This window comes from Semicossyphus pulcher, unplaced genomic scaffold, assembly GCF_022749685.1.
Source record: "Semicossyphus pulcher isolate SPU_LCO1_2020_fin unplaced genomic scaffold, fSemPul1.0.p SCAF_23, whole genome shotgun sequence".
Taxonomy (NCBI): domain Eukaryota; kingdom Metazoa; phylum Chordata; class Actinopteri; order Labriformes; family Labridae; genus Semicossyphus; species Semicossyphus pulcher.
In genome coordinates, this window is record NW_027211697.1 from 8,672,730 (window position 1) to 8,812,137 (window position 139,408).

Sequence of the window (139,408 nt, forward strand, 5' to 3'; positions counted from 1 at the left end):
TATCATCCAGACAGAAGAATCTTTGTCCAGCTTATTACTTATTACTATATCTGTAGAAATGTGCAGCAGCAGCAGTAAAGCAGTAAGAGTTTGTGCCAAATGTGCATCTCCAGGTAAAAATACTCCAAGCTGAAGTACATGCATTTTTTTTAACTTAACTAATTTTTACGTTGAACACAAAAAAATACAAAGTGATCCACAGGAAAAAGGACTCTGCCTGGTAAAATGGCTACTTTTTCATTGTACTTGAATTGTTGTTGCTGCTGATAATTAGGCCGCAATTTATGCCGTAAGGAGGTCGAATTAAAGCTAAATGCAACCTTTTTTTTATATGATAGGTATATTATTTGAAATAGTGTAGCTGTAATCATAGTTTATAAGCTAATTATATGTCTGAATTTAAATTCTTACTCATCTTAGTAAATATAAAACTTCAGCTGAGGGATAAACATAGTGGATTAATATATTTGCCTATAAAATGTAGAGAAAAAGAGGCATAAAGTAGCACATATGGCAATATCACATACAGCATTAAAAAAAGTTTTTTTCCTTAAAGTGATAATCTGGAAGATTTTCATTTAAATAAATGTCTGTTAAGTCACTATCTATCGCCGAATGAGGTAACACAATGGTGATTGAGCCTAGGGCCCACTCATGAAAGCCTTTGCATTAACAGTATTATGGACTGGCTGGAAAAAATCACAAGCAGCGCCCAGTTAGTGACACGTTTTCCATCACCCAGCAGTGGTTTGTCTGCCAGAGAGGGTAGGCGGAGCTAAGCGGCTGCTTTTCCCGTCTCTGGAAGTGTTGCGAGTAAACAGTATTCTACTATGGCTGAACAAACAAAGAAAAGATCGATGACTACAGATATAACTTCAACAATAAGTGAAAATCCAAAGAAGAAGAAACAAATTGGACGCTCAGCTGAAGGCAAACTCTAAAAAGAAAAGCGAGGAAAATCAACCAGAATTATAAAAGGAGCCAACCGTGGACGTCACACATGCAACACTGTTTGGATATCTGGGAAGTGTGCTCCTGCATTTACCGTTTATCGCCATAGGTGCCGCCAAAGAGAACGAAACTGAGATCTACGAGATTACAACTTTAAATTCTTACTCATCTTAGTAAATATAAAACTTCAGCTGAGGGATAAATATAGTGCATTATTACAATTGCCTAAGAAATGCAGCAAAAAAACAGGCCTAAAGTAGCACAGAGGGCAATATTACACAACATATAAAAAAATGTTTGTACCTTAAGTAAATACTTGTTTTTGACTACTGCTTTCTGTGTATGTTTGTACACCTGCTGAGTCTATACAACTACGATCTTAAGCCCCTTGCACATGCACTCCTGACAATTTCCAGAAGACAGTCTGTCCCTAACATTTTCCAGAGTTGCCGTTTCACAGATGTCCCTCAGATCGGACGGGGGTTTCATGGCAGGACATGGCGTAAAAAGTACACTGTGCACTCCGCAACTGGTTAACAATTTCGGCGTCTCACAGACAGAAGCCCCTGAATCTCTTCATCTCTCCAATTTGTGGATATCTTTGCTGCTATCTTAACAATCTTTCTTAATCATCCTGTTATGTGTCCCTCTTCTGGTCGCATGATATAAATGCCATCACTCTGCCCACACACTCAGAGTATTACCTGCTGCGTTCACACATCAGCTCACCCTGACTTCTTATGTAATTTTACTAGGAGGCTGGCAGCAAAGAGTCTGCATAAAGTCGGGGTTAAAAATACATTGTGTTCACACATGCAGCCCACAGTGTCTGGAAATCTTCAGGAGTGCAGTGCACATGTGAAAGTGGCTTTAATCTGTGATGTCAGGAAGCCAATACTCATGAAAGGGTTAGTTTGAATGAACACAAAATTATCTGGAAAGTCTCTCACGTGTGCAACATTTTTTCTGTTCATTTACATCAATTAAGACACAGCTATATGACAACACCTTAAAAGCCTAACAGACTCATCTGGAGTCCAGCACCAGTTAGAACTGACTTCCCTCCAGCACAGATGCAGCACAGGCAGAGGAAAGAATGACAGCGGGGCTCGTGCAGAGCCAGAGAGTGAGATAACCAGGCCTCTGTCTGTCTGTTTCTTCACTCACGTTTGTTCCCTCACATGCTGCTTGTTTTTGACTCTGAGCTGTACATCACCTCCTGATGACTTTATCAGAGCCACTTAAAGACGCTTAAGAATTATATCTTCTCTTATATTTAAACACTTCTGCAGAACAGAGGGTGCACCTTGAGGATTCTTGTGTTACTGAGTCACATGACGGTCAGTGTTTTTAGAGGGAGGCAGAGGAGGATAAATGAAGCTGTCTGAGGTTGTTATCATAGGGAAAGTTTTTGGAGGGATGTAATCATCAGAGTCAGTTTAACTCTTTAAAGAGGGGATATTAGCCAGTTTCACATTTTAAGGTATATATCTATCTATATATATATATATATAGATAGATATATATATATAATGTTAAATTGTTGGATGTCCATACTAAACGTGGGTGAATTTTCAAATCTGTAGGTAAAAATATGTTGGAGTAATCCCCAGGCTTCTCAGCTCAGTCGGCAGGCTGCTGTGAACGCCAGGTTCCACACAGTTTTTTCTACACGCTGCACTTTGTGACGCCAGCAGGCTTCAGAGAGCTGGCCAATCATCTAGGCTTGTTGGGGCGGGGTTTCTTAAAGAGACAAAGCTTACTGTATAAGGGCATGCACAGAGCACCAGTGTAAGAAAAATGAGGAGGTTTTTTTTTTTACTGTAATTTATGCTAAGCTATTCCACAGGTATCACCAAGTGAATTATGAAGCTTGAAATTAGCATAATATGGCCCTTTAAAAGGGCTGCTTAAACCCTGATCACAGTTGGCTGACAGTTGAAGGGAAGACCGTGAGGTGTGTGGATCTGTTAGATAAGATACAGCAGGATGGAGACAGATAGCTGTCTTTGTTGCTCATCACATGCCACTAAACTAACCAATCAGAGATTAGAAGGACTTAGCTTAAGGTAAACGTAAGAAAAACCATAGAGGTAGATTCAGCATTTTACTGTCACAGTTCCAAAGATGCTGCAGTAAATATTCAAAATTGTAAATATGTGTATTATAACTTTTTCAACAAAAATATCTAAAAGTTAAGAACATATTTTGGTAACTGTAATGAAATATATTCATTACCTTCACTTGTAATGCTTACAATCATATCACTGTCTCACCTAAATGTATGAAGCATCAATGAGGCTGACATGTTAGCTTGGCCTGACCGCCCAGCATAGCAGAGCTTCTGTCCTCACAGTGAAGCTACGTTGGTATTTTGCACATTGATGCCCCTCTCAGGTTGAATTGTATCATTTTTATTAGCCTGTTTTCCACTAGCCCACCAAATATACATTTGTGGCAAACTAGTCTGCTAGCCTCCTCTGTTCATTGTGTTTATGCTAATTAGCACAACTTTTCAAGCTAACATACTAAACCACAGTAATTGACAAGGTCAGTATTACACCTGCTAAACATCAGCATGTTAGCATTGTCATTGTGAGCTATTAGTGTGCTACATTAGCATTTAACTCACTGCTTTGCCAAGCCTTGCAGAGCTGCTAGCATGTTTAGTGTTGTTCCTTTCCTATTGATCATCTTAAGTTCCCCCTGTTTATGTTGACACCCCAAGTGGGGGGCCTCAACCCCAACAACATAAGATTAGTTTAGTTTCAAGCTGACCAGGAACTCAATCATGAATTAAAAATGTGCACATATGTAAGGAGTGTGTTGTTTGTGTCTCTTTTATTATTTGATTCTGATACAATCAGTAAGGCAAACAAACTCATCTTCGACTTTCTCAATCCAAGTGCAGACAAATAATTGCATAATACAATGACATTTTAGTGGTTTATTTTACTTAACTTCATATCAAAAGTTTCTTGTTCCAGACAGGCCCGGCTGTGGTGTATCTGAGCCTCCCTTACATGCTCTGATAGACGTAATCTCCTCACTGTGACTCTCACATGATGAAGAAATCCCACGGCTCGCAGCAGCCAGAGGCTAAACACTGCATGGCATCTCCACCTCAGCTCACATGCTCCTCTGTTCCCACCGCAGTGAATGCCCCCTCTTATGTTCCACTTTAATTTGTTTCATTCTGACCAGTTAAAAGCAAAGGGAGAATCGTCTCCCAGAAGTTGTCAACATGAAAAAATATTTGTTGATGAAAGGGATCGCTTTGCCGTGGTCGAAGAAGGACAACACACCGAATGAGTCCAGTCCACTTATACCAAAGGTAAGTGGAAACTTTAATTACATTTAATACCTTTCTGAATATTAAGTACACCTCTGTATAGTCAAATGTTTGAGGTGGCATTAGTCTTTAAAAACGATTGTATTTACTTGTATTCCTGTGTCCCAAAGGCAGGCTCTGACATAGAGGACTCTGGGGAGCTTGATCCTCCCACCACTGAGTGTTACGAAGCAGGGCCAAACTATGGACAGGACAACAACAGACCCGGGTTTGCAAGAGTCCGACCCCGCTTCCGATACACTTTCATGGACTATTTCTTAAAATACACCCTGTTCTTATGCAATCTGCTGTTCACCGTTGTGGGCCTGTTGGTTCTTGGTGTGGGAATGTGGGGCCTCGTCAGCAAAGAGTCTTTTGCCCAGGAGAGGATCGGCAGCATTGGCACTGATCCGATGCTGATAATTTTGACTCTGGGCCTGGTGCTGACTTTGCTCTGCCTGTCAGGCTGTGTGGGCGCCATTAGAGAGAACAGCACCTTACTGAGGCTGTTCTCTGCCGCAGTGCTGGTGCTCATCACAGCGCAGGTGCTGGTCACCATTTTGGCTTACAGTCTACAAGATCAGATTGGAAACTACCTGCGCTCAGGGATGATAGCAGCCATGGTGCGCTACCAGGACGATCTGGATCTGAGGTTCATCACAGACGAGATTCAGTCAAATCTGCAGTGCTGTGGGGCGGATAACTATCGTGACTGGGAGATGAACATGTGAGTACAGGGTTACTTTGGTGTATCTAAAAAAATACAGATGTAGGAATGCCATGAAAAAGAAAATGTGCTGCAGAGAATGTGAGTGATTTTTTTCTTCCCTTCCTCAGATATTACAACTGCTCATCTCCAGGAGTGCTGGCCTGCGGCGTCCCTGCGACATGCTGTGTGGACCCTTTGGAGAACGGCACCGTGTGGAACTCTCAGTGTGGTGTAGGGGCACAGGCGCTGGATGAGTTTTCTGCCCAGAGTGTGATCTTCCTGGGCGGATGTCTGGGGGGAATCGCTCGCTGGATCGAGCTGCACATGGGCCTGATAGGCACCGTTGCAATCGCCTTACTGGGGACGCAGATCATGGCTCTGTTTATCACAACGCGGCTGTTAGACAGCATCCACTGGCAAAAACTTTACAGCTAACATGGGGGGATGACTGTATGAATACTTCTGAATGAATGCGAAATGATTTTTGATCTGTTAACTGCTTTACAAAAACTAAAAAAAACTTTATTCAAAAGACTGCGCCTGTTACATAACGAAGCCTTAAGGGTATAATAAGTAGGATTTTTCCTTGCATTTCGTCAACAACACATTCAAACTTGGCCCCTCCTCCTGGGCTCTTCGTCACCAGAAGCTCACTCTCACTCTCTCGTGCGAGAACAACCCGCGGAGCAAACACGGTTCCCTTTGCGCTAGCATGCTAACCACCGGTTAGCTTTTCCTACCCAGTTTGAGGCACCTACCTGTCCAACAGAAAGAAGGCCGACTGCATCGCTCTTTTGCCATGTTCACCAGTCTGAATGGGGCCCAGTTGTTAATTTGAACCGCTCCCACATTCACCTTTACGCTGTGATTGGCTCAGGGAACCACAACAGCGCCCCTCCTGAAAACATCCCGTGCAAAGCAAAACAGAATAGATGCAGAGGAAAGGGTCTCACAAGGGTCTGCACACACACTCACCAACATACATGAGGCCCACATGATGTAAATAATAATTTGTAAAACTCTATATTTTATTTTTCTAGGAAAATCCTACTTATTATACCTTTAAGGAAGCATATTTCAAAATAAAAAAAATAAAGAAGAATGAAAGAATAAAGAACCTTTTAGGCATGACCTATTTAGCATAAATTTAAAGTTCTGAATCTACAGAATGTGCTTTATACACCTGTTGTGTTGTGAAAACCTTCACATCTCCTGGACATCATTTGTCACCTTTCTATTCCGGCAAACGCTAACCTTTAAACCTCACGTTAAGCCCCTCATGTTCACCTCATGAGCTGCTGATAAACACAGCAAATATTTTAGGAAATTCAGTCTAACCCGAGTTACATGAAAACATTGATATTCTACTCAGTAAATATGAATGAATGTGAATGACTCCTCTGTGCCTGAGTCTTGTTGTCAACATGTGGTTTCCAGACAACCAGGAAGTCATTGCATCCTGTCAAGAAGTAGTCCCTAAAAAACAGTATACTAAAACAGTATGACTCACATAAAATGAACATTTGCGAGGTTTTTTCAAATAAAATCTAATACACTAATTAGTGAGCTTTTATTAGCTTCAAACAGAGCCAAGTAAGCTGTTTTCCCCTGTTTTATTAGCTGGCTAAGCTTAGCTTTGTAGTGGCAGTAAGAAACATGAACAGTCTAATGTAAAAAATATTCTGCCTCTCTGTATCACTCCGCCATACCTAAACATGCATGCGCATTTGCGTCTCTCTGCAGCACCGAGGCAAGGAGAGAGAGAGAGGGGAGATGCTGTTTATTCCAAAAAGGACACTTTATTGCTGCCAAAATGTTTTAATACTGCTAAAGTTAGCATTGTAGTTATGATTCTTGGTGTGGACCACCTTTTTACCTCTAGGTGTTGGAGCTCAGAGCTACCGTTAGCTGTTACCGTAAGAGCTACCGTTACCTGTCGAGAAGGAACAGGGCAACTTCTGCATCGCTTCGCTCTTCAGTCCCTTACACTCTTTTTATTTAGGGGTGTCTTTGTAGCTTTTTTCTCCTCCATGGTCTTCCTTCTTTCTGCTTCTTTAGCAGTATATAGTATTGTATTAGCAGTATAGCAATATAGTATTGCCGTTGTTGGCAAAGGAGGAGGTTAATTTACCGTTGCCATAGCTCCTGTCCGGGCCAGATGACGCTAGTTTGTACAGAGATGCTGTGATTGGCTAATTCCGGTTGGTTGTTTGATTCAGACCCGACAAACTTTTTAACAAAATAAATACAAAGGGGCGTGCGCTCACAGTCACAGGTCATCAGTCAGCATCATTTCAGTTTAATATTGTTAGGGAAATGCAATGATCAAAATGTGAACCATATTCTTGTGAAATAATGTTGCCTACTGTAGCTTTAAATTTACCTTATAGAAATATCGTACGGTTCTTTTCATGTAACTGTTGTCTATAAAGCAGAAAAGCATATTAGCTAACATATAAGCAAAACACACAGGATGTAGCATGATAACTTCCTGCAGATAGACATGGTTAAATTGACCCTGAATTACTTTACTGTTACGAATATTTTGTGTTTCTCTGCTCTTTTTTTGAAAAGGGACAAATTAAATATAATTGTGAATATATAATCAAACATTTAAAATTGCATGAAAAAATTCAGCCTTTATTTTGATTGTGTTTAAACGTGATCTTTGATAACATAACAAAGCTTTTAGTAACAGAGGACTCATTAAGCATCAGTGAGTTGTGGACATAAAAATGGCAACTTGACAGTCTCGTGAAAATAGATTTAATGTATAAAACAAGCCTCCAAACTATCTACAACATCTCTTTTACATGCTGGTTCTCTAGTTTGTGTATAACCATTAAAAAAAAAATCAAGTTGGCTTTCCTTTCAGTTCCCTTTAGTAGATTTGAAAATAACTTCTCAGCCAAGACAATCAGATGATTCCATACTGAGCCAGTTCATGTAGCTCTAGATGGCTGTACGCTTCCCATGGGCAGATTACAGTGATGTCTGAAGAGAAAAGAAGAAAAGGTCAGTATCAGAAAGGAAAAAAGTTGTTTGGTTTGTGCCGTGTTTCTCATAGTGCAGTTTAACTGTGGTGCTTCTGCTTACCAATGCCAAGCCCCTCCATTCCTGGGATCTCCTCTCCGAATCTGAGGGAGAAAGAAAATCACGGGCTATAATGTCAGGAGGTTTTAAGAAGGAAAACTTTCTATATCGAAATGTACTCGAGGCGGGTTTACCCAATGACGCCCCTCTTGGGAGGTTTGCTCTTGAACTGGCGGCTGCTCCTCTGTTTGAACTTGGGCAGGCCCGATCCAGGGCCGGGGACTCTGAGGGGGGCTTTGCTGCCTGTCTTTGCTTCAGCTTTGGCAACATCCAAATTCATTCTTTTGTTGTTTAAACTGCAACAGGGCCATTAATGAGAAAAAAATATGAAGTGTTGTGTATTATAGCCAGATATAAATGCATTTAATTCTTTACTTTTACACTAGACAAACTGATAGGAACTGACGTGTCCTGCTGTGATTACAAACATGTCTAAACAACTTATTATCGGCAGAAATACAGACTCGTGTAAAGACAGTGAGAGCTCCTCTAATCCCTCCATGATGCTTTCACAGCACCTGTGTAAGCAGATTACTGAGAGGACATGCTGAATTGGCTTGTGGTCCTAACCTGACAATACATCATTAATTACTCAGACTGTCAGTGGCTGAAAATACTTTTGAAACTACTAAAAAAACTAAGAAAAATATTACAAGGAAAATCTGTACCAAGGTTTAATTATATAACCATTAAATAGCCAGTTTTAAAGAAAGTAAAAACAGACTTTTGTGTACATAATTTAAATAAATTGTAACTTCTGTTACAATTTTCACCTGCATTATCAATGTGTAATTTTAAAGATATATTTATCCTGGAGACTATAGTAAAAGGTGGTGTTGCACTGCATTATTATTGTATGTATTGCTAATTTTTTTCTTTGTATTAGATTGGATGGTAGCATTGTTTTCCAAATAAAGTATGAAGTGTATGTCTCTATTTGGAAACATGCAGTGTTAACATCTTTATCTAACATTTTTAAAAACAATACATTTGTACCTACTGTAAGTTTTTAAAATCAATTAATAAATAAATAGATAAATAAATAAAAATAAGCACTTTAATAAAAAAAGCATCTGCAGTTTAGACTAATGAAACTCCCAAAATGCAAACACATCTAGCTGTCTAAATTGTTGCTAATACTCACCTGCTGTGCTGCTGTGTTATCTTTCTTGGTCTTTGTGTAGAGATCAGATGTACATAATGAGTTGTGTTTTGTGAAGCCCTCTTATACACCTCAGACAGTGAGGAGATTATGACGCTACCAGTCAATAAACTCCAGGGCCTTCATCACTTGAACACACACAGTCTTGACATTGTATATGGAACAGTAGACTCATTAGGGGAATGGCTGACAGGCAGATTAGGGGATATCAGGTCTGTGCTGCTGAGACAGTGCAGACACATGACACAGTGGAGACAATTGCTGTTAGGAGTGCTTATGCTGTGGGACACATGAATGACACACTGTAGGCCTATGTCACATGTCTGATACATGCTTAGAGACAAAATGCTGAATGAGCTACAACTAGACCTCACTGTGTTGCACAGAGCTGACTGTAGGGCTGCAGCTGATCGTCACAATGATTGCTGGTTGATCTCTGTTTTAAAAAGTCAAATAATACTCATACAAAATTGCTAGTTATATTTTGTTAAATTTCAATGTGTGGTGCATGTTTTTACTATCTTAAGCAGTCATAACGTATATATGAAATACACAGTTTGTGCACTTAAAATAAAATATTATCATAAAGTTAGAACACTTTGTTACTCGGTAGTATTGTGTAAACAAACTGAAATAACGACGCCATCTAGTGTTGTCAGATAGAAACACCAGTGGCTGTTTTAGTTAATAGAGATGACGTTTCTAGCAAAGATCGTCTGTTTTAGAGCCGTGTCACTCTGGGATTTTTTTTCCCCATCAGACAGAATTCCTGTTCTATTACTAAAATTGGTGGGATTAAGTAGTTTATTTTAGGTTGTGACACTGTGTCATATTTAATTTACCTTTATTTAACACAATTAACTAACATTTGACTACAGTTCAACAAGTAGTAAGAGAGTAGCAAGCTAGTAAAAACCTTAACATGTTTCCACTTACCTTGTGTGGTCTTTAAAAGCTCAGAAATTGTTAAAAGTAAAATGGAAACACTTGCAACTGGATTTTTTTTCTTGGACAGATTTTATCCATGCCTCTGACCTCAAGGAAAAGTAAGTTAATACGTTAAAACTTCTAAGGTACCCAAAAAGCCACAGAGTGAGCGCTCTTTACTTCCTTCTTTCCACACTATCCTTTTGAGGTTGAAGTTCGTAGGTTAAAAGCTAAACACGCTGCTGCACATGTGTTATTGTTTTGTACATTATTTTGTAATGCGTTGAAGTAAACTGCAGTAAGATGGGGAAGAATAAGAAGAACAAAACTAACGAGTCGGGAAAACAGGCAGTCAAGGCCGGGCCGCATCCAAGGTAACGTAAGGGAGCTAATGTTCAACTGAAAACTGCTAGCTAGCTAGCTAGTTAGCTAGCTACCGCAGCTAGCTGTTTATAACTCTCTCTTCTCTCTTTCTACGTTTGTTGCTAATTATCACAATGAGGTTCATCCTGTTATCACAGTACTTGTATTTAATCTAGGGCAGCTGTACCTCTTTATACATGTCTTTCAAAGGCTAGTGTTTATTATACTGTACATAGACTTTAGTACACTCCTTTATGCTATCTCTAACACATTTTTAACCTCTACCTCCCTGTAATGTTTGTTTACATATAAGATATATGTTAGTTTTATATCTTAAATTTACTTAAGTAGGTTTATTTTTAGATATATGTATGTATAGTTGTATGTACGTATGTATGTATGTATAGTTGAGGTTATTATTTATTATTGCTGTTAAAATTCCTGGCTGTATATATTCCTTTCTTTCTTCTAGTGTTAGGGTAATTTTAACTGTGTATTTATTTTCTCCTGTGCTGTATTTGCTTTAATAACCTGCTGCTGTAAGGCCACAATTTCCCAGTTTGGGATCAATAAAGTACATCTATCAATCTATCTGTCTATCTGACCTGTAATGTCTCTTATCTCCAGGGATAAGAAGCTCAAAGGAGATGGAAAACCAAAGAACGCCAAACGAGAGCACCTCGAACACATCCCATTTAGGCTCCGAGAGATAATGAAGAGCAAGGAGAGGATGAAAGCGGGGCCCAAGAGGGCAAAAAAGCTGAGAGAAGGTGAGCAATGCAGGTTTTGTATGGTTTTATGACATGCATACTTTCATGTCATGTCATGTGACAGGAAATTAATTTATTTACATCTGTTCAGCCATCTCCCCTAAGGATAAACGAGATCATCCCCAGGTTGGAGACATACCTGTCCCACATTTCAAGAGGGGAAAGACCGAAAGTACGTCAGCATACCTGCGGCGCATGGAGAATGAGACGAGACACGTCCTCTTCCTCACTAAGAACCAATTGGACAGAAAGCCAGAGCTGGATGCAGACAAACAAGAGAGGGCTGCAGACCAGGGCAAGTCTGAAAAAAAGAAGGAGTAAGTACTCTTGTAATCATTAATGCAGCTTCTTTTTCTTAATGATAATATGTGTAAGTGCTAATGTTGGATGTCAAATGCATAATTTTCTAGGAAACTTCAAAAATTAAAAAACAAAATAAAAACATTTAATTAAACTTGTCAAAAAATTAACTGTGAAAAGTGCTATATAATATACATAAAAATGGTTAAACCCACATGCTTTTCAAGCACAGTACGTATTAGAAAATACAGTATACCACAGTGAAACACAGAAATGTTTAACTAAAATTTCTGAATGATGCATGTCTTATTTATTTGATGCTTACTCTCCCGCTACAGGTATGACAAAGTCAGAATACAGAGGCTGCAACTGAAGAAGTTGGACAGACAAGAGGATATGTTGGAAAAAGAAATGTTTATAGGTAATGTAAGCATGTTTTTCCTGGTATATTTACCACTACAAAGGAAGTGAGGGACCAGTTCCTTCTATATTTCAGTGCAACAATGAACTGGCCAAATACGAGGTGTGTTTAACATCATCTTGTGGTAGGTTCTATCTAAGCAGTATCAGAGTGTCTGGCAGTGCACACACTGACTGTTCCCCTAACATCTAATGAATCCCACGGTTTAATTAAGGTAATTGTTAGTCAAAGTAAATATTGAAAAATAAAAATAGGAGTAATGTGCTCAGTTCTCCTGGAGCCGAGTGCACCAGCTGGGCGTAAAAAAATAGGTATTTTCTCTTCCACTCAACTTGGCTACGACCGACTTCTTGATTTGAATTTACACCAAGTGCACCAAGACGAACTGACACTGATCGTAGCTGCGCCCAGTCTTCTGATGAACCACACAAACAAAAGTTATCGTCATGGAAATTGATCACCGCTGCAATGAGTAATGATACTCAAGCATGCCGTGTCCGATGTACATTCCCCCATGGTGTTTTAAAACCCCATTGCCGTAAAATCTGAGCTCAATCAGCACCTGCAGGGCGGGGACAGCGCCGCGTTTTCTGTCCAACACATGCCAGAGCTGAGGCAAGAGCAAGAGGACTTGAACTTACTGTCCAATCACGGAATACTCTCTCTCGTTTTAATGCCCTTTTATTTATCCTGTAAAACAAGACGCGCTGCCATTGTGTTTTTCTTTTAAGTTTTGTGGCCATTACTTTTACCGCTTGTTTTACCGTGGGTTTAAGTCTGACTTTCTAAACTTATGCCTGCTCCATCCTAGGCGTAAAAGATACACCCGTGCGTAACACAAACTGGGCTTAAGTCTAACTGGTGCACAGGGCGTAATTTAAAGTCCTTTCAGCTCTAAGTCTAACAATATGTTTATTTCCTTTTAACAACATATTTATAAGACATATCATATACATAAGATATACCTTACACAAACTAAATATCAACAGTATAAATAATAGGCATAGAAAGGACAAAACAACAAGGATAATAATAACGACAAAAACATAAAAACTGGAAAAGAAGGTGAAGAAACAAACAAACAGACAAACAAAAATAAATCAAATTAAATTAAAACCAAAAAAAACAACAATTTTGGGGCAGGGACAACAATTTCCCAGACAACGCACATAATCACATCACTAGAGGTACTTTAAAACGGACCAGAGACAATCACCGGCAGAATGGATCTGTTCCATTTATTCATTTTTAAATTTTAATTTATTTGCTTATTGTTTATCAAAAATTCAAAATCTTTGAAATCTTTGCCATACCATGCCTACCCCAGATATGGCAAAGCTCTAAGTTTTTTAAAATTATTTTTCATGTTTTCCAGGTCACATTTGTTCTCAAACCTACCTTTTTTTTTCAATACTAAAATAAAAAATAAATGTTTTGTAGATAATGTTCCTTTTGGTGAAGTTTCAATGGCCCCACCATCTCTGAGCATCAAACCAAGGAAAGCTCAAGTCAAACCTCAGGTAACCCGCTCTTCATCTCTTAATGTTTGTGATCCTAATGGTTGAATAAAATGTTAAGTTTCAACTCTGCTTCCATCATCTAACAGGCATCAAAGGAGCTGCTTCTCAACTCCCTCCTCGGCCACAAAGTCACCTCCACGGCCAAGCCCTCCATGGCCCGACAGAGAATCATGGAGGAGGAGAGGCAGCGAGCGGTGGAGGCCTACCGTCATCTTAAGAAACAGAAACAGCTGCAGCACGAGGCCAGGGCTGCCGGTCTGGAAAAACTCAAGAACCTTCAGTGATTTTTTTTAATTTTTACTTCAGATAATAAAACATCAAAGGGCTTCAGTCAACTGTGAAGTTCAGAAACTGGAGACTGGCTGGATGTGTTGTGTAACTCTGAAACCGGTGTGTCTGTGGGAAAACTTACCACAATGTCGCTCACTGACAGGCAAAGGAGCAAACATTTGCATCCACAGGCCACAGTGTTTGAGGTAAGTAGTAATTTGCTGTGGTTCCACTAGATGGCAGTCCTCCTGTAGAAAGCTGGATTCATATTGTTTCTAAGAACAGCTGACGGATCATTTTTGATGGAGTAAAGATGCGTGTTTGGCTGCATCCCATGCCATGATACATGTGTGGAGTCATGAGACTGTAGTCTTCTGCAATAGTCTGTTTCCGATGAGTGGATATGAGTACAACTTGTATATAAAATGTAAAAGAATAAAGTGGAGAGAACCATCTCACAATGGACTCTATTTAGAAGCTGTTCGGGGGCTTTTGACCATATGGTCAGCAGAGGGAGTTTGTCTTAGACAGGGAGACTTTAATAGAGCTCTGTAAGGACTTCTTGTTCCATACTTGCTTAAAAGATGAGCTGGAAACAGCTGCTGAGAAAACAATCTCAACAGCAGGTCCATTTATTAGCCATATTAGTCATGGAGCTTTCAACATCTGACGAGATCTGAGGACATTTTCTCAGCTGTGGTTGCAAAAGTCAAGAATGGACTTTTGATACATTTGAACAAAAAGAATCAAATCTTGTTTTCCTCTGTGTGAGCCTAAATCACATCCGCCTTTTTAAATGTGAAGCACTCATTGGAGCCTGGCACAGCGAATTACTTTTGTAATCCGTAAAAGGTTTACCTTCATGAACAAGGCCTTTGTTTAAATAGTGGCCTCTGGGACAAACTGTACAAATACAGACATGTTTTGTTTGATAACTGCAAAGCTTCCTCGATCTCAAAGCAAACATTTTATTGATTATATCCACCAGATGCTTTTACCTATTAATACCAAATCCCTGTCATTTGGTGTGCGGGTTCACAGGCATTTCTGTGTTGTCGTCTCTGTTTGTCCACAGAACGTTGTCACAGTGACAATGAAATGCAGTAAGTGGGGACAGCTGCTTGTGATTGGTAGTGCTGACTCCCTCATGTAACCACCTGTGTCCATGTGCACAAGACAGCTATCCATCTTATCGGGGGATTTACTGCTGCTTCCTGGCAGAAAAACATGCTGGTTTTGATTTCAACTCAGGAATTAATGTGTAATACACTCAAAAGGTTTCGTGTATTTATAGTCTTGTACGGAGTGGCACCTTAGCAGTTAACTCTTCGTTACATGCATGGGTAAAGTCCTGCTCCTCTGGGACAGCTTTAAGTTGTGCAAATGTATCGAGAGCCTTTCAGTCCTGTGATTAGGTAACCGCAAAGTAAGCAGGAAGATGTTGTTGGAAACACTAAGAAAAGTTTATCAGATGAACGAAAGCTTTATTTTGTTTAAATTTGGATACATCTACCTTTTGTGTGTTCAACCTCAGGTTGTTTGTCAAAACTGCACCGACTGTCTGCACGTTTTTTCGCTTCACTTTGCATCTGTTTTGTGTCCAAAAAAAAGGGGGGGGGGGGGGGGAGAGAAGGGTGCAGGCAGGAGGAGTAAAATCCTGACACATGTTCTCTTCTACATTTCTGATCAGTCTGATTTCCAGTTTGTGAGCAATTTCCTCCCCTGGCTGCTGACAGTACAGGATGGTGGGAGTGATTGAGAGAGAGAGAGAGAGAGAGCCTACTCAGCCTGCTGCTAGGCAGCCACAGCTCACTCTGAACCTCTGAAAGTGAGTATGTGTGTCAACGTGTGTGTGTGTGTGTGGAGAAATTATAGGTGAATTGTTCTTCCCTTAAAGAGGAAAGTTGGAACAGTTGTCCATGCTAATTTACCTACAGCCAACTTGCCCCTTAGCAGTAATATTTATATCTCCAAGTGGTCTTCTTCATGTGCTACAAGACATATCAGGGACAACATAAGCAGTCATCTCCATGGCTGCTTTTAAACTGCAGCGTACCAAGGACAGGCTGAACAACACGTTTTCAGATTGGCAGGGTTTGAGACGTCACAAACCTAAGGAGCCAATCCCGTTAACGGGAGGCTATGCATATTATAATGTGCAACCTATGGCAACCACTTCGGCGATGCGCGAGCCAGCTGTAACCGTCATCGTAATTATTGCATACTCACTACTGACTACTAACGTTAACGTTACTACTACTAATTACTACATTTCAAGCTAGCTAAGTTTCAACAAGTTGCCATTAAACGACGGCAGAGACGTGTTTTGTTTTCGCAATGGAGTGTGAATTTGCATAGAGGGCGGGGACTATGCACATTCAGAGGAGATGCCTTGGGAGGATTTTTACAAGGTAATTAAATGTACAGAAAAAACATATCAGACGCCATTAATTATTTCAAGCAGAGCATTTTATATGTCTTCAAACATGACTGGAGCTGCTCTCAGAACTCAGAAGTATCTTAACACTGTTTGAATCATTAAACCCCGTCCTGTTGCAGGCCGCCCATCATCCTACGTAATATCACTCTCAGCGCCGCCTCAGAGAGTTATACGCTTTCTTCCGCAGTGTAAGTCCATACACCACAGTGTGATAAGCTGTTAAATATTATCTAGCAAACATTATGTAAATGACTCCGGGCAGCAAGAGGTCACACTTGTGACACTTCCTCTTGCATTACCCCACATCTGCCTTACCTGTTAGAAATCAAAGATCCAACAGTCACACAGGGTCTCAGGAACATATACAAGTTTAATAAGTTAGAATTTTACGCCTATACATTTCTATAAATCCAAGACACCACAAAATCATTTAGTTTTCAGTGAAAAGTGATTTAAAAATGTGTTTTTACAGCAAACAGATTAACAAATTTAAGTCAGCACATTTGTGACAAACAAATTATGTAAAAACTAATATGTAACTTTACAATTACAGCTCTGTACTCGTTTCTAGTCTACTGTTGTTCCACCATTAATATACAGGTCAGTTCCACTTGAAAATTGTACACATTGTTCCATGCTTTGATGTAGATTGAGTAGAAATGTAAAAAGCGGAGACAGAACAGTAATTTCTTGACTATACATGACACTCTTTCTCTTGAAATATATTCTTTTTTTTTGGAGTCAGATGAGTGAAGCTACAGGTGAGCAAAGCTGATTTACATTTACCCCAGAAGGTTAAGGGCATTTGTGAGAGTAGAAATGTAATAAAGGAACTGAGGCACAATCCGTATGAAAATAATTAAGGCTATTTGTACATATATACTAGGAACTCTGAGGGTACAAACAAAGCCCTGCTGGAGCTTAATCTCGTGGCTTTAAGTGTCGGTGACTCTCGGCTCACACTGCCTGCGTGTGACAGTCCTTAAGAGGGTAAGGACACGTGCGATCGAGGCAGGGTGCTGACACTTCCTGGATTCAAAGACGGGGTTATGGCTCGAGGGAGCATCGACTCTTGGTCCATCTGTAGAAACACACGAAGGAGTGATTATTGCAGCTGTGATAAAAGAGGAGGTGTTTAATGGTGTAATATAATCACACACACTCACCCGTGTCAGACCTTTAGCCATTAGAGCTATTTCAGTGGGCTGGTAGACGCAACTTCGCAGCTGACCGTTATAGGAGCCGTATGGAGACTCCGGCCTTATGGATACTGGCGAAGAAAGGAGGAGGAGTTTGTTATATTTCTGTATGTTCAGATCAGACTTTCTGCATTAAAACAGCTATGAAAAAAACAGTATAACACTTCAAAGACATCTGCGAAGAGGATAAACAGACAGCTAGCCCCTGTAGCTGACGAAACTGACGAGAAAAGTGAACGAATGTTGCGTCTGTCAGTATAAATCAGACGCCTTGCACAGGTTGCACACTGCTAAACCTTAAAAGCACATTGCAGTATACCTTTAATATCTAACAAAGTCGCACACAGACACTGCATAGTTTTGCTATCACGATTTTCTCTTCCTCATTAGTTTCTGTTTTGCATCAGGGTCATGGATTGTAAACGAAGACAACACCGTCACTTGTTTGCTGTCTTTTGCAGACGGTTGAAAATATTAAAAGTAGTACTGTGAGTATGACGAGTTACATTATTCAAAGACTTTGCAACCGTAGTGTGGAGACTGTTGCTTCAAAGTAAGTGACTAACTCCTTATATATTGGCCAAGGACAATCCTAAGAAGGGGTTAATGTTTCCTGAATGGCACACATTTATTTTAAGTAGATTCCCATGGCTTCTGCCAGATCTATGTGTGCAAAAAACTGTCGGCAGGCATGAGAGACGATACTGTATGCTCTACTGTTTAACAATGCAGCAATTATGTTGTCTGCTTAATTTTTACAGAGAGGCATGAACATCCCACAAATTAAGTTTGTCAGCTAATGCTGGACAGGCATATCTACAGATACACAGAGCCTATAAAAAGAGTCTGCACACAGAATCCTCCCCGTCTTCTCCGGCGCTGAGTAACACTGGATGCTGTTTAATTCACAACTGGGGTTCCCTTTTAATTTCACAGAATAAGAACTGAACGTCCACTTATGTGTTTTTTAATCTGTTTTTGTTTTTCATTTTTCATTTCAGTGGTATTTTTTGTTCTATTTGTCACATGGCTGATGTGATTTCAAACAAGCACAAAAACAGATTTCCTGCTGCTTTTTTGTTTTCGCACCTGCACCAATCACATGAGCCGAACAAAGGCAAAGTAATCCTCCTTTTTAAACCACATTAAAAGCTGTAATTATGATGCTCCAGCTCATTCTGTATGAGAGGGGATATGAACAACGATTTGACTACAATATACTGACAATTTATAACAAACTTTTGACCTGCCTGCAGGTTGTTATTCTCGTGGTTGTACTTGCTGAAAACATCTTGGCTCATGGAGACTTAACAATTGGCAGATTAAAATTTTAAGTCAGAAATAGAAAAAGTAATCCGCCTAGTATTTTCCAATCTTTTCTCTTGTGCATGGGGGAGCTGCAGATTACAGTCCAGTTCAGATCAATGATTCGCAAGGCGACAAAACGGTTTTAGAATGTTGCAGAGAAAATTGCAGCGGTGTGGTTAGTTGGTTAGTTGCAGAACGTCTGAAGTTGTCTGGAGTTGCCAAAGTCAAATCTTTAAATGCAGTTTTAAAACAGAATGATGTAGATATATTACTTCAGCCAATCAGGAAACAGCATAAATTGGCATAGGCCCCCTGTCTCTGGCGCTAACCCTCCATCTTCACTGTTTATTAATCAATGTTACAGCTAACATTGCGAGCATGTCACCGTCACTGTCATCCATTTTTTTTTATATAACGATTCATGTCACCTAGGCCTAATACTAACGTTATAGTACAGTATTAGTAGAAGTAGGTGGGTATGTCAGTGCGACGTTGCTATGGAGACTGTCAGCTGCATCTGTTCGCGTTGCATTGTGTTGCTTTGATGTGAACGGCCCAGTTTAAGAGATCAGAGGTCAAGGGATTCTTTTGGCAGTTGCATCCAGTCTCGTTGCGAATCATTGATCTGAACTGTCCTTAATGGTACCTCCCATTAGCTACAGTGTTTTGCCTCATTATTTCATAGCCTGTGCTTGATTCTAAGGGAGACTGCCCAAACATATGTGAGGGAATAAATCATTTACTGGGAGTGCTGTTTTGCCCATGATTCAGCATCCTTTCATGTTTATCCAATTAAGACGTATTGTAAGATTACTGTTGGACCATAATGTGTAGGCTACCTGTAGGCTCATCCATAGAGAAGGCTTTATTCTCTATGTACATGTTCTGCGGGCGTGTCTCCGGCTCCTTCAGGATGTTGTCGTAAACCAGGCTCCTGGTGGGATAAACATGTTCTCCGTCGTCTAGCGGCTCCTGGTCTGGGTCCTCCTTGGTCAGTAGGCTGATTTCTGGGATGGTGTAGAAGAAGAGGAACACCCAGGCGTTTGAAACCACAGCTACAGCCAGAGTCGGGTCATCCCAGCTTGAAGTTCCGACCACTTGGTTCCCATGGATGTACATGACAATCCAAGTCACCCAGATGGCCAAGGTGAAGAGCCCAGTGACCAGGATGAAAGCTCCATCTTGGCGCCATTGCTTCTGCTTGTGTATCAGTGTGGGCACAGGCATCAGCACTGCAGCGACAAGCAAGACCATGACATAGATCAGAGCCATCACAAAATCCAGGTTATCAAAGCTGCAGGACAGGTCAGGGGCAGCTTCACCTCTTGGTGGGCTCCTGACAACAGTGGTGATGAGCCACTCAGTGTTGATGATCACCTCTACCAGCCACAGAGCCAGAGCTCCCAGGCAAAACATCCAGCACTTGGGCCTCCGGCCTCGCTGAAGCAAAGCCAGCCACAACCCATGCATCATCAGGCAGGACAGACAGCCTGCGAAAAAAACCCCAAAGAGGAACCTCCGTGCGGCACAGCTGGTGGAGTACCGACCCACGACGAAGGCAAAAGTGAGTCCAAAGAGTCCCAGAGTGAAGACCAGAATGCCCGCCTGCAGGGAGACCATAGCCTTCCTCTTCTTGTCCGACACGAACGATAAGCAGACCATGAGGATGATGAAGAGAACAAAGGAGGTCACAACACCAGCAGCAGCTACAGCCTCCACCACGACCCCCCACACTGTCGTCAGGTCACACAGGTTGTAGTATATGGAGCTGATACTGGAGACGCAGCCTTTTGGCGCGCTGGTCGGTTCCATGGCTTCTCTGCAGGTTTTCTTTTTTTAACCTTTAAAAAAAATACTCCATCATTAAAACATGCATGCAAATACTGTTTAAAAACTACGTTATTTGCATTTGGTTATTTAAATGATAAAGTAATGACTTTGCATGCATGTAAAAACAAATGATTCTGTGTTACTTACCTGCTGCTAATTGAACGACATCTACAATTTACAACAAATCGTCTCGCCTGTCTTTAATTACAACATGGAGCCATGATGTAATCACAGCTCAGTGTAGCCTTGCAACACTATCTAATTTGCAGAGGCCTCGTTTTCACATTTGGAGACATGGTAAGAACTCTGCATCTCTGCTCCAACAAATACAGTTTGATTTAAAAGTAATTTTGTTTTTTATTCAGCTTTTAGTTCCAATTATTAAGAGTTTGGGGGCAATTTTAAGTTTCATTGCTTAGGTTGAGTAAACACCCTAAGTTCTTGGGATAAATAATCAGTAAAAAAATACTGCAGTAATTGTCACAAAGCTAAAAACTGGCAAGTTGGCGGATTTATCAAATATTGACCTATTTTATTATTTTAGAAATCCATTTGATGGTGAAATCCTAATAAGGTTTACATGAGCACAACATTAGGTAAACAGCAACACAATGGAAGTATTACAGGGGTATTAGAGTAATATCTAATGGCTCCATCGAGACTTCCTACCTGGGCTGGTGGTCGCTCCAACAGGTGATTCGGGTAGATTGACTCCCGGTGAGGTTAACCCACCTCAGAGAAAAAAAAAAGTTGCCTTCCCCGAACTATTTTGTCTCGTATACTCGCGCCTTTGAGAGATGTTTCGACCTATATTTTTAGCGTTACTTTTTTAATCCAGCGTGTTTTCCCGTGCGTAATCACGGACAGTCCTCCATCCGTGCACTCCTTCTCCTGCTGCTATTGAACCATGTTATAATGGACTCCCCGGCCGTGGCATCGTAACAGTTGTCCTGTCATGTACAGTTGCTATGATCCTGTGAGTGTAACTTTCTGTGAGGACCCAGCTCACACCGCTCCGTGTCTTTATCCAACCTCTCCTCAGCTTTGCATATTCGGTGAGATTAGCACCCAGCCTGCTTATTTGTTTCAGGCAGCTTACACCCAAACAAAGGACCCACTCACCTCTTTAGTGAGACATTTCCCTTCTGCTGGCAGGCTGTGGGACATGGTTTGGCCTGTTTGACACATTGATGATCAATGATTTTAACCGGTTTAGTGATTAGATCAGTGTTTTTGATTGGTCTTGAAAGGGAGATTTCTCATGTTAGATGCTTATTTATGAGCTGGCCTCTTTTCAGTGTGAATGAGAGAAAGGGCCCACATGCAGTTGTCCAATTCAAGGATTATTCAAATCTAATGAAAGCTATTTATTGCATGCTTAATAACTGAATTATTAACATTAGCATACATCTGAGAAGTGTTATAATACACGGCTCTACTTGCTTCAGTCATCATCAGAGGGGAGACTGTGCATCCAGTTTGCAGAGCCACCTGGTGGAAACTGTTGTTACAGGAGAGATGGACTCCTGTGTTACATAATCAAATCAGATTACACAACAAAATTGGCTTGTTATTGATCTGTTGTCACCATGCCACTTAACAACCATTTGATTAATAGCAGTATTGATGGAAGCCATTGATTTTGAGCTTTTAAACTGTATGTAGTATTTCGGAACAATGTTTTTTTCCAATATATTAGCCAGCAAATCTAGAACATGCTAAAACACTGTGATACATATGACACATCCCAGTGCCTTTAAAGTTAAAGGAGTTGTTGTCTGCAGATCTGAGCGCAGACAAATTATGGTGCACATAGTTTGCTGTCAGATCAGAGAATATTATAATACGCTGTAAAAATAGATTTTTGAGGGTCATAAATTAAATCCATGCAAATTGTGTACATTATACTTAAAGTATCAGCAAGTGAATTATTTGAAATGAGTAAAGTTTAGCTGCATTACCTAATTTTCAACAGTGATAGTTGCAACCCAAAATAATACAATAAAATCTACCCAAAGCTTTTGGGCCTGTACCACAAAGTGCACATGCGACAACAGTTGTTCGTGGTTGCAGGCCACTGACGCCAGTGTCGTTGTGCCATCGGGGTTGAAGTTAAGAATCCTGTTTAACGTTTTGCTGTGTATCACAGAATGAATGTAAATGTTTATATACTAATCAGTTAATATTTGATTTGTTGATTTGTCATTGGCGTGTCTGCATATGACAAGAAATTTAAATTTGTAGCCCTCTCTTGGCGGTTACACTGACTTGAATATTAGTAACAAGCAGGCTCATGTTTTTGATTATAATTTAGTTTTATTTGAGCATCTTGAACTTCCCAATTTTCATTTAAATAAATGTCTGTTAAGTCACTATCTATCGCCAAGTGAGGTAACACAATGGTTATTGAGCCTATGGCCCACTGATGAAAGCCTTTTCCATCACCCAGCAGTGGTTGGTCTGTCAGAGAGTGTAGGCGGAGTTAAGTGGCTGCACTTCCGGTTTCTGTAAGCGTTCGGAGGAAACGGTGATCTACTATGGCTGAACAAACAAAAGCCTTTTTTACACCCTGGGTCTGCCTCAGCGTCGTGACGAAGCTCCGCCCTCATGCCACCTTTGTCATTCGACATTGGACCACACAACGCTGGCGTAAAGCCGCCTCAGTGTGTGTTTTTAAATAGCGTTCTGGCGTTGCGGAAGGAAAATGTGCATGAAGTGTAAACAAACGTTGTGTTGTGTTACGCCTCTGTTACTACCTCTGATGCCGGGTCAGAGGTGACACTGTGCTTTCTGCATAGAAGACGGAACGTAACAGAGGCGTAATAATCCCGCCTTGAACTGGCAGTGTGAAAAACCCTAAAGAAAAGATCGATGATACAACTTCAACAATAAGTGAAAGTCCAAATCAAACGAAGCAAATTTGACGCAGATGAAGACAACAACTACAAACGAAAGCGAGAAAAATCAAGAGTTAGAACCGTGACAAAGGGAGCCAGCCGTAGACGTCTGGTTAAATTGGGAAGTGCGCTACCATACTCTCCGATTTTCGCCAGTGAGTGGCGCTCAAGAGCACAGAATTGAAAAATTTGAGACTGTAACTTTAAGTAGAATTTACCTAATTTATTTTAGTGTATCATAGTAGTTAAATTTAGGTACTCTTCACTGAAAACATTCAAATGTACTCAAACAAATAAAGTGCAAATTGTTATCTCAGTTTTATTGAGTAGATTCTGTAGGTTGCTTTTTATAGTGTAAGAGTAGAATTTAGTCTCCAGAGGAAAATGAAGGTAAAGTATTTTTGAGATATGAACCAATTTCTTTGATTTGCCTCTCTGTCTCTCTGTCTGTCTGCGAGTTCGTCCCAAAAAAAAGTCGTCTCACTTCCTCATTTAGTTGTGAAACTTCAGTTAAAGACATAAAGAAATCAAATGTTGCCTACCTGACTGAGTTTACTGCCAGGTCGACAGAAACATTAAAAAGCTTGAAAATATCAAGGTTTCTACTTATCTTTGTATTCCCTTTCTTTCTTTGCGTTCAACAATCTGTGCTCATATCAAAAACCATTTGCATCATGTTTCAGAGACCTGATTAGTACATGCCCTCCAGGTTCAGCACAACAGTTAGGTCAACGAGGACACCTTGCCGAAGCTAGCTCTGGCATTCAGCCTGCACTAAACGCGCTGTTTACGCTGCGTGATGGGACCCCCTGTGGCGCATCGATCCCTCAATGGATCTCTCACCAACCCAGCAGCTCATCAATCCATCCCTTTGCATTGTGGTCCAGTTAGCGGATTCTTAATAGGAGCCGATCTCACAGGAGAAAGCAATGTGACCTTTATGAAGGACATTCCCCTTTTTAGAGGGGGCTTTGGGTTCAGGCTGTTCTAGCTGAACAACAGTTGCCTGAAGCTGCAAACCCATCTAAGCCAAATATAGATATATAATGCAGTGGTTTAACACCAGGTATGTTTTAACCCAGTTCTCATTATTTGCATCCATGCATTTGTTGCAGTCATATAAAGTTCAGGAAGCTTATTTGTGTGCATATGTACCCACCTCCAGAGAGTCAAACTAACGCTACCATCTACAGTAGGATGCTGTGCCTTGTCTGTGTTGTCTGGTCCAGTTTGTTGCAGCCGGCTTCATTAGGGCCCCTCAGCAGCACCTCTCTCTTCAGGGAACCTGTCAAGTTATTCATAGCAGCGGCTCAGGTTGGGGTCTCGCAGGACGTCTCCTCTCCTGCGTTTTTACTGCAGCCTGGCAGGCCTCAGGGCTTCAGCACAACCCAAACGCCTCTGAAATAATCCTTGTCTGTCGGATCTGGAGCTATTTTAAACACTTTTATCACATTGCAGCACGCTAGTAAAAATATCGTGATTGGACTAATGGCTATGTCGGATGCAATGATTTTTAAAAAATTGGATCCATACTGAGCTTATCTTTTTTAGAAGATTTAACAGGGATCTCAATATTGACTGACCCATCTCTGAGTGAGCCCCAAAGCGTTATTTAGGAGCAGTTCATTGATGCTGTTTTACATTGAATCGCAGTACCCCAGTTACTGTACGTTATTGTTGGATGTATTATTCTATCATGTGCCTGTTGAGCTCACTTTGAGTCATTACAGCATTTCATATTGATTATCACAGCGTGGAGCTTATTATGGTCCGACCATTAACTCCATATCCAGCTGGAATTTGTATCACACGCGTCCATTAAACACGCTATAACGTTAGTGATGCACCTGAAAAAAGTGTGTGTGACATTTATAAAATCGTATCTTACACCAGGACTTGAAACACATTTCAGTAAACGGACTAGACAAAATCCTGATTGGCAGCTGCATTTGATCAACAGATCTTGCCTTAAATTGAGGAGCAGACTGAGCACCAAAGAAATTATCCTCCCATTAGTGAGATTAACATGCCATCAGAGAAATAATTGCTCCCAGTTGAAAAACTGTGGTGCAAAATGGATTCAAAAATTTGATTGACTGCAGTTGGTCACACATATAAGAACCCCAATTAATCTTAGTTTGAGTGGCAATCCTCTGTAATTAATTGACTAATTATATATAAACAGATTTTAGCAGTAGAGAGATTTTCAGCATGCAGAGAGAGAGCCACTCAAACATGAAACTGTGTTAATATTGATTGTTAATGGTGCCTAACTCCCCTGACTTTTAAACTTTAAAAAAACTAAACAAAAACCATTAAGCTGAGTCCTTGCTTGGCCCGGTGCCGCTGATCAATACCATGTAACATCCAAAAGGGAGAAATTCAAAATCAAAGCTGTCGCTATAGCAACGCCCCTGCCAGATTCCACCAATCAATGGAGCCCGTGGGGTTGCGAGATGCGCCAGGGAAAGGCCAGCGTCCTACATAAAGAGTGCGGGACAGGGAGCCGGGCGGCACACACGGGGGCAACACACCTTTCTGCTCGCACGCGACACAAGCGGCACGGCAGCCAAAAGGAAGAGTCAGGAGAAGAGTGGCACAGAGTGAGGAAGAGAGGGGGAAAGGACAAAGGAAGAGAGGCAGGAAATATCTGAGAAGAAATGGTACGCTCTTGTGAACAAGGGATCCCCGCCTGGGTCTATGTGGGCACCCTGCTCCTCTTAATCCACTCTGTCACAGTTAGAGGAGGTAAGAGAACTCACGTCTTCAGCAGTTTGAATTGTTTGATTTAAAGAGTCATATCACTTTTGCATCTTTTTTTAATATATATATATTCTAAATAGTAAAAGAAGCTGTGTGGCTGTTTCACTCCAGCTTCCCTCATACTGTCACTGGAGAGTAGGGCAGAGCATGAATGTGTGGCTCGTGCTTAGCCTCAGGGCAGAGGCTGGGTATTTGTCTATTCTACTCATCCCGTCCTCATCTATCTGTCTGCTGGGTGCAGGGAAAGACAGGCAGGTCCATTTGCTGCCTGGCTTTGTGCCGGCTCAGTGATAGAGTACAGTAGAAGCGCCGAAGGAAGGCTTTTCTTACTCCTAAAAGAACATCTGACTATAACTGATTTTAAAGCAAAGCTATCGAAGGCCACATTCCTCCGCTGTCAGATTAGATTACGTTTGAAATTCCTCGTGAGCACAGGCTCATCCAATCCTATATTTAGGGGCTGTGTATAAAATGTTTTATTTAATGTTTTCAGCTCTTCTCAGCTTGAGTTGAGGACGCATTCTTTATTCATAAGTTTCTTTTGGTGTACTTTGAATTTAATCTCTCAGATGTTTTTTTTCAAGCAGAATCAGAAAATGAATTATCTAACAGATACTACTGTTTCCCCAGAATTTGGTGATATTTCAATCAGCTACGATGTGCCAGAATCATCTGTCGAAATGCACCCCCCACACACTCCAGCATGCTCAGCTGGCTCAGGGTGCTGGCTTGCTAATTGGAAAAAGGTTACTTTGAAGAGGGGGCGCTTGATTGTGGTTAAGATACGGAGACTGGGAGCCAAGAGTGCTCCCCCAGTGTCTCATTAAACCCCCAGTAACAGGCCAACAAGTCTGCTGATGGCTGTGGCACAGCAGAATGGAAACAGTAACTTGTCACGCTGAGTCTTTCATGTGTGCCACTTGTACTTACGCACAAGAGCGCCCATAGAAGCAGCCATCTGCAATGTCGCTGCAGACTCAGGATCCTTTCTGAGAACATTACCAGAGGTTTTCTGAGTCAGCCACCTGGCTTGTTGCTCTCTTTCTCTAATAATTGAAAGAAGGATGTGCAAGTCTGATTTTTTCCCTGACACATATTATCAGTTGTGGTTCAGTCAAAGAGTTACTTTTCCAGCTCCTGCTGTGTCAAATCTGATTTAAGTTGAAGAAGAAATGCACGTGAATTCTGCTGGAAACCAGAGTCAGGTTGATGAACATTTTGGAGATAGGAGTAGAAAATAAGAAAGAATGTAGCTGCCCCTCCAAGGCAAGTTTCTTCTGCATTAAAAAAGCTCTGATTGTGTTTCCGTCAAGTGCATCTAATCCGGCATCTTGCTCTATTTTCTCCACAGCTGCCCTGAAGCAGGAGACAGCGCTGGACAATGGGGCCACGGTGCTGAATCACTCCATGAGTTTGGTGCAGCGTATGGAGACCCTGCTGGCCATGGGGAACAGCAGTGATGTCACTCTCAGGGTGCAGACCATCAACACGGACGAGGTGAAGGTGATCCAGGCCCACAGCCTGGTTCTCACACTGCAGAGTGATGTGTTCGAGGAACTGCTGCTCACCCGCAATAACAGCGCCGTGGTGTTGAGGGAGACGGCCGACTGTACAGCTGTCTTTGACAAGTTTATCAGGTGAGGGGGGGCCCGGATTGTAAACTTTTTTTTTTATCAGATTAAGTCATATACAAGAAACCCTGGAGCTACTTGTAGATGTGACTGTATTTTCCAGAGGTATAATCTTACCTCACCATTTTCCTCTCTGCTTTGGAGAAATGAGAAGCTCCAGTGTGTGAAGTATTCTAAAATTACATCTACTGTTTTAGGCTCACAGCTGAAATCGGACGGTGTGGGTTTATTCAGTGACTCACATGTGAGGAGAGAACACGTTTCAAATATAGTATGTTTTACTAAAGCAGCCTTTTTTCCTCCTGCAGGTACCTATACTGCGGCGATGTCTCAGTGCGGCTGGATCAGGCCATTTCTCTGCACAAGCTGGCCAGCAAGTACCACGTGTGGGGTTTGCAACAGGGTCTGACCCAATATATGACCCAACACCTGTCAAGTGATTCCCCTACCGGCCATGTTGTCGGCTGGTACAACTATGCACTACAAATTGGGGACGTGGCCCTGAGGGACAGCTGCCTGCAGTACCTGTCCTGGAACCTGTCGTCTGTGCTGCAGAGCGGAGAATGGGGCTCCATCAGTGAAGACCTGCTCCTGTCTTTGCTCCAGCGCTCTGACCTCATTCTGCAGAGTGAGCTGGAGCTCTATGAGGCCCTGGAGGCCTGGATTAGCCAGAACCAACCTGTTAGTGGGACAGTGGAAAGTGCCCTAAGGGCTGTTCGATACGGCATGATCCCTCCTCAGCATCTCTTCCGTCTTCAGAAGCAGTCCGCCCTCATGCAGAAGCACTATGAGTCCATTCGTGATCTCCTCTATCTTGCTTTCCAGTTTCACTCCGCCTCACCTATCCAACTGGCCAAGTACTTTGACGTCAACTGCAGTATTTTCACTCCACGTAACTACCTGTCCTCCTCCTGGGGTTCCCCTTGGGTCATCAACAGCCCCACCCGTGATGACCGCAGCTTCAGCTTCCAGACCCAGCTCGGCCCCAGTGGCCATGACTCGAGCAAGAGAGTGACCTGGAACGCCCTCTTCTCCCCTCGCTGGCTGCCCCTAAGTGCCAGGTCAACCTATACCGAGCTTGGTGCCATGCAGCCCACACGCACTGACGGAGGTCGACCTCGCATCATCGTTACACCAGCCACCTCTAGTCCAGACTTTGCTGGTGTGAGTTTCCAGAAGACAGTGATTGTGATGGCGAGGCAGCAAGGGAAAGTGGTGGTTCGCCACGTCTACAACTTCCACCAGAGCACAGAGGAGGCCGGAGATTTCCTGCTGGATGCCGACCTGCAGCGCCGTGTATCAGAGTACCTGATTGACAGCTCCCTCTATCTGCACATTATAATAAAACCTCTCTACCATACCCTCCTTGTCGCCAGGAAGTAGAGGCAGGATTCTGGTGGTGCCTTACCATCGGTTATCAATCATTCCTTTCACACAATCACATGCACACTTACTCCAAAGTAAACTCATATCACAGCACATGTGTATGCATCAGGTCTGTGACATCTCCATTGTTAAGTAGTTTGTGCATTTTGCTGTCTTCCAACTATTTAGTAAGGAGGTGATCGGTACAATAAAGGACTCACAATTCAACGGATTAGCAGTGATAATCAAAATAACGATGGTGGGTTCTTCAGTATTTCCAGCTTACAAAGAAAAAAAATCACCGTACTGTATTTTTTTAGGTACTTTTTGTCTGGTAGTTTGTTCCTGGAATTTATGAAATTTATGTGATGGTTAATGTTGTTTACATAGTTAGTTTAGTTTTGTTTGTTTTTTTCAAAAAAAAAATTATGGCTATCAATTTAATGCATTTCACTATTCATCAGTCAAACAGATTTTTAGTTCATGACACTAATATCCTGTGACACACGTAAGAAGCCGATACTTGTTTGTTGTTTACATACCAATAGGCTATGTTTAAATTAAAGGACTTTCCCATTATCAGTATTCCTTTGTAGTGAACTTGCAAGACAGTAATGACTGCAGTAGTCATTTGATAGTTTTTTTTCTTACTTACCTTTACACATGCATTTTATCTAGCTTTGAAGATAGTATCCTATGTTGTTTTCATCCTGAAACAAAAAACTAATAAATAATAAAAGACACGAACATAAAAAAATCTCCCTGTGTCGGCCTGTGGTGGATTTGAAAAAACACTGAAATAAAGCAAAATTAATATATATATATATATACGGAAGCCCTTAGCGGACATGCATCCACTCATTTTATTTACTCCGTTTCCGATTACGATGCGGCACCACAGTAACGTCAGATGACCATAACTCGTATCCCAAGAGTTGTTAAAGCACAAAATGAACATAGAAACAGGCTTAAATTCATTAGTGTGGGCAATGGCAGCATGGCATGTCCTGGTCTGTAATATCACAGTGACCAGCCTGTTGTTTTGTTTTGTAGATCACCAGAATTACCCTGTTATCACGAGAAAACAAACTTTGTTATCTCGAGATAATGGACTAAATGAATCCATTCTGATGGGAAAACCAGCGTTGTTTTCCAGAGATAACGAGAAAAATAAGTCAAGATCTCGAGAAAACTACTGGAAATAACTTGTTATCACGAGTAAATAAAATGTATGGATGCATTTTTTCATTACAGAAACGGCTTAGGTTTAAGTTGGGGCTTTTTTTAGATACTTTATTAAAACAAATTGCAAGTACATATGTAAAGGTATGTCCAACATGTACAAAAATGTATCAAAGTATGAACAAATATAGAAACTGGGATGATCAACATGACTGTACAACAAATATTAACATGAAATAATAACCAAAAAAACAAACAAAGAATGACAAGAGGATAAAATGAAACTTTCTAAATAACGTGATTGTTTTTGCCATCTGATTTGTGAGTTTTAGGTTTTCAACGGAGGTCAAATATGTTCCAAAATCTGTAGTTTTAAAAAATATTAAATGAGGGTAATCTTTCAAGACACTGCATTTTGTGTATGTCATATTTTGCTAAAATAATAGTCAAATTCAAAAGGAAAATTCATCTGCTGAGAAATTGGAATGGCTCGGGTTTAAGTGCCCATGCAATACACACTCCACATCCCATGTTGCTTAGCGCGTGGCCGGAAATACGTCATTACGTAGTTGGAACCTTCAGCTGTCAGACTTTGGCCACCCTAAAAGTGCAGGTTTTGTTAGCAAACTAACTCGAACTGTACAACCCGCGCCGACTTTACTTAAAGTTGTGCATTCATCTACCCATCGATCCTTGAACGCGCGAGCTACTGATTGAAGCGCAAAGATTGCACGAAGAAGATCCGTTTAGTTTTAATCGTTGCTAGTTTTTTGCACAAGCCAGCGATCCTGAGCGGGTGTAAGGCTTGATGCAGGGAGGGAGGGAGTAGAAAAAGGCAAAAGTCTTTGTGCTTCCCTTCCCCCTCATCAAAGCAAAGGGGAAATGTCTCTGTCTAAAGGAGGTAAGTGCTTTTTTCACCCTCTTTTAAAAAACAACCGTGCATACATTTTAAACACCGAGGTGCAGTTTGCGTAGAAGTAATTTCGCTAACCATGTTCGAGAAACGTAACCTTGCCAGGTGGAAAGCTGCATGTATGAGAGGGGGACAGAGAAGCTAGCCAGCATGTCTTTCCTGCTTTCTATCATTTTGCGAAGCCTCTAGACATCCTGGTGTCTGAAGCTATTCAGCATAAACCTTCGCATTGTGTGCTAAATTAAATTAACTGCTCATTTTTAAGCTAGTTGCAGCGCTTCTTTAAGTTCCCGTGTTGCGTTAGCTAACATCATTCTCACGACAATAAAGGACTCCTGCCGAGCTGTAATTATGAACCAAGTTGGCTGGAAATCACCGCTCTGGGATCAGTTTGTCGCTTTCTGGGAAAGTAAACCACACTGGGACCACAGGTGTTTGTATTTCTCGGCCTCCTGACTCATGACTGATCGATTGTGTTGGCTTTTTTTGGTGTTGGTGCTCAAACATTTTTAGCGCCGCGACCATGGAAATGCTTTTTTTTCTCCCTCTTTCTGCTCCTGTGGTGGAAATTATTTTATTTTTAAAGCAGGCTACGATGCCAAAGAGCCAGGGCGCTATCACACACTTGGCTTCCGCCTGCTAGTGAGTCTGTACTGTGTAATAATTACTAGTGTTGTGACGTTCAAGAACGATCCGATTCTTTTGAACGACTCTTTGGTGCGAATGACGGGAACCGAGCCGTAGGTGAGAGCCGTTCTTTTTACAGTTGTGCCCAAATTTCACTGCCCGCCCTAGATCCACTCCCCTTTATGCCGAATTACCACAGGTAGCTTTTTTCAACTGCAACTCCGCTATACTAGGTCATGTGCAGCAGAATCACGTCACCACAACATAGTGCCGACGGTGAGCAACATTATAACCCTACGGCAAGCTTGTTTTTTTTGTTGTTGATATCTCTGCAGTCATACAGAGTTGTATCATAGTTTATTGGCAAGGCCCCATGTCCACATAGCACCTTTGTCTGAGCGCCAGCGTCTTTTTTTTCAATGAGGACAGAGCATATGCAGCCACCTTGAGAAAAAGCGCTGCACCCAGCGTCTTTTTTTCAGAGCGCTCCGTCTTTTTGTGCGGCAGCTCCGAGCGCTTCAAGTTGAAAATCTCTGAACTTTTGAGAAAGGCGCTGGTGTCGTCACCGCCGCTTTTTTTTCAGGCAACCGACTCGTTACCCTGGTTACCACCAATCACAGTGGAGCAACTTATTTTGGCTGTTTTTGTGTACCTGAGCTGTGTATGACAAACTGTAACAAAATAGAGGCCGAAAAGCCCATTTGTGGACGCAGATCGGCCGGACACAAATGTTGTGCATTTATCGCCCTATGCATTGTAAGCTTATTGTTAGCTCTGTAGTAAGTGAAACTTATCGTTGTCATAGAAACAAAACCCGTGTGCAGCTTTTTTTCCGCACAAGAACTTCATCCCAGCTCTCCCCAGCGCCCTGCCAGCGATTTTCTGCCAGAAAAGGGCGCTACGTGGACACGGGGCCTAATTGTTCCTACATTATTCTGCCGTTTCCTTTTACATTTTAAAAGCGTGGAATTTTAAATATGCATGTGTGTTGACATGGGAGAATAGAGAGCAGGCACGTTCGCGAGTCCGACGACTCTCTCACCTCGGATGTTATGGCTCCGTTCTTTTTCGAGAGCCGTTCAAGGGAGCCATTAGATCCGGCTCCCTTCAAAGAGCCGTAATTCCCAACACTAATAATTACTGCACTGTGTTGAATAAAATACACACCTTGGAAAAATCAAGGTCCTTCCTCTGCGTCACACACATGCACACACACGCGCGCGCACACACACACACAGCATGATGATGATGTCAATTTACATTTCAAGTTCACCGCTTGGGCTCTGTTACACAATCATACTAGCGTTACCATGGTCGGGAGTACACACTGTTTTGAGAGGGCTGTGTAGATTGGCTGGGGTGCTGCTCACAGGCAATCACAGCCTTTGGCCTACCATGGCATGTTTTGACTTGCAGCACCAATACCAAGAGCAGCCTCTCTCTCTTTGTTGACAGTTCACTGGCTGCAAGCAGAGCTCTATAGCTGCTACACAGGTTCTGTGCTGTAATTATTGTGTGCACCGAAGCAGGCCCGAGGTGTATCTGTAAAAGTTTTTTTTCCCTGGCCGTTAAGAGGGGTTGTACCTTGGGTGGTCAAGGGTGGAGTGGGCCTGTGTGCAGTGCATTGCCACGCCGCTGTTCATGGTATTGCTGAGGCATGTTTGGAGATTGAGTTCTCCCTAGCAGAGCTGGTAGGGTGGTGCGGAAGATTATCTGTGCATGAGTCATCCTTTTCTGTATATGGACCCACTCTGAGGCTGGAGCTTCCTGACGGTGACTCGCCACGCAGCTATTGACACTTTGATCCCTCACGCACAATCCAGAAATTCTTGTTCACATGACGTATGCAATTATTCCACTCTGCATACTTTCCATGGAACATCTCTGGTTTTATAAGAATTGCTGCATTTCCTGTGCACCACTCAACCGCCTGTAGCAGCAGCAACAGATTCTAATAACTCCCATCAGCAAAACTATACTAGCAAAAATATCTGCAGTGGGTCTTTTTTATTCAACTGCAGAATGCAACTGGTGCAATATAAAAATATGAAACGAAGTTTAAATGCACTCTGATTTAAATGTTTACTTCCATGAGTTGCCACTTAAATTAAGAGTTACTGGGATTGTCTGCACCACTCTCTCTTTAAATGCTAACTTCTTTGATCTTTCTGAGTAAATGGTTTCTGTATACATGTAGTTTTGCTTCAGTATACTTTCACTGCAGCTGAGGCTGATGTCATGGCACTTTTGTGTCCTATCAAGCCCACCGATAGCCACCAGGCATGTCTTGCAGCAATAGGGTGCCATGTGAAGCTGGCCTCAGTTAGCCCTAACGGGCAAGGCAAGCGGAGTGAAGTGACATCATATTTCCCAATGGGGGCCTGACAGTTGTTGTGTTTTAAGCGGATGTGTCCAGTCTGACCGGCTGTGAGTCATGTCCCACCCCACAGTCCAAGCTACAGGGTCACTGCACAACACACTGCTACATTAGAGGGTACCGTTAAACTATAGTGAAGAGTGTTACACACGACTTATGTTTAGTAAGATTTTGCTTGCTTCCTTGTCGTCGTAAAGCATTAATTAGATGTGTCAAACAGCTGTGGCATGCCAGATGTTTTTTGCCCAGCACCATCATGTCTGCTGCTGCCCTAATTCTGTTAACGTGAACAAAAGGTTGTCTCATTGGTCAGGTCATCGGAAGGCTTTGAGTGCTCCTGCTTTATCCCACACAGAGGAAACACAAAGTCTATTTTTGACCGAGCATGTGTGAGTAAATCACACTTCAATCTCTCCCTACCACATGAGACTGCCGTAGTCTGTCCAGACACTGTGGGACTATTTTAGGGCTGCAGCACAAAACGGACCTGTCTGACATTTCAGTGGAACGCCATAGAATGTAAAATCTTAGCAAAACTTCACTTCCCCTCCAGCTCGATCTAGCAAGAAGGGGCTTACCCAATCGTACTTCCTCCACATGGGAGTGGTGTGACTCACTCAATTGCAAATACAAGCCTACACTAAAAATGAGTTCTAATCATACCAATGAGGTGACCCATTGCTAACTTTTGCTCTGAAGAGCTGTTGCATTTGTTCCAGAGTGAAGGTGACTTGCCTGCACATTAAACCAGTTTCTCTGAACTGGGGTAGAATAATTACACAGCCTGGTGCGAGCCTGCCTTCATGCAGCAGGACAAGAACAGGAAATAACCAGCCAGGTCGAAACTGTTTCTCATCGTATCCCAGTGGGCCAAATTGTGGCCCTGTCCTAGCGCATGCGGATAAAGGTCAAGAAAAGTGCTCTGTTTTTCCTGTCGACCTTGCAGCAAGAGCGAACAAGCTGAACACGAGTGTCCGTGTCGAGAGTTGTTTTTCCTGTGTTGCTGCTCGTAGGCCCGGTAGCTGTGTCATTCTGGCAGGGACTCGCAGCCCCGTGTGGGAAGTCCCAGAGGCTGCTGGTAAACTGTGTTTATGAATGGGACTGCTGTCACTGATTTAACACAGAAAGACTCCAGAGCTGCACAGTTTACAACATCTCACTGCAGATATTTAGAGAAATTGTACAGAGCTTAAACAAGACTGTAGAAAAAGAAGAGTTGATGTGATAGCAGTGATTGTAACAGTAAAAATCATGACCGGAAAGAGAGTTTGATTCCCTTACACTGCCCTCCCTCCTTTTTTTAGTCATACCAATGTCGATTAGTCATTTAGTCCACCATCCTGTATTGCTGGGCCTCAGCTTTGAGCTTTGAGTACACCTAATCTCCACTTAGATAACAGATCATACGCTATAGTTTGTGTCAGAGGCAGCTGCAAATTCACCGAAAGCTTGAAAAAGAACTCCTCGCTGCCGGAACAAAATATAATCCCCTGTCAACAGGTAGATGTGCACAACAGACAACAAGCAAAGTCCATTTAATTTGCACTGAATGGTCTGAATAAGTTGCAAACATCTGCTCTAAACTAAGAGTAATTTGTCCACGCGCATCAGTTCAATAAACACTACCAGGGTTGGGAGGGTTACTTAAACAATGTATTCCGATACAGTCACTAATTACCTGTTAAAAAAGTAACTGATTACTTTCAGTAACTTTTGGATTACTTAGAGTTTCAATACTTTTGTAATGCACGAATGCCCGTTTAAATTAATAGTGGTAATTATGCGCATTTAAATGCACTTTAAGGATGCTGTACTACACTACTTCACACTTAAACTTCAAGTAAACTGCCATAAACTTACGCCAGTCTAGGGCTCTTTTATTTACCCACACCATCCCGGCCGCGGCAATCACCAGGTGAAACTATTTTTCAGAGGTAGTAGTAGAAGACGACAGGTTAGCTAACATTTTAACTGGAATTCTGCGCAGCTAACGTTAGCGGTTGGTCTTACCTGATTAGATGTCGAGTCGAGGCAAAACGTGCGCTGTACTCGGTGTTGCTTCCATTTTCTCCTTTGAAGACAAAATGATGGCGAAATTTCCACCCAGTGAAAGCTTTTTTTTTTCACCACGGGTCGTGGCAACCATAGACTGTTGATGGCAACTTTGAGGAGCGCTGTTGTGAGACGTATGTGGTAACGTGTGCGCGCAGGTGCATGGTATTATCAGAGACGGTCAGACGGACGGTTTAGAAATGAGACGCCAGATGTTATAGAGCATCTTTGGTATTATATCGTCTTCATTTTAAAATGTATTTGAAAATTGTAATCCTGCTAGTAATCCCCATTTTTAATAAATGTGTCTGTAATCTAATTACCTCCTTTTTCCTGCAACTGTATACAGTTGCCTTTTTTGTATCCTTATAACGTTACGCCGTTACGTGTCTTCCGTTACTCCCAATCCCCAAGCCTGAACACTACTGATCATACCAGCTTCTGTACATGCTAAATGCATCTTTATTTATTGCTGTCACTATATCAAAGAGTTGTGATAATCCTGTTTCTTTTGCATCTTTTGTCCCTCAGGGAAGAAGAAGAACCCTGGGCTGAAGCTGGCCAAAGAAGTTTTTGCACAGCCCGCACCAGCAGCAGCAGCGTAAGGCTACTTTTTATTTTTTTAATGGGGACATGCCATCCCAAGAGGGTATTAAAGTTAAAGCTAGCTGAGACAATTACTGCAAATATATGCTTATGTATCTACTAAGCATGCACTATATGTTAAATCTGAGTATTATGTCATGACTGAGCCTTGTGGTAATCTAATCGGCTCTCTCCCTGCAGCCCCCCTCGAGATCTTGACTCGAAAGCTTGTGTCACAATTGGAGATCAGGTAAAACCGCCTTTGCATTATTCTGAAACGGTCTAATGCGTCTTTTTTTTTGCTGAGCTGCAAACATTAATAACGTCTGCCTCCTCCGTCCAGAACTTCGTGGTGAAGGCCGATGACTTGGAGCAGATTGCAGAGCTGGGGAGGGGAGCGTACGGGGTGGTGGACAAGATGAAACATGTGCCCAGTGGTGTTATCATGGCTGTTAAGGTAGGCTGGGAAGCTGCTGCTCAGGTTACCCGATTCGGTATCTCTGTAAATGCATCTTGCTTTTTAAAATAGTACCGTCATGACTCATGGATGTATTTAACATATGAGCTCAACTTGTTAACGTCTGGATGAGATCTGGTTGTATGACATGTTACATGTTACTGGACACCAGTTGATTTAAGCTATATCTGTCCGCTGATGACACTGACAGACCAATCTGTGACGTTTGTGTCCGCAGAGGATCCGTGCCACAGTCAACACTCTGGAGCAGAAGAGGCTCCTGATGGACCTGGACATTTCCATGAGGACAGTGGACTGTTTCTTCACTGTCACATTCTATGGCGCCCTCTTCAGAGAGGTGAATAAACCAAGACATGCATGACTCCTACCTGTGTTGTCTGGACTGTATAATGATCTTGTTTCTTACGTTTGGGTGACATCTTTATTTTCAGGGGGATGTTTGGATCTGTATGGAGCTGATGGACACCTCTCTGGATAAGTTCTACAAGCAGGTTATTGAGAAGGGCAAAACCATCCCGGAGGACATCCTGGGCAAGATCACAGTAGCAGTACGTCCTGTCGCATATTTTACTACATACGATTTTCTAGACCGTGTTAAAGGAAAACTTACCGTAAAATCCGGAATATAAGTCGCAGTCTGTTTTAGGGGGTATCCCAGAGGGAAAAAGGTTTTCTAAAGCTATTTATTATTACAACACTATTTCAATTTTCATTTAAAACACACAAATTACAGCCTACCGCCTGTTTTCGCCACGTCAAGTTTGCAATCCTGTGAGCTACCCGTGCTGTAGCTAGCTGTAGCTGGCAGGCTACGGTAATGTTTATTGTCGTGAGGGTGGCGGCTGCAATGGCGATCATGACGGTGCAGGTCTGTGACGAAGCGTGAGCAACTATCAAGTTAGTTTTCCTCGCTTAAAGCAGAGAGGAAAGCAGCAACGCGGCATATTGTAAATAGGAGACGTTGTAGCGGCTTGGACCCGGAAACAGTTTATTGCGGAGGTGTGACGTCATCACGTAACAACTGACAACTTCAGCTAGATTATAGGGCCATCATCTGGGTAAAATACCGCAACACAATGACATACCTATCTGCATTTTATACTGGTATGTTGGTCGCACCGGTATATAGGTCGCAGCCCACTTTTTAGATGAAAAAAAAAATGACACAATTACACAGAATTTTACGGTACTATTTGGGGGCAGTGACGTACTGTAACAACGCAGGGACTTTCTGGAGAACTAAATAGTCATTTTTTGTACCACAAATTGTCATATATGCATGCATGTCTGTTTTTGTACGGATTAAACAAAGTGCAAAGAAAGCATTAGTGAGCTTAAAACAGTGTTCATTTTGGCAACTATTTTAGATTTAGTCTTAGTCTTCAGATGAAAATACTTCACCCTTTATATTTTTCATTACATTTTCTCTTACTGGAAAATATGAACCCCCCCCTTCCAGTCTCCCTCTTCTTGTTTTTACCTGTTTGCATCAGGTAAAATTATCACTTAAAATTCCAGCACATCATCCATACAGTAAATGAACGATGAAGACTCTGAACTTTAAGATTACTCTTCATCATCGCTTCTCATTCAAACAGCCAGACTGAAGCAGTCAGCCAATGATCGCTCCTTTTTGTGCGGAAGAAGCGTCAAATGACGAGTAATACCCCCCTTTTTCTGTGAGCGTGTACAGAGCCTGAAGCAAAAGCGGCGCCCAGTTAGTGACGCGTTTTCCATCAGCCAGCAGTGGTTGGTCTGCCAGAGAGGGTAGGCGGAGCTAAGCGGCTGCTTTTCCGGTCTCTGCAAGTGTTTCGAGTAAACAGTAATCTACTATGGCTGAACAAACAAAGAAAAGATCGATGACTACACATGCTTGCTTGAACTATCTGTGTTTTTATGTCTGTGTATGTAACACTCATTGTTACCACTGAGATGTCTGCAGCTAAAATATTTCTCAAATAATTCAACATTTTCCCTAATCTTCACTTTTTGCTCCACAGATTGTCAAGGCATTAGAGCATCTGCACAGTAACCTGTCAGTGATACACAGAGGTAATGAGATCACATCATCACCCTTTACAGTTTCCTGTAGATCTTTTTTTGCTATGTTCTGTCTCATTATTTTCCCAACAACGTCCCCCTCCAGATGTGAAGCCCTCCAATGTTCTGATCAACACCGAGGGCCAAGTGAAAATGTGCGACTTCGGCATCAGCGGCCACCTGGTGGACTCTGTGGCCAAAACAATGGATGCAGGCTGCAAGCCCTACATGGCGGTGAGTGGGTACACTGGGGAAAAGTCTCCTGGAACCAGTTAGCTGCACGGATTCTCTGAAGGGTTGCCCGTGTCAGTGTCTGAGGTCTCCCAGCTCCTCATTAGTCGGAATAAAACTGGAAATCCACACGACAGAAGCTCCATAATTATATAGAAATTCAGACCCCAGACCGATAGTCAAGAAGCCTCCACTCTCCTTGTCCCTGAGCTTAATAACATCTTACCTGGAGGAGTGTCATGTGACCACTGCATCATTTTAGATGTGGCCTTGTAAAATACATTTTTGGTGATGAATCTCACCTGATTATTTTTATCCTTTAAAAGAGTAACTTTATATTAATTATTGAAAACAGCTTTTAACAGTTTGTTTTTTGTCAGATAGTGTTGTTAGTAGATTTATGTTTCTTATAATTCCTTTTCAGCCCGAGCGGATCAACCCTGACCTCAACCAGAAAGGCTACAGTGTCAAATCAGACATCTGGAGTCTTGGTATCACGATGGTGAGTAACATTCGCGGTGCTAAGTAGGGCTGTCACTTTTCAATCAAACACGTTTAAAAAAGTGTGCCTTGTATTCCAACAGACGGCAATAATACGCTGCCTGCTACAATCCAATGGAGGAAACTAACGAGACAAGCTGTTAATCTATCCTGCTTCAGCGTCCCGACCGTAGTCAGAAAGCACAGGGGAGACTGATTGTTGTTCTGCCCCAGGGCTGAAGCTGTAGCTAGCTTCAGGGCTAACTCCTGTCATTTTAATACGCCAGCAGCATACCTAAACTGTACATTAGTTCTGTTGTTTAGCTACCGATCACTCTTTTCTCTACTCTTCCACTGCTCCGGTCCTCGACTCTTCATGCAACTCATGTACACACACTTCCATTCTCTCACACACTTAGCTCTTCCCAAAACAGAGCTACGCTCAAAGTATAAGACCGTGCAACAGAACGGATCATCTTGTCAACAACGCACCTCAGAAGCACTTTAGATACCACTAAGTACAGGGGGTGGGGAGGTTGCGGGGTTGTAGATGTTACTGTTCAATGTAATTCTAACAAACTTGATTTTTGGGAAAAGTGACAGCCCTAGTGCTAAGTGGGGACAATGCCAATTGTGATATGTTTTAGATCAATGCAGAAATCTAATTTATTGGTGTAATTGCATTTAGTTTGAATGTGGATAAAAACATGTTTGAAGTGTATTCACTGTGTTTCTACCATGGGTTAGTCTTACTTAACTTTCACTTCACTCCGTCTGATAATGAGAGTTTTTCTAGAATTAGAGTACAATAATTTTCTTTCAAAGGTGTCAAAATGTGTTACAAGAACCACAATCATATATTTATTTCCCACCTGTTATATTAGAGGTTGTTCGATGGCACACTTGGATGAATGTGATATTTACCACATTTGCAAAATAATGTCAAAAGAGATCCGGTTACAGGCTACTCATATTTCCAAGCACAATAGTAATGTCAGTTATTACTTACCTGCCTGTTGTAAATGTTGCACAGAGACACACTGTGATGAAATTAAAGCAGCCTTTTTCTTTCTTCTAGATCGAGCTGGCCATTTTGAAATTCCCCTACGACTCCTGGGGCACCCCGTTCCAGCAGCTCAAACAGGTGGTGGACGAGCCGTCTCCACATCTGCCCGCCGACCGTTTCTCCCCAGAGTTTGTAGACTTCATCTCCCAGTGGTGAGCATCGCACTCACGTGCCCAATCCCAATCTGCACCCTAAAGCCTAAGCACTGAATCCTCACTCATATACTTACATGAGGTGTGCAGTTGTGTGAGGGTCTGAGATGGTGTAAAAATGAGGAATGGGAGACACTATAGCCGCTTTCCCACTGCTCAAAAAACCTGCTAACACCCAGTGTTTTTTGCTTAGTTGGAAAGGTTACAACCAGCATTGAGACCCGGGTCAAATGACTCTACAGTAGACCCGGGTAATTATCGCCTTGGCTCCAATCGGCATTGAAGGGAACACAAAACCTGTGTCAACACGCTAATCTCCACCCCCTTTCCGGTGCAATGCTATGCTGCATCGGTGCGACTCCTTGACAACTCAACTACAAATTCCGCCCTTCTCTGACCGAGCAGCGCTCGAACATCGTTCCAATTTCTCGGCGCCAAGTTTGATAAACAGACTGAATGAGCAATAGATACAATAAAGACCTAACCACCGTAACATCTTCACTGTTTACTAACCTTGTTTCTGGTGCGTATGTGACATCAGACGGTGACGCAGCAGAAAAGAGACCGAAAGCAGGATACTCCACTGGCAATGGGAAAAGATACGATCAGCATTTATAAACGGGTCTTACTGTGTCTGAAAAACCTGCATCAACGTGCTAATATCAGTGGAAAAGGGGTATATCATGGCATCACATGTTGCCTGAAAACAAGAGCCTTAATCATAAGGGAAAAAAGCTGACGCCCTGTAAATCCTTTGTGACTATTTGACTGAAAAACGCTAAAACCTCTCAAAACGTCCAATAAATAACCACAACAGTGACTAAATGTTGTCACTTACAGATAAACATAACATGTTTTTTCCATTACTGTTCATGCTTGCTTTGTTTACAATCAGTCTTTTTTTTTTTCAAACTTTATTGAATTCCATTATTATGGATTATTATACAAACATTTGCTCACATTAGTGGGGGGGCTGGACAATAACGTTCATCAAGACAACATTGAACTCTGGGTAAGTGAGTGGCAGTGGACCAGAGATGCACTATATTGGATTTTTTGCCGATATCCGATATGCCGATATTTTTCAACCCTTTTTGCTGATTGCCGATTTCAATACCTATTTATTAGGCACATGTTATTTTCCTAAGTGCAGAGAACATCAAGTCTCCCCTGTATTGGAATTGGTATCATGCCTGCTCTTATTGCAACGGCCCACTGGCAGATGCAGAAATAACAATACAGTGCTTTTTGAAATGGTACTTAGGCAAACTTAGGTTATGTACAAAACGCCATATTTATTTGTATGTAACATTTCCTTTTCTTTTTTAGGGAATCGTCGAGCATTTAGGCAAAATAAAGCGGTTTTTTTTATCAGCAGAAAAGTGACATGTCTGCTGAAAGTACGCAATTTAGCATTGGAAGGTCCACATCAGAGCCCTCACGCACTTGTTGATTTGATAGTGGGACATCCCCAAGCACTCACACACTTACCGAGAACGCCCCTTTTAAAGTCTGTGCGGGTCTGGATTCAGTCATGCTTATTGTGTGACATTCACTGGGCTGTAAAGTAGCACTGAGGCCCAGCAGGGGTCAGTGTTTGCTCTTTGTTTACTGAGCACGGTAGTGTAATCTGCATCTGCTCCAAATTGATGTTACATGATGATTATGTCACTTTTTGAGATGTGGTTTTATTTGAAGGTATAAAATAATATTAATTGTCTTCCACATTTATCTCTTGTTTTTACAGCTTAAGAAAGAAGCCAAATGAAAGACCAGCTTATACAGAATTGATGGTAAGTCGTTTTTTAATGCTCCTTTGTTACACTCAAAGTAAATATAATATACTGCTTTGTCTTCTTAGCCTGTGTAAACATCCCTGCTGTAATGTTCAGTCTGCTCTGCTTCTGCTGTTTGTCCACAAGAGGCCAGGCTTCCCCAATTAACCCACCAACACTGTGATGTGTGTATTACACATGTAAATAACGACACAGGCATCATTTCAATCAAATCTTTTCTAACTGTCTTTTACTTCTTTTGATGCAGCAACACCCATTTTTCACCCTGCATGACTCCAAAGAGACAGACGTGGCCAGTTTTGTCAAGGTCATCCTGGATGACTGATGGGGCTCCCACCTGGCTCCGCCTTCATCAGGGTAGGCGGGACCTCTCAGCAAAAACAAACCAATGGCCTACCTATATATTTTTTTGTTTTGTTTTTTTAAACTCACTGGAATGACAGACTCTCATGCACCCGCACACAACAGGGGGGTGGGGTGGGGGGTGACCCAAAGACTGACAGCAGCCAAGCAGCACTGGAGTGGGAGTGTGGCGGTAATATGAACTTGTACGGTCAAAAACCAACTGGAGAGGTTTAATTTGCTCCTCCATGCTTCCTGTGTGTGTAATCATTCAACATGACAGATATGAACTGAACCCGCTTTTGTTGTTTTTGTCTTTTTCTTCTTTTGTTTTTTGCCCCACTGCCCCCTTTTTATGTCTCTCTTCAGAAACGGACGGAGCCAGCCATTACTTCTTTGTGACACATATTGTATGAATACGTTGAATTTCATCTGCAAAAAAACATCTGTTAATGTGTATGTTGTTGTGTATTGAAAGCTATATTTGCATATGCGTTTGTATGTTTTCTCATTATACAGAGTTTTGATACTGTATATCTTCGACATGTGTGAATTTAACCAGACTAGGTCCTTATTTGTCACATCGCATCAGGTGATCAGTTTGACCTGGTTCTGCTCTGGGGGTGATTGGTCAGCGTGGGGGGGGGGGGGGGGGGCTGCAGTTGTTGCAGGCTCCAGAGCGGAGACCAAAATGTCAAAGGTCACATTCTGGAGTCGCAAGTCATTCCTAGATCTCTTGGCGGGGTGAGGCAGGAATGTGAAGCGTCCGATATCATCTGAAACATTATTGATCCGAGCTGAGGCCCTTCGTGCAGCGACCCCTCCGTACTCTTCTCTCATTGGTATTAACAAGCCGGCGTCAGTGCTGCCGTTGTTCCTACCAGGGGTCGCCTAATCAAGCTCTCAGCTTTATCTTTTTCTCTGTGCCATTTTTCCAAATCGTTCTCATGAATTACTGCATTAATTGTGTTTTTTTTCTCTTTATTTTGGACTTATTCTGGCCTGCATTTTAATTTTATTTCAGCAGCATTTAAACTTCTTTTCTCTACCTTTCTCAACTCTGGAGTCGGTTTAGTCTTTTCATACGAGGCACTTATGTTTATTTGTTCCCCCAGAGACCTTATTATTATTATGCATTACACAGACAGTATGTTAGGGAAATAATTTATGTGTTGAAGATGTAAATACTATCTCCTTTTTTAATGTAACACGGCACTGTCCTAACCTGGCGGTGCTGACGAGTGGCAGAGTGGTTGGTGATAGTTAGTTTTAATGCAGTGTGACACGTCATACACAAACACTTGTACTCACAGGGCCAGCTGACTGTCGTACACCTATTTTGGACTGATGTGCTGTCAGGCACCACCGCTCAGGTTTCCACGCTCTCCTTCGTGCGGAGACGACCCCATTTATTTTTCCCTAGGTCATACTCTCCTTGAGTGCTGGACCGAGAGCCTCTTTTCAGTCCGTCGTGGGCAGCCATTATCTCTTCTGTCTGACCATACTATGCAGAGCCTCTTCGCCTTGGACACAAAGCAAGAGGCCCTTTGCCATGTGGCAGTTTTTCCCCCGCTCCAAGTGTTCCAAGACTGTGATGATGATGGTGGTGATGATAGTGACGATGGCTGCCAATGCGTCTGCTATGGCTAGCACTCATCGCCTCTTTGGTTTACACTGTAGTGCGACCTTTATCAGAAGTCAGTGAGTCAGGAGTATTTATGATTGTGAATAATAAGGGAAAGCTAGCAACACCACAAAGAAGCTGCTGTTATTTTTTTATTTTTCTCTCCTTTTTCTTTTTGTTTTAGTCGGCCTACTTTGGACGGCCATTCCCTTAGGGTGTAAAAACGAGATTTTACGCTGATCACAATGAGAATGGAACACTTGCTCTACCTCTTACTCCTTCACTCTATTTGCCACCTTTTCATTGGGTGGGACTGACAAACTTGAACTATGGAAAGACAAAAAAATAAAGGCTTTATTGTTCGGTATGTATGTTTTTTTTTAATCTTTTCTTTTATGATTGCTGCAGGTTCAGCAATGAAAAAATAAGTCCTCAGTCATAATGGTTGTTCATCATCTGAGGACCGGGAATATCTATCCTGTAGCTGACGAGACATTTCACCTAAAAGTGGAAGAGCCAAAACACCCATTAAGTTATTCAAAGACATCATCTAAGGCAGGGGTTCCCAACCACCGGGTCGGGGACCGGTACCGTGTCTTGGGTCGTTTAGTTACTGGGCCTTGAACACCCAGTAGGTGCCTGTGACATGTTCCAAACACGTACACGGGAGAGAGCGGATGCCCGCACCTGATCGCTCTCATATGGGATCACCTGCATGCACTGTTGGCGGATTTTGAGAGATACTTCCCCTCTGCAAATGACCCAAGGGTCAGGAATGAGTGGATACGCAATCCTTTTATTGCAGAACCTTCATCACTCACACCTGTAGGACAAGAAGACAAACTACTGGAGTTAGAAAACTATGATCAACCCCCCTACCGGTCCTTATAGCTACTGTCTGGTCTGTGTAGTCAAAAAGGTTGCGAACCATTGATCTAGGGAACATAAACGTCTGTACAAAATATCTTGGAAACCTCTCTAGCTGCCTTCAAAAGGCTGAAACCCATCGAGTCAAACAATTGTTGCAAATGTGGGGAAAAATAGTGCCTTATAGCAGGGGATCTCAAACTTTTTGGGGCCAGGGACCCCTTACAGGGGAGAACACATCAGATGCCTTTGGAACTATTTGTATTGTAAAACCTAAATACTTCAGACCTGTTTCATAGTGATGAACAGAAAAACATTTCAGTTTGAATCATGTTAATGCCACTTATAGACTTTAAAACAGAGGCTCATTTTATTCAAATTGCTTGTGGACTCAGCTTGACAGCATTTATACTTTTCAACTAATTGATCTTCGAAGCTTTCAGAAAATCAACAGCAGCAAGAAGCCACAGGAACGGTTCTACCTGAGTGAGTTGAGTGATTCATGACAGATTGACTTGACGTGTAACGGTCACATCAGTTTCTATTGGTCCAAAGCTAACGTGGGCTGGAGTAATGGACACAATATGCTTGTTTCATTGGCGCAAATAGTTCTCATCCATCAACATGCAGTTTGTAATAATACGGCACAATATTATAATTTATTATGAATTTATTATAATTATTTCGCAGACCCCCAGGCTATGGTTCCTGGACCCCCAGGGGTCCTAGAGCCCCACTTTGAGAACCACTAACTTACAGGCTTTGTAATCTAGAAACAAGAGTGAAACATCGGGACTTAATTTATTAAATCATATCAAGCTAAAATCACTCGCTGCACTTGCTGCTAAATTTGTATGTTTCAAGCGAAAGACAGCCAGGCATCTCCCTAACCCACTTTATTCCTCCTTCCATGTCACTAACAGTTCCACTTAAGACTCTTATTCCTTCAACTGCACGCTGTAATCGAGAAACCGGAGCTGACCGACCCAGCTGATAAAAAGGAAGCCAAGTGTTCTGGTTTCAACCTGCAGCACTTTCCAACTCTCTCGCTTTCCTCCTCACACACAGACCAGCAAGAAGACTTGTGTTTTCATCCTCTCGCATGCGATACTGTAAAGAGGGTGTCATGTGATTAATGAGAGACTCAGGCAGAAGATTGAAATGGAACACCTGCTGTTATTACATGAGCATGAAAATGTAACCCTGCTTGCTGGGTGGATATGTAGCCCGTACCTTTGGCCTTTACTTCTTAATCTCATCACATCCATTTCATCCATCCAAGGGATAAAGTTTATATGCTTTTTATAAACCATGCCAATAATACAACAGTTTCTGTTCGTGTCAACCTCCTTATGTAAGCACACAGAAGTGGACGCACGCTTCCTGGCATGTTGTGATTCCTCAGGATGTGTGATGAATAGACACAAGAATCCTCTTTTCTGAGTGCTTTTTTGCTGTGAATGTTTACAACAGAGGTTAACAAAAGCTCACTTTGAGCAGACTACTCCGCTCCGAGTGTGTCCGTCAAAGACTTCATGGCAGGATGAGGAAACTCAATGCCAGCCCGACTGCAGGCAGTGGTCCAGTGTTGTGCAGAAGAGTGGTTTGTGAGCCAAATCAAAGACACTCTTTTTAGGAAGGAAGGCCTTTGATGAGGTCTTACATAATGCCGCTCAAAAGATTGTCGTGTGAGGGGGGAAAATAGGTAGAAATCTAGTTCAATTGCTCTCCCAACTCGATTCAATGTGGACTGTGATGCAGAAATGAATACCAGCCTCTCTGAGCTATAAACCGACATTTTAGGAAGTCAGCAGGGCAGCAGTGAAAGTGAAATCATTTGGTAATTGTGGCTTGTATTGTACTAAATAACAGTTATTATTAAGATATTAGAAAAGCTGTAGGAACATGTAAGTATTGTTACTAAAGTACTGTCCTTAAATACAAATTACATGTACTCTTAATTTAGGAAGGTACTGTCACTTTAAATGGTTAATTTCACATTTTTTGCTACGTTGTTTGTCCAGTAAAACTGATAAACAAATGTTCTGCAGCTAAAGTAACTAGTTACTTTACACACTAAGAGTTTATATACAAATCATATGAGTATGATGCCCAACAGTTTTTAACGTATCTCCACAGACTAGGCAGTAAAGACCAACTGTAAAATAGTGCTTACAGTGTAATGCATCAGTACTGAAAAATCAAATTTATATGATGATATAATATTCATGCTTTTGATACTTTAAAGGAGAAATTCTCCCCTGGTAAAAGCCACTGTCAGTCAAAGCTGGTGTTCTCTGTAATCGTTAGAAGCAATAGTATTTGAAATTGGCGCCATAGCTGTGGAGAAAGTTGTACAAACAGCTCGTGGTTTCGCCCATTCCACATTCCTACAACACCCAGCGTGCATTGCGCCCCTCCCTCTGAAAGGAACGTCCCAGCGAGAGACACTGGAGTGAAATACCGTTTTTTCGCTGCAGGCAACAGCTCAGAGCGGTTCAGAATCTGAAATACGATGAGAATATACCGGTGGATCGTCTAAAAAATCGTCAGATCTGCAGTCTACATTTCAAACCTGACGATTTTGAACGAGACATGACATCGGAGCGGACTTCCTAGATGGAGGAAGTGAAAGCTCCCTGGCCTCACCCAGAAGATGTGTTTTAGGTAGTCTGGCAGATGTTTTCAAGGGCCTGTTGGGGAAGCGGTTAGCGTCCTCCAAAGGCACAGAGCCAAATTGCATTTTTTTCCTACCATAATGGCATTAGCTCTCCATAACAGCATGATAGGACTGAGGTTGATAAATCGGCAAACTGGCCCTTTAAATGCATGTAATATTTATTTACTTTTACCTGTGGAACAATTTATCTTGCAGGTTTTTTTGCTGCTGGCTTGGCAACAGGTAAATGTTTTTTTTTTCAAGGAAAGGTATATTTATGTTGTACTTATGTATTCCATATTTTCAACACTCCAAACAACATTTTTTGACAATCATTTGTCACCAGAGTGCAGTGCAGTACCAGCAGGTCATCTGTTCCTGGTCGTTTTCAAGTCTTTAACAGGTGCATAAGAGACAGAGAGATGATACTGGTCATCACACACTTTAGACTTTTAGCAGCTCACATGATTTACAGTAAGTAGATAGTGAAGCAAGCCAGGGCTCAAGTTTTCTTTCTCCTCAGCCTTTACTGTTTCTTTTTCTTCATGTAGGGCTGATCTAACAAACAAGACCATGCTATTAAATCCGTGTCTATTTTTTGCTCTGTGAAGTTAAGTTTGGGAACTGTTCGCCGCTGCCCCACGGGACACAGAGATGGACAGAGGGGTACCCAACGAGACATGGTATGTATGCGCGCTCCATTTTGGAAATATTTCCTAAATCTTCTGCCAAATCTCACGATCTCCTGACCTGTCCACGTCCTGCAGATGGAAATCCAGTGGCAGAGTTTGCATGCCACTAAACAACTCATTAGAGTGCTACACACACAATGTTCCATACAACCATCCTGTTGATTACTGTGATGTGCCAATTATAATAATCATGCATTGTGTTTTTTTAATGGACAAATTGTGTTGTGGGAGACCTCCGTGAATCTGTACCCCCTGCCCCTCTTTCTCCGTCTCTCTCTCTGCTCCCTGCCAAGAAAAACAGGGCCATCATCGGACCCTCAGACCTACAAGCAGCTGGTGTATAAGTTTCTCCTCTCCAGGCATGACACAGGGTGGCCTGTAGTGGAAAGTTAGAATGGGGTCCCTTTTTCTGAGGAGGGCGGAAGAGGCTTTAAGGAACTAGATCTTCTTAGGCCCTGGGCTGACACTGCACAACCTTACACAACACGCTGGACTGTAGATGGGCTCCTATTGCACCGTAAGTCTCATTCTGAGAGGCATGGAGGGAGGGGGGCGGGGGAGTGTTGACAAGGATTTGGACAGACATAACAAGTTGAGTAGCCTTGAGTAGTCTCATTAGAGTGCAAACTAGAGGGTGTCTTATCTCTACACATACACGCAAACATGCGCATATAAGAGAAATTGTTATAACAGAATCCTATTCGGACATAACAGCCTACTTTGTCAAATATTCAACGCAATCCAATACCTGAATTTGTTTTATTAATTTGACAAATCAGGGAGTCAAAAGTTTAATAATTTTGTAATTTACCTTTTTGTTCCATTGCAAGGATTTTAGAAGTTATAAAAGCACCAACATCTCTTTTGCTAAAGTGGATGAGCATCCTTGGATTATATATTAAAGTAATAATCTTGAAGTTTTAATTTAAATAAATGTCTGTTATGTCACTATCGCTCACCGAATAAGGTAACACAATGATGATTGAGCCTATGGCCCACTGATGAAAGCCTTTGCTTTTGCAGTATTACAGACTGGGTGTCGTGTGCGACTTTCACGGAAAAAATCACAAGCGGCGCCCAGTTAGTGACGCGTTTTCCATCACCCAGCAGTGGTTGGTCTGCTGAACAAACAAAGAAAAGATGGATGACTACAGATACAGCTTCAAAAATAAGTGAAAATCCAAAGAAAAGAAACAAATTCGAAGGCAAACGGTCTAAAAAGGAAAGGCAGCGAGGAAAATCAAGAGTTACAACCGGAGCCAACCGTGGACGTCACACATGCAACACTGTCGGGATATCTGGGAGGTGTGCTCCTGCAATTACCGTTTATCGCCATAGGTGCCGCCAAAGGGAACGAAACTGAGCTCTTACAACTTTAAAAACAGATATCAAATGAAACTATTGATAAAATTCACACTATAACCAAGAAGCATCAGTAAGAGAAAAAGGAGAATATGAAAGTCCCTCAGTAATTCAGATGAATTCTCAGAGGGTAGGACTTAAATAAGTACTGCATTAAGATGCCTGGCTATACTGCTAATGCTAAAAATAAAGTGTACTTCTGCAGTGTCGGATATAAACTTCTTTACTTCTCTCAGAAGCCCCAAGGGCAGTTCTGTGCTCTCTGAATTCAAAAGATTGGGTGACAAAGCAGAAGCTTGTCCAGGAATACATCTTCTGCAGAAAAGAAAATGTCTCAGAGGGACTCCTCGCAGACGAGGCAATTACATAATTACATTTTGGTGACATCTTTAGGAATGAAAAAAAGGAGGCCAGTGGCTTGGGTATCTCGCTGTATGAATTTAAACTCCCAGACTTCTTAACCTAGTTGGCAGCGAGGATGACAGATACGAATCAGCTCCTACATGCATTCAGATATGAGGTCTGTGTATCAAATATAAGGCCAAAGCTGGATTAAGCATTGAACAGAAGCTGTTAAGGGCATCTTGGACCCTGTGTAGCACCTGCTTGAGAGATATTCCTTAACCTTGGTAACTTGAGAGGACTAGTGTTTCAAACTGATATCCCCAAACTGTTTGTAAACAGGTTTCAAAGTAGTCTCAGGTCACTGTAAAACATCACTTTAGCCTTACTATCAAATACAGCAGCTTAACTTCCCTGATTTGTGCTGAAACAATCTCTCTGTTGACGTTGTTTCTCTGTTGTGTTGAAGGTGATCGCTGCACAGATTTGTCGAGGCTGGATTAAGCCATGGCGTAATCAAACCCCCTGAAGCACCGGTGCCAAGCTTCCCTCACGAATCACAACGCTAAAGCAAAGCCTGAGAGGAGATCTGTCCGTCCCCATGCTGTGGCGCACCTGCAGATTGATAGAGACAGTGTGCGTGCGTGTCTGTGTAAATAAGAAGACATCACTATATTAAAGCAAATATTTGTGATCAGCGCTCCTCATAAAAAACACATGACAGCATGTTTCATCAAACTGACAAAGGTGACAGATGCTCTGTGTACTCTTTCTCACGGATGCAACTCTGATGAATGGACAGGTCATATTTCAGCTGTCTTTGGTTCACAATAAATTAACCATCTCGCAAAATCCAAAGTTAGTGAGTGAGTAGTATTCTGCACTGCCTGGCATTTAAAACCCTCCTGACTTTAGGTATGATTTGTCAAGTGATCAAGCTATGACTCCTTGTCGGGGCTACACATCCGTAAGCCAACATATACTGTGTGAAACCTTAATAGAGACCGTAAATAGATATCAGTAATAGCCTGCAAGATTGCTGCTGTTCCAGTTTCAGCATACAGGAGATACTGCAGGCTGAACAAGGAGGGTGTGCGTTGTTTACTGCATGATTCGGAACATTTGGACTATTTTAAAACACGGGACAGCCAAAGAAGGTGAAATGTAATATCTCCAACATTCACGGCTGGAGGAGAAGTGCTGTGTGCCCATGTCAGCCAGAGGAACAGCTGCAGCACAAGTCACCCTCTCCTGTCCAACAACAGCAGGAAGGCAGAGCCCTCCCCATCCAGATCTGGTCAAATATTGACACTAACAAACATCTACTCAGGACAAGACAGTGAGTTTGTTGCTCAAGTGCTGGAATGTATTTTATGCCGCAAGGAATATTTTTCAGCTCTAAAGCAGGAGAAAAAGTATTGTGTTTGTTTATTTGACCTCACATCTCCATTGCCTGATTACATAAATGTGTTTCCATGCTTCCATTGATGACCTCCAGCATTAGCAACAAGCAGCTATTGATCTACCAGCTTTGTTGTGGTGGGCAGCTCTGCAAATGAGCAGAGAGATGCTCACACCGTTTGGAATACTATTCATAGTACGAGAATTTTGTCAAACAACATGTATGAGTCTGCAAAAGTTTTATACAGCATGCTGCAACCAGCTTCTGCTTGTAAAGACGCACACAGAATGTTTTACTTCTAGACTTCTAGTCTGTCAGGCTGTTTGTCGTTCCACCACTTTGACACTTTAGTGAAATATTTTGTTTGATGGATTACAAAGAAATTTGCTACGGAGATATCCACCTCCAAAATGTTAAAGATTGTGAAACCCTAATGCTGCTAAAACTGGGAACTCGCAAACTTCCCAGTAGGAATTTCCGACTTCAGAACTGTGAAGTCTGGAACGCAGCATTTTTCCGACCTCTGACTAGACTAATTGCTACGGAGCACCATTCAAAGTCGGAGTTCCGACTTGTGAACTGCTGATTTATCCAACCAGACTTCACCATCGGAAGTCGGAGTTCTCATTTGTCTGGAACACAGAATAATAAGGTCAGCTGTTAAAAACGTTGTCAATACTTTGGTCTAATACCAAACACCTGCATTGCAGTTACCTGACACCCCCATCAGCTTTGCTGTAATTTGGTTGTAGAGCTAAATGCTAAACAAATAGAGACCATGGTAAATAAAATACCTGACTTGACATCAACATGCAAACATTGTCAACTGTATCTGTTGGTTTTAAAGGGCTGGGAAATGTTAGAATCCTTGTATGATAAAATGATGACAGTCTACTATATATATAAAACATTAGCATGTTGATATTTAACACAAAGTTCCGCTGTACCTAATTAGCCTCACAGACTGTGACAGAGTGCCACCTTTCTAACAATGATTACTTGAACAACCTCAACCCCCACAAATATCTCTTTTGGTGTTCCTCAAGGCTCAGTCCTTAGTCCCCTCCTATTCTGTATTTTACTGTTACAGAAATAGACTCTTGTTGACCTGTTCAGTATTTTCCATTCTGAACATGTTTAACTCGTCGGAAACTAAATTCTAGCTTTTTTGACAACTAGAAAACAAAAAAAAACCCAATAAATCCTACAAATGAAGGGATCAAACAACTTCTACAGAGGCCTAAAATTACAGGTGCTCAGATTTCCAGCCATTGGCTAATCTGTAATGGATATACTGTAATTGCTTGCAGTTGGCTAACGTTCATTTTAAAATGAAAGGTTCCTTCTGCAGGACAGATTACATTAAGTATAAACAACATTTCCTCAGCCTCTTTACACCTGTTACTGTTGACTCTGGAGTCAAGTCATCAAATGAGTGTTTTCTTTGTTGCCATCACACGGCTCTTGGTATCTCATGGTGGGGAGTAAAACTGGCAGCAGGGGACAGGAGAAGCAAAGAGCAGTGCCCCCCTAACCAGGACTGTTTTTCCGAAGGAGAGGCGATGCGTTTAGAGCCCAGCTGGTCGAATGGAAACATGCTCATCCCCAGTGAGAGTGAGTGTAGAGAGACGCTCATCATCAAGGCTGCCTTGCTGCAAGTCTGTGCCTGTTAATGCAAAACAACCACGGCTAAAAAAGAACCAGGCCGCTGAGACTTCATTTTATATATATAACCTCTCCTCGTCTTCTGAATGTGATGAAGCCTGATCTGGTCATGAAGCTATCCCGGTGTCCCTCTGTGGATTGTGTCTTTTTATACAGCCACTCTTACCATACCTTTGCATCATACTGTGGCTGAAAAGATGCTGTCAGGTCAGATGGTCCACGACTTTGTATTCAACAAGAAAAGTATGTCTTTTAAAAGCTTTTGGACACTTTTCATTTGACCAGATGACATTTAAACATCTGCATTAGCAAAAGGAACCACAATACATAAAATGACACGTTAGTGTGTCAAAATTCAAAGTGTCTAAAGGCTTTGGAGTGTCCTAGCGACGAGGCTAGGTGTGCGGTATGTTGAGGATGAAGTTCCCCAATGGAAATATGGAAGGTCTTTCTTTCCAATCATATGATACAGGATCAAAACCAACCAGCCATACCCACTCCTGAGGCCTTAGAGGGCCCACTTGGGAGTAATTAATGTGCATATCCCCCAACATGACCCATTCACATCTTTTTTTATTAGCTATGGAACGTAATTGTCCTTCATAAATGGGGTGATGTATGGCTCCCAAAATAGACTTGGCAAAGACTTTTTGTCCAGATTATTTCCATGCCAATATTTAAGTAATACAAATAATCCTGGTTTCTGGGAAAGCACTGATGTCATACATTGCATTTCCTTATCAAAGTAATCTGTCAAACTGGCAAAACAGTGCAGAGGATGACATGCACACACAGCATCAGCATGACAGGAGCAAGATTTAAACCCAAATTCTGGCTCGACACCACCTTAATTCCACTAACATCCGTGTAATTCTTCCCGTCTTGATATCAGTTTGACTTGTAATTGTTAAGTCCTCACACTGCTTGTCTGGCCCTGTAAGCGAAGAGGAAAGTCAACAGATCAGAACACAACATTGATTACCTGAGCCGCCAGGTGTAACGCTGAGCCCTCTCTCTGGTCCATGTACGTCTTTAAGTGTCGCGCAGCTCCTCTCCTGTTACCTGTTCCTCTCATTGGACATGGAAAACTTGCCCTGTTTTCAATGCTCTGCTAGAGTCGAGATGGCTTCCATTACACTTGTGGTTCTTGTACATTGCATTAATTAAAACACGCTCCAGAACCAGTGCTTCCTTTGGCACCTTGCCAGGAGGTGATACTGTATATGTTAGGTTTTCCAGAAGTGCACAAACGTGTCAGTTTCATATATTAAACTTGTTTTACATTTACAATTTAGGGAATATATTTAGTTGTATATTGAAGAGCAGTTTGATTGCTAATGGTTTGATCAGTTTCTAATCAGAAGTCACATATCACCCTCTGCAGAGCCGCTGTATTCCTTACGACTGACCTGCTTAAACCAAGCGTAAATCACCTCTGTAATCTCAGGACAGGCGGGACAGAAAAGAAAATTGTGTTGTGACGTCAGGAATAATCTTCTTGTTGGGAGAAATTGCATTCCAAGCATAAGTGCTTGTTATTTTTAGAATGGAGTCGTTGTTTGCTTATTAAGTTATTTAGTGCCATTTAAATGAAATACGCACTCAAATTTCACTCAACTTTTTATGTTTGCTCAAACTAAAGTTTGCACTTTTCAAACTGATATTTTATAATGTAATGACTTTTCTCCTACTACTCAGCTTCCTGTCTATCAGTTTTAGGACATCATCTACACAGCACGGGAAATGAATTCACTTCACACTGAGATACCGTGGACCCCATCCCTGCCTGTATGTTTTGGGTTTCACGTAGATGACACCATGGGAAACTCAGCATCAGCATCCTGCTGCCGGATTACAGAAAGGCCACTGCCACAGTAAACATCCATCCGTGAGGTCTGACGCCGAGGAGATAATCTCAACCAGAAAAGGGAGAAGTTGATATCGACCATCTGCTTCGTCTGGAGGGGATTTGATTGGCTTGCCACAGCAGAGCAGAGCAGTGGGGATGATTAGGCCTCCCTGGTGTCCTATTCCACTGGGTGCCCGGCTCAATGTCACCACTGATTGGATCCTCTAATCTTGTTCTGGGTGAATTAAATCTGAAGTGGGGAGGAGGATGATCACATTCACTTTGCTTTGTGCCCTTATTGCATGTGCCTGTGAGTGTGTGTTGCTGTAACTCTTACTTACTCCTCCCATAATTAACAGGTAAAGTATGAGATAGCTATCTTGACTCCGGATCTTTGACACCACTTGTACCTGACGTTAACTAGCATCCAGGGTTAACGAAATTGCAAATGCAGCCGGCAAGCTTGCATCAAACATCCAAGTAGACAAACCTCAGGGTAACATATTCTCTGTAGCAACAATAAACATTTAACCCCCCTTTAATTGATAGAGTTAGATCATTACATTTCCTTAAGTAGTAAATGTATCAAGAAGCATTGTGCAGAAAGTGAGCCTTAAGACCCTGGGTAAGGATCGATTTAGGAGCTTAAATGTTAGTTTTACCCTCCAACAGTAATCTATATTTCTAAGAGAAGATATATATCAAGTTATGGTTGTCTTTGAAAAAAAAATCAAAATTAATGATAATGGGACGGTGTATGAATGGAGGCTCTCCGCATGCAGTACCTCGATTTAGGGTGCACTTAGGGTGATTTGATTAAATAACTGGTTGAAAGATTTGGGAAGAAGAACAGTAAGACCTTATTTTGGTTTAACTGTAGAAAGTTATAAGCCAGCCATGCTCCAATATCATTTAGGCATTTAATAAGGGTAGTGGGACCAATCTAGTCATGGGGTTGGATCAAGAGATACAGCTGGGTGTCATCTGCATAACAGTAAGGTAGGATATTGTGGTTCTGAATAATTTTGCCCTGCAGAGGCATATGGATGGAAAATAGTAGGGGATCAAGGACTGAGACTTGAGGAACACCAAATGAGAAATACATGGGTGTTGAAGGTTACATCAGTGATAAAAGAGCCAAGCCAGTACGGAGGCATTCCGGAGACTCCAATCCAATGACGCAGGCAATGAATAAATATTGCATGGTCAATCGTCTCAAAAGCCCCCTTAAAAGTAACTAATGTTGAGGGATGACAACCAACGGCTAACTAACTTGAACCACATCATGTTTTAACCTGAGTTGGGACATTCCCAGTAACAAGAGAGCTGTTAACATTATTGAGAATGCTCAGGCCAATTTCCCCTCTTGCAAAACCTTGTGCACCTTTGCAAACCTTGCAAAACAAAAGTTAAGGAGATCAGAGTTATTACAGTAAATCCTGTCGGGACCATGAAGGAAATTTTGCAACAAGCCATCCCATAGTTCAGATATTTCAATTGAAATCCAAAAATGTAAACCATTATCATCTGCTGACTATGTGTAAAACACCATCCCTAGATTTTTCTCAAGCCCAGGCAGAGGTTACACTTTAGGCATCACCAATGTTTTGAGAATTTAACTTTTACCTCATGATGTAAATCAGCTCCCAGTTACACTGATAAATCAAGTGACACATTTTTTTCTTATATTATGACTGATCCATTGCAAAAAGGAGCCACAACTTAGTCTCGGGTTTACACCCATGTCATCGCCTACTACCAACTTCATCATCTGTCTTCAGGCAGTGACAAAAAACAACATGAGTTTGGTTCCAAGTTTCTTTCTCTCTGTTTATCCTCTAGAGGGATCCTCACTGGAGCTGGTGTTGCTGGTTGCCCAGATACTGTCATAGAAACCCTGGCTGAAGGCCTTTCTTGGCTCTTTCAGGTGCGCAAGCTGATTCATCCTGTGGGGGCTGATGTGCCACACATTCAGTGGAAAGACGTCAGCTCCATTCACAAAAACAGGTTAGGAACTTTAAGAGAGAAATTTGTTTGATTGACCATGGATCACGCTTGATAAAAGACTGCAGAAACAGACATGTAGTCAAAAGAATCCCAAGGGAGGGGGGAGAAAATGGAAATCTGAAGAGTGAAGGAGTCTGCTCTCACCTGACAACAGTGACGAATCTCCCAAGTGTGAATTTGTGTAACTGTATTCCTGGAGATGAGTACATAAGGGAAGGCAGCATACTGCAATAGTTAACATAACAACTGGATCCTATATCTATTAGAATTCACCATGGAGTTTTCTGTTTCTTCTCTTATAACACAAAAACTGTTTAGGGCTAATTAAGACATAGCTTCTTAGCTATGCTTAGCGGCTATGTACCTGGCTTTGCTAACTTTAAACTAACAACTTTGCTAACTAAAGCCTACAAATATGGCCCAATGTCCCTAAACCATAGCCATTTAGCAGGACCAAGTAAGGGCTTGATTAGCCCTTAACCAGTAATTCTTCTGTAAAAACAGCAGACAGTCTAAATGCTTGGATATTAGCATAGTCAGCTAAGCTGCTACCTTGTGGAGCTAAGACAGAAGGACCCATTCCAGGCTAATCAAGTTATACCTAGCAAGTCAAGGTAGCTGCCTTAGCTATTTCGCTCTATGCTAACGTCTACCAAACTTACACAAATGATTGGCTGATCTCAGTTCAATTAAGAGCTAGCAATGTACAGAAGTTTGTCAGTGCAAGCGTAGGCTGTTACATCACATGCCTAGAAATGGAGATTCTCATCCTCTTAAACAAATCAAGTGTTATTTCCCTTTTCATTTTAGCTACTGCAATTAAAGTAGATCATGAAGATACTTATGTATGTTACTTGTCCTTCTGTGTCGACAGTGTAAAATGGCAGTTATAAGTAGGTTTTTTAATAGGATAAAACGTGTTTGTTTTTAGATTGTGATACATGGTTCCAACTTGGAATGGCATTAATGACATGTCACATGTCATGTTTTATGTCCAGGCAATGCACTGTCTTAGACTTACAGTGGCGGTTTCCCCGTGTATGGACATTGGCGCAAGACTCGTTTAGCGGTAACCTTTATCACTGAAGGGCGGGACGTCAGTTCAGAGGTATCCCCCTCCTCAGCTGTCATCGTAAACAAGCCCCTCTTATGTGTCCTTTCAGTTCTCCATTTTTGAAATTGTTCATGCTGGTTTTTTTTTTTTTTTAAATGCTTTAAAAAAAGAAAAAAACATCCATAGTTAGTGTTACTGCTTCCATATGACACTTTTAATTCAGCTATAGTTTGAAATCTTTTCTGCAGCTGGATCCTAAATGCCAACAGCGCTTGTTACTATGGATGCAGGCATCATAAATGGACGTCAGGGAGGCTTTGTGTTTATTTTTTTGGCTCACTCGCTGATGCGACTCCTTTATAGGCAACAAACAGCGACACCACACAGAGCCAAGTCCTGTCAGCACAAGGCCCTACTGGTCAAGAGCCAACAATGAACATAGAGAAGGTATCACTTTTGTTTCCTGGCTGTGGATGTAATTGTCAAGGTCAGAGGAGTCTGAGCCAGAAGCATAAAGGTCAGTTGCATGAATAGACAGGCACTTTACTGGCGAGGATACAGCAGTTGCAAGACTGATGACATTGTGACGAAAACACGATCTTAAACAATGACACCAATTTATTTGCATGAAAAGGAAAAGAATAAAAGGAGTGCAAGTGCACTGACGATTGCATTGCAAGCTGCTTTGTGAGGAATTCCTTTTTGTTGGTGCTTGTGTGACCAGGAACACCCTCAGGAATAGATATGCATATTGTCTTTCAGCAGTTTCGAGGAATGGAAAAAGCCTGAATCTCGTCCAACATATTATACCTGCTGGATTCTCCCAATGCTCCCCTGAGTGTCATGAGACACTCAGCTGTCAAAGATAGAGCCAGAATGAGTTTCAGCAGGTGTGTGTCTGAGAGAGAGAAGGAATGTTTTTGTGCATGTGTTAGGTTATTATAGTTCAAAAATCAGAGACTATAATTAAACATATGGAAGGCTAGACGAGCAAATATAACAGAAAAGGAGAGGTAATAATGTTTATAAGGTAAAACTGTGATAAAAATTAGGATAAATAGAAAATTGTCTCATTGTTAGCCATCAAATATGAAATTATTGAAAGATAGTCAAAGTGACAGATAAAACTGACAGAAACCACCCATTTAATAATAGTTACTGTTAATTGACAACAAAAAGAGTCGGAATAACCCTCCATGAGAGGAGACGGTTCAACTCAGGAGCTTCGCTGTCACTAGCAAGGAATCCCCTTCACTCACACATAAACACACTTGCACACAAACAGCAGCAGCAGAAGGTTCTGGCAAGTGTGTCAGCTGTTGGCTGTTTGGTTAAACACGTTCATCTGTGATCTGACACTCCAGTCTTGTTTACAGTTAACTGTAAGCCTTTATGGGCCCGACCCAAATGTCTATTCTAATATCTCAGACGCTCCAGTCAGACTCCCTCTGCTAATTACACTTTCACAGAATATGTAGGTAGTTTGGAAGTTAGATATTAATATTTATAAATTCATATCAGAGTTTAAATATTCTCTGACCACAGTGACTTCTGTATCCTTTTATGTGCTGTATCCATAACCATTACCACTCCTTGGAGCATTTTGGCTAACACACATGCTGTATTTAGATAGCATTCTAGCTAACTGGGTTAGCTTTTCTGTGTATGGATAGCAAACATCTTCAAGGTTGCATTTTTAAGACAGTATGGGTGTTTTGCTTCCTGTGACTCAAGTCCTCTTCAGTCTGCATTGGTCTGTCTAACAGACATGGTCGTAGCCCACCATGATGTCACCCTTTGGTTTGGTAACTACCATTTTAAAGCCGTTTTTTTTTTATCCCATAGTGACTATATTAGTCATGGGGTTACAGGTGGAAAGCAGGGACGGGTTAGCAAATTTCTGTCCTAGCTAGCTAGCTTAGTTAGCAAGGTGCATCCACAGTTGTTGTGAGGTTCATTTGGCGGCTAACTTTGGCTAGGGAAAAAAAGCGTAAGACAGTGCAAAACTCACCCCAAATTTTTTTTTAAAAGCATCTTTATGTACAACCAAAGGCTGAACAAGACATTTAGGCGACCATAATGTTACAATTAACTTTCATTGACTTAAAACTCATGAAAATATGTCAAAGTTATAAAACCCTGATTGAGGATCTTATCCATAGACGGTATAAAAAGATGGACGACATGACAGCTCCCTAAAAGTGAAGCCAAACCCTCTCTATCGCCCCCTGCTGACTGGCTGCAGTATAGGTCATAAAGCCCGCCTCCTCCATGTTAACAGATGAGTCAAACTATAAAATCAAAATACACGGCAAATACATTTTTCTCAAATATGGTTTCTGTCATTATAGTTAGTTCTTATCGTGCTGATTACATCCAACTGTTAATTTTATTAACATTATGCTACATTGAAGAGGACCTGAAACTGGCAATAAAGCCCATAAACTGATCAGGGGGGAAAAAATCATCATCAGACTTCTATACAACCACTGTCTGTTTTATAACCAGCTGAGTTGCGCAATGCAGGCCATTAGAAGAACGCAGGTTAGGACACTTGCGCTTTTCACTTTTCAGACCTAGAGGCTACATCCACTTCTTTTAAACAGCCCATGCAGCCAACACACTGCCATCATTGACTGACGAGCTGGCTGCATTAGACAGCCAGTCTCTGCTGCACCGTCACACCCATCAGAGGCCTTACGCAATTGCCTTGTCATCAGAATTATATAATTACCTAAATTATTCCAGTTGCACTCCACATAGATGGGTCATGTTGATTTTTTTCATTTCATACAATGTTGGGTGGCAAGGCGTCGAACAGGGCTACAGAGGCCACAGCAGAAATACTATAATAATAACCAATAATATCATTATGGCATTCCGAGCGACCTTCGTATCAGGTCACAGGCTTCAGCAGGACGTTATTCACAACCTGGTTCTGAGGGAACATGTCGCATGAGTTACATGCTTGTAGAAACTAGGGTCAACACTCACCCATCGAGCACATTCTCACACTTGTATTGGTTTTCATGCTCTAGGAAAAGTTAGCCGGCTGCAGGTTCTGTCCCACTTCCTGACTCGTTGAGGCAATAAGTCATTTTGACTGAATGGTAACAACTTGTGAATGTCACTACCTGTACCGTTTTTTTATTTTGGGTACGGCACACATGCACTCACGCTTGTCACAGATTTACTTTAGTGTCAATTTGACTGCACTGGATTCTCGGAAGTCACATAAAAATTGGAGTAGCTTAGTGAGACAGAGACGTCACATCTGTCAGATGGAAACCAAGTGTGAGAAGATGGTGTAAACCTTATGATTAAGTTAAGCCGAGTACTCAAGTTTAATACCTTTATTCATGTTTGGCACTTCAGATGGAGCCTTGTCATCAACTTACTTACTTCTTACTTCTATTTAACAGTAAATACTTATAGATATTACTTCCTTTTGTCTGACATATATTGTGTTTTGTGTGTGTGTGGCTGATTTGCTGTAATAAGTCTTGGCGAAACTGCAAGACAGCCTTGAAACAAGGTCAACTTGAAAATAGAGTATGCTAATCTTTGCATATAGATACATACATTTATTGTATTTCCACACTCCTTCTTCATAATAATGTCTGATATGTTTTTTCTTCAAAATATGTTTAATTACCTGGTCTAAAAAAAAAAAAAAAAAAAAGTCTTCCCAAGGTATCTCCTCCTTCTCCCTCATTAAAAATTCTCAAATCTGCATAATCCCCGCCCACTATGCAAATTTCCAACCACACCCCCGGTGGTGAAAACAAATCACATCTCTGCCAGCTCGCTTGAAATGTAGTAATTAGTAGTAGTAATGTTAACGTTAGTAGTCAGTAGTGAGTTTGCCACAAATCGAGGCGCTCAGAGTGTTTCTTAAAAAACATGAGGCTCACAGAGCTGAAAAACACGAGACGCTCCGCAACGCAAAAGCAGTGCACAAAAAGCTTCCCTCTCATTGAAAACAATGACAAAAAAGCCACCCCCAGCTGCTAAAAGCGTTCAGTCTGATCAGGCCCATAGGTTGCACATAATGATATGCATAGCGTCACCCCGTCCATTAACGGGATTGGCTCCTTAGGTTTGTGACGTCTCAAACCTGCCACTCTGAAAACGTGTTGTTCAGCCTGTCCTTGGTACACTGCAGTTTAAAAGCAGACAGGCCCAGCCAGGGAGATGACTGCTGATGTTGTCCCTGATATGCCTTGAAGCACATGAAAAACGCCACATGGAGATGTTTACAAGGAATTTTCACTGAAGGAGGTCTTTCATAAAAAAACTTTTTTATTGGATATAATGTCAGTGATATCTCATGACTTTCGCAACTCTCATAGGACATTCATTTAGGCCAAACACATACAGTTACAGCTATTTATACGACCGTGGCTGTGCCCTACATAAGTTCACAGTCAGGTGATTTTTCTGATATAATACCCTCTTTAAATATGTTCAGGAAGGACTTTATCCAGGCTACACACACTTCCTCCTGAGCGATAAATATGCAAGTTATTTAAACACTCTCTAGAATTATGGGCATAAACTGTCTCTATGTGACAGTCGCTGAGATAAAATAGGGGGTTTCTGAGCGTTTACGAGCGAACAATTGCTACATTTCAACTGGTCATATCTTTATGTTTTATCGGTTCACGCTGAGGTCTGGAGCATGGAATATGACGACCGGCCTGTAAGTGATTTTCCATGCTAAACGCTGACAATGTCGCCTTATTTAGCTCAAAGCAGATCAGTCTTATACTATGTCTCCTGTCCTGTGCTGCTTTACTCTGCTGATTGATATGTTTTTTGTTTGTATTCAACTATCTAATCTGAAGGTCAGGCAGATCAGTCTGTTGTTAATAAGCCCGTTCAGGGGAGTCGCAATGAGAGACGTCATCAACTATATCGACAGGCGCTCTCTGGCCAACAATGGCTGTCAATTTCTCTCAGTGCAGCCAGCACGGACTGAACTGTCTCGTTCAGTGAGACGTCATCTCTGCGGCGTCAGGAGTAGAGGTGTGTCATCACAATGAGAGGATATTTTTCAAAGAAAGTTCGATCTAAATGAGTCAAATGTTTCCTCTAACAGACGTCTGTGCAGGATTCAGAGGAAGGAGAAAAACTAATGTAATGAAAGTAATGAGAAACTGATTGAATGAGTTTTAATTAAATGTTCGTTTTTAAGAGAAAAAGGGACAGTAGACATTTTCAGTCCAAGCTGGAGCTTTGTGGCAGTTTCATTGGCTAATGTGGAAAAAGGCCCGCGGCAGCACCCACTTCCTATGTAGAACCCAATCAAACCGGCTCACTGCCTTCCTGCGGACTAGTCGGATCAATAGATCCCCGACTACGTCTCATGCTGTCGGAACGCAGCTCTGGATGGAAACTAACTCAGTTTATGACAGATGTATGATACTGCAAACCCAGGTTCACCTCTGATACAACCTCATTGATCCCATCTGTTGCTTAATAGGGTTTTATTCATGTTTATGCTGGATTAGAGTAGTCGGTGGCAGATCGCACTATGTTGGCTGCATCCTCCCCAGAGTATTGGTGTGTTATGTAATCTGTGTGTCACCGGATCACGTTGAAATAATTGATTGCTTCTGTTTAAAAGTGAAAATGTTTGTATTAGTAATCAACTAATAATACTCACATGAACTATGTCACTTTGGGGAAGATGAGTTTTTGTGCTGCTGCTAATTCTACACACGATTTTTTTTCCCCCCTCACAGTTTTCTGAAAGGGAGTTCAGGAAAAGTGAATGAGGTGTTCTTTCCATCACTGTCATTGGAAATGGCTTCCAGCAGAGGCGACTGATATAGCATGGGGTCCCTGTGGATCTCCGCAGAACTGGAGTGAGTCACTTTGGCAAATCAGAGTAAATGATGGTGTGAGCTGTGACAGCTAGCAGCCTGGAATTTGGGCCACGGCTCTAAATTAGAGGAGCGGCACGTCCAGATGTCACACAGTTTGGGTCGAAATGCAAATTTAAAAGTTCTTGCACGGTACGCTGCGGATGCATCACTTAGCACTTGTTAACACAGAAGGGTGGCTGGTAGTTAAAGCTCCTGTCAGGAGTTTTTGGCTGGTTATGAAGCAGACTGAAAAAAAATCTGATTACTCTATATGACCTACAAAAGCAAACCAGACCATCAGCGACAAGATTGATTATTTCTATGGAGTTATTTTAAAGCCTGAAACTGCTGGCGGGGGGTAGGTGCCAGACCAATCGGTTAACTGCATGCTGCCTTTGTTTACATTTTCCAGGTCACACATTTAAAGTGAGTGATACATATGTCTCTTAAAGAAAGCAGGACGAGATTTTTTGTTAAAAACCAACATTTAGGGGCGGTTAGGTCGGCGACCATGTGGATGCGGCGGCCTCTAGTTCAACCACACCCTCGGCCCTTTGCTGTGTGTCATCCCCACTCTCTCTTCCCCCATTTCCGCCACTATCCACTCTCCCCTCTCTAAAATAAAGCCAAAAAAACAACATTTAAGCATGTACACTAAAATGACATCAGAGGTACGGCTTTGTCCACAGGGGGCGCCAAAGTCGACACAAGCTGAAACCTCCTCACCGTAGCTTTAATATAATTTGTCGCTAACAATCAAAGCTTCAACTTCATAATGATTTTGTTGCATTTTTATTGAAAAAAGGACATAAACAGTTTTCAACAACTGCAATATCAATATACAGTATTTGCCTTATAATTTACAAAAAGATAAAAAAATCTGTACAGTCTCTGGTTTGTGCAGGAAGCTGGGAAGACCCTGGTAGAAAAATAAAGACCTAAGACAGGAGAATTGTCAATGAAAGAAATAATGTTTTTATGGTTTTCCTTCCAGAGATGCAGAAAAGTGTTCTGGCTTCCACTGACCAAGCATGAATGTGTCATCTGGAGTAATAGTTTAAAAAGCATTAATGCTCATTCTCATGTAAGACTGGAGTCAAGCCTGCTAAATCCGTCATCAGCAGACTTGATCTTTATAAAGACGAAGCGAGGGCCCATTCAGAAATGACAAAATAACTTCACAAGACCCGCGGTGGTGAAGTGCAAGGGTTAACTGGGGGTGTTTCCAAATTCTGCACATCCGGCTCGCCAAGAACACTGATGTTAATATAATGCAGACTACGTCAAAAGCAAATGATTTAGAGTTTCAACTGCCAACCCCTGTTAGATGACGAAAAGTTTAGGTTTAAAATTGACATCAACTAACAGACGAGTCACGGTTGTCTCTTATATTTACACATTTGGCTTTTGTGGTGCGATGGGAGAAGGGGAGGGGGGGGGGGCATTCTGGTAAAGAAAAAGTGCACTAAAGCTTTGGAGAACACACGGACAGAATCATGCTCGTCTACATCTAGAAATAACATCATAGGCTGCATCTGCAATCTTCAAAACGGATACTTTAAAAGACAAATAATACATTTTGGCTCCTAGATTTCTCTCTAAACATACAATATGTAACTTAGCAGCACTTATCATCAACATTCATAACCTGGGCTCAGGGCTGAGCTTCCTGTCACATTCTACCACCGAGCTGTATTGCACATTAGAACATGAAGACCTGCGAGGAGGGGGCAGCATACTGCACAGCGAATCACCTTTTAATGCTTCTTTTTTTCCTGTGACAACTATTGCAGTGTGTGCTTAGTAGAAGCCAAACCTCCCACCAGGACTGAGACTTTTGTTAAGGCACACATTGCAAAAGATGCCGAACTTAGACAAGGTGATAAGTTGAGGAGCGTAGTGTACTCTTTGCTCATGACATTTGCAAGACATCTTTGTACTGCCTCGCGCCATGACAGCAACACCAAGACCACCACGGTGTTTTGCTCTGAGACCAGCTCGTTAACAAACCTTTGTGCGGGCGGTACAACATCTTTTGTAACCTTTTAAAAAGATTCTTGAGCTTAAAATAAATCCTATTTCGGTTGGCATTTGACGACAAATCTCAAGGTTTCAGGTTTTAATCTTGTTTTAATCTCTTTTTATTTAATTGCCATATGTTATATGTTCAATTAAATTAACCAGTCACAACCTTGTGTGACATTTAGGCCATAAAAAGGGCCAATACACCCAAGATGCTTAATGTGAAATGTGCAAACTGGGAATGGGAACTTAAATAAACAAGAAATTGCACTTTTCTAGCCATCTTTTTTGTTTTTTTTACTATATTATATATTTTTGGAGGGAAGAAACTTCACAGTGTGTTAGGGATGGTATCTAAGCCATTTTATCCCTGTAGCTCGATGCATCCAATTCATTTATTAGCTCTTTCACCATAAAGAATCGCAGGTCTGGATTTCCACGGTGTCTTGTGCCTGAGCTTCTGCATAGAGAACTTTACACCCAGTCTTTTACAAACTGCCATGCATTACAAACAACAGCATTCAGGACCAAATCAAGCTAGTTAAACATACCCTGCAGTGGTATTTAACCCTTCTTTATCTCTGCAGTCATATTTCTGATTCTGCTGTCAAAGGCGTTGATTCCAGGGGCAATGAGTCCAGATTGCATTCAGAGTCCGACACCACATCTGTGTTTGTGTCCTCAAGAGCAAAGACCTCCACACCCCTCATCTCCCTGGTTTCCTCCTCCTCAAACTCCTCCTCCATCTCGACTTTTTCCAGAGCCACCTCATTCTCGTAACAAAAGGAGTTCCTCGGGCTGGAGGCGTTGGAGTTCCTCTCAGATAGTTCCCTGGCACTACACTCGGGCGTGCTGGGTACCTCGTACGTGTTGTCAAAGCGCGAGTAGTCCACTTTGTAGTAGTTATTTTCCTCAAAGAGCACGGGCTCGAAGCGGTGGCCCCAGAGGATCTCGCTGGCCACGTAGGAGCTCCGACACTGAGTGGTCATGGCTGTAGCCTCGACCATGCCCTCCAGAATCACAACGATCTCAAACTCTGATGACTCCAACTCCTGTTTGCTCATCTCATAGAACGGGCTGTCCTCATCAATCTCATGCACAATTGTGATCGGGGACACAAGGAAGATTCTGTCAATGCCACTATCGAAGCCCACGTCGATGTCCACCTGATCCAGAGGGATGAACTCTCCCTCGGCGGTGGTGCGGGACTTAAGTAGCTGGGCCCTGACGTGGGCCTCTACCAGGTGACTCTTCCTCAGGTTACCCACCCGCCACATGAGGCAAAGTTTACCGTCCCTCATGGCCACCGTAGCATAATGGCTGAACACCAGGGTCTCGTTCCTCTTTTTGGGCTTGGCCATCTTGGCCATGACAGCACCGATGATGAAAGCATCGATGATGCAGCCCACGATGCTTTGGAAGACAACCATAAAAACAGCAACGGGGCACTCCTCCGTCACGTAGCGATAGCCGTAGCCAATAGTGGTCTGGGTCTCCACTGAGAACAAGAAGGCAGCGGTGAAGCTGTCCACATTGGAAACACACATCTGAGTGTCATTATTTAAGTCCCCGTAAGAGAGGGCCACTAACCAGAAGACAAAGCCAAAAAACAACCACGACAGCAGAAAAGAAAGGCAGAATACGAGCAGCATCCAGCGCCAGCGGATGTCCACGCAGGTGGTGAAGATATCTGCCAGGTACCGCTGGCCTTTCTCACTCATGTTGATAAACTGCACATTGCAGTGGCCGTCCTTCCTGACGAAGCGGCTCTGATGTTGGTGCCCTGTGTGCACCTTGTTGACATTGCCGTTTCCGTAGCCATTGGGGACGGCAATAGCGGCCAGCTTCATGCCATCTTCCTCAGAGGACACAATGCTGTAACGGTGGCTTCGCACACTCCCCATTGCTACCGCCTGGGAGGGCTGGGCCGAATCTGCTTTGGAAAACAGTCTAAGTTTTTGGTAGAAGCGTTGGAGAAACAGTTTTGAATGATCCCAGGGACAAACTCAAACAGAAAATGTGGACTAGATCCTGCGGGGAACAAGGGCGGCAGGGCCTGTGCTTCTGCAGGCGTGCTGTGCACCTTTGGTGAGGGCAGGTCACTCCTCTCTGACGTCTGCTTTGAACCTCATCAGTGAAGTGGGCTGTGGAAATACCAAGCAGAGAGAAAAACAGTTTTAAAGTAATTGGCAGGAGCCAGAGCAAAGATCAGTGTGTGTGGGTGTGTGGTTACCTGCTGTCTAAATAATGCATTGTTCACTCAAAGTTAGCAGCCTTATTCCTGCTTCTACAGACCATGTAAGAACAATGCAGCTGGAAAGCACAGGAAACATATTGTTGTGCATTATCGGTGGTGGATTAAAAATATTACTCAAGCAGTTAGTTAGCTGACAAAGTGGGATAGGATGTTTACACTGCGTAATGCAAGTATTAATTAGGCAGGTCAGTCCATTGGGAGCTGAGTCAGATTACAGAGTTCATGTGAATCGAGTGAGCCACAGGTACAAAGTAGCAGCTTTGTACAGACATGTTGCATGCATTTAAAAAGCTATTATTTATTAGAGCTATTACATCTCAGTTATTGAGTGCACAGTTACACACATGTGCATAAATGCATATCAACTAATTCTCACTACAATTTGAATCAGCACATTACGTAACGTTTAATGGACCTTGCAGCTTTTCCTAGAGGATGGCTGTCTTTCTCTGAAAACTGTAACCCTGCGTCCTTTGTAACAGAGTCACAAGGACAGCTAAATTAGAAAAGCTATCGACTCGGTGTGTGTGGCCCGAAAGGTCCAATAAAATGCAGCACCACAGGCTACAGCAGGCTAGGGTCAGCCGGACATGCTCTCCCAGTGCCAAAATAACTCCCCACCTCCAATTTGACTCCTTCTCATCTGAGGTTGAATATTTTGTCGAAGGGAAAACAACCAAAAACAGACAAAGTATGACATGCAGACTAGTGGAAACTTTAGTTTTAAACATATATTGACATTTTCCATCATCTAATTTTGTGCGTTTTAAACTGATCTGAAAGGGATCAAATGTCATGTGGGCTGCGGTGTGCAGGACGTGGTCCTAAATCCCGCTTCATCGTCTTTGTTTTTCTCAACTAATGATGTCACTGCTGGGTCGACTCGAAATAGCAACCTGTCACGCACACTACAGGGAATATGGCGCTCCATTCATTCACACATGGCAAATAATTTGCTTTGTAGGATTTCAGCGATTTTACATAATGTTTTAAAAGAGTTTATCTTTTATGTGATACATTTCTTTAAAATTAAACTACAAGATTCTCAAGAAATTTACACCATCTGAATTTCCGTATTATAAGCACAATATCCAGTTTGCCATTCAGTCATGGATTTGAGGGTTTTGGCTGCACAAACGCGTAGATTGCTCTTATTTTATAGTACATGATTGACAAGAAATAAAGATAAAGAGCTGAAAAGATATTTGCGTAGTACTCTGAGACTCCAGCAGCCTAAAGTTAACTACGCAAACAGTGTGAGTCAAACTTTCATGGTGCTGATGCTCTGACTCATGGCACATTTCAAACCAAGGTCCCTCTCTCTCGCTCACACACACTTTTCTTTCTCGCTGATCTTTCATCTGCTCACTATATCACATCCCTTATTGCAGCAGGTTGTTACACGGTGACAGACCAAGGCTTCCATAGGCTGCACGACCTGTGATTGTTTGCTCTGCATGTGTTCTCCTTCAGAGCCAACAGCAGAGGCAGATGGAAACTGGTTACATAAAGCTGCTCTATTTATTATTACACAAATCAATATCTTTGGACGACCATCCAGCAGATTGTTGGGAGCTTTTACAACGCTTGCTATTTTATAATGAAGGCCTATGTACATTTTTTAAAGTAATTTCACATTAATTCAATTTATTTTTTATTGCATCAATTTTATTGTACAGGGTCAGTTAAGTATAGCAGAGTTCAGCTCATGCACAGACATCATGAGTGTAACGGGTAGGTTCAAATCAAGGACAGATTTTGAATGGTTACAGCTTTCTCCAGAGGCAGGTGCATAAAAACTGCAGGCTATCCTACTACTACTTCTACAACAACTACTACTAATAATAATGGTAATAATAATAAAAATGTACCTATACCTATACCTATAACCTATATACCTAAAATATTGAGTTAAATCCAACATAATTTTTCAGAGTTGAAATTCATCACTTATTACAGCACATCACTTGTATTTTGCAATAAGACCACACATCAGTTATTGCAGAGTGTATCAATTCTGCATCATTTTATATCTATACCTGTATATTATTGTTATGTTGTACTCTTCAGTCGCAATCTGCATCCCACTCGTAATTACACATAAACCTTCCCCGCTTATTGCACCTACCTGTTGGTCCTCGCAGTGCGAGTCTGCCGTCTTCTCTCCGTGATAAGTCCCATATGTGCCAGATATGCGCCCTGCACGCTCCCTTTTCTTCTTGCTGCTCTTTTGTTTAGTTCGCTGAGCTTCCCGTCTGGCGCTGCAAATTCTGCCATAACCCTCTCCAGCAATACTGAGGAAGATGTTTGCGGTTGCAAAGACAGACTTTAATAACACGTGTGCTTATCCCCGCCTCCATCCGGCCAGCGGCCAATAGAAAGCTGCAGCGCCTGTTCGAGGGTCTGAGGTCTGAGGGTCTATATTATCTGTCTGAGTGGAAGGTAAGAGCAGTCAGACCTCCTTTTTTGCTTGAAAGACGCAGAAAACTTGACGGTTAAATCTTTAAAAGTATTTTAGCCGTGTTTTTTTCATGAAATTAGTAAAACCACTTAAATTAAGGAAGCACAATTTAAGTTTTTGTATCACGTGACTACGTGTTTGTCCTTTTCTGTCTTACAATTAAGCGAATATAGTAGGCAGTGCACAACAGGCCTACTTTGAAAGTGAAAACTGTGACTAACCACCACTAATTGTAGTGATATGTAGTGCTCTGAGCGCACACAAGGTGGCGATGTAGAGCCAGAAAGGGAAATATACTCACACAAGCACTGACCTCACATTACATGATTGGTATTATGACAATTTGCATGTTTCAGAGTCGATGACAACTTTTATTTGATTGAAATTAATAACAATTCATTTTATTTTCATAAATCATAAAAAATAACAGTTATATAAATATATTTACAAGAAAATATCTTATCACAATGTATAGATATCTGGATCAAGCTACAGACTAGTTTGATGAATCACCTCTCCAGTGATGTCACCATTCACTTGGTTAATGTGTCCGTTCCTTTTGCCTGATTGAGAAAGAGGACTGTGGGACTGACTTCCCCCGGCAGGACGTCTCCCCCTGTCAAACTCCTCCGCGCTGAACTGGGGCACGGACACCCACGTGGTCTCATTGAACCGCGCGTAGTCCACCTTGATGTGCTTCTTCCCGAATTTTAGCATGTCCTCGAAGCGCTGACCCCAGCGGATGTCTGCTGGTTTGTAGGAGGTTCTGGTCTGGTGGAGCATTCCTGTGGAGTCCCCGGTGTAGGTGAAAGACACCACCAGTTCAAAGTCATCCTCCAGCAGGCCGTCAGGGCCCAGGCTGTAGAGGGGACTCCCAGGCTCCAGCTTGTGAATAATGGTGGCCGGTGTGGCGAGGACTATGTCTCGATCCTGGATGTCCAGGTCCTGGTACAACATCACAACATACCCCTGCGGCTTTTTCACATAGCGGACTATCATGGCCCTGGCGACACCCTCCAGAATGTGATTCCCTCTGAAGTCCCCGAGTCGCCATGACAGACACAGAACCCCGTCTCGCTGGTTGACCACTGCGCATCTGCTAAAGCCCACCGTCTGAGCTCTCTTACGAGCCGATGCCATTTTAGCAACAATGATACCAATGATAATGGTGTCAAGAAGGCAGCTGAACACATCTTGAACTGTCACCACAATAATGGCGACGATACAGTTCTCCGTCATCCCCCTGAAGCCGTAGCCGATAGTTGCCTGGGTCTCCATCGAGAACAAAAAGGCTCCGGTGAAGCCGCGCACGTTTTCCACGCAGGGCTCGTTCTCTACATTGTCAATGTCTCCGTGTACGTATGCAATGAACCAATAACAGAGGCCGAAAAAGATCCAGGAGAGGATGTAAGAGAGGGAAAAGGTGAGGGACATCATCCTCCAGCGGATCTCCACGAGAGTGGTGAAGATGTCCATCAGGTACGGGCTCCACTCTCCAGGAGCTTTCTGGAAAACCACGGGGAACCTGCCATCCTTCTGCATGTAGCGGAGCCGCTTACCTTCTTTTTTCATGCCCAGCGTGTGGACTGTAGTGCAGTAGGTATCAATGACGACCTCCTCGCCGCTTTCTGAGCTCATTTTGGCCCCGGCTTTTCCTTTCAGTCTCCTGACGAAAGACAGAGATGAGAAAGAAAATCAATGTCAGCACGAGAGACGTCGTAGAAGAAGTGGGCAGGAGGTACAGCATCTCACTCATTACATGTGGCTAAAATGTAAAAGCCTCTCTGACTTGTTTGTTGATCTAAATCCTTCATGTTTGAGCAAGCAGCCTAGGTCGCTCCGTGCCTCGGGCTATCAGCAGTAAATGGCTTGAGCGGTGCCCGGCTCAGGGTGTGAAAAATGTTCTTCAAGAGCATGAGTTTCTAACTGGTTGATTATTTACCAGAAGTTTCAATACAGTCTGGAGTGTAATCATGCAGTTTCTTTATCCAGTTTATGTTAAAAATACTCAACGAATAAGAGCCATCAAACGATGAGCAGTGACTAGAAACCGTTAAAATTGAGTCTATGTTGTAGAATTGTGCTTCAGTTTTGACCCACATTTATTCCTCATCTATAGCCAGAAGTGATAAACTTTTACAGCCCATGTACTCATATAAAAGCATTATGATCTGTGTGACCTGTATAAGCAAAACAGGTGACTATCTAATTGAACATTATATAGCAGTACAGACTGTTTGGCCTGTAAAAGTGACTGTTCAACATATAAAATCTTGTTGTTTTCTTGATCTAGGGCAGGTGGGCTGCTGCCTGAGCTGGTCTTTGTCCTCAGTGATAGCTTGAGTGTTTGCTACTGTGTATTTTACTGTCTATTTTTATCACTGAGATTACAGAAAAACTACTGGCCCGGTTTTTATGAAACTTGGTGGAAGGGTTAAGCGAAAGCCAAGGAAGACATATGGAGTGGATTCAGGCCTGACACACATGCAAGCAAAAAAATTTGCCATCCAAAGTGATCTGTGTGATGCAACTAAACCAACCACAAAACATGACATCTTCCTACAAACATTACTGTAGCAAAAGATGCAGCACATATGCAAGACATGTTTTTTGTTTTTAAATAATATAACCACAGTAAACCTGCATTGCACATAATACACTGCTGCACTGCACCTAAGTGAACTTTTCCCTAATGTATGTCCCCATTGTTCAGAATGCAACAACACAGCCTTCATTGTACTGTTGAAAAAAATATCAATTTTAATCATTGTGTTCGTGAACGATCTGATTCTTTTGAATGGCTCTTTGATGCGAGTGAGGGGAATCGAGTCGTAGGTGAGAGACGTTCTTTTTATACTCCCCTTTATGTCGAATTACCCCAGGCAGCTTTTTTCAGCTGCAGCTCCGCTATAATAGGTCACATGCACAAATTATGTCACCACAACATAGTGCCGACGGTGAGCAACGTTATAACCCTCTGCCAAGTTTGTGGTTCTTTTGTTGACATCTCTGTAGTCATACAGAGTTGTATCGTAAATCATTGGCAAATCAATGACGCTGATTTATTGTTCGTATATTATTCTGCTGTTTCATTTTAAAAGCTTGCCATTTTAAATATGCCTGTGTGTGTTGACATGGGAGAATATAGTGCAGGCACGTTCGCCAGTCAAAGAGCCATAATTCCCAGCACTAATTTAAATAGGAAATTGAATGATTTGTTCACTAAATTTATCGACTGGACCCGTTAACGTTCTCAGTTTTGTTGTATTTGGCGACACCTTATGGCGATAAAAAGCAATTGCGGGCACATATGTCACAGATAACCAGACGTCCACGGTTGGCTCCGGTTGTAACTCTTGATTTTCCTCGCTGACGGTCGCTTTCCTTTTTAGACTGTTTGCCTTCATCTGAGCGTCGAATTTGTTTCTTTTTCTTTGGATTTTCACTTATTTTTGAAGTTGTATCTGTAGTCATTGATCTTTTCTTTCAGCCATAGTAGATTACTGTTTACTCGCAACGCTCGCAGAGACCGGAAAAGCAGCCGCTTAGCTCCGCCTACCCTCTCTGGCAGACCAACCACTGCTGGCTGATGGAACACGCGTCACTAACTGGGCACCGCTTGTGATTCTTCCACGTAAGTCGTCACCGACAACCAGTCTGTAATACTGCAAACGCAAAGGCTTTCATCAGTCATAGGCTCAATCACCATTGTGTTACCTCATGTGACTTAGATTATACCTTTAACTATTGGTCATAAAAAAATTCCGGACAATAAATATTTGTAGCCTTTGACATCATTTCTAAAAGATGCAGGCCTTCGCAACATCAAATTTATTTTGTTTTCTTATCCAAATTTTATTGACTGAGACAGGCTTTATTTCTGTCCCATGATAAAAAGTCTCTCAATCCTGACCTTGTTCAGGTACTGATTTTTGCCCATGATATACAGTATATAGTTTCTGACAAGATTAGGGCTCTTTTCCATCAAGTCTTATCTCTTTAGTTCTGACTCTTTCCTTCACCTCTGAACAATTACACGAGTCCTAAACTGACTTGTTTGATAGAAATCCAAATAAAGCATGTATGCTACTTTGCACCACTACCCGTTAAAGATCAGTAACATCGTTTTAAGAAAGTATGTCATGGTTAATTAAGCAGAACCTTAACTTACTTTTGTCCTCATGAGGGTAAATTATTATCCTAACAGCTTTCACCTCCAAATGTTTCCTCAAGTGTCAAACTTTAACCACAGCCGCCTCCGTTCCAGTAAGACAGAAATACACTCGAGTCAGGACATTTTTATTATCATCTTTTACTGCACTTCATAAATCTGTCAGCTGCTGCAGTTGTCGCTAATTAGGCACGTTATCAAGTAATTACAATTAATAATCAATATGTTTGCAATTGTACGCAATGTCCTTCGATGCAAAGAGACTATCTGACTTTTATAGTTTTATTGCTCAAATGAATCACCTGTTATGCCACTTTATAATGAATGGTTTCCCAATAGTTATAATTTGTTTGGTGATACTGTGCAGCCAAACAATCTTAACCGAAAGCTGTAAAGCTTTAAAACACAATATTCCTGTCAATCAGATCGATGTTGATCCAAATAAGATGTTTCTGTAGTAAGAATGGTCTGGGTAAGAAGTAACTAAACCCATAAGTAAACAAAAATACTATAAGACTGAATACGCATGAGGCCTTAAACTTAAACTCAACCGCTTGTTACAGCAGTTTGGTGGTTCGAGAAAGCAGTCTAAATTCACAAATGCGCTCACTTCTTTGAATTATCACTACTTCCGTTTGATGCAGAAATGTTGCTGCAAGCTGCGAGCTGCATTTGATGAATAAGTTGAGAAACAAAACAACAGGTTGCCAAGTGAACATGCATTTATAATAAGGTGAATGCTTGACTCATAAGCGGCAGCGTCACAGGTTTCAGACAGCTGCAGCCTGATCTCTGTGTCCAAGGACAAGGACAAGTTACAAGACTTTCAGAGGTCGAGGAAAGAGGTCAACGGGGGCCGACCTGCCCACCCTCCAACACTATGACCCAGGAAACCAGCAGGGAACATTACCAAGACTGTAGAGGTACACCGGTTCTAATATTATCATAGCAACTTTACCTGTGTATTTGTTCTTTAATCTGTATCCCTTTACCTCTACAGAATCATATAGGTTTATTATTTTGACCCTATTTTTCCTTTTATTTCTAATGTTAATCCTTCTATGTGACTATAAGACCAACAGACAAGCAGTAATTGTTAAATGAGAGCACATTGCACCGATTAATTTTGAGTCCAAATTGTAAAATAAATGTCATGATTTTTTATTCCACTACTTTCAAGCTCCAGGAATTATTTTATGGTGCGTGTTTTGATATGAGCGTAACATGTCCTTAAAAATTATTTCCAAAAAATGTCAATAAATGCACCAAATAAAACTGAGACATTATGATTTCACATATTTTAAATGAACACCATCCAAAACATTAAAGGGAAAAAGACCTTAGAGATTTATTTTGTGACAAAGGAGAAGTCTGACATACATATAGGTTTTTATTTTCTATGCTGAGGGGAAAACAACATATTATGCATACTTTGATAATATTAGAGCTCTTCTATTGGCAGAGGACAAAATATAGGAACTGAAAAAGTGCGATAACATCTTTTGTGATGTTTCTATAGTTTATGGCGAAACATTATAAATACATCTTTTTGTCAATGAGGAGTTAATTTTTTATTTTATTATAACAAATGTTCAATTTGGACCCTGCTACAATGATAAAGTAATTTTCCGTATTAATGTCTACTATAGCTCCATTTGGAATCATTTAGTTCAATTCACTTTAAGCTATTTACAAGAAGTCTAGTGCAAAATGTAGCATATTATTCATACTACTGAAATGATACACAAGCCTTTGTTTTCTCCTCTGCTGAAAACATTTTATAGAACCTTTTTTATGTCTTAATTCTTCTTCTTCTTCTTCAAGTCATTATGAGAGTATATATTATATTAAAACACATTTTGTATATTCCAATATTTAACTTACTTTCCCATCAGTTCTGCCCAGCGTTAAACGATGTGTCGCCACAGTTGACGCTACTTCTGTGTTAAGATGGTTGCAGAGTGTCTGGCCTGGTCCTGAGACAAAGTCCCATTTTCTTCTGATATCACAGCAATCACTTCCCTCTGAAACCTTATTGGACAATGTGGAGGAATTTATGACCCATGGAGTATTTTAGAGGCTCCGCCGTGCGTTAACATCAAACGTTGTCGTAAATCTTTCTTGATTAAGAAATAGAAATTGTGTAATTCAGATAGTTTTCCATGATGTGTGCAGATAAAAGGTTATTAAGCAAGTTCATTTTCCAGCTAAGTGCTTATATTTCCCTTCAGATTTCCGTGATTCATTAGACAGAAAGTTAACCTTTGCTCCGCAGGTTGAGACGCTGCCATTGGCACAGGGATTTTCTTTGTCTCAGACGTCCTCCGTTTGGTTCTGATAAGCCAAGAGACATCACAGCTGAACCGCCGGGTTCAAGCTGACTTTTAAGACACATTTATTGGTGTCATTAGAGCATTCAAAGCTGTAAGGAAGAAGTCGACAACTTCAAAACAGCCTTGCTGTGTTTTTAAATAGACCCTCTGAAATCCACTATCAGTGGTCATTATGTATCGCATTTCTTTAAGATGATGTGTGGAGACAGATAAGAGACATTCCTCTGAGAGATAACCTGGAAATAACAGTTCATCTGTGCGTCATAAAGGCAGTAGCTACATAATGAGTAAGTGAAAACACAGACCGAAAGAAAATAGTGTCACTTCCTCAGTACATAATAAACCCATAAACGGTGAAAGTACAGGACAGTGAATCGATTTATTGATTCATGCACTACGTGAGACCAGCTCTGTAGGCTTACAAGTCAACAACATCATCCAACAAATTGTTACTTGTAACTTTAAAAGAAAACATTTCAAGAGATCTCATTTACATAACCATGATGTAAAGGAAACAAGAAACCCTGCCTGAGCTGCCATGTTTTTGTTTTTAGAGCCGAGTAAAACAGGCCTATATTGTATGTAATGATACATAATGTAGGTCATCATCCCTACTACTCCTACATCTGAGAGAGACTCACAGATGTGTCAGGTGTGGGCATGTAGCGTTTATTTATAGTTATGCATCCCTTGTGTCTCTTTGTAGTTTTTCTTGTGTTGGATTTTGATTGTTTTGCATGTCTTTGTAGTTTTTTGGGGTTTCTTTGTAGTTTTACCTCTGTTGTCGTTTTGCGTCTCTCTGTGGTTGTTTTGTGTCTCTTTGTTGTCCTTTTGCATCTCTCTGTGATTGTTCTGTGTCTCTTTGCAGGCATTTTTGTCGATTTGTTGTCATTTTCTGTCTCTTTGTAGTCTTTTTGCATGTCTTTGTAGTTGTTCTGTACTTCTTTGAGGCATTTTGTTCTCCTCAGAAGTCATTTTGTGTCTCTCTGTGTCTTTTTCCAACTTCCTTCAGTGGTTTTGGGTCTCTTTTGAGTCAGTTTGTGTGTCTCTATAGTTGTTTCTTGTCTCTTTGTAGTTTTTTTTTTTTTTTTACATCTCTTTGTAGTTTGTTTATCTCTTTGTTGTTTTTTGGTTTCTTTGTATTTTTTGTGTCTGCAGTTTTTTTTGCAGCTCTTGGAGGTTGTTTTGTATCTGTTTTGAGTCATTTGTGTGTCTTTGTTGTTGTTTTTCGTCTCTCTGTAGTCTTTTGCATCTTTGTAGTTGTTTTGTATCTCTTTGGAGTCACTTTGTTACTCCCTGAAGTCATTTTGTGTCTCTCTGTCTTGTTGCAACACTGTATCGTGGTTTTGTGTCTCTCTATAGTTGTTTTGCAGCTCTTTGTTGTTTATTTGGGGGTTCTTCGTAGTTTTGTTGTGTTTGTTTGATTTTGTTTTGCATCTCTTTGTAGTTGTTTAGTGTCTCTTTGCAGACATGTGTCTCTCTTTTGTTGTTTTCTGTCTCTTTGTAGTTGTCCTGAATCTCTTTAGTTATTCTATGTTAGGTTTTTTTTGTCTCTTTGTAGTTGTTTAGTGACTCTTTGTTGTGTTTTTGGTACATCTTTATCGATTATTTTCTCTTTGGGGTTGTTTAGAGTTGTTTTATTGCATTATCAAAATAAAGGTCAATAGTGCTTTTAAGCCAAGGCTCTGACCTCTGACCCCTCGACCCCAGTGGCCTGTAAACAGTTGGCTTGGTCAGTTTTCCCTCCATAAATCTCATCATTGGATGGGAGGGACAGGATAGTGGTATGTTTTAGTCACTTGATGATTTGAGGATATGAGCCAGAAAGAAGTAGAGCAGTGAGGGGTGTTTGTCTGACATATTTTAGACCACAGGGTGATAACCTCTGCTCTGACTGATTATGATCAGGTCAATCAGGTATAAAACACATTCAAGATAAAGCACCTGTTTCTCAATGGGCCAAGAGTCCAGAAAAAGCAGATTTATACTGCCAAAAGTATATAGGACACGATGTCACAGCCTATAGGGGTTTAAATACTTTAACAATCCCTTTTTGATAAGGTATTATCAACGCCAGCGTTTTCAGGCATTAAAAATAACCATATAGAAATAGTCAATCTTGTCGCTGATGGTCTGGTTTGCTTTTGTAGGTCATATAGAGTAATCATAATTTATTTCAGCTTGTTTCATAACCAGCGAAAAACTCCTCACACTTAACCTTTATTTAACCAGGAGTGAATTACACTATGATAAAGTGTGACTGTCTCACCACCTTCAGCTAGTTTTCTCTGCTTGTCTCTACGTGATATATAAATAAAGTTATCAAGTATTCACTGATAATAAAGAAAACATTCATAACATTTTGTTTTAATCTAATTCTAATCTCAACTACTTTCAAAAATAATACTTAAGACCCGCATCAACCCATCATAACACTTGTAAAGGTGCGTGTAGTATAAGTTATATAGAATTCTCATAATCAGCCTTATATAATCAATGAGCTAATGAGCCATGTCTAAAAAAAAAGAATTCATCATCCAGCTGTCAAAACATGGACGACACGCCTTCCCTCAGTTACCCTGAAACCACAGCCGTCACCGGTCTTTGTCCTGCTCCAGGACATTGAGATCAACTCGTACCTCCATTGTTATGTAGAGCAGCATAATTCAGCGTGAATGACAAAATAGCAGCTGGAGCTACCGCTACCTGAGCACAGGTAAACAGACTGGGAGAATAATTGCATTTCTGTTGTGACTGTTTACCCAGGATCAATGAGGGATTTGCTGAACACTCAGTGTAATTACTCACGCAGTGCTGTTCTTATACACTATTGTGGGCCTTTTATATTGTCTTGTGTTGAGCGTGCATGGTGAATATGTGGTTAAATGCCACAGACAGGCCTATTTAAGTGTCATGTCAAGCTGAAATCTAGAGAAAGCAGAGAAGACGGGGCTGGTTAAAGCCTTGCACACCGCCAATCTGCGCTGTTATAGTCTGATTCCTGCAGGGACACTTTCAGAAATGTTGCGATTTTTCACCCGCAGTGTGTGGAAGGCAGCGCTCTTACTGATTCTTCTAACACTAGGTAAGTGTCTCTTACTTATATCTCATGAAACAAAGCAGTCTGGTCTGAAACTATTCAAAGCTTTTGCTCACATTGATCTCTTATTTCAGGGTGTGGACATGCTCAAACCACCTGCACAAAGCACAGATGTCTGGCTGAAATGCTGCTCAAGAAAAACGTCTTATCTCAACCGCAGGATGAAAACTGCACCCAAGTTATTGAGGTGCCACTCATTGAGTACCAAACGCTGTCAGTTGTAAGTCTATGCATTTGCCTAGAACTTCTTTGTTACCCATTTAAGACCTTAATCTAACCATGATTATTAAAAGTAAAATATGTACAAAACAGTCTTTCAACTAGCTCTAATTTAGTGTTGTTGCTTTGCCTAATCATGTGTATTATCTCTTTTAACAGGACACAAAGAATCTCCGACTTATAAGTCAAATTAGAGCCACACTTGTAAGCTTCAAAATACTTCCACATAAACTAAAAGAGACAAAGATTATGTTTCAAACTCATTCATTTTGATTTTGAACCACAGGCATGGGAAGATCCAGAGCTGAGCTGGAACATATCAGTTTACCCATTCGACAAGGTCATCCTCCCAGTTTCTAAAGTCTGGACCCCAGAGATTCATGTGACTAATGGGTTAGTCTTTCCCACAGCATCAAACTATCATCACATATTCAGTCACGAACCTTTTGAATTTAATCTGACACGTTTGTCGTCTCTTATCCGTGTAGAATTTTAACATCCATGAAGCACAGCTCCCGTGATCTGCTGGTGTACAGTAATGGGACAATACACCACTCGGTGATTATAAATGCGGAGGTGAACTGTGAAGTCAACCTGTTCAACTACCCCTTCGCTGGGGACGAGTGCCCTGTGGCGATCCAAACCTGGAATGCGGACGGTGAGCTGATACAAATCTTTATATTATTTTATTAAAGGTGTTCTGTGATAATATCTAATATATAAATTATTGTGATCATTCTGAAGAAAATTTAGATTTGTTATCATTGGTGAGAGACAAGCGGCTGAAAAATAAACCCTGCAGTTCCCCGAGTGGCCACTGGAGGTTAGCTCTAAGAGCAAGTCACTCCCCATTAGGCTTAATATTAAAATGCCCAACTTTACAGCAGGACATGTCTCTAGTCTGGTACAATGAACAGTTCCAGTCTCTAAAGCTAATTGAGCAATTTTTGACCACTATACCAAGGCTGAATTTATATATAAGTCACCTATTTAGGTTATATCAAAGCTTAAGTTATGCATAATTAGGGGTGTGACCACTTTGAGGGATAGCCGCATGCTGCTAGCATATATGCTATGTGTCATCTCTGCTAATTACAGACACTGAACTTAACCTATTTGTGTTGTTGGTGCCTTTTTTGAGACTTATTCGGACAAATGATATCGCTTGCAGGCAGTTTTTGTTACTAACAGGTCGTCTAAAAGTGTGTGAACTAGCTTTTTTAAGTTAAAATCAAATATTAATTTACTAAATGGAAGGGAATTGGTGTCTGTGCTCATCGTACCAGGCTTGTTAGCTCGTGCAGTGTTTGTCATACACTCATTTATATGTCGGGGCCTGTGCGTGAAGTCAGGTTTCTCGTTTGCTATTCCCCGCTCAGAAAACAACTAGGCTATGATGAGAGGACTGGTTGTTTTAAATTACTTGGTATGTGCTGTTCAGTCGCTGCTCGCACTCCCACTTAGCATGTGGGCAACAAGCTTAGTCTCTTCAGTCTGATAAATAAACAACCCTGGTCAGATTTTACCATAAAGCCACATTGTGGGGATCTAACTGGCCATAATGAATTATCCTTAACTATCCATTCATTTCATCCATTATCTATACCACTTATCGTGTTCAGGGTCATGGGAGTGAGGGGGAGTTCTTTGGACTTTGCACAGGGAGAACATGCAAACTCCACACAGAAAGCCCCCAAGTCCGAACCTGGATTCAGACCAGGAACCTTCTGTTAGTCGACAGCGTCCAGCCCTGGTCATAACTAAATATATGTATAGCTAATAACTTAGATCTTGCTCTTCTTCAACTATAGTCACCTTTTTTCCTCCAAATAAACAACGTGGCGATGGCCAAAATTGAAGCTGCAGTTCACAAACAAGTGGTCATGACTGTTACATTCATTTTATACTTTGGTCTCTGGTTATAACAGTTATGGTGGGTTTCTTTAAAGGTAATGCTTTTAGAAATAGTAGTGCTTCTTCTTTAGTATGGTATTTCAACTATTCAAGCATTACCATTATATGGACTGTAAATGGTAAATGGACTGTACTTACATAGCGCTTTACTAGTCTTCCGACCACTCAAAGCACTTTTACACTACATGACGTTCACCCATTCACACTCACATTTACACACTGATGTGCCAATCTCCAATCAGATCTATGTCCATTCATACCCGATGGTTATGCCAATTTGGGGTTCAGTGTCTTGCCCAAGGACGCTTTTACATGTGACTGTAGCAGTCAGGGAACACCCAACCTACCAATTGAGAGATGACCGACTCTATCACTAAGCCACACAAAATATACAATGCCTTACTTTTTGAAATGAGCATCAAATAAAATCACAATATAGTAACTTACCATCCATCTTACCAGTACATTTTATAAAGTGGAACAAAGATGGGGCTCTTAACATGACCCCATTTGAAACTATCTCTGTACCTGGTATCTCTGTTTCAATAGCTCTAACTAGTTAGAATCTTCTGTTGGAGGGAGAGTTGCATTGTGGGTTATGTTTTGAAAAAAGCATGTAAAGGTAATTCTGATATTTCTTTAATAATGTTGAACCGTACTGCACATTGTGATGGTGTCAGGTCTTAGTCTGTGGAGCGCTTTACTAAAAAAGGTTTCTCTTCTATCAGGATGTGGTACAAGCCTGGAATTCTATTATTTGAAGGTGGTTGATGGTACTCATGGAGATTGGCAAACGACCTATGTGAGCCTGGAGAAACAGAGTATTTCCCGCAATTACATCAAGGTAAGTTCATAAAAGTGTTCAATATTTATTTATACGTACGTTAAGTAAAATTCCTGCAATAGTGGCATTAACCGTATGCATTTAACTTTTAAATATTTACCACTTTCTTTAACCAAATACTGGTATTGTGTTTTGTGATTGACCGCCGCTCAGTCCAGGGTGTAACCTCGCCCAATGACAGCTGGGATAGTCTCCAGCCCCCGCGACCCTGAACAGGATCAAATGCACTTTGAATTTTCTATCTGCTATTCTCCTCAGGTGGGATTAAGCGTGAAATATCTCAACCCCTTCATAACATTAATGCTGCCCAGTATCCTCATCGTCCTGGCCGATGTGGTCAGCTTCGCTCTGCCGCTGAAAGGCGGCGAACGCAACTGTTTCAAAGTCACTCTGGTGCTCAGCTTCACCATGTTCCTCATCATCCTGAACGATATGCTCCCCGGAGACAGCCAGTGCAGCCCCATCATCCGTCAGTCAACATGCATGAACACAAACATACGACACTGGCTGGTCAAATACATGAACAGCATCACAGTTTGAGTAATTAACTGTCTCTCTGTGTTGCAGGAACCCACTTCTGCATTTGTCTGGTCTTCCTGGTGTTCAGCATGTTGGTGTCCATGGTGCTGACAGGGTTGGCCACAGATGGCAGCCTCATTTTCTGCTGCTGGCCCAAAAAAGGTTCAGTCCAAGAAAAGACAGGAAACAAGGAAGAGGATGAGGGTGAGGAAGACTTGCAATGCTTCTGACAAAGAGTATTTATTGGCTTCAAAAGACTATTTTTCCTTTAAACATTGTCTGACCTGCTCTGATTGCTACTTTAATCCTCACAGAAGCCAAAAGTGACATAAGTGTCATTCAGCTGAAGGCCTCAGAGGAAGAAAATCCAGCGCTCAAGAAGGTGGTGGACTTCCTGGAAGATCTTAACGCCAAGACACGGGAATGTGACAGATATCAGAAGATTGCTGAAACGGCGGACAAGATATTTTTCTGGTTGTATTTGATTTTTGGCATGGCATATTTCATCACCATGATTTGTGTGATGGTAATACACACATGTGAAATCAATCACTTTGATTTCTGGTACTAATAAAACAAGCTAGCTGTGTATTAATGCATGCCGATTAGATCTGACACATTTAATATTCACATGCAATGATTCAAAGACTACTCAAAAGCACGCAATACATTTATTACAGTAGTTAAATGTGCTTAACCTCAAATTCACTATAATATGCCAAATATAGTGGGCTGCTTTGTAGTCTCTCAATGTCAGATAAAATATTTTCTGATCAAAGAAATAAAGGATTTAATATTTCACTCGGGATAAAAAAGTTTGTATGGAATGATAACTCAAAGCTTGAAGGTGCTTACATTATAATATATCACAACAAATACAAACATATTCAAGGAGAAGATGCAAAACATGAATGTGCCACATAACCTGCTTTACACTGATGTTCTTTTGATGCCACCTAGTGTATAAAATCATGCACTGCAGACAGACTGCTAACCTGCTGCTCTACTTTCTGCACAGGTGCTCTGACTTGGACCTTATTACATTTTATCAGGGCTTTTATCTTGAGCTGAATATTTCCCTGTTTACCACTATTCAAACAATGCAGATGAAAGGCAGATAATCAGAGGTGATCATATTAATATACTGAAAACTAAATGGGTGTGTTGAATGTAATCTGCAGGGAATTTATAGTGGAACTCAGTCACTTTATATATCCCATGAAACCAGCAGCAGACACCTTTGTTGTAGGCCTACTATAGTTATATAGAGCTAAATAAAGAGTATGTTCACTTAATAGGAAGTTCGCAATGTGCCATTAGAAACAGAAAGACTTCCACTCATAAAGATTGTTAGTTTATTGTAGTCTTATCTTTTCACAGAATACAACAGTTTCCCCAAAGACTTCTAGGTAAATGACCCATTATTGAGTCAAATGACACTCAAGTAGCACTGATTTAAAACATCTGAAACTTCAGGAACTTGCACTTCTCCCAAACACGCACACACAATCATTTATACCATATTGATTTTTAACAAAATAAAGTTTGATTTAAACAACATTCATAAAGTAGTGTATAACTTGTAGTCCATAAACCAGGTTTAAAAAGTGGGTATCAAATATTAAGGTGACAAATCTGTCTACCGAACAAATGATCCCACATTTTCCTTATTGCTGCAGAAGTACACAGTACATTTACAGACACTGGCTGGTCATAAAGGTTTCCTTAAAACTCGAAAACAACATGTGAAATACATTTCATTCTTTAATTTTACAACAATACTTCACTTCATTTATGGCAATGCCTTTATCCAAATCCCTCCAGAAATAAGGCATGTCCTTCAAAGCTCCTGGTTCAAGTTTAATTAAGGCTTATGAGGGCCTGTGTCCACTAACAGCCTTTTTTTTGCGCTGGCAGCACCTATTTTCTACACAAAACCAATGTAGTTCAGCTTTCTCAGCGTCAGCTGTTTCTTGTTGCTGAGCTCACAGGGCCCCTTCATTTGAAGATAGTTCAACATTTGGAACTTCACTGCACTCGTCAATGTCACTTCTCCCTCACAGACAATCAAAAATCAAGAAGGGGCGGGACGTCAGATATCAACTTTGTCATCAACAATGGCAAAGCAGAAGCTTTGGACACGATTCCTTTCCATCAATTGTATGTTTTCTTTGTAAAATTTCATTGAATTAAAGCAAATATCTAGCATACAGAGCGATTTAAAACAGACTTAACAATCAAATTTTCGTAACCTAGCAACAGTAAGTGCTGGCGAGAAGCCCCATGAAATTGAGGTTGTGGGCACTGCCAGTGCAAAAAGCAGCAATTTTTGTGATCAATTTTAAACAGAAATGTATATGAAATTTCCAACACCCATAACCCCTCAGAAAAGACCTGCCATCACAACAGGAAGCATTAACTATAATGTGTCCATGAGGCGTTGTAGTCCATCAACTTCAAGGTCCCTCTGTCGTCATTGCCTTTGGTGAAAAGAATGAAAATGGAGAAGTTATTGCATTGTGTCACTGAGAGAAAAACACATAAAGGGAGGCATGATCACTGTCATAACATTTATTTTAGAATTGATTAAAGTTCTTTTACTTATTTATGAAGTTTTCTTATTTTCTATCTTTTTAATCTAGCTTTTAATTTGCAGTCATTTTATAGCCTCTTTATAAGCTTTTAGAATTGCTTTTACATTAGCTTTATCTCTGATATTTATTTCGTCATAATATAACTTTTTACTGATTTGTATTTTTATAGTTTTTACTATTGTTGTGAATTTCTGTTTCCGTCTGTTTGTTCCTATGCAAAGCACTTTGGGCAGCATGTTTGTGTGTAAGGTGCTATATAGATAAAGCTAGAGTTATGTTGTCCACATACCTGTTTAAATATCTGGGTACCAAGAAAGTTCTTTGCCATGTTTTTCAGGTTGGACCTTCCGCCCACCTTGCATCTAACATAACCATAGAGGTTGGCCCATTGCAGAACAAAGCCCATGATTACTATTGCCTGTTGAGGAAAAAGAAAAAAACATAAGGAATGAGAAATAAACCAAAATTAAGCTTGATAGCCTTCACTTTCCAATACAGGATACTAACCAGCCATTTGATCTTGAAGGAGAAGATGGTGCTGAACACAAACACGACCCAGAAGATGGGGCACACGATGAGTCCGAGCCAGAAGATCTGTGACTCTGCACTGGATGTTGTTTTCATACTGTGTGTCTGTTTAGACAAAAAACAAGGTTTAATTTCATGCTATTCAATAATAATGCAGTTAAAGAAATGCTATAGTCTTTTGAAATTCATGTCCAGTGACCCCATTGTGTCGTATGTTATGTCTGAGGGAGGACAATGCAGCTTTTCTACTCACGCTACATCCAATTGTCCAATTAGGTCATGCAGCTACATTACACTCAAAAAGTTTTAACTAAATGTTACATTTGGAACTTGCAAAATTGCTTCAAGCTCTACTTCCTCTGTGAAAGATTAGATGCAGCATATTTCCGAAAACGCAGTCGCCTCTTCAAAGCTTTGACTATGCCTGTATTTACAAAGATCTCTATCTTTTTCCCGTGAGCCATTTCCTCGCTGCCAAGGTCACGTTTTTGTGTAAAGAGGAAACACGATGAGGCTGTTCAGCTGAGAAAGAATGATTCACTCTATCTTGTTTTTCCTAACCTGTATCCTCCACGTGAGAACTGGTCTTTGTTCAGGAAACTTTTTTTCTTTTATCTTGTGCTGAAAAGAGTCTTTTGTAAATACCAGCAGCTAGGCATATTTGGATGGGCCTGGTCGTCTTCTGTTTACCTTCCTTGACTCATATACCCAGTGGCTGTTTCCATTTGCGTCCACCTGATTCCACCACCGAAGACCCACCAACAATCTGCCGGACACATTCTGGGGAGAAAAAAGTCTGCTGCTGTGGTTTGTTTCTATGAAGGGCTGCACAATTAATCAAAATATTATGGAAAACACAATATAGCACAGTGCAATTACTGAATCACATCAGGTGAAATGAGTAATGAAACAGTATAATGATAAAGTACATATTAAGTACTGTCGTGCTGTAGGATCTCCTGGCCTACAAATCTTGCAGACGTGCAGATTTATACAGACCCCAACAAATGTCCCCTCAAGATTTAATCATTTCATTTAAATATAATGTTCTATTTCCACTAATCATGAATCATGTTGTATTTGTCATATCTGTAAATTAATTGCGATATATTCTTAATATTGTGCACACACACAAAGCATGTACTGTTTTGTTTGTTTATTTTAAATTGTTAGCATTTGCATATTTCCCTCATTAGATTGAGCTTAGCATTTTTTTTGTTAAAGATTTGTACTAAAAATCTTGAATGTTTGCTACTACCACAGAAATCTATCTATCTATGTAACAAAGCAAACACAGAATATTAACAATGTAATAAGGGAAATGCATAAAGGCTAAACATTTGAAATAAATAAAAAGCAAACTAATCATATAACAAAAATATCAACGATTTTTAGCATTTTTTTTCCAGAAAAAAAGCCAAACAGTTTTAGTACCAGCTTATTTAGAGGATTCCTATGTGATACGTGATTGTAAAACATGTTTGGCTTTGGGAAATGCTAACAGGAATGCTAACAGGAACTTTTTACACAAGTCATGTAAGACATTAAATGACTAGCAGGACATAGGACAGTAATGTACTTCCCATGTATTTGTCCTGTTGTTAAAGATACCCTGACCTGCTCACCTTGACAGTCCAGAAGTCACATGACAGCAGGAGGATGATGGTGACCATGCAGGCGATGAAACGACCACTAACGAGATCACACAGTAAGTAGACTAAGATGGCACTTGTTCGGAAGAAGAGATGGAAGAATGAGGCCAGAGGATGTCTGAAACACAGATTCTCGTGTTACGTTTCATAGTTAAGTCAAAACACTTGGTCAGAATATGTTTAAAAAATCCTTTAAACTATAAGGACAAAATTAGGACATCTCACCTAATTGTACCCTTTTTGTGCCCGACGTTATCTTCTTCACCAAACAGAGGGGCGTCTTGGGAGTCCTGAAACATAGAACACATCAGCAGGTTAACGTAATGCTGCACGCACACATCGAGGTAATTCTTTCTTTCTGTTTGTAATGCAGTCTGAAAAGTCATAAACACTAAGAATCTTATCTATAACATCGATTCCGACGAGTACTGTAAAAAACACAAAACAAATATAAACCAAGTTTAGGACCGATCACCTGTCCGTGCATTTTGACAGTTCGGGATGCATTTCCTGGTGACGTGGTGTAAACAAAACCGTGTGCTCAGGACCCCAGAGAGGTGTGGCTTCGAAGATGCCTGACTCAGGTAAGCTTACAATGTGTAGCACAAATATGAGCGATTTATGTCACGTGTCATTGTTCCTGCTGGGTAAATGTTTTTATTTTAAGCTTGTAAGCTCTGCTGAAAGCTTTGGGAAAGCTTTTATATAGTGCGTCTTTTGTAATTAAGTCTCAAAAAAGAATCAGGGAATTAATGCTCCTTTTTAAAATACATTTAATAAATTATTTGGTCTACAAAATGCCAAATTCCCCAAAGAAGTGTCTTACATTCTCAGATTAGAGATAGAAGGAGGATAGAACTAAAACAAGTAAGGCTATTTTTGCTTGAAAACAACAACCAATTAAAATGTAAAAATGTCACCTAATTTCTGTCTCTTGATTTATCAATCAGTTTAATAGTAGGCTAGATGCTAGCTTGGTATGGGTACTTTCATACTAGCTAAGCCTAAATGGGAGCTACTCATTTAATCTGACATTGATCAGGTCCATCAGAGGAGTTGACTTTATTCTCAACATTTTAACTTTATTCTCAAAATAGTTTTTCGACTTTATTTCGAGTTTTGTAATTTCCACTTTATTTTCGACACTTCGGCTTTAATTTCGAAATGCAAAAAACCCCAAAAAACTCCCTCCTCTTTTTTTTATTTTTATTTTTTCTTAATGTGGCCCTAAGCCTATTTTTACTGTAATGTTTTCATTAGAACAACTATTACTGTTACTAATACAAGTGATGTTTATTGTATAATAATAATGAACATAATAATAATTGGTGAATCAATGAAGCATTCTTTTGCAGCTTTGTGCATTGCTTGCCTTTATTTTGTGCATACAGAGGCTGAAGCATAAACAAATAATTTGAGGCAAGCTTCACAATCAATTTTTGAAAATAACATTTTTATGCATTTACATTATCACATTTACAGGTTATTAATATGAAAGGTGGTGAAATCTGTCAGTCAATATCTACTTCACAAATTATAGTGATTTACAAAGCGTCATCAAAACAGACAAACAATTTATACAAAACAGTTTCATAATGTCAAAACAGTTGGCTGTACACATCATATGCTCTATTGTTTTACGTTAGTGTTATGAGGTTAGGAAAACTTCAAACAGACTAGCGACTGAATGCATGCGGTAAAAGATGCCGAAAGGAAGTCCAACATTCACAATCGCAGCCCACAGGTTGAATTTGTAGAATTGGGTTTCAGAGTCGTGGTCAAACTGGGGGCGAGCGCCGAATGCAGGCATGATCCACAGCTGACAAGAAAAGAAACAAGAGAACTGCATGAGTATTTGGTGATTTTTACACCAGTGAAATTATGAGTGTGAGGGAGAATGATACTCACTATGATGTTTCCCAGCAGCAGAAACACACAGACCTCCTTCAGCACCCGTCTTTTCCACATCAGCTTGGGCCGGTGCTCAGCTGCGTGGTTGTGCAGGCCGTGCAGGCCGTGCAGGCTGTGCGCTGTGAGTACAGGACTGGGCTTTGAGTCCATGTCCGATTCTTCAAGGCTGCTCAGCTCTTTCTGCTTCAACACGTACGGATTTGGAACCACAGTGGCCACCTGGTGAACCTCATGAAAGGGCTCCCGATGTAGGCCTTCAATGATGAAAAAGTTCTGCAGGGCGAGTTGGATCACCATCATGATAGCCCAGGTCAGGTTTAGCCTGTTTAAATGGCCTTTGGCTCCTGTTGCAACCATTGCAACTATACTGAAGTAGCTGATGATGAACTGCCCCAGCGAGGCTCCTACCAGCAGCCCCACATCCAGGCTGCGTGTGGGGTTTTTATCCGACACATGCTCCCTGTGGTCCACCTTGTAGACGGCAAGGCCGATCGCACTGATGAGAGACATCAGGGTCACTATAACTATATTCATGACAAAGTGCATCATCACCGCTTTGTCTTTGTCTTCATCATCAATGTGGTCTTTTTGAATTTGCATCTCATATGCGATGAAGGTCGCCAGACCCGCCACCACTAAGAGAACTCCCGTCACGGGCCCCAAGATCACACCCCTCAGAGTGAATTTGATCTTGTGGTGGCTGTGTTCGTCTACGAACCTACCCACATTTTTCCACAGGACGTAGGCCATGGCGGACGCGAAGAGGCTGTACTCGATGTTGAAGGGGTACAAGTAGTAGTATGCTTCCTTGAAGACGCTACACGAGGTGTGGCTGCACTTGCACTTATCGTCTCCGTAACCAGCTGTAACACACGACAGGGAACAGGTAGAAAGAAGTGTTATGTTGTGATATTTTACAGATTGTTATATCCACTTTGATTCCTATCTGCTCTAGATTACCTCTGTTGATGTAGATCTTTCGCCCAGGGTATTTAGTGGTGTTAGTCGGATGTTCTGGGAGCTCGGTTTGGTGGACGGACTCCTCGGTGACTGCAGTCATCCACAAAACTAGGTTCGTGGAGAGGGTGAGCATCAACCCACAGCTAAAAAAAAAGAGAAAGGGGACGCTTTTATTTTTTATACATGTAAAAGTCTGCAGCATTACAGTTTGGAGTGAAAATAACTACCCAATAACTTTTATCATTATCAGGAACAATATTAATCATCAATGTTATAATAATCTGAATATTTGCTGGTTTTATATAATCTTTAGTTAACGGAATAACTTAAGGTTTTTGGCTTTTAAACATCAAACTATGTTTAGCATTTTCCCATGCTTCTAAAATATTATCAACCAAAGAAATTCACTTGTGGACCAAGTAGGTAAATCAATAAAATCAATAATTATAAATAATTGTTAGTTTCAGACATTTGAAGTAATAGAACTACATAATTTCTCCTTTTCAAGGTCTTTAAGTGAAGAGCAATTTCAGACTTGGCAATAAAACAACAGTACTGTGTCAGCAGCTTACGTATACAAATATCCCCAATTGTCCAGCTTAATCTCAGGTTTCGAAATAAACACCCTCAGGGCTTACGTGTTTACAAAGACAAATGTCCTTTAATCACCCACCGCGTTATGTTCCTTTGTAGCTGCACACAGTCCTTGGCGTGGACCCACAAAAAGTAAGTCTGCAAAGACAAACCTTTATGTTAATATTTGTTTATCCATACAAAAGTAAGTTAATGTTTAATTTTTTTGTCAAAGACATTTTTACCTGCACGATAATGAAGACAAGTTGCACCACAGGGAAGGCAACTTTTATAGCAGAATCGCAGTGGAGGTAGCCCACGTAGCTGGCTATCTTGAAAATGTCCATGATGATACTGAGGATTCCAAACAGCACGAGTCCTCCTGTAAGATTAACCACAAATTAGAACAGAGGAAATATTTAACCATTAAAATCTGCTTTGTAAAAGAATAATTCAAACTTACCCCTGAGCCATACCGGTCCGGCGTGTCCATCCTTGTAAACTACAGCGTTTTCTTTCCTGGCCGTGTAGATGACATAATAAATCATCCAGATGGAGGTGAGGAGGACGAGGATGATGAGGAAAACCTGCAGGTCAGGCATGCTGATGTCTACATTGTTGTAAGCGGTGCCGCTGACCAGAGCACAGCCCAGGATCAGAATGTTCACACTGATGATCCCGGACAGCAACCATCCCCAGTTTCGCCCTCGCTCCCTCGCGACTCCACTGGAGGAAGCTTTCAGGTCTGGTTCACACGTGCTCCCCGCTGGACCCGGTACGTTGATGTTGTTGGAGAGGTGAGCCTCCTCCGTCTCCCTGTCTTTGGCCGTCATCCTGCATGGTTCACAGGGATTGCCGTCAGTCAAACAGTCGCATGGATAACCAGTGTTTAGGCACATGCTTGCTCTACCTCAGACCTATTCACAAATGAGCTCTTAGTTGCATCTGGTCCCATATGAGACATTACAGGTTAAACAGCTACACCCACTTATTGGCTCACTGTAAAACAGATCCCGCCCAAGTGAAACCTTTCCATGGGCACAAAATCAGCATAATTGTCACCCTGTTGGAGCCACACAAAAGATCAGTTTCAAATCAACAAATGGGGTTTAATTTCTTTCTCTTCTGGCTCTTGTGTTGCATGCTGGCTTTATTCAGCGAGAATCCACAAACATGTTTACATGGATTAGCTCTGCTGTTTTCTGGGGGAAACTTATCTACACTATCCCAGATAAAATCAGGACTAACACGAGAAACAGCCTACAATCATGAAAAAATAAGCTCTTGATTACCAGAATTGAGCTCTTATGACAATTCCACAAAGCAGTGACCTTTTGGAAATAAAGAAAAAGGTTTCAGGATACCTGTAAGCCTACCTGATGTGTAGTGTGATCCTGAGAAGCAGTCTGAGCGGTCATGGCTTTTATATGCCATCAAGAGCACGCTGGTTTACTGTACAAAGAGTCATAAATGTCAGTAAATCTGTTATGAGCACCATATTATTACCAAACACAGCGTGTTTTGCACAAAATATTCATGTAAAGTTCAAAAGATGTTTCCAGGAAAAACTTTTTCGCACAACTTCCAAAATACAAGAAACCGGTTCCTTTTTTGATTAGCAGCAAATCTTTGATATTATATTAGACATTTTTAATCCCTTTCTGTCATCGTTGGAGTTTTAACAGCATGCACAAAATAAATCTTTCAGCAAGCGGAAAGAAAACTGCGTGACATGAATTATCAAAGCCATTTCTTCTTTGTGCATTTATTAATACTTTAGACGCTTTATGAATTGTGGTGTCTTTGTCTTGATCCCCTTTTTTAGCCGCAGCTGACCACATGCAGCTACGCTCCCGCAATCTGAGCATGATTTAAATTCTCCAAACAGGCGTAGCATGCTTTCTCGCCCATCTTTTTTGATTCAGTGCTGGAAGGGAATACTTTCAGTTCTTTAATGCTATTCACGGCTCAGCGAGGATATGTGCCTCGGTATCTTGTCTCTGCAAAACGCCTGGGGTGCTTTACATGAAAAGCCTGGCCGCTATGTGCTCCTATTGTTATGGAAGTTTCAATTGGGTAGTGTGTCTGAGAACTTAAGTCTCTGAGTGGCCCATGCAAATATGTTTAGTTTAAATCAGTAATTAGGCTCATTGATATGCTTTTCATGAGGGTGGGGCTAAGAGCTGAAGTACTTTTTTTATTGCAACACTCCGCAGTGTCCATCTTTGTCTCGCACGTTTCTTAACAGTGATACAAGCAAGGGGAAGTTAGAAGCGAGAACAATAGTTTATTGAAAAGAACATGGAAAAACAATGACACCTGAGTGACGCTTCTTCTTCCCTATGAGACATCTGCAGAAAAATACTTTTACATTCTCAGAAGTCAAAAGTTGTTTCCTGTTCAAACAAGTTTGAATTACTCAACAACTTTAATGCAGTCGCTTTTTGTTTTGACTTTCCCTCACCTGTGATGCACTCGTTTGAATTTTGTGATGCAGTAATGTTTTCAGTTTTAATAACATTAATAAATGTAAATATTCTACCTGCCAAACTGAACTGAACTACATGGAAATATTAGTTTTCTTAGCCATTAAAGTGTACTTCGACTGAGTACATAAAATACTTTTGTACATACACATTAGCCTCCTGCAGCCAGGATAGTTTATGTGCATGCAGTTAGTGGCTATTTTATTAGGTAAGCTTTGCAAAAACTGATGCAATCTAATACACAGATCATGCATTAAACCCTACCTCAATGAAAGTTATTATGCTTTGTCTTGAATGTGTTTTTGAGAGACGTTCTTGTGGATTTAATCCAGGACTGACCGCATCAGTTTAAGCAAGGTGTGCCTGATAAACAGGCCACAGAGTTTATTACAGTACATCAAAGGATAATACCCTTCTAAGTGATTATGGGGCCCAGAAACGGTCCATGAAGTCATTAAGACCCAAGGCGGTAAGGGGAACATGCATGGGACAAACCCTTACCCTGATAAGTAAGCTTTCAGGTTTACCCGGGATTCATAAGGTGTCTCTATTTTGGGGGGGATTTATTGTTTTGGTCTGCTTTGGACCACCTCGGCCACCGGGAGCACTGTTACCCACACGGTGCGCATCGTCGCGTCCCTGGAAACCACCGACGCGCTCTGCCTGCTGCTCCTCCGCGGATCAGGAGTTGGGGCGTTGGGGGGTACAGCAGGATACATTCAGCCGGTCTGCTCCCGCTACAACGACGACGACGATGATGGTGGTGGTGGTGTTGAAACGAAATGGAGTCGAGCAAGGTGGATTAACTGTGCACCATGAATGACAGATACCACAAGGCGGCCCGGGACGGCTACCTGGACCTGCTGAAGGAGGCGACTCGGAAGGATCTGAACGCGCCGGATGAGGATGGCATGACACCGACGTTATGGGCTGCTTATCACGGCAACCTGGAGGCGCTGCGGCTGATCGTGGCGAGGGGGTGGGTAAAAACATTGTTACATGACTTATTAGGGCGTGTGCGTAACACCGTGTTGACAGCTTCATGTCCACCTTCACTCACTGGCATTGGGAAAAAAAATAGAGCATAAGGAACTATTTTACCATTTTCCATTACCAAGTGTTGTCAGTGTTAGATCAAATTGCCCTGTTTCAGCGACCTCTCTCATCAAATGACCAAATAATAGCCTACAATTAGAAGTAACGGATATTTCAATAGGCCATTTAAACCAGCCTACACAATAGTTTTCGCAGTTACACCGTGTAAACTCCCAGAGACAATGCACCATAAAAATGTAGGTCACTCTGAGTTGATGATACCCCAGGGAGAAGTCAGGCCGTGACATACCACCACGTTGACCTCAGGCTTTGCTCCTGGCTTTAGAGAACGCTTTAACCAAATAACCTGTTTGGTTGCTATTTAATTACATTTGGACATACAGGTCTGAAAATTCCTAATATTGGGCTGGACGCTGCTTCAGGCTGAAACTATTTCGGCGAAAAAATGAAACCCGCATGATAATAGCAGGGCAATATCCACCTCTTTAGGGACAGCGTTTTTTATGTTATACATTTTAGAATGACGTAGAGCTGTGTGAACCAAACTGATAGTTAAAGCTTGCACCCAATATTCACATACCTTTGTAACTTTATGATTATCATATGACAGTAACTTATGATTGTGACAAATAAGTCAAATAAAAAAAATGGAAAATCTTTAGGCCATATATGTCAATCTATAGGAGGGGCACCTCTCCTAAAGGCACCTGTGGGATAAGTCAAATATCAGTAGAGCAAGTGCAGTTCATCAAGTGCATTGCAGTCCTTCACTCTGTGACAGTGTTTACCCGACATACTGCGCAGAACATCGAACTCATTCCTCTTTGTAAAAATGTAGTTTTTGTTTTGATTGTTTCTTTGGAGAGGCACTCAAGCCTTTCATTGCATGATTAACAATCCCAAAACATCATGAACATGATTCATCAAATTTACAGTAAATATCGTGATAGTAGTCAGCATTATTGTATAAATGCAGGCCTCAGTTCAGCAAAGTGGGATTGTTATGCATGGACAGTCGGGACGCCCAGTCCTCATCGTTTCTGGCTGACCTGGTTGGCTTGTCAGCCGGAAAAATTGGCTCATTACGAATCTGCTTAATTGACTAAAGTTTGTGTGAGATCATCCGTTTATTGAATGCAAAATATCAAAAATTGCTGATCTTAAAGTATTCTTAAAAACATCCAAGCAATGACGCAAAGAAAGCTGCTATGTGATAAACTCCGTATTTCCCACGCAGTAAACAGGGCTGTGGAGGCATCCTGCTGCCAAGGACAGAGTATTCCCCCATTGATAGCAGAAAACATAAACTCCTGATTGACACGAGGTACAAACATTAAACATTAAGCGGCCATAATGTTTCACAGAAGGCGCCAAAGTCGTGAGACCCTGGCATACGATAATGAAGATAAGTCTAATACTGCTTGACAATTTCATGGGAAAGATGCCGTGCAGCGCTATATCTGGCAAGTATATTGCACAGGGCGGCCTGCGGGGACATCAAGCTGTCATAGGATGTGAAGACGCAAACAGCACATAATGTGATAAAGAACAGGGGATGGGTAAGTGGGCAGACCTATCACCGCTGTGGTCAGCCTTTTACTAGGACACACATAAATTATGACACATAAAGCTATCATGTTAGATGGTCTCTATCTGTAACAAGCATATTATGTAATCTGAGTTCAGGTGGTGATAAATATTTCATCTCAAAATATAAATGGAACAGAGCTAATTGCTGTTTATCTTACGACATCAATTTACAGCATTTGATATTGTTTCATATCAGCGCAGAGTTTACATTGTGATTCCTTTGTTTGATCATTGTTTTATTGACGCCACAGACTGTCCATCAAACACCCTGATGACAGCCTGGTCCCTACATCGGAACACAAAGAACTTTTGATTCCTTAAATCATCTACGTGTTTAAACTTAAATCCAGGGGCGGACCAGAGGGTGGCCAGGGGTGGCCACGGCCCCCGTTGAAATCTGATCGGCCACCTCAGGGGCCACCCCAAAATCCTCAACTATGATTGCCTATTTGCCTTGTCAGAGGCGGGACTTATGTTAAAAACAACTATTTGGTCTGTGTGTAGTAGCTGCTCGTAGCTTTCTTCATTTCAATGTGGCACATTTCCTTTTGTTGGTACTTTAAATAGTTACTCTGGACTATTTGAGTCCCTAAAGAATTAAGCTTAGAGGATTTATATGTTGCCGCTCCGTTGTGTTACTTTTTAAAGTTATAAAATATACACAGGAATATAACATATTTGAAGCCGCTTTACCAGCAGTCAGAAAACCCACTAACTAAGCCTTTTTGGCTTAATTGGAAAGGCTACAATCGGCATTCAGACCCGGGTCTACTGCAGAGTCATTTGACCCGGGTCTGAATGCCGATTGTAACCTTTCCAATTAAGCAAAAAAGGCTTAGTTAGTGGGTTAATTATCGCCTCGGCTCCGATCGGCATTGATGGGAACACAAAACCAAGGTGGACACGCTAATCTCCTAACCCTCTCTGGCACGATGCTATGCTCCGTCGGTAACTTCTGCAACTCCTTGTCATCTCAGCTACAAATTCAACCCGTCTCCGTCCGAGCAGCGCTCGAACATCGTTCCAAATTTGTCACGTTTAGTTTAATAAACAGACTGAATGAGTAATAGATACAATAAAGACCTAACCACCATAGCATCTTCACTGTTTACTAACCCTGTTTCGGACGTGTTTGTGACGTCAGACGGTGACGCAGCAGAAAAGAGACCGACAGTAGTCCACTGGCAATGGGAACAGAGACAATCGGCATCTATAAGCGGGTCGTCCCTGGTCTGAAAAACATACTAAACTAAATTTTGGTGGGAAAGGGGTATTAGATACTTTAATGTTAGTACTACTTCAGTTAGGCCACCCCAGTCAAAAAAGTCTGGATCCATCCCCTTTTAAATCCAGACAAAAAGAGCAGGGGGGCTGAAATCATAGTGTGACTTTACTTATCGCCGCCCCCTGGTTTGGGTCTGGAAGATCTGACACACACTCTGTGTGAAAACCTCACAACACAATCTATCAATAATACATTTGCTGTTTGACTGCAGCAGCTTCACGTCTATCGTATCAAATATTCAGCAGTCTGTACGTGGCTACAGTTGAAGACAGGCACAGGACGCAAGACGGCTCTGTAAATACGTTAAGTCGGGGGGTATGACATCAACCAGAAGATTTTAAAATGAGGAAAGTAAATGCAGACATTTTAAGTTCAAATTAAATCATCTCAATTAGTTGTCAGGCCACAAACAAGCTGGATGTTATAAATAAATCACAGTTGCCTTTTAACGTTACAGGTAATCAGTGAGCTACTACTGGAAAGTAGTTACAACAAATTTTAACACTTTGCAAAAAAACTGCTTACATTGATGTGAGCATCTCACATATGAAGCAATGCATTGTTAAGGAAGCTCCACACACACCTGCCCTCCACATCATCCCAACAGCTGGATGATACTGTCTATGTTTTGACTTGAGGAATTCAGCGTGACATCACCAGCCATGCACTGAGCTGTGCTTTTCAAGTCAGGCGCAACCTATTCGGCCTCCCCTGAAACTGGATACAGGTAGTGAAGCAGTGGTGCTGGCAAGCCTGTGGTCATATTACAGACAGACAGCAACAGTGCAGCACGCGTAGAGGTAACACTGAGGTCGTGGACTGCCCGCCCAGGGTAAACGTTGCATATAATGTAAGTTATGGCCCCTGTAAGAGACTTACATACCTTTTGAATGATCATTTTAATCACAGCATGTTATTTGCCAATTGGTCAAAGGCTTTAAAAACACATTAGATGCTAAAATAAGATCTATGTTTGGTTTTCTGAAAGGGTGACGTTGTGTTTCAACTATAAATTATTAAATAAGGCCTCATTACCAACCCACGGATGGCAGGTCAGTGCTGACAACATAATCAAAAAATCACATGCTTACTCATAAGTGAGTCATCTAAACAGGAGACCAAGAAGGCAACCTGCAGTTATAACAGTCTGCGCAATCAAATCAAATATTTATTTAATCTAATACAAATACGTTTTTCTTGTGGTCCACAGAGGAGACCCCGACAAGTGTGACATATGGGGGAACACGCCGCTCCACCTGGCAGCTGCCAACGGCCACCACAACTGCCTCTTCTTCCTGGTGTCTTTCGGTGCCAACGTATGGTGCCTGGACAACGACTACCACACGCCGTTGGACATGGCCGCCACAAAGAATCACATGGATTGCGTCCGCTACCTGGATTCCATCGCTGCCAAGCAGACAGGCCTCAACACCAAGCTGGTCAGCAAGCTGAAGGACCGGGCGTTTCGCGATGCTGAGCGACGGATCAAGGAGTGCGTGAAGATGCAGAAGAAACACCACAAGCGCATGGAGCGGAAGTTTCATAAAGACACTTCGGAGGCGTCTGCGTCGGACGTTATGAGCTTTTCTAGTTACACCAGCAGCTCTCTTAGCCACAAGCTGCGCAACTTGAACGCAGCCACCGTCAGTGTGCCATATTCTCAGGTCAGGAGTTCTGTTTTTGTCTATTGTTAAAAGCACAGGGTTTGTTTGTCTAGCATTCCACAAGGTTGCATAATTCAGTTTGCCAACAGAAAGAGCATGTGAATCATTCCTGTCACTTGTATAATAACAAGACAAGTCACTGCTGATGTCATAATTCTTTCATTTCTGATTCTGCCTAACTGCTTAATCATCTTGTCCTGTCAGGCTACTCTCCATGCCACAAACCGAGGGAAGACGAAGATTCAGAAGAAGCTGGAGAAGAGGAAACAAGGAGATGGGACCTTTAAAATCTACGAGGATGGGAGGAAGAGCGTGCGCTCCCTCTCTGGACTTCAGCTGGGCAGCGATGTCATGTTTGTCAAACAGGGGACCTACCTCAACCCAAAGGACCGCGGCCGCCGCAACGTTCGCGACATGTTCCCCAGAGACAATTACGATGCCATTTCACGTGCCATGAGCGAGCCGGACCTCCACGGGCCCGATGTGGACTACTCTGAGATCAGCACTGACTCAGGACACGATTCGCTGTTCACCCGGCCCGGTCTGGGCACCATGGTCTTCAGGAGGAACTATGTGAGCGGCGGAATGTTTGACCTCGGCAGTCGGGATGAGGCAAGCGTGGAGCGATCGGGCAATAACGTGCGTTTGCGCAGTCGGCTGCAGCAGTACCCGAGTCAAGATGAAGACAGCATCGGCAGCGCGCGCAGCCTGCAGGAGAGGAACGTGGAGGAGCTGCCCTGGGAAGATGTCGAACTAGGGCTTGATGATGACGATGAGGCTGACACGAGCCCTCTGGAGGTCTTCCTCGCCGCGCAGAGCATGAGCGAGTTCTTCTCCATCTTCAAGAGGGAGAAGATCGACCTTGAAGCACTCTTGCTGTGCTCTGACCATGACCTTAAGAGTATCCACATCCCCTTAGGACCGAGGAAAAAGATCTTAGATGCCTGTCAGAGACGGCTGGAGACCATAGAGGACCCCGACTGTATCGAGGACACTGAAATTTGAGTGGTGAGATTTCAGTCACACAGTTCAGTCAGTGTATTCCAGCATTTATTTGTCATGTTGTTTCTGTCTTCCAGATACAAACACAGTTTCCTCTCTGTCATGCAGATAATAAAGGTTGCTGCAGACGGTCCTCCTGCTGTGTGCTCATCCAGCCTTTAAGGTCAGTGCATCATTGCGGATTGAATGTCACGTACGGACAGAGAGGACTCAATGATTTACCTCTCATGGTACCGCTGTGGTAACTAAGCAGAAAGGACACTGTCAAGATGAATATGTCGAGCAAGAAGAGACGAGTGTGACACGAATTCTTAACAGGATTCTGTTACAGAGTCTTGTCGGCCTCGTGAGGATCACTGAAAACATCTCTGTGTGTCGCCTGGTTGGCTGGAGTCTGCACTGCATGGTTTAACAAACTGAAAGACGATCATCAGGGACAGTGCTGTGTGATGTCGCTGTATGCCGTGTGGCATAGTTAACAGAGACTTGTTTGTAGGGTCTGTGTCCCCTGAAAGTGTTTGCCCCTGTGGGGTAAATCCTACATGTGCCTGCAATGCATGTGCCTGTGCATCTGCTTAAAAGTGAATGAAGCCGTTGACATTAACCGTTTCCTGACTTTGTTATGAACTGTTTGAACGGCAGCATTTTGAGCAACATTTACACCCAGAGCTACTGAAATGTTTCCTTGTTCATATCTCATGTCTGTACATGTTTACAACCCGCAAGCCATGTTGGTCCAAGTGTGGTTCACTGGCAATGCAGGCCAATTGTTCATTAAGGTTACTCTAGCGATGTAAACTAGTGAAACACAGTCACTTTTGATTATCTTACAGAACACATTGTAGCAAGTTGTAGTTCTATATTTTGCACGTTAAATTAATACACTACAAAATCTATAAACATTTGCATATCCCTCATTTCACTCTCGACAATATGACTAACATTTTGTATCTGGAGTAGTTTTTGCACAGGATTATACGTCACAACTTTTTAACATTTTACTGTAGGTGTATTTTAAAATAAAATACTAATGTTTATTAAAGACCCCCTCCAGTGAAAATCAATCTCCATGTGGTGTTTTTCATGTGCTACAAGACATATCGGGGACAACATCAGCAGTCATCTCCATGGCTGGGCCTGTCTGCTTTTAAACTGCAGTGTACCAAGGACAGGCTGAACAACACGTTTTCAGATTGGCAGGTTTGCGACGTCACAAACCTAAGGAGCCAATCCCATTAATGGACGGGGTGACGCTTTGCATATCATTATGTGCAACCTATGGCAACCACTTTGGTGATGCGCGATCCAGTTGTAACCGTCATCATAATTTTTGCAACTCACTACTGACTACTAACGTTAACATTACTGCTAGTTTCAACAAGTTGCCACTAAACGATGGCAGAGACGTGTTTTGATTTCGGCTGTAATTTTACAAAAGGACAAACGTAGCACAAAGTGGGTGGGGATTTTTAATGAGGGAGAAGGAAGAGATGCCTTGGGAGGATTTTTACAAGGTAATTAAACTTATTTTGCAGAAAAAAAACAGACACAATTTATTATTTCAAGCAGAGTATTTTATATGTCCTAAAAGATGACTGGAGCTGCTCTTTGATGCTGTTAATGGCAGAACAGATGTGTCCATGTACTTTTCTCTCCAAGCTGCACTCGACTCGCTATATTTGATTTGCATGATAGATATATTTTGAGATATGAGATATGCAACGTCTACTTTGAGATGTGCATTTAGTAAGAAAGGCCTTACACTAACATTAAGGACACTGGGGGTCATGTTTTCTGTCATTTTTGGGAAGTTAGCATCAACAATAACACACTAAATACATTAATTGGGTTCTTTATTGGATTTTAAATTTAGTTTTTTTTTATAAACATCTATGTTTCTATATATAGTTGTGTTGGTCAATAGTCAGGGCGTCGTTAGCCTGTTGCCTCACAGCGAGTAGGTTCCTAGTTAGAGTCTCGGTTCGGACAAGAGTGGAGTAAAGTTTGCATGTTATCTCTATGCATGCATGGGTTCCCTCCTGGTACTATGGCTTCCTCCCACAGTCCAAATATTGCTAGATTGCAATATTTTAGAGCTTTCACAGGTCAATGATAATAATCCTGTCTGAGCCATTACCTGTTTACTTTGACAGTATTTTAATGCTTGTGCAAAAACTGTGATGTGTGTGTCCGTGTGTTGGAGCGCCCGACACAGAGAGTTGTTTTGGCATTAAGATAATCCTTGCACGCTGCTTACACACAAAAGACAAGCGTCATTACTGGCCTGCATGACATGAAGTCAGGAAGCTGTAGATAAATACTGCAGTCTTGCATAACACTGTTATCAGAAGGAAGCACCGTCTGTTTCTCCCACAAGGTTCCTTTAGCAGCCAGAGTGCCTCATGCTATAATGATGATACACTACCAAGACTTTAAAATGTGTGTTTTCATTTATATGCCTTATTTGTGAATGAAACAAGTTTTTTACTGCTGTTATTGTTAAAATAGACTTCACAGTCAGTAATAAAGTAATCAGTAAACAAGCCAGGGCAGTGACTCAGAAAGAACAGGAAAGAGGATGTTCACTGCAGTCCCTGCTTGTTCATAGTACGCTCGTCATTTCCTCCTCTCCCCTGTGTAATCTGCCTTCTCTGAAGCTTTGTGAGGTTGGGCAAAGAGAAGGGTGAAACAGGGGTGTGGTGAAAAATGAGAATTCTTCTGCTGGCTTAGTACAAAAAAACCTTGGGCGGGGTTTTTTAATTCTTTCCTTATGCTCCCTAAGGATCTCAAAAAAAGGCAGGGAAAAGCGGCGGTAAGTGAGGAGCAGGCTTTGTGACTAAGCGACATGGCAACTCTCAGCAGCACTAATGAGGATTTAAAGGAGAATGAGCACAACACAGATGTGAAGGAGGAACCGAGGGATCCTACAATCGAGACGTCCGAGAAGCTGCTGCCACAAGATGTGTTATGTGACTCCTGCATGGACGGCCCCAGCAAGGCCCTCAAATCCTGCCTGACCTGCCTGGTGTCTTACTGCGAGGCACATCTGAGACCACATCTGGAGAACGCCAAATTCCAAAACCATCGCCTGGTGGATCCCCTCCACGACATCGACTGCAGGACCTGTGAGGTTCATCAGCTTCCTGTGGACCGCTTCTGCCTGACGGACGGCTGCTGTGTGTGTGTGGACTGTGAGGCGCAGGAGCATCAAGGGCACGCTGCTGCATCTGTAGGGGAGGCACGCACACAGATCGAGGTCTTGAATTAATCCTGCATTAAGGCTATATTTTTATTGCTTTATAAAATGTCCTTTTTAACATCTTGAATGGGCAACAAATCTATTGAGGAGTAAAGGTCACTTTTGCAGTGTGTTTGTGATGATTGTTTTGCAGGCTGAGCTGCAGAAGAAGCAAGAAGAGATCAGGCAGAGTTCTGCAGCAGCTGAGAAATCAATTGCAAAGCTACAGAGCAACAATGACTTAATTAAAGTACGTTATGCTTTAAGACACTTTTTTTGATGTCTTCATTTGATGCGTAATGGTTTACTTTAACTGTACTTGTCCTTGTTTTTCCTCTTTTTCTCTCTGGCCCTTCAGTCTTCAGTGCAGGAGGTTTGTGTTATTGTTGGGGAGCAGTTCAACAAGCTGCAGATGACCGTGGATGAGGCCAGGAGAGGGGCGGTGGAGGTGCTGGAGGGGGAGAAGAGACAGGCACTCAAACAGGCAGCAGGCATCCAGGCACATCTGGAGCAGAGAAGAACAGAGCTGATGAAAACTTTGGCTCAAATGAACAAACTATCAAAGTGCAAGTGTGATGTTGACTTCCTGCAGGTACAAAATAGATGAAATATTTAATATGTAGACAAATACCTCAGAAAGTGTGAGTCTATGTCCGTCAACTGTGTCATATAATCTGGGATTAGCACAGGATGTTCTCTAAAACAAGTTTATGTTGGGCGTGGGTGTGTTTACGGTGTACACAGACCAGGAACTATTTCAGGAACTTCACAGAAAAGAAGTTCTGGATCAGAGAAAAGGAGTTGCATGTTGTGATGTAAAAGCTTCATTTCACATACTTAAAACATGTCACTTCTGCTTTGCTTGTTCCAGGAGTACTCAGCATGGAAGAAAGGAGTAGCAGATACATGTTTGCCAACTGCACACATCAACCGCATGGATCATCTGACCTCTTATGTCCGAGTCATGACTGATGCTACGCAGGAGCTGTGTGACCTGATCCTGTCATCATACAGGGAAAAACTCAACGTAGTGTGGAAAAGCTGTAAGTATGTATTAAACTGTTACATTAATCTTACATCTTCTGGCTCCTTACAGAGAAAACTGCCTGAGATCTGCTGCCTCTTGATATGTTATCTTTTTAAAGGGTCGGTTTGCCGATTTTCAACCTCAGTCCTATCATGCTATAATGGGGAGCTAATGCCATTATGGTAGAAAAAAATGCAGTTTGGCTCTGTGCCTTTGGAGGACGCTATCTGCTTCTCCAACGCCCTGGAGAACCTCCACCAGACTACGTAAAACATGTCATCTGGCGGAGGCCAGGGAGCTTGCTTAACTACACTTCCTCAATCTAGGACGCTCGCCTCCGATGTCATGTCTCGTTCAAAATTGTCAGGTTTGAAATTTTTTGGTGATGCATCGGTATATTCTCGTCGTATCTCGGATTCTGTACAGCTCTGAGCTGTTGCCTGCAGCGAAAGCGGTAGTATTTCACTCGAGCGTATGGGTGGTTCCTTTCAGAGGGAGGGGTGCAATGCACGCTGGGTGGTGTAGGAATGTAGAATGGGCAAAACCACGAGCTGTTTGTCAAACTTTCTCCACAGCTATGGCACCAATTCCAAATATTATCGCTTCAATCGATTACAGAAAACACCAGCTTTGACTGACAGTGGCTTTTACCAGGGGCGAACTGCTCCTTTAGGCTATGCTAGCTCATGTCAATCCATCGGTCTGTCTGTCTATCGGCGAGTTCACCACTTTAGTCTGGGCTGTAAAAAAGGAGCAAACTGTAAGACGGGTTGCATTAAGACTTCTTCTGACTTCCTGTTTAGTGACTTTGCTGCAAATCTCTACAACACAAATACAATTCCAAGCCTTGGCTCTGATATGTGTTTATTAGCTAATGTTAGCATGCTATCACGCTAATGAATGAATTAATGAATGAAAACTTTTATTGCCCCAAGGGGAATTTGTCTTGCACCAAGAGCACAAAAAACATAAAAACATAAATGACAAAAGACAACCTTACAGGACAGCACATAATTAACATGAAACAAAATCATCAAAAAATACATCATTAAATCATTCAGCATGGTTATCTATTCAAGTGCCGAGTGCCAAGTCGAGCTGTATTATCAGAGCTTGTTAAGGAGCCGAATGCTGTGTGGGACAAAAGATGTGATGCCTCTTTTCGGGCCGCTCCCTGGGCATTCTGTACCTGCGCCCTGAAGTTTAAAGTTCATATTCAGACCACAGGGGGTGCAGTGGGTCTGCTATGATCTCGTGAGCTAGATTCAATGTGTACTGAACTGTCATGTAAGAAATACTGCACACTCGTCCGTTATCTTGTCACCTAGTTTGACAATCCTGTACAGTTTGTTCTTGTTTTGTACAGACAATGCTCCTCCCCAGCACTGAACACAGAATGTCAGCACACTGTCATTGAACGTGTTATAAAACAACTTCAGCATAGTGCTGTCAACATTAAAACTTTCCTTAAGTTTACTTAAAAAATAAAGACGCTGTTGAGCCTTGGGGAATCCTGGGTGCCCAGGTACTTATACTCCTGTACAATTTCTTTATTTGTGTTATTCATAATTACATGGGACAGGGAAGAATGTCATCTAAAATGATATACATGGTGTAAATGTCCTACCTGCTTTACATCAGCATCTTAGCATTGTCATTATGAGCATGTTAGCATCACTGTACCTCAGAAATGGCTAACAAAGCTGCTAGCATGGCTGTAGACGCTTAGGGTTTTGTTCAATCCCTGTTTGCTCAAATTCATTTAAACATTTGTATTATAATTCATCTTTTAAAGCTTTTGAAGTTCTTCTTCTCTTTATAAAATACCAAACAATCTCTCTCCAAAATGATCAACTAGCTACTAAATCGTCGAAGCCAGAATCTGCAGCTGCATCCCTGCCTGATCCTGAGACAAGAGAGGACTTTCTGACATGTAAGTGTTTTGTGTTTTCTATTTATTGAATTGAACCTGCACATCTGGCTTATGAAACATTCACATATTATATTTCCCCTGCATTGTAGACACAAGGAGCTTGACCTTTGACCCAGACACCACCCATAACTTCCTTCGTGTAAAGGAGGGCAGCAAAAAGCTGACGAACACCAGCCCCTGGCAGCACAGCTACCCGGACAACCCTGCCCGCTTTGAATACTGGCGTCAGGCGATGACCGTGGAGAGCCTCTACCTGGAGAGACACTATATTGAAGCAGAACTGAGTGGGGAAGGTGCACATGTGGGTGTCACCTACAAGAGCATCGATCGTAAGGGAGAGCAGAGCACCAGCTGCATCACTGGGAATGACTTTTCCTGGTGCGTGGGAAGGAACAGCCGAGGCTTCTTTGCCTGGCATGATGGCGTGGAGAGCCGCTTGGAAGTGACTGATATCACAAGAGTTGGCTTATATGTTGACTTTCACCGGGGCACTGTGTCTTTTTATGATGTCACTGGTCCCATGAGGCTGCTGCACAAGTACACGGCCGGTTTCATCGAGCCCTTATATGTTGTCGCCTGGCTGTCAAAGAAAGACAATGTGGTTTCTCTGGTTGACGCACAATAATGCCTCTGCATCTGCCTGGCTTATAAATTATAATCTGCCTTTACTTCTGATCTTGAAAGAGAAAAATGTACTTTTTAAAGCTTTATTGAGATTACATAACCAGGCATAAAAAGTTATGGCACACATGCAGGATTTTTTTACATGACAGTTAAATTTACTACCATCTAGTGGTAACTCTGCAACATGAACTAGAGCAGCAGCAGGTGTGTGGAGAATTTATTGCAGCTTTATTGCCCTTGAATGTGATATGAATGAGGATGAAGGTACACAAATGTCAGCCAGTAATTCTTTTATTTGTCTAAAGTCCATTTGGTTGTAAAAGTTTATTTGTATTGCTCAATTATTATAAATCTACATGAAGACTTTTTGTTTTACAGGGTCCATAAAATCATCAAATAATGTTTAAATTAATTAAAAATGACTGAAAAAAATTACTTTAAGCGTTAAAATCAGTTTCATTGTCGTCATAAACTGGATTCACAAAGTGCACGCCCGTCTTGGTCATTGCGATTGAATTTTGTGTTTCAGTTCCATACAGACCGGGAATATCGGGCAGCATGCCGGGCCTGTCGAACATGGGGTTATCATAGCCATGGTCAAGAGTCCCACCGAGCTCTCCAACGTCACTGTTTTTCTTAAACCTGCTCAGAGACGGCATCGAAGGCATCGAAGGCATTGAAGGCATTGAAGGCATCGAAGGCATTGATGGCATTCGAACAAACCCTCTACGGACCAGGACAACCACAACGACAATGAGTGTGATAAAAATGAAAGCTCCAAAAACAGCTCCCACAACAACCCCAGCATTGCTTCCAGTCTGATCGCTGCCCCCAGAGGAAGCTTGAAATTCAACCTCACTGATTCCCAATGCTGAGCCGTGTGAACGCACATCCTTAACGATATCCCAGGCCAGAGCCTCAGCCAGTGATTCATCCTCTCCATCCAGAATAACCAACTGGATCTCAGATGTGGTACCAAAAGGGATGATCCCCAAGAACTTCTGAGGCTTGGAGACTTTAGACATGCCCAGCTGGACGGATTTGTATTTGGGCAGGATAAGGAATAGATGTTGGATCCGTTGCCTGTAGGTGTGCAAGTTGAAAGTAGCGGCGTACTGAAGGGTGACAATAGCACCACAGATATTACAGCAGTGTCCAATGGGGCGGAGTGGCTTCTTACAGTTCAGAGAACCACATTTCACAGTTCCACAAATCCGCTCATGGTTCGCAGAGTTCCCACAGTTGCACCCAGACGGATCCATGCAGACCAGGTTTCCAATGGTGACGGCAGTGGACCCGTGAAACTGCAACTGGCCTGAGCGTGAACTGAGATACTTGGAGAACTCAGACATGCTTTCAAACTTCTTCCCAAGCACAGACACAGATTTAACAGGAAGGTTAGACTGACTGGAGCTGGTGTCCACCCTGAATGATGAGCTGGCTTTGAAGACCACATCATCATACCGGCATGGGACGCTCTCCTCGTGGACTGAGAATAAGACTTTTCCTTGCTGCAGGTCATCCATAGATGCAGCTGCCCGCCACAGAGCCGGGTTGAACCACTGAAGAGACTCTGAATCTTTGAACTTGGTCGTGACACCCGCCCCGCAGCCTGGCTCTTGCCCGCTCACGACATAAAATCCGGCTCCAGAATTCAGGATGAACTCTCCATCGACCGGCAGCCTCATCTCGCGCACCGCATGTGTGGTCTCCACAAACACAGACACTTTCCTCTGGGCTGGAAACTGAACTGTGTCGCTGCCACACGGGACAGCGTCTTTGTCCCAGTTGGTCTTATTCTCATAGTTGGTGTCGGGAATCCACTGTTTGTACAGGGCACTCGCTGCCCCGACAAGACAGAGGAGAAGGAGCAGGTCTGGTGTTTTCAGCATCCTGAACATTTGTGACAGACTGGGAGAATATTTGGTGACCTTTGTTTCCAACCGTGTGACTTACACATGAGTGCACACAGCTCACCAGTAAAATTGATGAGCTCTGGACCACAACAACCTGCTCAAGCGGATGACCTGTCAAAGATTTACAGTTTTCTGCACACACCTGCAAGTTTCATCCTTGGATGTTTTCCCAGTTTATCCCAGAATATCTTGAGAAAAAAACATTTTCTTTGTGCTTACCATTCTACTAAGACATTTTACAGAGATAATGCTCTTCAAATATTGCAGGTTACTGAAAGTGTTGTAAAATATTCTCAGCTGAGGAGTGTGGCTGAGTGTGGCTTGCAGAGGCTTTGTTGCCACTTGCACCACAAGGTTCCTGAGGGCAGTGGGAGTCAGAGGACAGGCCCACAGGAAGGCAGTTATAGCCCTTGCCAATGCAGCAGAAAGGACTACCAGGCTTGATCAGCCTAAGGTGGGCCACCTTGACTGAAGGTGCCTTGTGATAAAAAGGCCGAAACACTCAATGATGTCGGGGTTCACAACTGAAGATGTGTATTAATGGTAGCATCTAGTGGGCAACTCTAGGAACAACCCCACTCTGGTAATTGTGCTGAAACTCCAGGGACTGTAACATCCAATCTTACAAATGCATCAGGATCTCACTGAAAAAGCACAATCGATCTGGACTGTTTTCAGAGCTTGTTGTTTGAGGTTTTTGAAAAGAAGAATGATTTGTATTGTCTAAAAAAAGGAATTTTTCCTGGTCATCAGGTATTTTTGGTTGTTCCTGTTATTGTTCCTTTTATTTTGGAGCTGCACATCAGTAGCATGACTTTGCACGAGTTTAAAAATGTAAATAACAAACATAAGGTAGCAGAATGTACACCTGTATATTCTTGACTGCACTCGTGCATTATGAAAATACGTTTTGAGATTTTTTTTTGTACTTTGAATACTTAAGTTTGTTTTTTTAAGATTATTTCTTGGTCTTTCATGTCTTTTTTGAGAGAGGACAGTGGATAGTGTTGGAAGAGAGTGGGGATGACATGCGACAAAGTACCGAGGGCGGGAGTTGAACCCGGAGCTGCCGCATTAAGGACTATATAACCTCTGTATATGGCCGCCAATTTAACCGCTGAGCAAAACCAGCATCATAAGTATTTATATAAGCAAGAAGGCCTACTCCAGTGCTTAAACTCAAGTAATAATTTGAGCAACTTTATCTTGTATTGGAGTAATATTTGACAAGGAGTATCTATTCTTTGAATCAAATAATGAAGTTGTGTACTTTGTTTTTTTTACCCCTCAGTAAATTTGAAATCAGGCTTGAAACTCAGCAAAGGTTTTCACCATAAACTTTTATGTGAAACAATGCATAAGGAGTGTAAGTAAACTAATGCGTAACAAATACTTTCCTTGAGTATTATTTTTTGGGAAAACGTATTACTTTTACTCCACTACATTTGAAAGACAAATATCGTACTTTTGACTCCATTACATTTCTATGGACGTTCTTGTTACTTGCTACTTTTGCACTAAAGTCAGCTGGTGACTTTTCTTGTCTTTTCTAAAATCCCAAAGACAATAAACTGTTTGTGTAGTTCTGCGTGTAGTTTGTCTAAGTGGTGTTGCTGTACCTGTACTCTTGATAGTGGAACATAGAGCAAACGCAGAGCAAACATCACTCAGATCCGGAAGTCCGTTTCGTGGTGGTAATGATGGCTACGGCAGAGAAGGGTGATGACTCTCCACCTGAGCACCATGGCTATATCTTCAGCTCATGTTTGAGGTTTTTTTAAAAAGTTAAGAAGAATGAATGAATAAAGAAGTTGTCACAGAGGCCCTTTTCTTTTTATATGTTTTAGTATATGTTTGATGCAACATTGCTATAGAGAAGCGGAAAAAAGCAAAGGGAGCTTTAGCAGCACCAGGATTAAGAATATGCTGCACAATGGCTCTTTGAAAACATGTGAATGTTTTCTCTGTTCTCTAAAACCTGCCTGGCATTTTTCCTGGTCATCAGGTATTTTTGGTTGTTCCTGTTATTGTTCCTTTTATTTTGGAGCTGCAAATCTGGAAATCAGTAGCATGACTTTGCACGAGTTTAAAAATGTAAATAATAGACATAAGGTAGCAGAATGTACACACGTGTATTCTTGACTGCACTCGTGCATTATGAAAATACGTTTTGAGATGTTTTTTTGTACTTTGAATACTTACGTTTTTGTTTTTTTTTAAGATTATTTTTTGGCCTTTCATGTCTTTACAGTGGATAGTGTTGGTAACAGGGAAAGAGAGTGGGGATGACACACGGCAAAGGGCCAAAGGCGGGAGTTGAACCCGGCGCCGCCGCATCGAGGACTATAGCCTCTGTATATGGCCGCTGATTTAACCCCTGAGCAATACCAGCATCTTAGGTATTTTTAAAAGCAAGAAGGCGTACTCCAGTACTTAAACTCAAGTAATAATTTGAGCAATTTTATCTTGTATTGGAGTAATATTTGACAAGGAGTATCTATTCTTTGAATCAAGTAATGAAGTTTTGTACTTTGTCCACAACTGGTCTTAATGGTAGCATCTAGTGGGTACCTCTAAGAACAAGCCCACTACTCCTACTAATAAATCCGGATCTCACTGAAATTTGCAGAGAAGACATATTTAAAAAGCACAATGTTGTTGTTTTTTTTACCGCTCAGTAAATTTGAAATCAGCCTTGAAACTCAGCAGAGGTTTTCACCATAAACTTTTATATGAAACAATACAAAAGGGAATGCTGGTAAACTTGTAACAAATGTTTTTGTACGGTGGCATGCAGATGCTTTTGACAAAGGCAAGTGTAAAAGCAGCTCTTAAAGTATTATTGGGGCTGGAAAGCACTGAGTCATAATTAAGAGCAGAAACTGGAGCGAAAAAGCATGCAAAGAAATACCCGATTCCTTCTTTATACACATACTTACTGTCATTAAGTGGGCCTATATTATCACACTATAAGCCACTTCATCATGTTTTAATTCTGGTATGGTTATTTACTTTTCAATCATTCAAAATAGTATTAAAATATTAAATGCGTTTACTGTCTTAGCTTTCAATAAGTGTGAAGGAGGCTGCTTTTCTTTTGGATGCTCAAATGTTGAAGTCACCAGAACCAGTTTTACTCAGCAAAGATAAGGCAGTCTTTCTTCCTCCTGAAACAGGTAACACGAATATGCATAACAAATAAACACACACACACACACCCTCATTGAAGCTGAATTTCCCCTGAGGCAGCCCGTCACCTGCAGGGCCGCATGCTTTAAGAGATAACTGTGTTGTTTACATGGAATCAAAAAAGCGTTGCCGAAGGGGAAGTGACTTGGAAGTGGCGATCGGAACTGCCCCTATAATGCATTGTGCGAGCACTGTGGGTGAGGGGCGAGACAGCAGAATAAGTAATCAGCTGAAACTAATTAACACCTGATTGTAATTTCATACTTCACCTTGTGCGGTGCGCGCGCTTCCTGTGCAGTCTGGCCTACAGAATGAGGGACGCCGGTCCACTTCCGTACATCTCCGTATGCATTTAATCTTTGACACGATATAAACAGGCCTTAAAACGCGTCCTGCGACCGTTCTTCGTGTTTTTGGGCGTTTAGTCCCAGTTCGGTCGCAGGGAGGGACACCATGAGAACTGTGGCTCAAAAGATGCTCCGGACCTGCAACAAGCTTTTCTCCGGGTAAATTTGAAGTGATGCATTTTCACTCTTTAGAATCTTACACTCACTCGGTCAGTCAGCTGTGCAGAGATATTCTGCAGGAGCGGCTCTGTGATCAGTGGAGACCTGGGGCTTAGCCCTGGGGTCTTTACAGAGTTAGTGGTTTAGCTTAATATTGCAATATCATGCCGTGCTGTTATTACTTAAACTCACTGTTACCTGTCAGAAACCCAAGCCAATGCAATCCAACAGATCTGCCTCAAATCTTACACATTTATATTATATTATATTTTTCCTTTTCTGAGCTGTTAGGAGCATTTATTCAGTTACATTTTATGCTAAAGCTTGTACACACTGCAGCATCGGCCCAGTTGTACTAGGCTGCATTATATTAGACTATGTTTCTAACATAGTTCAACACCTCTTCAAACTACAACCTTAATAATAGACATGGTTAACCTCCCTGACACAGTCGATTAAAAGCTTAAACTAGATATTAGTATCAATGTAAAGGTAGAATTCATGGTGGGGCTGTTTCTTTTGGTTGTATTGCATTTTAAAGAACCTTAGTAACTATATAATGTATTAACAATTTATGTCTTGCAAAAGAAAGTGTTTTGCGTGTTACTTTAGTTGGCCGTTTTCAGTGTGCAGATTAATGAGTGCATTTTGTCACATGCATCTGCTGAAGGGGGGAGATTCTCTGTGCCGAGGTTTAATATCTGACAAAGTGGCTGCAGGAACCTTGTTTTTGACATGACAACTAATTTAGAGGCGAGTTCAGTCCAATATGTTACTTGCACAACTGTGATGACAGACTGGGGATCTCTAATAATTTTAAGGTTCTCATCTCTCATTCTCATGGATTTTGTGACACTGTTTCCTTTTCCAGAAAAATGCCAAATGATGTTGTGGAGGGGCACCCTTCAAACATTGAGACAGCAGCACAGATGGACAACATCCAACATTTGCCCAGTCCTTCCGATGCTCCCAGTGCGGAGGCCGCGAGAGAGCATGCCCACCATGTGGAGGCGGTGATGGAGAGGGCCCACCATGGGGGCGGATGGCTTCTGTCTGGCATCATCTGCATCAACATCCTGATCCTGGGCTGCGCTCTGGTCAGCGGCAGTGCCTTCAACAGCGTGGCCATCACCGCTGTGCACAGGCAAATCTTCCTCATCGTCCTCCTCCTCCTCACAATGTTGTGGATGCTGTTTTACACGACCTGCACCTCTCGGAAGGATCAGGCAGTGTTGTTCAAAGATAGCCATGCAGGGCCCGTGTGGCTCCGAGGTGAGGTCTGACGTTCTGGGTCTTTTGCTTGAGATCATTTTCTTTAATTTAATCTCTATTTTTATATTTCAGCTGGACTTGTGCTGTTTGGGTTTCTCAGTCTCCTCATGGACATCTTCAAGATCGCCACCTATGTGGGCTACCTTCACTGTGACTCTGCTGTTAAAGTGGCCTTCCCTGTTGTGCAAGCTGTGTTTTTGTTAATGCAGGTTGTTGCATTTTAAGAGCTTGAGCCTTGTAAGAACATGAAGTCTTACTTTGGTGCTAAACAAAATGTGTCTGTTTTAGACCTACTTCTTGTGGATTCATGCAAAGGACTGTGTGCAGCTTCACACCAACTTCACAAGGTAATTTTTTTCTTTCACCCACAAACATATCGATTTTAATCTTGCAGGACACTCATGTTTTTACTCCTCCAGGTGTGGGCTCACTCTGACGCTTTCAACAAACCTGGTGGTGTGGATGGCAGCCGTGACCGAGGAATCCCTTCACCAAACTGAGATTCCTGAGCTGAATGTGAACGTCTCGCACAAGATGTACAGAGGTATTTAACGATCGCTTTAAATTCTAATCAGATTCATTCAGAGAAACTACTCTGAAACTTCTCTTTCCTACTCAGCCAGCTATGGAGATAAGAAGTGCAAATGCAGTCACTCGGTGTGCGACACCTTCAAAGAGGCCTTCTACTACCTGTACCCCTTCAACATAGAGTACAGCCTCTTTGCTTCGGCTCTGGCCTACGTCATGTGGAAAAATGTGGGTCGACTTGTGGAAGATCACAGCCACCACCACGTGAAGTTCCGTCCTAAGGAAGTGTGTTTAGGACCTTTGATTGGAGTCCTCCTGGTGGTGGCAGGACTTGTGACATTCATAGTGTACGAGGTGGATATACTAAAAGAGGACAAGGACAAGAGAAACGGTGCCCTGCTGATTCATTTTATTATGAATATAGTGATCGTGAGCTTGATGTGTCTTTCCACTGTGATTGGATGCATCGTCTACAGGCTGGACCACAGGGAGCATGTGTCCGAGAAGAACCCCACTCGCAGCCTGGATGTGGGGCTCCTGGTCGGAGCCTCGCTGGGCCAGTTCATCATCAGCTACTTCAGCATCGTGGCCGCGGTGGCGACAGAAGCCAAAGGGTACCTGAACGCCCTCAACCTGTCCTGGGCCGCTCTGACCGTGCTCCAGCTCGGCCTGCAGAACTACTTCATCATCGAAGGCCTCCATCGGGAGCCTTTTCACGTGATGCAGGAAGCAGCCCTGCACACAAACGCTCACGCCTTCCACGAACAGGCCGAGACGAGCACTGTTATAGAGAGCAACAAGTCCAGCTACTTCCTTTCAAGTCCTAATAGGCTAAACTGGAAGAGGAGAGTTCTGAAGGAAGTCTGTGCCTTTCTGCTGCTCGCTAACATCATTGTAAGTTGTATTTACGCTTGTTTTCTTCAACTCTGATTGTAACAAACCAAATATGATTCATTTTCTCTTGAAACGTGTCCTACTTTTTCACTTTTTCTGCACTGACAGCTGTGGATCATGCCTGCCTTCGGTGCTCGTCCCCAGTTTGATCATCCCATCGAGATAAAGTTCTACAAATTCACTATGTGGGCTGCTATCGTCAACATCGGACTCCCTTTTGGAATCTTCTACCGCATGCACTCTGTAGCCAGTCTCTTTGAGGTGTATTTAATATCTTGAATCGACTCATTTTTCTTCAGCTTAAAAAATAATTGAATAGTTTTGATTTTTTTTTTTATCATGTTTTGTATTTATTTTACAAATTAACTTGTTATATTAAAAAATTTTAGGTGGAAAGATATCATGTGATTTTTGTTAGCTTACTGTATTGGCTGACCTTTTAATGTCCAAGAGTCATACGTTTAATGATGTGCTGCACATTATAGGTGGTTACATTTACGTGTAAAGTTATAGATGGCTTTGAAATTTCATGGGCCTCAAAATACTTGGTGACTTCAGTAATGCATGGAAGACGTTTGAGGAGAAATAACCACTTCCTTTGTAAACTGAAGGGGGAAAAGAGAGCTGTTTTTTAAACATAAATGGGGCTTACTTTGCTTTTAAAGCAGTGGTTTTCAGATATTTATTAATTTGACCCAAGATAATCTACAGTATACTTGTGACCTGTTGTCACGCATTTATTTACAGTGTGTATTAGCCTTTTCCCATTGATATAAGTACATTTTTATAGGTGTGGAGGGGCAAAAATACCCACTATTTACATGGTAATAGTGATATTTAGTGATTTAAAAAAATGTAGTCTTTTTTATGAACATTTTTTTATGAAAGTATTTGTTGTCTTTAGAAAACCAGTCAGTCAGCTAAAGTTATACCTTCACCTCACTGATTGGTTGAGAGTGACACAGTGCCATCTAGTGATCATGGTGCAAAAGGACAGCTTCCATTAAACACAGGATATTGTGGCCAGACAACAGGGTGGAGAGTCATGGTGTCGGACTGGATTGTTTAGAGTCAGGGGCCTACAAAGCTATTAGAATGAACAGGCATGGATGCTGGGCGGCGCCTATAGAGAAGGTCTATGTACAGGGCCAGGTATTATCCTTGGATAGAGTAAAGACATTGTAAAACCTCTGAGGTTAAAATGTCTTGGTGTTCATTCAATTAGACTGAAGTTTTTGTGAGGATCCATATGGTTCACAAAAGGTGGTAGCCCAGAGGCCCAACTGCTCCAGGGGCCAACTTATGAGGCAGCTGCCTGGCTCTGCTATCTCTTTATATATTAATGCAAGTCCTGTTTCTGTGCGTGTTTGTGCTTAAAATAACTGGTTAGAAAAGCATGCTGCCTTTTGATTAAAATAGCTTTACAGAAATAACGTTAGTAATGTTACCAACACAGAATTCACAGATGCATATCAATATATATTTTCAGGATAATTTAAGGAAAATACAATTTTCAACATTAAGCATTGTAAGCAGAAGCCAGCCAAGTTAAAAACATAAAGCTGGCCTTTATACATAAAAACATACAATCTGTATTATTGTCTCCAAAATCCTGTAGAGATACATTGTCACAAACTACAACCATAATAACAGACGACCCATAAAGAGTGCAAGTTCACTTTAAAGCATGGCAAGTACGACTAATAACGTGAAACACCAATATCGTGCCTTCCAAGATACGTTACAAGCCTCTGCTGGAAAACACCATATCCTCTCCGATAGGTGTGAAAAGTTAAACAATATTTCCTCTGTCACTTCTATGCTGCCAAGAAATGTAACCTCAGCCTTCAGGAAAAGCTCATCTCAGTGCTCTGACAGACATTCTATGGTCTTAAGGTGTAAAGAAATGTACAAACACAGTTGTTATGGACAGTATTGATAATTCAGTCATCTCCCGTCTTATTTCGTCTCTCAAATGACTCAAAAGCTTTGTGATGATGACGGGGGGGAAAGTTGAACACAGTGAGGTTTACTGGGAAACCAGCAGATACTGAAGGGAAGAGGAACAGTCCCATTGTCAGTCTTCTGTTTACATCCTCTGAATCTCAAAAAGGCGGACATCAGTGTCATACCAGATAGGAGGATCCACGTTGCTAGAAAATCAGAAAAACAGGTTGGTCGTTAGTCAGTGTGGACAGACAAATGTTTACATGATGCTCTGCTCTTATAGCTGACTCACCGCAAATACACGACACCCCACATGTAGGTGCGAAACCACATGGCAGTGCCTGCGTTGGCCTGATACTTCCTGATGAGGATGGGGTGAGGAACTGGCAGCAGGCCCACTAATGTGCCATGCTGGAGGAATTTCAGGATCTCCGATTCATCTGTCAGACCCCTGCAGCAAAACATGTGAGCACTGTTAGTATTTCAAAGAATCTCAGTCGATATATGACTTGTAATGCAAAGCGAAAAAAGGAGTATGAAGTGTTTACATACTTGTCGATGCAGATCTTCTCCACCTGGGGGACGAGCACTTGTAGAAGTCGCATGATAGTCTGCAGGGGGAGTTTACACTTCCAGGAGAGAACCTTAATTTCAGAAATTTCAGATCAGTTAGACCGTCCGCCAAATGCTCAACATGTTATAAAAACTGAAGGAGAGGCTGAGGGTGGGAGAAGTTGCTGACCCATTCTGGTGAGGGAGCCCAAAAGGATGTTGAAGACGCACTCGACAAACGTCTTCTCTCCATTTCAGCTTCGGTGTAGAAAACATCCTGATGACGTGAATAAATAGATTTAGAAACCTGCATATTCTTTTAAAGACACGCACAGAAAGAAACGGACACTTACTTCATTGTCTCTGCCCGAGTTTGACTCTGTGTCACTGGTCCCGGCTGCTGCACTTTGGTCTGTGTGGGCTGCCTGTAGTAGGTCTGCCTTTGGAACTGACACCATGGTGCCGTCCTCTGATACCTGGGACTTCTCTGTCAGTTTATCAATGGCTGAGGAAAAGCAGGTAACCAATCACCACCTTTGTTATTGTCAAAAATAATAATACCAAAAATAAAATGAAAGCCACAAAAAGACTAAGCTCCTCAATGATTTGATGGTATAAAATGTCTGTCTTTTCAAATCTGATATAGCATAATCCTCTATGGGCCATAGATTAGTTTTGTTATTCCCAAAATATTAGAAAATTCATGCCTGCTCTTTGCTATGAAAGTGGTATTTGTAGTTTCTTTTGATCCATTTCTACATAAACTTTTTGCTAGCATAAATAGGCCCTTCCACATTAAGTCCGCCCCTGAAAATAGTCTCTAAAATACTTGATGTATTTCTGCTTAAAGCATTAATTGACCCTCCTTTCTACACATTTAAGTCTAAAGTCCTGACCTGTTTTTTTAAAAGTATGTTGTTGTCATTTCTATCTTCAGTGGGAACCAGTGGGTTTGAGGTGAAGAGCCATAGACAAAATAGTTAAGTTTGACAGAATTAAGAGGGGAACTTATGACTATAAATTCAGATTTTCAGCAATAGCCAAAACAGAATATCGCAAACCTTATGACTATAAATCTGGCAAATTATGATGAATCAAAGATGAAACCTGAATGTAAATGTTTGACATTCAATCTGTTGCATCCTTACAGCAGTAAACAGAGTCAGTACCTGGAATAGCGACCAGACTGGTCTTCAGTGTACCAGGCTCTGCCGGCACCGCGGGGTGAGAACCCTCCATGGATACGGTCTCCTGGGAGCTGGTGCGGGAGATGACATCTGGAGACTTCCTCTTCCTCTGTAAAGCCTTCTGGATGGACGCTGGATCAGAGGGCAGGTTGGCCAGCTGGTGGAAAACGTTACGCTTGCGGATGATGGCATAAACCAAATTGCAGTTTCCTGGAAGTAATAGAGGGGGAGCAGATTTACTTATCACACCTTGACAACACAGCTGCTTTCTGTTCATTATGTTACAAGTCGGTTGTCTCTTACCGTCAAATTGGTACTGGATAATGTTGTTAAAAGCTTCGAGAAGGAAGAATACAAGGTGATGATTCTGGGCTGCAGAGAACAGGAACCAGCTGGTGGAGAAGGCCTCCAGCAGGTGGAGCAGTTTATTGGCTGCCACCATGGACAGGCTTTTCAAATAGGGAGACACTGCGGGAGTAGAGGATATATTTAGAAGATAAACAGGCATTTTTCTTTAATTAAATGGCATCTATTTCTTATTATAAAACAAGCTGATGTTAAAACAGACAGGTGGCATCAAAGCTATTCACCGTTTACAACGATAGTTAGAAGGCAGTCAAACAGAGGCTGCAGCCGCTGGTGGCCCGTGGTGATAATCTTGTGAAACACCTACAGAACAAACACAGTGACAGCTGTGAGAATTAACTGCTTTATAATGTGGCAGCAATGAAGAACTTTCCAAACTATATAATACAGTTGAGCTCTCACCACTATCAGCAGGTCAGCATGAGTGCCTGTGAACACAGGGATGTCCATAGGCACATGGATGGAGTAGGGCTTATTCAAGCGCACGCCAAAGTTCCTCTCCCCGCTCAGCAGCAGCAGAATGAACACCCCAATGTGCATGAGTCCAACGCGAGCTGCAGCAAAGGATAAAACGCAGCAGAATAAATACATCTAAATTCCAAATGAAGGTGTGAGGAAGCTGAAAACACAGGCGTGAGACTCACACTGGTCAGCCCTGGCGTCATTCAGGTAGAAGAGAATAGGAACCAGAATATCCAGCACATCGCTGCTCTTCAGGACAAAAAACAGGAACTTCTGTAATGGGAACACAAAAAGGATTTTTGTTGAGTAACAGAACAGACTCTTAAAGCTACACCCTCCATTTTAGTCCTTCATTCCAACCTTATTGAAGTCACAAAGCTTCCAGAAAAGCACCAGCAGCTCTTGGTGGAACTGGATCTTCTTGGTGGAGTTGGGCAGGTAGGTCTGAGTCAAAGGGTTGGTTAGCAGACGAGCTAGGCCTTTCAATACGAAGTCAAAGTCCTGCCAAAGGAGAGACAGAAGGTTGGGAGTCAGACATCTTAACAGGGAAGATCTTCATGTATTTTATAGGTGAGATAATCTGCATACCTCCTCCCTATGAATCCTTGACAGGTAATTCACAAACAGGTTTTCAGGGCCTGTAGACTGCACAAACATAAAGACATGTATATGAGCAACATTAAAGACATGCCCTACAGTAAAGGGATTGATTTGTTGAGGTAGGCTTGGTGTCATACCTCTTGTTCCTCAATGCTGGACGGGGAAGGAGGGCGGTGGGGAACCCCTCCGTCATGCTCGAGCGTCACAATGAGGATCTGTACCGCCTGCTCCACCAGCTGCTCCCGGTAGTCAGAGAAGAGCAGGTGGTTGTACGGGATGCCGTAGCCCACTGGATCATAAGCGGCCACCACATTCAGCAGGGAGGTGAACAGGGGCAGGGCATGTCTAGGGACAAAGACATGAGCACAACTTTAGCGTATCATGTACATCTATTTGTAGAATTTCCCCTTAAAGGGCCAGTTCGCCTCAGTAATATCATGCTTTTACGGGGAGCTGATGCCATTATGGAAGGAAAAAAATGCAGTTTTGCTCTGTAACTTTGGAGGACGCTATCTGCTTCTTCAATGGGCCCTGGAAAACAGATGGAGCTTGATAAACTACACTTCCTCAATCTAGGACGCCCACCTCCGACGTCATGTCTTGTTCGAAATTGTCAGGTTTGAAATGTAGACTGCAGACCTGAAGATTTTTTAGACGATCCACCGGTATATTCTTGTCGAATTTCAGATTCCGTACCGCTCTGAGCCATCGCCTGCAGCGATCAATGTCCTTGACTGGAAAACGGTAATATTTCACTCCAGCGTCTCTCGCTTGGCTATTCTTTTCAGAGGGAGGGGCGCAATGCACGCTGGGTGTTGTAGGAATGTAGAATGGGTGAAACCACCAGCTGTTTGTACAATTTTCTCCACGGTTATGTCACCAATTTCAGATATTATTGCTTCTATCGATCACAGAGAACACCAGCTCTGATTGACAGTGGCTTTTTCCAGGGGCCAAATGCTCCTTTTTTAGGTTTCTAGTATAAGTTTAATGCAAACTTTGTGGGCTGACCTAATCCATGTTATAGATAAACAATGTAACGAGGCCCACAAGAGAAATGAAAAATATCTTGTCTTAAATGGAAGGAAAATGTTCAGTGTCTTGAAATTCAACATCCACTTACATGCTTTTATGCTGAAAACACACCTCACTAACAACTAAGTCGTAAAGCATCTCCATAACAACTGAGCAAACACCAGCTGTGATGAAGACCATAAGATGGCTGAAAGCTCTGCAAAAAGCTCCTAAGTGAAGCTTTGACCAGATTTTAGTTTTGTTTGTCAAAGAGGAACACTTGTGTTCTCTAAAGCGGCAAAATTCTGCCTGCAGGTAATCTGTTTCTTTAATGTGCAAGCTTCTTTTTACTTGTGAAAGTGAATTTGACATTTGAATGGATGCTCATTATGGCGTTTGTTTGTCCACACAAATGTAGATGCGCCCACATTCGCTCATACCTATTCTCTGTGGAGCAGAAGAATGTCACCCAGGGGTTGAGGACGTTTGTGTCCGTTGAAGGGGGCAGGTACATGGCCTCGGAGAAGCAGGTCAGTAACAGTCTCAGCAGCTCTGTCCTGCAGAGCACCAGTGAAAAAATCAGAAGAGATGGAGAGCAGAACAGTCAGTTACATGTGAAATTTAGAGGACTGTTTGTGATACAGATGCAACGGCACACAGATGGCCGACTCACCTATTCAGATCATGGATGTAGTTAAGAGGTGGGGACTGTGCAAAGCCCACCCCTGCCTCCCAGATGTACTCACAGCTGTCTATAGACTGCATGTTCTCTACCGAGTCCTGGATGTGGTCAGAACAAGCATTCATGAATGTAATTTAAAGTACGAAACAGTTCTTCAAATATTTCTATATAACACTGCATATCATATAAGGTTGTTATGTACTAACAGGAAACTAACACATTAGATTAGATAACGAAAAGAGTACCATCCTGGTTCAATGGAAACTATGGGTATGACATAGGATATGCACTCCTTCCTTACACACTTCTTCCTGCTTGGACACTTTTAGTAATAAGAGTTTCCTTTAAGAATCATTTTTCAGATGATGACAGTCTCACTTTCTTCTGACCTTCCCTTTGGAGTTGTGTCTGAGTGGATTATTTTTCATGTTGCAGTTTACGAAGGAAATGAAATGAAATCACAAACTTTAGTATACCAGGGAAGTTAAAACCACTACAGAGCACCGACTGTAAGCTGCAAACTTATAGTCTGACGAGCAACATTCCTTTCTTGCTCGTGGGAGACGAGGAATTCTTCCTGGTGAGGCTGACAGACTGCCATCAATCATTATCTCTTTTACCTTCCTTCTTCGAGGAGAAACTTAACTGACAGGTTAGTTGGGCAACTTTAGACGAGGAAGAAGGAAAACAATGCTCAAAAAATACCTTTAAGACAATCAGTATAGATCAGGTTAGCATTTTCCAGCTAATGTCATAATGTGGTCGCAGTTTTTCATTGTGTTGGAAGGTAACGAGGTGACAAAGTTGCATGACGACAGGACATTGGGTACTCACGGGGCCTCTCTTATGGCTGTGAACTGTAAAGTCAGGGCAGAAGAGCAGGTCAGCGATAGCAAGGAGCAGCGACTCGGCCAATGGTCGAGCTCCGTCGTCATCATCCAGCTCATCCGTCTGGGAAAGATGGACACACATGAGACTACATCAAATTGATGATTAATATTGAAAAATTATGTAACTGGCTAAATTAAAAATTCTATTTAAAGGGACTTGTCTTTGATACTGTTTTTTTCCTGTTCCCAAACTCACCCCCGCCCGCCCAGCACCAGGCACCGTTGACCAGAAGAATCCCCTCCAGTCCTGGTCCTCAAAGATGTAGGGAAGGATGCGGGTCAGGATGCGAGTGCAGTTCAGGATCACCTGCTTCTCCCGCTCTGAGGGGCAACCGGACTCTGCACCCTGCACCAGCTTCTCGACGGCCTGAGACAAGAAGCATGAATAGGAAGTACACGAGAGTGAGAGGTTTACTGTTTGATCATTCTAATTCACACCAAAAAAGGTTGACATGTATGTTTAATGAAATTTTAATATCCTACATCATTGTGCGTTGATGAGGCATTTGCAAGTCATTTTGTTTTCTTCCACCTTTTGGTTACATTAAAATTATGATAACACTCTTTTTGACTATGCCATTACAAAACAGAAATGATTTAGTTTTTTGGAAAATGAAAATACAACATTTTACCCTGTGAAGTGCTCTAGTTATCTCCGGTTGTTTTCATTTTACTGTAAATATACTGTTTTGCTGAGATCCAGACATCTGTTAATGTTTTGGGGCCTTTAAAAAGATTTACTTTTGAACATTATTAATCCTCAGCCTGTGTCTAAAATAGTTAGCAACCCCCGCTGATTCAGCTCTGCTTCTAGGGCCCTTGTCTCCCCCTCTTTATTTAATTATGCTGTAAGTACACAGCATGTCTGTTTTGTTTCTGATAGGCAGCTTCAAACGGAAGCTGGGACCAAGAGAAGGGAAGCCAAGGGAAAGGAAGGGGTGTTGACTCACTTATTCCCTCATCTGAGAGCATTAGGCAGTGCATTGCTGACAGACAGACGCCTGTGTTTGCCTTTTACAATAAAAATCCTGCATTTCTTTAAAAACAATTCTCCATTATGCAGCTTCAAAGCGAGAACTGTCCCCATGCAATATCATGTGATAAACATAAAGTTTGTGTTGCAAAATTGCACTGACAGTTCACACAGTGTGTACCTTATAGCAGAGGGTTGCTAAATTCGAGGGAGACTCCTCTCGAACAGCTCTTATCTCTGCAGATGGCACCAGTGCAAAAACATCCTGGACTGTGGTGGTGGTGTCTGCCCAGAACTGGTCCCAGAAGGCATCGTCAGTGGCTTCCACTGGCTGTAGAAAATATGTTTACATGTCAGTTCTCATCTATCACAGCCAAATGGAGCGTTTTACATCAGTGATACTTGAGATGCAATGGTCTGATTGATCTTACAATGCATTAAAATATCGTTTTACCCTTTTCGTCATACTGCATACATGGTTGTTTAGTCCTACATCACCCGAGGCCTGCCCTAATGGCAATGTAAACACAAGCTCTATTCTCGCATCAGTGAGGCACACTGATCTGAGCACAATCCACCTGCCGCATCTGCAAACGTTGTCATTTTGAGACCTACGTCATCAGTTTGGATTTAACTACGCCATCGTTTTTTCTTGTCGTCAAAAACTATTAACGTGCTGGATGACAAGGGTTTATATTTATCTGAATTGCATAATAGTTTAAATGACAAATACGACATATTTGAAGGTGCCTGCCGTCTTTTTAAAACCAACCTTACCAATATTACAATAATGCAAAATAAATAGATACAATTTCAAAAGCCTGCGTGCAACATGAGACAGGTTGTTTTTTCCTGCTTCCACATCATCCGCGTTGTCTCATCTCATCGGTGATGCTCTCCAGTGCGCTCATCGGCACACTATCTCTTCATTTACTCCCTCATTGAGCTTTATGTAAGCGCATACCTGGGTTTTGGTTGTCAGTTGAATCACTGCTTTCCTGAAGTTCAGTTTTGAGTCGGTGCTGCCCATTGCGTTTATTTCCCTTTATACAAACAGGACCGCTGCTGCTGAGAATCCCTGTTAATCTCACCTTCTTCCTTCGCTTGAGTCATTGGCGGAGGCGTTTTTTCACTATTGGCTGGCTGGAAATACTGCACTACAGGGTGTAACTTCCGGGTTGTGGAGTCAACAATTCGGTCGGATTGGATGTTTCGTTTTCAGCTTCTTTAGAGCTTTATCTTAAAGGATTTTTTTTAAACATTTCATTAGGCTGGAAATTATCCTAAACGTTGCTTTTAAAATAGCTGTAGGCCTAATCGTTTAAATGTAATGTAAGCAATACTCCCTTTCGGTACATGCAATTTGATTTTATAGTTGGCACAGTTCAGTATTTTCAATCCTTGAATCAATAATACAATTTAATACTATTTGCCGAATTGTTTGGTAAACAGCGACATCTTGGGGAAATAAATTTTGTTTGGCCATATGTCAATAATTGTTCATCTGTGTGTCTGATTACGACCATTAATATTTTATGTACTTACAAATGTATAAACTGTGTTATACCAATTAAGTAAATAATTAAGTTAATGTGAGCTTTCACACACTGCACTGAAGAATCTGCCCCAGCGTTATCGTATGATGCTTTTAATGGCTCCTCGTAAACTCGTACTTTCTTTCTGAAATTAGCTTACTCGTCGATATGTAAGCTTCGAGAAAATAATTTATCACTTCAGTTACCAATTTGTCACTGTGACTAATGTTTATATACTCTATCCCGAGACTCTAAGACACAAGTAAGAATGTTTTTCTTAGTTTTCCTACAGTTCAATTCATTTTTCCGACAGCCCCTTAAAGCACCGATAGCTATCTTCGCGCAGCCGCAATGCCATGTAAACACAACTGCCGCGGTTGTTAGCTGTGGTTGTAGCTTATCCTGTCACAGTTAGCGAGGTTGAACTAAAAGAGGTGCGATATTTTAGGGCTCTGGCACGTAGGTTGTTATCTTGTTGAAGCAGATGTTCTGCAACATGTTTTATTTCCTGATAATTAAGAGCGTCAACTAAAAGGTTAGCTAGTGGTGACATTAGCTTGTAACCTACGTTTGGGACTGGCTTGTTAACTAACCTAGCTAGCTTAAAGCTAGGTCGTTAACGCCCGGTCTTTATGCAATCTAATAGCCAATTAGCTTAAGTGTGGGTGTAGCTCATTATATCTGGTTATCTTTTAGTACTGCCAAAATGGCTTTATGTATCATACCAATGTATAGCATGATAAGCTAGTCAGGCTTGGTTAGTTGCTAACTCAGGCCTTCGAGTGACAGAAAACAAGCTACTTTACCAAGTCGATAACGTCAAGCAGCCGGGTCCTCCAGTCTGGTCCGAACTAATACAAAGAAAACCTGTCGAGATTGATTTATTGTCATCATATGTTGACTGAAAACAGGTGAGTAAGGCTGTCGATACTTTATGAACCGCTTATTGATAACATATTGGCTGTATTGAGTGCAGTAGCGTCACTGTGGCCTTTATTAACCACTTGCAGCAGCCATTAGATAAATGTTGAGTAACGACGTTTGCTAACACATTATCAGAGTTAATACAAATGCAGCAGTTGGTCTAGCAAGGGTAACAGCAACAATACACGTATGGTTGATGGTTTATTTGTGTGTTTTCACTACCCGTGTATGTTCTTCAATCAAACAGGAAACGACAGCGCAGTGGCGGTGATGAGGAGAGCGGCCACCTGGTGCCACAAGCCAAAAGGCAGAGCAGAGGTCATCCTCTGTCCCCTGAGCCAGGCCGGGATGCCTGGGACTCTGAGGTACAAAAAGTCTCCAAGAGAAATAAGATCTTAATACTGATGTAACTGTTTCAGAATCTTGGCAAACATTTGTCTAACACTAACCCCTTAGCAGCAGCTTCTGGAAGATGCTAGAAACATGTCAGGTGGTTCACTTTGTCCTAATTCTTAAAAAAAGAAGAAAGGAATTCATATTTGCCTTTATAGTTACGATAAGTTTCCTGTTTAAACATAGATTTTACACATCTTTCTGACAGACAGCAAGCCAACACTCCTACGTGCCTGATGCATTTACATGTTTTTGCTGGTGGTCACAAAACTGAGCTCACAGGTTAACTGTGAGCCAAGACTCCCACTCGTTCCGATGTTATTGTTAGTAGATGTTATTAGAATTGACAAAGGAGAAATTATTAAAAAAAATATATATATATGTCTGGTAGCTGATTCGGTAAAGACTTAATTTACCAGGTAAAATCAGGTGAATACTTAATCATGGTTAGGAAATAATCTCAACTAAATATGTAGATGACTTTGAAGATCACTTTCATGTTAGGCCCCACCATGAACAGATGAATTAGATAGTAGGTTAGAATGTATATTCATGCCAAAATTACTTTCTGCTATTGCACTGTTATCACACCACAAACAAGGTGCACAACTGTTTGAATCTAGGCAGGTACAGTGTGACAGTTTTAAACCAGCATGCAGAAACTGAAGAATGGTAAAACCTATGAGTGCAGGGCATGCAAGCACTATGCATTGGACGGTATAAAAAAAATGTCCTGGATAAAACAAATATACAGTATGTATTGTAGATGGGACACATCTTTTTGAGTGTGCATTCTTTTTAGTAAAAAATAAACATGAGCTGGTCATGATCCACAAGCTCCCCCTGCATAGCAAGCTACAAAGCTTTTATTCAAGCCACTGATGTTGCTGTTTATGATAATCCAAATTATGGAAATTCACCACAAACTTCTCATAGGTGGCTTTCATCATAATATGTGACATTATCCTATAATGTCCCATCCCTAGCAAGCATTCTTAGTTTGCCTATTTTGGTTTAGAAACGTCATGAACAATGAGGCCTTTGCCTCATTTCCGCTGTAAAGCTTTGAATTTCACCACACAAAGCATTCAATTGTAAGCCATTTTATCATCTTCAATTGATGCCAATGGAACCCTTTGATGTTAATGGTCATTTCCAGTTGGCTCACTGCTCATGTAGACGTCTGCATTTCAGTCATCCAACAGTGAGAGCAGCAGCAGCATCAGCAGTCCGGAACATGCGATGGGGAGCTGTAGCAGTCGCTGCGCTGTGGGCCCCTACAGTCCCATCAACGCTGGTGACTCCTCAGAACTGGCTGGCCCTACAAACCTGGTGTCCTACCAGCAGATCAACCGCATCCTGAAGCATGCCCACTTCCAGAGCCTGCAGAGCCGAGGTCACGTCAGAGACACATGACAAACAAATCTCTCCCTGTTGCCCACCAGAGGACCCAGAGGGGCTTCGGAGCATCACATGCTGATTCACTTCACTCAGCTCTTCCCACCCATCTCGAGTAACTGTGATATCTCACAGTTCTACATATCTGTGGATGGAGGCCAGCTCCTGGTCAGGTATCTGGAGGGGGTTCATCATTCAAAAATGATAATCATGTTAGCAATAATAACTGTGTGATCAACTTCAACATTTTTGTGATCCACTTGATTTTCACAAGTCTGTGCTGTGCTGCTCTCAGAGCCTTTTTGTGACTGACTGCTGATGCTGATGATGAATCCCTGTGTTTTTGTCTTAAATGTTGTATGGAAACAGTGCTACTGCAGCTGCAGAAGTGGCACAAACACAGTTTTAGGCCGGTCAGCATGACTTGTTTAGTCTCATAGTAGGGTACTTGGGTTGTGTGATGCTGAATCTGATGTCTGTGTTAAGTACATGGACCAGTCTCAGGGAGGATTTGCACTTGTCTTGGACTGCTCATTTGCTTTCATATTCAGACAGGGACTCCTTTACAGTAGAAGCCATGGGTGATAACTCGGCCAAGAAGGTTGTGTTTTTCGCCCTTATTTAGTTAGCGAATAGAGTATTTAAAAATCTTTTCAATAGACATCGGCTGATTGTAGTGGAGGGTTAGGCCGTAGCTTTGGTTTTAGAGTGAAATACAAATTTTGAACACTGCAAGATGACATTCTTACTAATTTCCGATGAACTACTGTGCATTTAGTTAAAAATATGGGACATTCATTCCATATTTAACAGTTCAGTATAGTTATTGTTTCTGGTGCAGATTAAACATTCTTAAAACTAGTTGATTAAAATATTTTCTCAGCCTTGGCAGTCACATGCACAGGTGTTGCTTTCTAGCTATCAAGTTCATGTTTTATTTTTTCCCGACTCAGAATCCTTCGTTTTCTTGCGATCTTGACACAACCCATTCTTTCTTCTCGTGATCAATAAATAATGACAATTATGACATAGACTTTATCACCATTTTGTTTATGAAGTGATGCCACTAAAACCAAAAGAAGAGTTCATTTAACATCAGTCTGATATCCCCCTATAAGGAGTGATGGTGCACCTGTGGGTTATTCAACATCATACTGACCTTGGACTCAAAGCAATATCATTTAGAGACAAAGTATTCTTTGTGTATTGATTAGATATGTTAACATCTGGCATGTCTTTTGTTATACTTTTGAAAGATACCAATTGATTAAGTCATTACAATCATGAGATAAAGTGTACAATGTCGAGATCATGAGGGAATCATTGACAGTAATTTTTGTTTTTGATCATTGAAAAAAAAAGTGATCAAAACAATAACAGCCTCCCATGACCACAAAGACACAACAAAACAATAGTTACACAAAGTCTCCAACCTTACAAACTCCTTAGACTTTCCAATCTTCTTGTATAGAGGGCTGGTTGGATGTGGCGTTTGAGTAAGTAGGAAAACATAGTTCTATTTGTCCAGAGGGGGTTACAATCCAGCGTTTAGAAACAGGCTTTGCTTGCAATATTACTGGAGCCACTAAAATGCAGTTTTAATTGCAGGCAATCTTTTCTGCCTGAGCACTACGGCTCCATGGTTGCTGTATGTGTGTCCCTGTGCACTGAACATCCAGGTACAAGCACTGACCCTAAGGCCGTGCGTCTCTCCTTTTCTCTAAGCGGGATCAGTTTCATTGCTGCACCCAAAGTGTGGGATTGATTTTTTTTTTTTTTTTTAGGGTGTAGTGTCGGATATGAAAGCATTTTGAAGATGTGGTTTATTTTTTTCAATGATATATTTTTTGTATTGAGTAATGTTCATGACATTAACCTGCCATTGACTTCTTTTTTTGTAAATACCCCTTCATTTAATAAATAAAAGTTAATGTTTTTGAAGAACATTCTTCACTCTTTTTTTCACTGATGATTCTTTGTCATTATGAAGTGGTAGATTGTAGTACAAAGATTTACATTTTATTTAACCAGGAAAAGCCTCATTGCGACTCGTTTACAGGAGTTTCCTGGCCAAGACAGCAGCAGCACATTTTAACAAAGTTTTAGACATACAACAAACAACAATTACAAAAAAACAAGTCTTGCTTCTTTCTGGGTCACGTAGCGGAAAGTCATTAATCAAAGCATCTACAACCTGATTCCTCCAACGCCCTCAATCTACATTAGAGATAGACCGATGTGGTTTTTTCAGGGCCGATACCGATACCGATTATTAGTAGTCAAGGAGGCCAATAACCGATATTTGGAGCCGATATTCATTTGCAGTAAAAGTTAAAATATTGGCGTCAAAATTTTGAATTATACAAACTCCAACACTTAACTTTGTTTAAATGCCTTTAAGCATATGTTTATTAAACAAACAAACAAAAAGCGCAGGGAGTTCCCAGGGTCAGCAGCATCTCTTATAAAGTTAACTGAAAATTTACATAAATAACTTCCTGAAGTTTTATAAAGTAAATAAAACAAAGTTCAATAAAATTTGCAAAGAAATGAACTCTTATCGGCCGTCAGATAAAAAAAAAAAAGGCCAATGCCGAATATCGGCGCCGATAATCGGTCTATCCCTAATCTACATTTAAAAAGGTTTAAAGAGATCAGCTCCTTCAGACCCAAATCCTCCTGTAGCAGATTCCAAGCAGCAGGAGCAGCGTACCTGAAACACCTTTTCCCCATTCCCCAAGATGCACTTTGGGAACAGAGAGCAAAATTAAGCCTTGCGAGTAGGTCACAGAGCGAAGACTGTAGTTTCCAGCATTTTTCATATTCATAATATTACATAAGTAAGGGGGAAGCAAGTTAAGAACTGCCTTATAAATAAGGACATGCCAGTGATTTAATCTATGGTCGGACAGTGCAGGCCAACCAACTTGAGCGTACAGGGAGCAATAATGAGTTAGGGCTTTGTAATAAACCTCGATGCTCCGTTGTAAACAGTATCCAGAGAGTGAAGGCATTGAGAAGGTGCATGCATATAGAAAACATCATCGTAGTCAATCAGGGGCATAAAAGTAACAGCAGCAAAAGAAAAGCATAATTCATTTCTAAAATAGAAGCCCAGCCGCAGGTTCCACTTCTTAACGAGTTGCTGAATATGAAGCTTAAAAAAAAGCGAATCGTCAACATAAAAGAATCTGTAACATAGCGATCATCTTGTTCCATTCATGCTATTGTTCCTCGAGGAAGCACCTATTAGCCTGTATCTATGTTCTGTATGTGTACACAGGAATTCCCTCCATCCCTACATCCTCCCCTTTTTCTCCAAATGGCCAGTAATGAATGACTCCCCATGCATTGAGGCCATCATTAATGAGATATGACCTGTGTCTAAGAGAGGAGCACTGAAAGGTTTCTTTAATTAGCACGCTACATGTCCTTGTCTTGTCACAGACACAGTAACAGATTACATACATTAATGCACCACACGTAACCACGGTTACCTTGCCGGCTTCCGTGAGTCCTCATTACTTGCCTCCTTTGATTCCCTCGCTCCACCTCTGCGAAGTTGTAGATGACGAATGGGCCAATGATAATTCAGGATTAGAAATCCTCCCGCAACACGGCTCTTTCTTCTCTCGGGTTGCACGCCTTCTCATTATCTTGAAAGGCAGCTAGCAGTACAGCTAACGTACAGTACAGCAACATATAGAGAGGGACAATTAGTGAGTCGTAAGTGAGCCTTTCATGTGAGGCTTCGGGCTTTTGAACGGCCTTTTGTATCTTGAAGCGAAAACATCACATTAGAGCGAGGCAAGTGCTGTGTAATTAAGGTGGTGAGGATGCAATTAGCAGCAGCTTGGATAAATATTTTCCCGGTGATATTTCAAATTTGTGTTTAAGAAAAACATTGATGCTTATTAAAGATTATTTATTTTCCGGAAATGTAAATTCATTGATGCCTTCATAGTTCCTTATTAGGCTTTTGGAAACTATTGATTTTCTTTTATAAAGCTCTGGTAACATATAAACAAAACAGCAGAGAGAAGCGCTTAGAAAGAGGCAGTGTCCGCAAGGAATATACCGGAAAAGATGCAGTGTTATCATAGTGCATCAAAGCAATTACTTTCACTTTACCCTATTTGTTTTTTTAACTCTATTTTCATGTTACAAAGCTCTGGTAATGTATAAGATAAGAGACTTTATTGATCGCCCATTGGGGGAACTGCACTTGTTACAACAGCTCAAAGTAAAGGACGAGGGTAAGGACTTTGGTTAAGTCAAAAGCACACATGGTGTGTATCATGGTGACATGGTTGATGATAAGTTCAGTGAAATATTGCATAATAAATAACTGAACCTGAGAAGTAATTGCACAGACATAATTGCACGGTATGGATGCAAAAATATATGTAGCAAAATATACACAGTACAGTAGAGCTCAAGATAAGATAAGCTTTATTGATCCCCCACAGGGGAAATGTACTCGTTACAGCAGCTCACAAAACAGGCAAATTAAATAAAGTACTCAAGTAATAAAATGAGATAAAAAAGTACAGCTGGCAATAGAAAGATATAGAAAGAATAACAGTATTAAATCAGTGTTTAGAACAAGAACAAGGTGTGTCAGCAAGAAACACAGTGGAAGAATGATTAAAGTTAACAAAGCGTCTGCACATGCTATTGAAGACTTTTTTGCAGGTATTAAGTTCTGTTTATCCACCAGAATGCATGTGACACAATTTGATCGCATAACATTCAGGGCTAAAGGGCTGATAATTAAGCGCACAAAATACCACAAATGTAGACATTTAGTAAAAAGTCATGCACCGTGTTACCAATCACATGTGTGGTATGTTTTCTGAACAGCAGATGTTGTGTGTCCAGATGTTCATGAACAGAGCAGTAGAGGGCAGCACACTCTGAGTGTTAGCCGGACACAAGCTGTATCCCTCGCAGTGTGAGTCTAATAAATGCTGGGGGATTTCTACTACAGGATCAAAACGTGTGGGCTACGTGGAAGATATTTATCTCTAATCTGTTTTCACGCACACACACACACACGCTCGTACACACACACGCTGTCCTTTCCGGGCAGCGCACTGATATGAAGGTGGGCGGTGATGAATGGCTCATATCAGTTGAGTGGAGAGGCAGGAGAGAGTTAAATGAACTGTCCTTGTTCTGGGGTCTATGTATGCGCATACATTGTTATATTTTTACCGTGGCCAGCGAAAAAATCTGGGTTAGTCTACGGCTTCTTTTCTTTGTGTCCTCTTTGATTCTTCTTCTCAAAGGCAAAAAAAGTACAGCTGCACACTACAAATACAGGAAAACAGACAAACCACTGTGTGTTGTATATTTATCAGTGTCCAGTTCACCTACGGCTTTATGAATTAAACAAACATCTCCGTGAATAATCGAGATTCTTTTGGAAAACAAAAACAAACCGCTCACAGGTCAGTCCTTAAAATAAGTGCTTTTATTCAAAACATAACTTATGTCCGGAAAAGTGAGCTAACGCTGATCTGGTCACCCTCGCCTCTCTTTGCCAGACTTTGGCTAAAATGTATTTGGGCAGCTGTTGCCTAGCATGAGATGGTGATTGGGTTGGCATCAAGTGCACTGCTTTCCCTCGCCAGCCAACACAAACATCTGCTTTGCCTCCCCTCCACCGTTTCGCCCAACATCAAACAACAAAGCTCGTCTGCTCCGCTGCCCCCATGGCCATCCGAAGAATTAATGACCCACCAAGCACATTAGCGGTGCCCTATTGCCCCGTCCTGGCTGGAGCGGGGAACGGGGAAAGCCGTGGCAGGCGAGCAAGGAGAGGGAAGGGTTAGTGGGTCAGGATGATAAAGTACTTCACAGGTCAGGAATGAAGATGGATAGATCTTATTTTTATGCAAATTCTTGATAATTTAGGATTTTTTTTATGTACAGTATGACTTTATGTATTTGCTCTGGCGGGAGAGCAAGCTAGCCGAGTCAAGTCGAGGACAGAGGTTATAAAACTACAAAATGTATGTCTATGAGGCCGCAGCACTCAGAATTAAACGACCTGCTCTTGAGTCAAAACGAACTGAGGATCTTCTCTGAAGCAGCCAGCACTGCTCCTGTGAGTGCTCACACTTTCCACAACTGTTGCTGTCTGGGTGGAGAGGAGGACTGGGTTATCTCACTGACTGTAGCCTAAACACACTGCCCCAATGCAGCTCAGAAACAGTCGTCATTTCCCTAAACAAAAGAGAGCAAGCCCTCTCTGCAGAGCTGTCTGCAAGTTTTAATGGTTTAAACGGCCTGAACAGAAAAGTAAAAGATAACGGACAGGCTAGGCGGGCTCGGGTCAGTGTCTCCGGTTCCACTTTACGGCCCCCCTATTCAATTTCACACAATGTGCTCCAGAGACAATGTACAGTAGAGTTTTTCATTGCACAGCGAAGTTACAGTCAAGGCCCCAATCAATCATAATAAATGTTCTACCCAGAACACAGAAAGAGGCTGTGAGCAGTTTCTTGTCCCACATGCAGGCCACAGCCATCCTTCCTTTTATGGTTGCTTGTAAGTAGGGATGTAAGAATACACTTTTGTATTGCCTTTTATGTTTTGTGATATTGCATCGATTAAAAAACTAATCCTTTAAAAAACTAGAATAGGTTCAATTTTGTGCTTAAACCTCGACCACTTGATAGCAATGCTGTAAGCTGTCTTCAGCTTTTTTGACTCGTCCATTCCGGTGTAACAGCTTAAACTGACAGGAAGTAGTAGGTTGTATTGCTAGCTTAAAGGAGCTGGTGTTCTCTGTAATTTATAAAAGCAATAATATTTGAAATTGGCGCCATAGCTGTGGAGAAAGTTGTACAAACAGCTCGTAATTTCGCCCATTCAACATTCCTACAACACCCAGCGTGCATTGCGCCCCTCCCCGAGCGAGAGACGCTGGAGTGAAACGCTACCGTTTTCGGACATTAATCGCTGCAGGCAATTGTGTAGAGTGGTATAGAATCTGAAATACGATGAGAATATACAGGTGGAAAAAACGTCTGCAGTCTACATTTCAAACCTGAGGATTTTAAATGAGACATGACGTCAGAGGCGGGCTTCCTAGATTGAGGAAGTGTAGTTTAGCAAGCTCCCTGGCCTCCGCCAGATGACGTGTTTTAGGTTTTCCAGGGCCCAGTGGAGAAGCGGATAGCGTCCTCCAAAATCGGCGAACTGGCCCTTTACAAAAAAGAACAGCTCAATAAAACAAAAAATCATCAGTATACCGCCTTTCTTACAATATCGCAACATATCTTCCGATAACCCTTGTATCGTGATATGTATCGTATCACAATATTCTTCAATACACAACTTTTTCCCTCCCCCTGCCTTGCATTTAAAACGAGATGTTTAGATGGTTCAGCTTTGCCCTCCTCAGCTGTCAACACTCACCAGCTTTCAACCCAGAGAGTGCGGGAGCGAAGAAGTGCAACAGTTTAGAGAGAGTCGTGCTAAGTGGGACTGTTTAGGCTTGGCTGGGTAGAGCATGCACTCAGCGCACCACCGTATAGACCGCTGTTTTCTAAATGGCCCCTATTAGCTGAATGTGAATGTGCTGCACTCAGGCCTGTGTTGTTAGCTCAGAGAGAGCGGGCTACATGGCTCACACAGCCTGGTGTCGTCTCCACACGGCTGACCTGCCACACAGGCATGTTTCATCACAGGAGGGCTGATATGGCGCCGCTCACAGCCACCGAGGTGCAATTTGTTGCATTTGGACTATAACTGTCAGGAAGAGATATACCCTCACTTAAATAGCCGCCCATAATCTGCCCCTCTCCTTGTATTATCCTAATTGAACCCATGGGCGGCCAACGCCATCAATAGCTGAGCTCATCTGCAAATTAATAAAACATGGGCCCTCACCAAATCTCTGCTTGTGATAGAGCTTGGAGCTACTTAGACACACTGAAGGACTGAGTGTTTGTGATTGTTATTTTCAAAAGGAATGAGAGTACAATAAAATTGTTCTCATTTTGTTTTTCAGCAGTGATGAGCGTGACTTCCTATTGCTCCCACGGTCCTACCTGTATTCCCAATGAGCTCCCCTTGCTCCTTCCTCCTTCCTTCTCGTAATGGAGCTCCTTATTAAACCCATCAAACGCCATTTACCTACCCTGAACCCTGTAATGTGCTGATGTTAGATCAGTGGCCACAGGGCTTTGAGGCGCAGATTCAACAGGTGATCGCCACGCAGGATGTTTTGTTTTTCTCCTCTCTGCTGACTATTTGAAGCAACATACTCCTTGGTCAGGCCTGAGACATGCCGGCACCATCAACAAGTGCCACATCAGCGCACGTACAGGGGGGCTTTTGACTTTTTCTGTTTATTTTGACTGTCTGGACTGACGCCCAGCGCGATGTGGGAGACGATGAAAGAGGTGGTCATCATAATAAGACCTGGATCTTAATAACAACACATCCTGGAGGGCACTAAAAAAAGCAGCCAAGGGTTATTAAAGACATCTATCATGTCTGTTGGGCTCGTAGTCACTAAGTCACCATCCCTCTCTCCTCCTCTCACCATTCATGATCACTCCTCTGTTGAACATGAAACCAAGGCCGGGGCAGGAAAACTGTCTTCTCCTCTCTCCCTCCCACACAGCTTTCTCTAGTGTAGCACGAGTCCCTTTGTTTCTACACACACACACACACACACAACACCCAAGGCAGACTTTCAAAGACGGTGACCTCCTACTGTTCCTCCAAAGGGAAAGCCAAAGCCCAAAGTGGCATCACGCACTGAAGGAAGACAAGACTCGTCCAGTGTCAACACAACATACCTGGCCTTGCGTGCACCTCAAAGCCTGACTCACGGGCCTATTTACAGTGCAGTCAGGGTGCAACGAGTGAAAAAAAACGCCTCTTGGGACATAAAGAAAGGAATGCTGTAAAAGCTTTAAGGCCATGACAACTTGATGAGCCATCAAGACCGACCGAACAGCCAGAAACATGGAGAGAAAAGGCTGACATCACAGAGCTCGGGTATATGGAGTCATGGATATATGGACAAACCCGAAAAAACAAACGGAGTCTCCAAAGAAAACACTGAGTAATCCTTGGACAGGGTATTGTTTGGGCATGCATATGATTGTTGAAACACTTCGATGCCACAGTGAACGACGGTGCACACGTCTCAATGCTGGACTGCTTACAAAGTGGGGGGGTGTAAAAACATAAGTAATCATCAAACCAGAAGGGAAACAAGTTCCCATGA

General features: G+C 41.8%; 17 protein-coding genes across 17 annotated transcripts; 9 read left to right on the plus strand and 8 right to left on the minus strand.

Moving 5' to 3' along the window:
- Nucleotides 1–4,195: 4,195 nt before the first annotated feature.
- Nucleotides 4,196–5,426, plus strand: tspan10 (tetraspanin 10). The gene is made up of 3 exons (XM_069674850.1): nt 4,196–4,285; nt 4,414–5,009; nt 5,120–5,426. The coding sequence occupies exons 1-3, from the start codon at nt 4,196–4,198 to the stop codon at nt 5,424–5,426; spliced, it is 993 nt and encodes a 330-aa protein (XP_069530951.1).
- Nucleotides 5,427–7,908: 2,482 nt separating this feature from the next.
- Nucleotides 7,909–8,364, minus strand: LOC138602998 (retinal rod rhodopsin-sensitive cGMP 3',5'-cyclic phosphodiesterase subunit gamma-like). Its single transcript, XM_069674644.1, has 3 exons — nt 8,219–8,364; nt 8,088–8,128; nt 7,909–7,985 (listed from the first exon to the last, which is right to left on the minus strand). The coding sequence occupies exons 1-3, from the start codon at nt 8,362–8,364 to the stop codon at nt 7,909–7,911; spliced, it is 264 nt and encodes an 87-aa protein (XP_069530745.1).
- Nucleotides 8,365–10,387: 2,023 nt separating this feature from the next.
- ccdc137 (coiled-coil domain containing 137) lies at nt 10,388–14,257 on the plus strand. Its single transcript, XM_069674697.1, has 6 exons — nt 10,388–10,547; nt 11,164–11,306; nt 11,398–11,623; nt 11,945–12,027; nt 13,468–13,547; nt 13,634–14,257. Exons 1-6 carry the CDS (start codon nt 10,477–10,479, stop codon nt 13,829–13,831), a joined length of 801 nt encoding a protein of 266 aa, XP_069530798.1. The 5' UTR covers nt 10,388–10,476; the 3' UTR covers nt 13,832–14,257.
- Nucleotides 14,258–16,682: 2,425 nt separating this feature from the next.
- On the minus strand, nt 16,683–20,592 carry LOC138603084 (G-protein coupled receptor family C group 5 member C-like). The gene is made up of 3 exons (XM_069674749.1): nt 19,604–20,592; nt 17,424–17,527; nt 16,683–17,338 (listed from the first exon to the last, which is right to left on the minus strand). The coding sequence occupies exons 1-3, from the start codon at nt 20,574–20,576 to the stop codon at nt 17,240–17,242; spliced, it is 1,176 nt and encodes a 391-aa protein (XP_069530850.1). The 5' UTR covers nt 20,577–20,592; the 3' UTR covers nt 16,683–17,239.
- A 5,404-nt stretch (nt 20,593–25,996) lies between these two features.
- On the plus strand, nt 25,997–29,957 carry btbd17b (BTB (POZ) domain containing 17b). Its single transcript, XM_069674664.1, has 3 exons — nt 25,997–26,239; nt 27,606–27,891; nt 28,194–29,957. Exons 1-3 carry the CDS (start codon nt 26,152–26,154, stop codon nt 29,266–29,268), a joined length of 1,449 nt encoding a protein of 482 aa, XP_069530765.1. The 5' UTR covers nt 25,997–26,151; the 3' UTR covers nt 29,269–29,957.
- A 1,069-nt stretch (nt 29,958–31,026) lies between these two features.
- Nucleotides 31,027–44,191, plus strand: LOC138602652 (dual specificity mitogen-activated protein kinase kinase 6-like). The gene is made up of 12 exons (XM_069674163.1): nt 31,027–31,333; nt 36,933–37,002; nt 37,188–37,236; nt 37,330–37,443; nt 37,682–37,801; nt 37,896–38,012; nt 39,465–39,516; nt 39,611–39,738; nt 40,160–40,237; nt 41,294–41,433; nt 43,181–43,226; nt 43,477–44,191. Exons 1-12 carry the CDS (start codon nt 31,315–31,317, stop codon nt 43,552–43,554), a joined length of 1,011 nt encoding a protein of 336 aa, XP_069530264.1. The 5' UTR covers nt 31,027–31,314; the 3' UTR covers nt 43,555–44,191.
- A 21,631-nt stretch (nt 44,192–65,822) lies between these two features.
- Nucleotides 65,823–71,515, minus strand: LOC138602898 (inward rectifier potassium channel 2-like). Its single transcript, XM_069674516.1, has 2 exons — nt 71,372–71,515; nt 65,823–69,130 (listed from the first exon to the last, which is right to left on the minus strand). Exon 2 carries the CDS (start codon nt 68,888–68,890, stop codon nt 67,574–67,576), a length of 1,317 nt encoding a protein of 438 aa, XP_069530617.1. The 5' UTR covers nt 68,891–69,130; nt 71,372–71,515; the 3' UTR covers nt 65,823–67,573.
- A 678-nt stretch (nt 71,516–72,193) lies between these two features.
- Nucleotides 72,194–73,342, minus strand: LOC138603105 (inward rectifier potassium channel 16-like). The gene has a single exon (XM_069674776.1). It carries the CDS (start codon nt 73,340–73,342, stop codon nt 72,194–72,196), a length of 1,149 nt encoding a protein of 382 aa, XP_069530877.1.
- A 7,925-nt stretch (nt 73,343–81,267) lies between these two features.
- LOC138603176 (5-hydroxytryptamine receptor 3A-like) lies at nt 81,268–85,444 on the plus strand. The gene is made up of 9 exons (XM_069674872.1): nt 81,268–81,293; nt 81,383–81,528; nt 81,687–81,731; nt 81,814–81,920; nt 82,016–82,185; nt 84,170–84,285; nt 84,544–84,754; nt 84,853–85,008; nt 85,119–85,444. The coding sequence occupies exons 2-9, from the start codon at nt 81,433–81,435 to the stop codon at nt 85,373–85,375; spliced, it is 1,158 nt and encodes a 385-aa protein (XP_069530973.1). The 5' UTR covers nt 81,268–81,293; nt 81,383–81,432; the 3' UTR covers nt 85,376–85,444.
- Nucleotides 85,445–86,159: 715 nt separating this feature from the next.
- Nucleotides 86,160–90,083, minus strand: LOC138602832 (Golgi apparatus membrane protein TVP23 homolog B-like). The gene is made up of 7 exons (XM_069674415.1): nt 90,054–90,083; nt 89,804–89,868; nt 89,552–89,696; nt 88,617–88,706; nt 87,906–88,031; nt 87,688–87,816; nt 86,160–87,284 (listed from the first exon to the last, which is right to left on the minus strand). Exons 1-7 carry the CDS (start codon nt 90,063–90,065, stop codon nt 87,261–87,263), a joined length of 591 nt encoding a protein of 196 aa, XP_069530516.1. The 5' UTR covers nt 90,066–90,083; the 3' UTR covers nt 86,160–87,260.
- A 1,016-nt stretch (nt 90,084–91,099) lies between these two features.
- LOC138603092 (proton channel OTOP2-like) lies at nt 91,100–93,921 on the minus strand. The gene is made up of 6 exons (XM_069674761.1): nt 93,486–93,921; nt 93,268–93,404; nt 93,123–93,181; nt 92,450–92,592; nt 91,487–92,352; nt 91,100–91,397 (listed from the first exon to the last, which is right to left on the minus strand). The coding sequence occupies exons 1-6, from the start codon at nt 93,919–93,921 to the stop codon at nt 91,227–91,229; spliced, it is 1,812 nt and encodes a 603-aa protein (XP_069530862.1). The 3' UTR covers nt 91,100–91,226.
- Nucleotides 93,922–96,202: 2,281 nt separating this feature from the next.
- Nucleotides 96,203–103,140, plus strand: ush1ga (Usher syndrome 1Ga (autosomal recessive)). The gene is made up of 4 exons (XM_069674213.1): nt 96,203–96,487; nt 100,650–101,103; nt 101,308–102,111; nt 102,214–103,140. Exons 1-3 carry the CDS (start codon nt 96,324–96,326, stop codon nt 102,106–102,108), a joined length of 1,419 nt encoding a protein of 472 aa, XP_069530314.1. The 5' UTR covers nt 96,203–96,323; the 3' UTR covers nt 102,109–102,111; nt 102,214–103,140.
- Nucleotides 103,141–104,762: 1,622 nt separating this feature from the next.
- Nucleotides 104,763–109,339, plus strand: LOC138603177 (tripartite motif-containing protein 16-like). Its single transcript, XM_069674873.1, has 6 exons — nt 104,763–105,361; nt 105,498–105,593; nt 105,702–105,935; nt 106,215–106,386; nt 108,229–108,303; nt 108,393–109,339. The coding sequence occupies exons 1-6, from the start codon at nt 104,951–104,953 to the stop codon at nt 108,926–108,928; spliced, it is 1,524 nt and encodes a 507-aa protein (XP_069530974.1). The 5' UTR covers nt 104,763–104,950; the 3' UTR covers nt 108,929–109,339.
- Nucleotides 109,340–109,364: 25 nt separating this feature from the next.
- amn (amnion associated transmembrane protein) lies at nt 109,365–110,828 on the minus strand. Its single transcript, XM_069674799.1, has one exon. It carries the CDS (start codon nt 110,826–110,828, stop codon nt 109,365–109,367), a length of 1,464 nt encoding a protein of 487 aa, XP_069530900.1.
- A 3,657-nt stretch (nt 110,829–114,485) lies between these two features.
- Nucleotides 114,486–117,548, plus strand: LOC138602678 (proton channel OTOP2-like). The gene is made up of 7 exons (XM_069674206.1): nt 114,486–114,538; nt 115,410–115,810; nt 115,883–116,019; nt 116,099–116,157; nt 116,230–116,354; nt 116,430–117,232; nt 117,341–117,548. The coding sequence occupies exons 1-7, from the start codon at nt 114,486–114,488 to the stop codon at nt 117,509–117,511; spliced, it is 1,749 nt and encodes a 582-aa protein (XP_069530307.1). The 3' UTR covers nt 117,512–117,548.
- A 1,142-nt stretch (nt 117,549–118,690) lies between these two features.
- Nucleotides 118,691–127,042, minus strand: hid1a (HID1 domain containing a). Its single transcript, XM_069674204.1, has 19 exons — nt 126,870–127,042; nt 126,087–126,236; nt 125,129–125,299; nt 124,877–124,993; nt 124,034–124,140; nt 123,801–123,917; nt 122,484–122,691; nt 122,335–122,391; nt 122,107–122,247; nt 121,929–122,019; nt 121,687–121,838; nt 121,509–121,587; nt 121,222–121,386; nt 120,901–121,128; nt 120,085–120,236; nt 119,922–120,008; nt 119,732–119,823; nt 119,472–119,630; nt 118,691–119,385 (listed from the first exon to the last, which is right to left on the minus strand). Exons 1-19 carry the CDS (start codon nt 126,933–126,935, stop codon nt 119,322–119,324), a joined length of 2,403 nt encoding a protein of 800 aa, XP_069530305.1. The 5' UTR covers nt 126,936–127,042; the 3' UTR covers nt 118,691–119,321.
- A 778-nt stretch (nt 127,043–127,820) lies between these two features.
- Nucleotides 127,821–132,090, plus strand: LOC138602679 (protein VCF1). Its single transcript, XM_069674207.1, has 3 exons — nt 127,821–128,351; nt 128,612–128,729; nt 129,952–132,090. The coding sequence occupies exons 1-3, from the start codon at nt 128,335–128,337 to the stop codon at nt 130,171–130,173; spliced, it is 357 nt and encodes a 118-aa protein (XP_069530308.1). The 5' UTR covers nt 127,821–128,334; the 3' UTR covers nt 130,174–132,090.
- The last annotated feature ends 7,318 nt before the right edge of the window (nt 132,091–139,408 follow it).

Bases quoted from the DNA above. Each gene is read 5' to 3' on its own strand.
- tspan10 (XM_069674850.1), top strand. From the start codon at position 4,196: ATGAAAAAATATTTGTTGATGAAAGGGATCGCTTTGCCGTGGTCGAAG. The intron at 4,286-4,413 runs GTAAGTGGAAAC...TGTGTCCCAAAG, and splicing joins CCAGTCCACTTATACCAAAG to GCAGGCTCTGACATAGAGGA. The intron at 5,010-5,119 runs GTGAGTACAGGG...TCCCTTCCTCAG, and splicing joins CGTGACTGGGAGATGAACAT to ATATTACAACTGCTCATCTC.
- LOC138602998 (XM_069674644.1), bottom strand. From the start codon at position 8,364: ATGAATTTGGATGTTGCCAAAGCTGAAGCAAAGACAGGCAGCAAAGCC. The intron at 8,129-8,218 runs GTAAACCCGCCT...TTTCTCCCTCAG, and splicing joins CCCAAGAGGGGCGTCATTGG to ATTCGGAGAGGAGATCCCAG. The intron at 7,986-8,087 runs GTAAGCAGAAGC...TTTTCTCTTCAG, and splicing joins AATGGAGGGGCTTGGCATTG to ACATCACTGTAATCTGCCCA.
- ccdc137 (XM_069674697.1), top strand. From the start codon at position 10,477: ATGGGGAAGAATAAGAAGAACAAAACTAACGAGTCGGGAAAACAGGCA. The intron at 10,548-11,163 runs GTAACGTAAGGG...TCTTATCTCCAG, and splicing joins AAGGCCGGGCCGCATCCAAG to GGATAAGAAGCTCAAAGGAG. The intron at 11,307-11,397 runs GTGAGCAATGCA...ACATCTGTTCAG, and splicing joins GGCAAAAAAGCTGAGAGAAG to CCATCTCCCCTAAGGATAAA.
- LOC138603084 (XM_069674749.1), bottom strand. From the start codon at position 20,576: ATGGAACCGACCAGCGCGCCAAAAGGCTGCGTCTCCAGTATCAGCTCC. The intron at 17,528-19,603 runs GTAGCCTACACA...TTTCTTCGCCAG, and splicing joins CTCTATGGATGAGCCTACAG to TATCCATAAGGCCGGAGTCT. The intron at 17,339-17,423 runs GTGAGTGTGTGT...GTGTTTCTACAG, and splicing joins TGGCTAAAGGTCTGACACGG to ATGGACCAAGAGTCGATGCT.
- btbd17b (XM_069674664.1), top strand. From the start codon at position 26,152: ATGGTACGCTCTTGTGAACAAGGGATCCCCGCCTGGGTCTATGTGGGC. The intron at 26,240-27,605 runs GTAAGAGAACTC...TTTTCTCCACAG, and splicing joins CTCTGTCACAGTTAGAGGAG to CTGCCCTGAAGCAGGAGACA. The intron at 27,892-28,193 runs GTGAGGGGGGGC...TTCCTCCTGCAG, and splicing joins GTCTTTGACAAGTTTATCAG to GTACCTATACTGCGGCGATG.
- LOC138602652 (XM_069674163.1), top strand. The intron at 39,739-40,159 runs GTGAGTGGGTAC...ATTCCTTTTCAG, and splicing joins GCTGCAAGCCCTACATGGCG to CCCGAGCGGATCAACCCTGA. The intron at 41,434-43,180 runs GTGAGCATCGCA...TTGTTTTTACAG, and splicing joins GTAGACTTCATCTCCCAGTG to CTTAAGAAAGAAGCCAAATG.
- LOC138602898 (XM_069674516.1), bottom strand. From the start codon at position 68,890: ATGGGGAGTGTGCGAAGCCACCGTTACAGCATTGTGTCCTCTGAGGAA.
- LOC138603105 (XM_069674776.1), bottom strand. From the start codon at position 73,342: ATGAGCTCAGAAAGCGGCGAGGAGGTCGTCATTGATACCTACTGCACT.
- LOC138603176 (XM_069674872.1), top strand. From the start codon at position 81,433: ATGCTGCTCAAGAAAAACGTCTTATCTCAACCGCAGGATGAAAACTGC. The intron at 81,732-81,813 runs GTAAGCTTCAAA...TTTGAACCACAG, and splicing joins GTCAAATTAGAGCCACACTT to GCATGGGAAGATCCAGAGCT. The intron at 81,921-82,015 runs GTTAGTCTTTCC...TTATCCGTGTAG, and splicing joins GAGATTCATGTGACTAATGG to AATTTTAACATCCATGAAGC.
- LOC138602832 (XM_069674415.1), bottom strand. The intron at 89,697-89,803 runs GTGAGATGTCCT...TCTGTGTTTCAG, and splicing joins CACAAAAAGGGTACAATTAG to ACATCCTCTGGCCTCATTCT. The intron at 88,707-89,551 runs GTGAGCAGGTCA...TTTTCTCCCCAG, and splicing joins GTGACTTCTGGACTGTCAAG to AATGTGTCCGGCAGATTGTT.
- LOC138603092 (XM_069674761.1), bottom strand. From the start codon at position 93,921: ATGTGCCTAAACACTGGTTATCCATGCGACTGTTTGACTGACGGCAAT. The intron at 92,593-93,122 runs GTGGGTGATTAA...CTTTTTTTTTAG, and splicing joins CTACAAAGGAACATAACGCG to CTGTGGGTTGATGCTCACCC. The intron at 91,398-91,486 runs GTGAGTATCATT...TTTTCTTGTCAG, and splicing joins TGCTGCTGGGAAACATCATA to CTGTGGATCATGCCTGCATT.
- ush1ga (XM_069674213.1), top strand. From the start codon at position 96,324: ATGAATGACAGATACCACAAGGCGGCCCGGGACGGCTACCTGGACCTG. The intron at 96,488-100,649 runs GTGGGTAAAAAC...TGTGGTCCACAG, and splicing joins CGGCTGATCGTGGCGAGGGG to AGGAGACCCCGACAAGTGTG. The intron at 101,104-101,307 runs GTCAGGAGTTCT...TTGTCCTGTCAG, and splicing joins TCAGTGTGCCATATTCTCAG to GCTACTCTCCATGCCACAAA.
- LOC138603177 (XM_069674873.1), top strand. From the start codon at position 104,951: ATGGCAACTCTCAGCAGCACTAATGAGGATTTAAAGGAGAATGAGCAC. The intron at 105,362-105,497 runs GTCTTGAATTAA...ATTGTTTTGCAG, and splicing joins AGGCACGCACACAGATCGAG to GCTGAGCTGCAGAAGAAGCA. The intron at 105,594-105,701 runs GTACGTTATGCT...CTGGCCCTTCAG, and splicing joins GCAACAATGACTTAATTAAA to TCTTCAGTGCAGGAGGTTTG.
- amn (XM_069674799.1), bottom strand. From the start codon at position 110,828: ATGTTCAGGATGCTGAAAACACCAGACCTGCTCCTTCTCCTCTGTCTT.
- LOC138602678 (XM_069674206.1), top strand. From the start codon at position 114,486: ATGAGAACTGTGGCTCAAAAGATGCTCCGGACCTGCAACAAGCTTTTC. The intron at 116,158-116,229 runs GTAATTTTTTTC...TTACTCCTCCAG, and splicing joins CTTCACACCAACTTCACAAG to GTGTGGGCTCACTCTGACGC. The intron at 116,355-116,429 runs GTATTTAACGAT...TTTCCTACTCAG, and splicing joins CTCGCACAAGATGTACAGAG to CCAGCTATGGAGATAAGAAG.
- hid1a (XM_069674204.1), bottom strand. From the start codon at position 126,935: ATGGGCAGCACCGACTCAAAACTGAACTTCAGGAAAGCAGTGATTCAA. The intron at 123,918-124,033 runs GTGAGTCGGCCA...GGTGCTCTGCAG, and splicing joins TACATCCATGATCTGAATAG to GACAGAGCTGCTGAGACTGT. The intron at 122,248-122,334 runs GTATGCAGATTA...CTCCTTTGGCAG, and splicing joins CAAGGATTCATAGGGAGGAG to GACTTTGACTTCGTATTGAA.
- LOC138602679 (XM_069674207.1), top strand. The intron at 128,730-129,951 runs GTACAAAAAGTC...TCTGCATTTCAG, and splicing joins GGGATGCCTGGGACTCTGAG to TCATCCAACAGTGAGAGCAG.